Source organism: Camelus dromedarius, chromosome 4, assembly GCF_036321535.1.
Source record: "Camelus dromedarius isolate mCamDro1 chromosome 4, mCamDro1.pat, whole genome shotgun sequence".
Taxonomy (NCBI): domain Eukaryota; kingdom Metazoa; phylum Chordata; class Mammalia; order Artiodactyla; family Camelidae; genus Camelus; species Camelus dromedarius.
The window spans coordinates 60,728,138-60,872,316 of NC_087439.1; the positions used below are offsets into that span (position 1 = coordinate 60,728,138).

Here is a 144,179-nt window from a genome sequence, read left to right on the forward strand (position 1 = left end):
TAGAAACAACAGTGGCTTCACTATAGACAAATCTGCTTGAAAAGTTACATCAAATTATTTCACATGCCATTTCTGGTCATCTTCTAAGACTTCCCCTGGATTTGTCACCTGTGGCTCTTGGAAGCTTCATCATCTCACCCCCCAACAGGTACTAATTGAGCATCTGTTATGTGCTTCCACACTTGGAAGAAGGATACAAAAGAAAGGTAAAGATGATCTCTGCCCTTGGGGGTGGGGGGTGGTTATTCTTTGGTTGGGGAGAGAAAAATCAAACTTAAACAACTTCCACTCAACCCACTCACCACATCAACCCGAACTCTCCATAAAACAGCAGTGATGCTCAAAGACCACTGTCCCTCCCAACACGCCAGTGCTCTTCTGCTCCTATTATTTGAGTTATATAGTTTTTAAAAATTTTTTTTTATTGAGTTATAGTCATTTTACAATGCTGTGTCAAATTCCAATGTAGAGCACAATTTTTCAGTGATACATGAACATACATATATTCATTGTCACATTTTGAGTTATACATTTACCAGGGGTCAGTTGTTGGCACCAAACTGCTTATTCTAGTTGTATTTGTTTATATAATTACATGATTTAGTAAAATGCCTTTGTAACCTTTGAAATAGAAGTATGAAAAGAAAGCACTTTCTATGAAAACTAATTTGAATTACTTTGGAGAGATGTGATAAAGTTGAGACACATAAAATAGTGCTTTTGAATTAGATTTGGGCAAGACAACTATAAAAGACTGGGGAAATATGATAATAATTTGGAAGGGATACTGCACTCAAATGTTCTACACCTGGGGATCAGCAAAATTTTCCCTCAAGGGACAAACAGTAAATATTTTCAGTTTGGGGATCCATATGGTCTGTCACACATATCTGCCATTGGAGTGTGGAAGCAGCTGTAGACTATATGTCAAAAAAATAAGCATGTTGGTATTGACATATAACTTCATTTATCAACACTGAAAGTTAAATTTCATATAATTTTCTCTCATCTTAAAATATTATACTTTTGACTTTTTTCAACCATTTGAGAAAATCTAAAAACCGTTCTTAGCTCACAGGCTGCCCCCAAACAACAGGTAGGCTAGATTTGGCCCCTAGGTTTGCCAATTTCTTCGTTAGAGGTATGTTAAAAAATAGAGGAATTTAGAATTGCTACATTGAAAGGCAGGCACATTTTGTTTTTGATGTCCATGTAACTTTATATAATGTAATCTAGATGAGGTATAATTTTGGACATTTTTATAGATGTATACTAGATCATTAGTACATTCTGGAAATAATCACCAACCCCCCTCCTGATTTCTGACCTACAGTGTACAATCTCCTCGTTGCCCAGATGTCTTTCTGGTCAGCACAGGTTCTACTATCTGGGGTCTAGGAACAAGCCTTTTTCTCTCCTTCTCAGGTTGCTGAAATAATTCCTGTTTGCCAAAGACGGCTTGTGGGGTTTGGGTAGTCGCTCTAGGGCTGCAGTAACGAAGCACAACTAACCAGGTGGCTTAACCAACAGATCAGTAGCATCTCCAGTTCTGGAGGGTAGAAATCGGAGATCAAAGTGTCAGCAGGGTTGGTTCTTTCCGACGGCTGTGAGGGAAGAATCTGTTCCATGCCTCTCCTCTGGCTTCTGGTAGGTTGACGGCCATCGTTGGAATTCCTTGATTATAGAAACAACACCCTGATCTCTGCCTTTATGTATTTCCACATGGCATCCTCTCTGTGCATGTCTGTCATAAACTTCCCCTTTTCACAAAGACACCAGTCATAGTGGATTAGGGCCCACCCTAATGGTCTTGTCTGAACTTGGTTGCCTCTGTCAAGTTCTGTCTTCAAATAAGGTCACATTCTGAGGTCCTGGGGGTTAGGTCTTTGACATCTGAATTTCAGGAGACCCAATCCCACCCATAACAGAGCTCTTAGTAGAAGTTCAAAATAACTGATGGATAACTTGAATTTGTTATTTCTAAATAAATGATAAATAGCAGGAGAGTTTAGCAAAGAAGCTAAAATTTTGCTGCAAGTGTATACGGAGAGCCTGGGAAAGAAGAAAAAATGAAGCAGAATTGCAAACAGCAGGTCAAAGCTGGTAAACGAAACCCATGCAGTCACCAGGAGAAGGGTAGCTCAACAACTGGGCATCTAAGGAAGGCAGTGACAGGCCCGTATGTGGGTTAACGTGGAAGCTAGGCTGCTGTCACAAAGATGACCAATAGCTCAGAGGCATAAAGAATAAAGGAGTGTATTTCTTTCTCATGCAACAAACAGTCCCAGTGTCAAAGGCCCAGGTGAGTGGAGAAGGTCTGCCCTTCATGATGATTCAGGACCTAGGCTTTTTCTAAGTTGTTTTCATCATTTTCTTGGTAAAAGCTGGGTTGTTTTCCATGTCTGCATTTCAGCTGGTAGGAAGGAATAAAAGAATCTGGAGCAGGCATGCTGAATGAATGAAGTCCCAGACCCAGAGTAGGGACATAACACTTCTCACCTTGCACTAGTGAGAACTATTTCCACTATGATGCAGCTGCAAGGAGGGACTGGAAAGTGTGGTCTAGTTGTGCACAGTGGGACCATCTGGGGAAGAACAGACCGGATCTGGGTGGGCAACCAGCAGTCTCCATCATATTCCTTAAAGAACTTCAAAGAATAGAAATAAAAACGTCTTCCCACTAGGGATAAATTCAGTGCCAACCATCCAAGAGTATATAGTGCTATTGGGGAGAAAAGACTCAATCTACATTTCTTTCAATAGGCTATAATAATATGCCAGTCTCTGTGGAAAAGAGTATAAATGTAATCAAAAAGTAGAGAAGAAAAATTTCCCATTGGGCCAAAACAATCAGAGGCCTATAATTATTACTATTGTCGCTAATAACCGTCATCTTCCTGTTGGTTTTCTCACTGCACACAGAGACAACCGGCGGCGGCAGCAACTGCCTCACACAGAACACGTGTATCACCTTGTTTACATCCTAATTACATAAAATGATAATAGATCCCGTAATTACCTGCCAATTAGCTTGATAACCGTTTAATTCAACACCCAGAGAAGCTGTGGTTATAGCATTTTAGCGTTTGTTTCCCGTGCTGTCTTTTCTCCACATGGATTCCAGCTTAAACTTTCCTCCAACTTCATTCTTTGACATCCTGTTCCAGGAGAAATAAAATTTGTTCTCAAAGCACAGACTGGTCGAAAAGAACATAATGTCTTATCAGTTAAAAGGAAATACTAAAACAGTAGTCAAAATTTTATGTAATAAAAAGCTGTCAAAAGTAACACTTTTATTGGGAACAAAATAACAGAGACACAAAACGGATTGTCTAAAACGGATATAAGAATGTAGATATTTAAAATCTCTGAAAATGGAAAGGAATTCCTACTTCCAGCTAAGATTGAGTAAGAGGGAACCAACACTATCTCACTTGAAACAGCCAGAGGCAAAGAGAAAGAGAGAGAAAGAGAGGGAGGGAGAAACCTCCAGAAAAAAATATATAAAACCATGGTTTTTCAAGACACTGGACATCAGGCAATAAGGGATAGTGATCTTTGAGAGACTCAAAACAAATGAAGTAGGAAAAAAATGGATGAACTATACTTCATCTAAATAGAAAATTTTGCACTTCAAAAGACACCATTGGGGGAAAAAAGACAAGCTACACACTTCAGAGAGGTTAAAAAATATCAGAACTTAACATTCTAATGATAATTCCAGATGGTTTTTACTTTGTGTTGCTCTTCTAAACAGAAATGGGTTTGTGACTTGGGTCTATAAATATTTGCATTATTTTGCTTCAAAATAATCTTGAGTAAGTTTTCCTTTACTTTATAAGCTCTCATCTAATATTTCAGTATCTAAAACGAATTAAAAAACAAAACTCGCATTTTTATACATGTAAAAATGTGTAAATTCTTTAGCTTTTACATATATGACATTCACAGATTCTGAGGGACTTTTAAAGATTAATTTCTGTTCCTGACATGGTAGAGCTCCTGATCCCAACTTCTTTGCATGAATCAAATTACTCTGGTAGACAAGCCAAATCATTTCCAAGGGAGTTAAGAAGTATGGACAAATACTATATACTTATCAATAAAATCCTGGTTTCTTTTTTTCATCATTTTATGATCACTAGGTCATTGCTCCTACCATCAGAGCAATTTACTGTAGAAAAGATACAGAATTCAAGGGGCACAAGTTTAGCAGAGAGAGAGAGCACATGCATACAAGAGCCCTTCAAGACAAGGGAAATACTCCAAGAAGAAATTATGGAGTCATATTAGTTGCCAAGTCTGAAACATAATTTATGCAACACAAATCTATTTTGCTACAGTTTCGACCTAAACCACAACTTATGCAAACTGTTTGTGTCATGGTTCGAGACTGTTAGGATCTGGACTATCAGAGTTTCAGCAGGAAATGAAATTCAAATGATTTCCACTGAAAAAGTCTGGTGAAGGCACTGTTAAAGGGGTGTTGGCCCAGCCAAGGGGTAAAGCAGGATGCTGAGGCTCCCAGGGACCAGCAAGGTAGGCAGATTTATTGCTTCTAAGGCAATTACGGGAGGGAGCCAGGGAGAGCTGGAGCCTCAGGGAACAGTCTGGCAAGAGCTGTGTAACCCAGAATAGGGTTCCTCCCCATTTCTTTTTAGTTATTATTCCCACTGCCAAGAAAAATTACATCTAACTTCAATTCTACCTGATGAGATCAATTAACCACTAAGGAATAGCTTTTATCAGGTAGGGCTGAGTGGTTGTTGTTGTGTTTCTTTTTACTCTCCACTCCCCACCACCCACCGAGAACCCATTTTCTCCCTCTTGGGGGCAATATTGCTCCCACAGAGAATGCTCATTCTAGAGAGAGGCAGCTGTCACCAGAGGTGGCTCTGAAACCAGCCTTCCGAAGAAACACTGTGACTTTTGTCCTCCTGCCCACAGCAAGCAGAGGGCTCTGCCTCCCGTCCAAGGGGTCAGCCTGGGATGCAGGGTGAGGCAGCAGAGGACAGAGCCCCAAGATCTTGAGAACAAAGAAAGGAACCACCAGAGTTTTTTCCAAATTTCTTATAACTTAAATGGGGCAAAAAATCTTTGGGGGAGGCCTTGTATGTCTTAGTGAAGAACATAAATTTTGTGGCCAGAAGACTTTCAGTTTCAACTTTGTCTCTCTTTCCTTGCAGAAGCTTAAGGACCATCTTTAAACTGTCTGAGCTTCAGAGGATAAAATGGGGTTATGAATATCTGTTTCTGGCAGTTGCTTTGAGGAGAAACTAAAATAACATAAGTGGAGCACTTAATGTGACTGGCTGGACAAATCATCACTAACTGTGGATTCGACAGTGTTGGTCATCTGCCCTTTTTTTCCTCTCATTCATATGTGCCAAGCATTCATGCAGCAGTGCACTATACCCAGTGCTGGGCATACAGGGTAAACGAGACAGAGACTCTGCCCCACCAAGCCTGCAGTCTAGTGGAGGGTCAGAGGTAGCAATCAGAATGGCAAAACAGGTCAGGCTGTTTGAAGGAAATTGGTTCGCAAAAGATACAATGGATGAAAGCTGGTAGCATATCACTTCACAGAGTTCTGTGTGACATCTGAATAAATTAGTCTCGGGTTGAAAAAAAATCATCCACAAAATCCTTCAGCCAATTGCTTTGCCCATATCTGCATTCCAGAAGGAGATCATTAAGTGATACCATTTCTACAAGGATGCTGATTCAGCAAACTTCATTCTAGTAATTTTTCTAAGCCTTGTATCCCCATCTGTAAGGGTGAGAGCGTGATCATACTGACCCTAGAGGGTGTTCGTTGGTTGAATGAAAAAAATGCCTATAAAGTATATAGTACTGGATCTGGCTCAGAGAAAGTGCTTAATAAAATCTAGCTGGTCAGATGTATTTCAGACGTACTGAAATCTTTATGACCTTGTTCACGTGCTTAAGCGTGCCTTAGTTTTTCATGTTGAACATAGTAATGATTTTAAATGTCCTTTCCATCACAAAGTAAAATTTTCATAACTAATGAGAGAATATATCAAATTTATCAAGAAAATGTTTCAGCATAAATTTAGGGATAGTTATAATTATACTTTCATGTTATAATTTTGTTATAGCTCAGTTGAATATGTCCTTAGTTTTTTGTTAACTCATCGATGGAGTGTCTCTTGATCACCTACATCATAGTAGTCTTCTGTCGGCACAAAAGTTTATTTAAGAGATAATGTTTACAGTTGTTTTTAAGCATCTGATGCAACCTTCACAGTTAACTGCATGTAAGATGCTGAACATATGTGAATGGAAACAAGATAGAAAAAAATTTAAATACTAAGAATCTTTCAAGTTTCAAAAGAGGTTTTCAGCCTTTTTAAAGCCACCTACATAAAATAAAGCAAAATTGGAAAAAGGAGCAACGGCACACAAAAAATAAAAATTTTCCAAGAAACTGCTACCTATCTTGGAAAACCAAACTGTTTTACAACACGGTTCTGGGAGAGCGTTCCAGCTACACAGTAGTTCGTTCCACTTTATGGATGAATAAGACTCCTTTGCAAAGCCTTTTGGGAGTCCCATCACTCTAATGAGAAAAAAGAACACTCCAGTTAAAAAACAAAGGGCACAGATTAAGGCTTTTAAAAGTGCTGATTAAATAAGAAAGGAACTTCAAATAGAAACAAAGTGCTGATTAACTGAAAACTGGCTAGTTTTCAAGGCATAAATTAAAGTCTTTATCAAGTATTTTTTTTCCCCTGGTTGCCGGGCCCTGTCAGTTCTAGACTAACTGCCCAGACATTTTACCTGTGAGGGCTGCCCATGGGGCAGTTTATTTTTCCTTCTCGCACCTGTGTTTAATGAGTAGCAGCTCTTCAAGCCTGGCTGTTTTCAAGGGAAGATGGGAAGGATTTCACACCAAAAAAAAAAAAAAAAAAAAAAATCAAGACAAGAAACCAAACTACCATAATTTCTCTCCATTCAACCTACCCAAAGAAGACCACGAAATAGTAAAAGACACTGCAGGCTCTTATGGTAGAAAGTTCCAAAGGTCACTTAATCAATGGCCTCACCTCTAACTGGACCGAAAATGATTAAGAACAGATAAAAGCCAAAGGTTTTCTGGTAAAACAGCCCATCTTCATTTAAATGTAACCTTTGGGGTCAAGAAGTTACTTCTTATCAGGGATAAGATTTTTTTCCAGCTGGCAAGGGATTTGCCTACAACGGGTATTGTCTGTCATGTGTGTATTACTCTTAGAGAAAAGCCATTTTCCACTTAGGAAAAAAACTGCCTTTTAGTACTTATCCCTTAAGTTGTTTTAATTTCAGTCCTCTCTAAATGACTGGATCTGATAAATTCATTTTCTGCTTAACCATAATCTTCAACTCAGATGAAGTCAAGTCACTTTGGATTTCCATAATTGTTCATGCTCCTTATTAACCTTCTCCAATAAGAGGACATTCAAATAACATCCCCCCACACACAAATGTATGTGCTCCTTTTTGTTACTGAAAATTTAAATTGACCTAAGTTCTGAGAAAATCCTATCTCCATGGCAAGTCCAAGAAGAAACAAGGCACAATCCTAAATGAAGATTTGTTCCTTCTCTCCCACATCCGTGCCATCACACAAATACCAGGTTTCCTAAGGGGTGACTGATGTAGAAGAAAAAAAAATCCACTACTATATTAAAGGCAAGCTCCCTCTTAGAAAAATGAAGACAGGAGGTCACTTTGTGTGTGCTGCAGCCACTTGGGTGCATTTGCCTGAAACAAAATCAGAAGATGGTACAAGTTAAAAAAGAATAAAGAAATACTGCGCTTTAATCAATTAAAAAAAAAAAACCTTATTCCATACCATAAAATTCACTCATTTTAAGTGTACAACTCGATGATTTTTAGTAACTTTACCAAGCTGTGCAGCCACCACCACAATCCCATTTTAACATTTATTTCTAAGACCCCAGACAGATTCCTTGTGCCCATTTACAGTTAATTCTTGTTCCAGCTCCAGCCCCAGGCACCTAGCAATCTATTTTCTGTCCCTTTTGTCACAATACCCCCTGCAAATCAAGATGAGGAAAAGAAATCCAAGAATCTAGCCTATAAATAAAAAATTACTGTTTGCTGAAGAACCCACCCTGTCAAAATCATCTTCAGAATTCTTAAGGGAGTGCAAGGGAATCTTGGACCCGCGGCATGCCTAGTTTGAATAGGGTCAGTGTGGAGAGATTTAATTATCTCTCCAGTTAGAGATAACAGACTTACACAATTACAAGGGATTTTGATAATGAAAGAATACTGTAGCAAGCCTTGTTATTTTAACTAAGAAAAGGTCTCCACTACCAAGGTTTAAAAAGAAAAATTAAAAGTGTAAATTCGTAAGCATTTCTCTAAAATTCAATCAAAATATTATTACATTTTTGCTTATGAGACACTAGAAATATGTCATATCCTTTAAACAAATTATATTTCAATGGATTGAAACATGTTTCTTCTGAAATGTAAGCTGCTTGGGCTTTTTCCCTCCAAGCTGTCATGTGTATATTATTCTAATGTATTTTGAGTACAGTAAATATATCCAACTATCATGGTTTTGGTTGACAAAATACTTTTCTAACCACTTATTTCCTTCCCCTAGAATCTATGTATTTTAAGAAAGTATTAGCTTCAGGTTTATCTTGCTTACATCCTGATTTCCAGGTATCCTTCCCTCTGGAAGGAACACCCAGCTTCCCAGAAATTTACTAAGAATTTTACAAGGGGCCCTTTTATATTTGAAAGAGAAAACTGCTTTGTCAAGTTGATGATGAGAAATTCAAAAAAACTCTGACCCAGACAGGACTCTAAATTTGGGGAAGTCCGTGGCACTCTTTCAACTTGAAAAGTTGGTCACAAAGATTCCTCAAGAAGTTATTTTACACTCTTTGTAAGAAACTGATATTTGCTGTGTTTTCCCCCCTTTAATTCCCTGTGTTAATAAAAACAAATGTTAGTTTTGTGTCTTTGATGTGCTGGACATTTTATAGACCAGGGTTCGAATTACCCCATGGCAGTTATTGAAGGTGGAACTTTTGAAGGAAACAAGTACTTGCAGAAAGAAACATATCTGGCTGGCAACTTTCATAGGTTCTCAAAGCAAACGGGAGGTCTGCACTTACTAACCTAACTAAGAGGCGAAGCTTTGAGTTTGGGCCCCTCAGGAGTAACTGAAGAAAGCTGAGGACTCCTTTGGAAGATCTTTAAAAAGCAAGTGTGACCTGTGTTTGTCTGAAAAAAGGGTTGATGTGATGAGTTGCTAAATGCTAGCGACTTCTCAGATTCCCTTTCTACTCTCTGCCTTTACAGGGAAAGACCAGGAAGTTTCAAATGGGAACTTTCTACATTCTTGGAGTAAGTAACACTTGAAAAAAAAAAAATTGGCAGCGGCGTTGGGGGAGGGGAATTCTGTGATGAAACCGATGTCTACCAAACAAAAATTCCAAATAAAAAGCGAGGAAGGGACTGCAGGAAGGCGAGACTGGGAATGGTCTTGTCTCAGCTTTAAGTGACTCAGAGGTCTCTGTGTAAGGGGCGCGGTGAACATGGTCAAGGACACCATGATCTTTCTCTTTCCATGATCGGCCCAACTTTCCAGTTTTCAGTGGTAACAGGCATCCTATCCGCAGGAAAAGAAGACTTTCTTGCATACTTGAAAAAAAAAAAAAAGTAAACTGCTGCTCTGTCTTTTCAAAAAAACCTTCTCTGAATTTCCCCCAGATCCGCCAAGCGCCCCGCAGAGCTCCTGGTACTTAGTAGAAGCTCATTAAAGGATTTCTTTTCCCTTTCGCCCCGCGGCTAGCACGTCTCAGAACCGGGCAGGTACAGAGTTTAGAAGGGGAGAAGTTTTGAACAGGAAGCTGTAAAGGCAAAGAAAGTGAGTCCCCAGTCAGTACACAGTAGAGCTAAGAAAGGGAACAGGAGGCGCGCCAGCCCCGCCCTGGGACGGCAAGGTCTACATTCCTACAGCAGCAAGGTGGTGGCTACTTTACGGCTTTTCCTCCCCTTGAAATACACTCCAGTGAGCAGAGATTTTTTTTTTTTTCCAGAGGTGATGCAATGTCCTCAACCTCCCCCCACTACAGTAAACTAGAAAGGGGAAGCGGTGGGGGGGGGGAGGTGGGGGAAGGAGGGACTAGGGACCCCTTCGCTTCACACGACTCCAGCCCCTCCCTTTCCTCCCAGTCTATCCCTTTCCAGCCGCTTCCCATCCCTCCCCCTCTGCCCCCAAAAAAGTTTGACGACGGCAAAGGAAACCGAAAAAAAGTTCTCTTGCCCCAATCCTGGCGGGCGATCAGCATCTCTTTTGTTCGCGGCGAACCCACAGTCCCCCTGACGTCACCCGGAGCCCCGGCCAATCCGCGCGCGGTCGGCGGCGGCGGCGGCGAGAGGAGGGTGGGGGGAGTCCGGACGGTCCCTCCTCCCCGGCACCCGGGGCCTTGCGGGGGGCGGGAAGGGACCGTCCCATATAAACCCCGGCTCTCGGAGTTCGGCCGCCCGCGCCGACTGCGCTTTGCAAGAGGGAGTCCTAGGCGCGAGCGGGGGAGAGGGGACCTGCAGCCACAACGTCTTTGGTCCTCTCCTTCCCCTCTGTCCCTCTACCTTTTCCCTTCCCCATCCTCCAGTCCTTACTATCTTGGCGGTGTCAACCCGCTGGAGGCACTGGAAGGGACTCCCCCCGCAGGTTACGAAGGGAACCAAACTTGGTGGCAAGTTGCCTCCTGGTGAGAGCGTCTCTCCCCGCAACGTCTCAAGATGCTCGGGGGTCCGGGGCCCGGGCTGCTGCTTCTGGCCATTCTGTCCTTGGGGAACACGGTGCCCTCCGCCGGAGCCTCGAAGAGCAGGAGGCAGGCTCAGCAGATCATTCAGCCCCAGTCCCCGTTGACTGTCGGCCAAAGCAAGCGTGAGTACAGACCGCGGGCTGGAACAGGCTGTCGCGGGATGGGACCGTAAAGCCAACTAAAGTTGTGGCTGAAGTTTCGTGTGTGCGCGCGTGCGCGCGCGTGGAGTGTGTGCACGCCTTAATGAGAAAAAATCGGCTGTGGACACAAAAGACTCTTGGTTTGAGCAGTCTGGTTCTGAGGGCCTAGGATGAGATAATGCCTTGGAGGACAGGGGCTCTGCGAACCCCCGCAGTACTCTTACCAACTCTTCGTTCAGGTCTTCAGGTTGTCCTCCTATGAATTCATCAAAACTTGCCTTTAAAGAGATAATGATGTACGCCTTTAAATTTTCCATTTGGGATTAGTGTGGTCCTTACTCTTGTTTTCTTTGTTATTAAATAATTGGTTAAGTATTTTCAAAATGGGGGTGCAGAGAGGGTAGCTAAGTAACTATGCTGTTCCTACTTTGAATGAGATGTAATTGGTTCAGATTTCTCTGGGGGCCCTCAGGATGCTTCTCCAAGAACAGAGATCAGAATTCCTCTTCCAGGTTTTCCAAAGACACACCCTGCCTTTTCCTTGGCTAAAGGAAACTGCTTAATGTGCCCTTCTTGACTTATTACCCCAAAAGGGCACTGAAATTCCTTGCATGTTTTAAAATGTAATTCCCAGTTATCTGCTTTTCAAAATATTTCCACTTCTTTGATGCAAGACCCCCGGCCAGATGGAAATGACATCATTGTATAACATTTAACGAAGTAAAAAGGGGGGGGGGAGGAATACTTAAATATCTACGTGTGCAAGTTGTGGTTAACTCTTTAGATAGCTAGTTGCTTTTAACTCTCCTGGTGCTCTGATGATTAACTTTTTGCTACATTTGTTACTTAGGCTCATCAATTTCACTGTACAGGAAAATTCCATAATCTGGAAAAAGGAAGGATACAAATTTAATAACTTTCCCCTTCAATTACTTACAGCTGGTTGTTACGACAATGGGAAACACTATCAGATAAACCAACAATGGGAGCGCACCTACCTGGGCAGTGCCTTGGTTTGTACCTGTTATGGAGGGAGCCGGGGCTTCAACTGCGAGAGCAAGCCTGAACGTAAGTTGAGGGGAGCCTGTCTGCTACCTGGTATCTTCTAATAGATGGAGAAGTAGTGCCTGTTAACTAAACCTAGCATTAGTAGTGAAATTACATACACATTTGCCCAGTTGAATTATCTATCTTTTCCTCTTTTAAAATGTTTAATAACTGCTTAGATTTGCTTTCCATATGTTCTTTTTACCTATAAAACAAAAGAACAAATATATCCCAAAGTAGTTCCTAGAGTCTTCTTTTTATATTACTTTCCCAAAGCTTTTGATGAAAAAAATGAAAGATGTTGTGTGTTCTTTCTTCCTCTGGAAAAAGAATTGCTTATAAAATTTTAATTTATTAGAAAGTAATTTCAAATCTTAAACTATAAAATTATGGGGCAAAAAACACTTTGGGCGCTATATTGTGAAGTGATTTGTTGGCTGCGGTTCAACATAAAACCACTAACCACTTCAAAGTTCTCATTCCTTTATGATTCTTGATATGTTTCTTGTAAATTATGGCAACTCCTACTGAGAAGCACTGTTGAGGCTAAAATGGAAATAGTAGGACTAACAAGTGACAGAGCCTGATGGGAGGTGGGGCTCTTCAAACTGTTTGCTTTTTATGTGGACCTTGGTTTGACTTTCTGAACCAGAGAGAAGAGGAAGCCCTTCCTTCACAATCCAGCCAGTCCTAAGGTCTTACTTTATATATGACTTTTCCCTAAGGGTCTGAGAATCCTTTCCAATGGAAATTATATTTCCAGAAAATCAGAGAACTTGTCAAATGTTGAAAACTGAGGCTTTATAACAGCCTAGGGTAAAATCTACATCTCCCACTTCAATTTTTTTAAAACTTTCCGTTTGTCCCTTGCTGCTTGTAGGATGGAAAAGTGAGTTTTCCTTTGGATGGGGTCAGTGGAATCGAAAAGCTTTTACATATGTGGGGCTCACGCAGACTTTCCTTCTCCCCTCAGCTGAAGAGACTTGCTTTGACAAGTACACTGGGAACACCTACCGGGTTGGTGACACCTATGAGCGCCCTAAAGACTCCATGATCTGGGACTGTACCTGCATCGGGGCTGGGCGAGGGAGAATAAGCTGCACCATTGCGAGTAAGGACAGCGTTCCGTCAAATGACTGGAAAATCTCCCCATATGAAGTTTTCCATTCCCATCACTGTCACTTTCTGTTATCTATGACTGGATATTCCTAACTTGGGGATTTGTCCCAGGTGACCAGGTACTCTTATGTGGACACCCAACTGGTTCCTGTGCTTCTGGAAGGTGGTTCTGAGCACAGGTGGTGTCAGTGTTGAGTCTGTGTGGATTTGTGTGTGTGTGTGTGTGTGTGTGTGTGTGTGTGTACATAGCGTTACCAAGTGGATCTCTTGGGTTCCATTCCAAGCAAGGCATGCTTGGAGGAGTTGCCCATTTTGCATGATCTGGGCATCTTCAGTCCAGACTGATCCTGGGGTGATCTGCAGTGATTGGGAAGGTGGCCACGAAGAGCGAGTTAGCCACTGTGTGGTCTGCTCTGCTTGTTTGCAATGCACAGATGTCTTGGATCTCACAGCAACAGTCTGGTTTCTTTGTGACCAGTTGTTTATACCCAGGAAGCAGATCTCTCTCTTGCCAGGGATAATATGGGATGATTAGCCTAAGAGTGTTTCCAAGGTACTTTGGGATCTGGATTGACTCAGCAACTCTAGTTCAGCTAAGGCAAACTTTCCAATCTGAGTCATTGGGTTACCAATAGATTATATTAACGTAGCATTTAGTTTTTTTCATATATCATTTAAGTCATTTTAAGGTCTGTCCAAAAGACAAATCAGTCTCTTGGGAATAAGCCCAATCAGCTTTGCCCTTATTTAATGTTAGAGTTTATTCAACTTTATTGGCAAATCTTAAGAGTCAGTGGTCCACAGCATTTACCATCCAGTGGACAGTTTAGCCCTTGCCTGGGACACTGTGTTTAACAGCCTAGAGAAGTGCCCAGATTTCCACACTTAGATGTATACATCTCTTTGCTCCCATCAAAATGACATTTCTATCCTAGAGTAAAATACAGTCTCCACATTCCTGAAAGCTGGAAAACTAGGCCCGATGTCTCTTTAATTGACTTAGTCTTTGGCCCAACCTGCTATGTATGCATGGAGGTCTTGCCTGCCAGCCTTTCTTTTCTACTTTAGAACCCAATTTCCTGTGATCTCTCTGGGGAACCAGGATTTATGACTCCTTTCCTTGCCATTCAGTTTTCTCTATGCTTTCCCATTGTGCTTAAACAAGACATTTAATTGAATGACCCAAAGTGACCAGACCAGTTAATTTTTCCTCTGTCTGTGATGGGAAAGCTGCTCCCTGTGTCCTTACTTTGGCCAGCTCAAGTGCCTATCCTGGTTGGAACATGAGACGTTTTCTTTTTTAAGAAATATTCTCAGTCCCACTCTCTCTAACATTAACTTTTGATCTTGAACAGACCGCTGCCACGAAGGGGGTCAGTCCTACAAGATCGGTGACACATGGAGGAGACCGCACGAGACTGGCGGTTACATGTTGGAGTGTGTGTGTCTTGGGAACGGGAAAGGAGAATGGACCTGCAAGCCCATAGGTGTGTGATGCACAGTCAACATGTCGGGTTGAGCCCAAATCAATGCAGACAAGAGATCTGAATTCCAATAAAAAAAGACAACAAACTGAAATTTTAATTTCAATGATGTAATGTTATATAATCCATTGTCGTCTTAAAGGAATCAGATCAAAAAGTACCAACCATGTGTAGAAGTCTTACTTTTGTTTCAAAACACAAGATAAGTTTGAAAGATTTAGGAAGAAATTCCTTTTCTCTCTTAAGATCTGATCTCAGATTTCCCCATGGTCAAGATGTAAGTTATTTAAAAGAAAGAAAATGACATTTTTGCCATATTTCCTCATTGGAACACACTGGCCTGAAACATGATATGGTGTGTGCTCTGTCATCTTTTTGTCGAAATAAAAATTGTTGGGTTTCTTTCCGTCTCAATCCTCGGTTGAACTCCATAGATACAAATCTAAAAGTTTCTGGCTATAAATTTTACTCTGATTGTTGTTCTCTAATTCAGAAGCTTTCATTTTTCTTCGTGTTGTCTCTGTTTTCGCAGAAATCCAGATTTTGAATAGCTTTCTTGTCATTGTATTTAGGCATTCATTATTGGTCATTCAGAATTAAGATCGGAATTTTGCATATTTAGTCTCCTACAGACTGGATACATACATAGATCCTTTTCACTCAAAGTGCTGGCATGAAGAAAGGTACTAGCTGAAAATACATAGTCCATGTGCTTGTTAGGAGAACAGAATTTCTGCCTGCCAACTTGGCTATGACTTTCTTTCGTTTTGGTTACTTACTATGTGCTTAGTTACAGGGCGTGCCTTTCATTTTGAACAGAGTACCACTTAACAAAATGTGGTTGGATTTTTGCTTATACAATACACTCGAAATTACAGGGAAATGGCACAATTCAAAATAACCCCTCCCCCCCTTTTTTCTGCTTCTCTTTCAAATTTCCCTACAGCTGAGAAATGTTTTGATCACGCTGCTGGGACTTCCTACGTTGTCGGGGAGACTTGGGAAAAGCCCTATCAAGGCTGGATGATGGTGGATTGCACTTGTCTGGGAGAAGGCAGTGGACGCATCACCTGTACCTCTAGAAGTATGTTTTAGATCTTTATGTTAAAGATGAGGCCAGGTCTTGTTTTCTGGATTCCTAGAGAGAATCGTCACTTAGAACACATCCATCCCACCAATGTGGTAACGTTTGGGTGTCAAGAAAAATTCCAACTTATCCTGCTTCTTCAAAAAAGACTAAATTAAAAAACAAAAACAAACACAACAACAACAAAAAACCTAGTTCCCTAAGGTCTTAGGTTATCAGCTACTGAGAAAGAACTTTAATACACATTTAAATGCCAAATGTGTTGTGGACCTGAAGATTAGTTGCAAATGTTTCATCCAAGTTATCACTGAAATATTTTCTTAAGTGTTAAGAGTGAAGAAATTGTTAAAATAACACGTAAATGCATCTTTGGGCATGTAGGTACTGTTGACATAGGAAGGACCAAAGCTCTAAAGTTTTTGGTTTTCTGCTATGTTTGAAATTTAAATAAGACACATTCATTAGCAAAATTGATGAAAATGAAAAGCACTTAGCCCATAGGTTAAAATTATGTGTCTGTTTTGGGCTAAGGACAGTGTCTCTTTAGGCTTATTAGTGCTGTAAAGAAGCTGCCCGCTGGCATCTCTGCTGCTCCTTCTAAGATTGCCCTGGGGCCTGACTTCTTGCCTTAGGAATTAAAGGTTCCTTTTCTGAAATTTCAAACTAACAGCGACTATGGAGTTTGTGGAAGCAGAACAGTCATTAACGGTGTTACAAATAAATTTAAAATCACATCTCAGTATTTTGAACACATTACATTTATCCAGCTGAAGATATTTAATCATCTTAAAATGCTCATCACCCAAATTTGAATTCTTTGCTAACAAAAAAATAAGTATGTCCTGGAAAGTGGTAACATTTCTGACCAAATCTTTCCCAGAACCCTGCCAGTTCATTAGATCTTTGGCATTTAAAATTGTTATGGTCTTCAGACTTCCAAGACCTTGGTGGCAATGCTTTAGCTTAAGACAAACTAGATGTTTGACTCAGACTCTTTATCTATTATTTAAAACTCTCCTAATAGCAAGTTGAAAAAAGTTTCTCAAAGAAAAGTAATTTATTCCACGAAATTTTGTAAGTCCCTACTTTGTATAAGACGATATAGGGATGCAAAAAATGAGTTGGACAATAGCCCAGCCTTCAGAGAGCACTTAGTAAGTAGGTCAGGGTGATGAGAAAGGCTTATACATATTCATCTTCTACAAAGCACAGTATTAAGGGCGTCAAGACAAACACTGAAATAGTGCTATGGAGGTTCAGGGAAGGACAAGACTTTTTGTTGGGGGTTTGGGGAAGAGCTATCAGCAGCAATGGTATCTTCATTCAGCCTTCTGCTGTGGTGGGAGATCAGTGTGGGTGTGTATTTGTCTGAACTTAAATAATTATTATTTTCTCTAACCCAGTGCAGTGCTTTTCTGATTCACAAATACATCAAATCCTTTCTCCTCACACTGTAGCATGTGGGCAAAGCTGGATTATAATGGAAACAATCCACTTGCCAGATAATTGACCACATAGATTAATGGTAATTTACCAATTATCATTTATACTGTGTTTATTATATGAAATATTAATTATAATGATAAGCTACCAATGATCATTTTACATGAATAATCGCACATTTCCATCAGAGGGTTAACACAGAGCAATTCCAAAGAGGCCATTTTGTTAGTGATGTTAAGTAAGTGGGGGGAGCGGAGATTTAGAGGGGTGAAGAGAATATTTCAGTCAAAGAAGTTGGTTCTCCCCTGAATTTTTTTCACATGACAAATGAAGAAAGAGATGCTGCTATCTCTGAATTGCTTCTCTGGGGCAGTTGAGGGAGACCCTTTGAGACCTACTTGCCTGCCTACTGTTTCTAGTTTTCTAACAAAAGTCCCCTGCAGACGGGAAGGTTGTCTACAATAATTACTAAGAGAAAGCCCAGAGAGCCTGAGAAGGAGAGAGAGGGCAGATTAGCGAGCCAGAAGACGAATTTGGTCAAAGGAATAATGTGAAAACAATGTGGAAAAAATGTAATGGATGAAAGATGATGAGGAAAAACTTTGGCAAACAGAGAAGTGGAAAGAGACTAAGTCCTACAGCTCAGTTCACACTGTTTCAGACACAATCCCCTATTTCAGAAGTTTAAAACCTGTGGCACCAGGGCTGAATATGGACGAATCACTCAAAAACAGCTTACCAAGCCTGAAATAACCATATTCTTATTTTAGGTTTGTAGGGAGCACTTGCCATGTTTGGCCTGATTTACATACTGAAATGCTTCCTTTCTGACACAGACAGGTGCAACGATCAGGACACTAGGGCATCCTATAGAATTGGAGATACCTGGAGCAAGAAGGACAATCGGGGGAACCTGCTCCAGTGCATCTGCACAGGCAACGGCCGCGGGGAGTGGAAGTGTGAGAGGCACACATCTCTGCAGACCACATCCGCTGGTGAGGCACAGAGCGAGCACGGACAGGACCCAGGGCGCGGTTCAGGGAGTATTTCCGCAAATCCATCTTTCCCTTGACACGCCACTTAAGGATGTTTGGCAGTGTTTCAGCTAATAAGCTTTGTTCAGACTCTTAGTTGTTAAAACTTTGTTTATTGTCTTTTTAAATGTAAATAAAAATAAAATGAAAATGGATCTTGGGAAAAAACAGTTTTAGCCCCAAGAGCTTAAACTAATGTTTAAGAGGATGCTAATAACATAAAATCTACACTATTTATGTATAAAGATATAGATAGATAAATACAGAGAGATCTATATATACACATATAGATGCACACATATGCATACACGTGCATATTGAATATCTATAGTGCATTTTAATGGAAATGAGAGACTTTTGATTAGTTTACGTGATTACTTGATTGTTATGCTAGGAAAAGGGAAAAAAGTACTTTTTTTTTTGAAATGGAATCTAGCTCCTTGTCCTGACATTCAGCTCTGTTTGTAGAGGAAGTAATCCTTTATGTGTGCTTTCCATGCTCCAGCAAAGTTTGTTGCGTTCCATAAAGTAATACACAATTGTTTTCTTCATGTATTGGCATTCACAGTTGCAGAAATTCAGAGGGGACCTAGAGATGGGAATGAATGATATACTAAGCTTTTTTTTTTTTTAAAGCTTTAATTGTTTCTAGAATAAGAACAAAATCCTTGCATTGTTGCTTGTCTTGTAAGAATCTAAGGAAAGAAATATGGCAGTCCAGGGTGTGTACTTCTGTTGTTATTCTTGCTATGTTTTGATGAAGTTTTCACTGCACAATGAGCCAGCATTGTTCCTGAGTCTTTTATCAATCAGTCATTTAGTTAAAAATATTAATTACTTTGAATTTTTCTCCTTTGCTGAGTTTTCATTTTTCAGTGAGCAGGTGAACAAGATGAGATTTGATAATATCTTTAAGGTATTTGATTATTTTCAGTAAAATTGCTGCTAACCAAAAAAGAAACAATTACAAATCTCAATTTGCTGAAGTGTAGTTGGGGTTAAATGGGCGTAAGCATTCAGTAGTTGTTATCTATTTTTATTAGTATTACTAATATTATACTGAAATAACTTAATTTTTCAAAAAAGTTTGAGAAGCACTGGGTTAAACCAAATGGAACTTTCTTATACAGGATCTTAATGTTCCTTTGCATTGTGGCTCTCCCGGGTGAGGTGTATGAATACAGACGCCGTGTCCCCCCAGTATGTGTGACCTTGGGACCATTGTCTGTGAAGTATTTGGGTTCTCTTGGGTTCAGCAGCACTTAGGGAAATGCTGAATTCAGCTGACCGGTTACTCTAGCATCAGTTCCAACTCCACTCCTCCTTGGGCCCGGCCCTCAGGAGAACAGATTTCTAGAAGTTTAAAGAAAAGATCAACATATTCTGTCGTTTTACTCTGAAAGGAGAGCTGTTTCAAGAGGATTGACTGACTTTAGGAAAAAAACCATCACAGAATTTCCAAATAATCCTGGGGAGAAAGAAAATATGGAAGGAGGGGCAGCATCTAGAGAATCCAACCTGGCTGCCCAGGGCACCCTCTGGGATGCTCAGAGTCACACAGATGGCAAGAGGTCTGTAGCGGAGTGGCAGGGACCTCTCAAAACAATCTCAGGAAGAGAGAGGCCCAGATATATCGGGCTAATGGGAGCTGCTAAGAGAGGAAGGGTGAGATAGACCATTCCAGGTGAATGGAACAGCATGAGGAACAGCATAGGGTGCATGTTGGAATGATGAGCAGCTCACTGAGACCAGGCATAGAGCAAGGAAGGAAGTGGTCAGAAGTGAGCTGGAAGGAAGTTAGGTGTGGAGGACCATGAAGGCATGGATTTCAGGCTCACTGGAGTGAGTAAGGAGTTATTGAAGTTATCTGTTCTGTTGAGTGGCAGAATAATGTCAGTGATTTAGAAATATAATCTTGGTAGATCCAGATAAACTGGAAGATGGAGATCATTTGGTAGATGCATGTGGATTATTTTCTGGGCTGCATGCAGTTACTAACTACTATATATAAAATTGATAAACAACAGGCTTCTACTCTATAGCTCAGGGAACTATAGTCAATATCTTGTAATAACCTATAATAAAAAATATGAAAATGAATATATATATATAGGTATAACTGAAACATTATGCTGTACACCAGAAATGAACACAGCATTGTAAACTGACTGTACTTCAATTAAAAAAAAAAAGCTAATGCAGAAAGGGAGAGTGGGCATTTCTTCCCAATTCCAGGTCACTCACAACATGGATTGCAGAGGGATCTGTATGGGACCTTAAGGATCCCGACTCCAGAAAGTAGTTTTCTCTTAACCAGCTCTGTGACTTCCCTTTCTCACATCCTCAGGGTCTGGCTCCTTCACAGATGTCCGAACGGCCATTTACCAGCCCCAGCCTCACCCGCAGCCGGCTCCATATGGTCACTGTGTCACAGACAGCGGTGTGGTTTACTTGGTGGGGATGCAGTGGCTGAAGACACAAGGGAATAAGCAGATGCTTTGCACTTGCCTGGGCAACGGAGTCAGCTGCCAAGAGACAGGTCTGTGGCATCTTTTCAAAAAAGGGTACCGATAGCTTTTTATTATTTTGTTTTTTGAAAGGCAGCAATTCATTTGCCAAAAAAAAAAAAAAAAAAAAAAGTAAAACAATAAAACAAACAAGAAAAGCTTAGAATTTTACCACAAAGTGATAGCAACCAAGGCTGGCATTTGGTCTATTTTCTTCCAATCTTTTTAATCTATGTATTTTCCTTCCGGTGGTGAGTGTTACACTGCTCTGTATTACCTTTATTTGTCTCAAATGTTGTTCCAAGAGGTTGCCTTCTGAATAGCTAATCATCCATATTTTATACTGCAAATCTCAAAAGGTCTGGAACTTTGTGATGTAAACTTCTTTCCGTAACCTAATGCATCTCTTCTGGGCTATAAAAGTGAAAGTAACTGTAGTAATAATAATTGGTACACTTGACTTTTCCCCTAGAATAGTCTCATGTGTTAATTGTCAGGGCACCAACAGAATCATATATATCCCTCCAGTATCTCTTGAGCAGCGTCCTTAACTAACCCGTAGCAATATAGCTTTGCATATGGGGAAACTGAGGCGTGGTAGCAGAGATGGTAACAAAGGATGTCCCCAGAAGAACTCAGGTGTTGCTCTATCCACGAAAGGCATGGCTTCCAGAGTAAGGCATTTTTGGCAACATGACGATCTGGTTAATACTCACAGCTGGTCGTATAGTTGTTGTTATTGTTTTTTTTCCTTTTGAGGGCACACGCTCAGTCTCGGGTAAGCTATAAATAAGGAAGTACTGGGGGGAAATAAATGCAGCTCTGTTTGCTGAGACCCTGCTGGTTATGCCCGCAGCTGTAACCCAGACTTACGGTGGCAATTCCAACGGCGAGCCCTGCGTCCTGCCGTTCACCTACAATGGCAGGACTTTCTACTCCTGCACCACAGAAGGGCGGCAGGATGGACATCTCTGGTGCAGCACGACTTCCAATTATGAGCAAGACCAGAAATATTCTTTCTGTACAGACCATACTGGTGAGTATCCCAAGGGTAAAACACAACAGTGAGAAAAACCCATTTCCCATGCTCTATTTTTATCTGCCAGCCATCTAGCCATTCATTTTGAGGCTGCACTTGGGAGGTATCACTTTTGTGCAATCTGGACCCAAGAGACATGAAACTAACTCAGCAGCTAAAGATCCTTCCAAGTTTCCCAGTAGTCTGGGGAAATGATACCAAGGGGAAAGCCCTCTGGTGCATTTATTTTTGACACCTTGGGATTATCATGCGATTAAAGATACTCTCATGTTAAAATCAGTGGGCAGTCCCACAGGGCTGAAGGATACACAGGACAGATACCTGAGTGCTTTTGCTTCTCTTTTGGCTAAAATTGTTTTATTCAAAGCGACCATGTGATCTTTTTGGAGTGTAAAAATTGGATTTAAATCTGTTTTGAAGGTGAAGGTGAATACACTAAGGAAGCTTAGAACTATATTCTCAGACGTTTTTATTTGAGAGAGACTCTCTGAATTAGTCACAGAAACTCAGCTCTCTCAGAACCTTGCTGTAGTAATTCCCTGCTGTCCATTGGAAATCTCAGTTGTAATCTTTTTCTTCCTATTTGTGTATTGTTCTGGACAGTTTTGGTTCAGACTCGAGGTGGAAATTCCAACGGCGCCTTGTGCCACTTTCCCTTCCTGTACAACAACCACAACTACACTGACTGTACTTCTGAGGGCAGGAGAGACAACATGAAGTGGTGTGGAACCACCCAGAACTATGATGCTGACCAGAAGTTTGGATTCTGCCCCATGGCTGGTAAGATGAAGCCCTTGTAGACAGTCATTTATGGAGGAATTCAGAAGGATGATGTCCAGTTTACTCCTATGTCACCCATTAAGACTTAATTTTGAGATAGCAGAAAACTTTGTGATATATATATATATATATATACATACACACACACATAAAATCAAATATATAAGAATTATATAATTATTTACATGGTTTTAAAGTCCTACTGATATAGTTTAACGCCACCCGAATATATAAATACGATATAAATACTTCTTTAAAAATCTGGAAATGTAAATTTTTCACGAGTTAGTCTTTTGTAAAAAGCATCCAACTGAGTAGCTAAAAACATTCAAGTGGCTGATAAAGTCACAGATTTAGTCTTTGCATACAATCTTGGTTTGACTGGAATAAGCTCTATCATGTATTGAATACCAAAATGACCCAAACTCTGTGTTTTCTGACCAGTAGAGAATTTTGTTTAAAAGGGAGGGCTCTAGCTTGTGTGAGTGGAGAAAGAGGAACCAAGGCCTTTTGTTTGTTTTCAAGTTTCAAGAGCCCCATAGATTGCATTTGATTTTCCAGTAGTGGGACCAAAAACCGGTGTGCTGTGCACTGTCCAATGTGAATAGTAGGCAGAGAAATATCAGAAGAAAACTACTTACACTTATTTCTATTCCTCTCATTTGTTAGATTTAGAAGGAAAACACACATTAGCTTCCAATTCTATACCCATACACACGGTTTCCCTTTGATCTAGTATAAATCAGAACTAGAAAGAGTTCTGGGGCAGCAGTCATATCCAGGCTTTGAGAACATTGTACACCCTTTGAATGCATAGGCATTACTGTGGTTTACATCCCCTAACCACTCTGTAATTACCTCATCTTTAGACTGTGTTTTCTCTCTCTGGTACTCAGAACTCCACGCACCCTCAGCACAGCACTGAGATTTCTTTGAGGCACACAAAACGTCTTTCCAAGTGAGACTTCTGAAGATAATGAAACTAGACTGATAATATTGCATTCATTTTAGTCCTTGTGGTCATTTATCCAGTGATGCACTTCTTATCTGTTTCCAAACAGCCCACGAGGAAATCTGTACCACCAACGAAGGGGTCATGTATCGCATTGGAGACCAGTGGGACAAACAGCATGATATGGGTCACATGATGAGGTGCACGTGTGTTGGGAATGGTCGTGGAGAATGGACATGTGTTGCCTACTCCCAGCTCCGAGGTATGTTTGTTTGCTTATTAATGAAAATATGTGAGAGGACAAAGAATACAGAGAAGGTAGATTTTTACATGATACGTTTGCTTTAACGAAAGCAGGAGAAGAAATACTCAATGGCTACTCCATGTAGTCTACGGTGCTGGGTAAATTTTGCATGTTAGGCTGCCAGTTAAGAAAACCTGGCAGAGCAATTCTCAGATTCTGAAACATTCCTTAGGCTGAGCCAAAAAGATGACTTCAAAGGCTAGAGCACAATTGATTGATCCTTTTAGCTTGTAGTTATGCTGATTCTTGTCTAGGAAAGGCTGGATCATTTCTATAAAGAAAAGAGGTTCTGCTATTCTCATATCAGATCCTCACAGATCAAAAGTTAAGGAGACAAAGACATAGAGACCAATTTCTTTTGTTCACTTCAGTTTTTCCTCTTTGGACCCAGGAGTATAAATGGGTGTTGATCTATTAAAACTATTTTAGTTTTTCTTCTTTGATTTGAAATGTAAGATTTAGGTAGAACACTGAACTAAGAAATAGTCCATATGGCCTCTGTTGACAACGGCCTGAACTTGTTCTCCTTTTACGGTGTCCAATGGGTGACACCGTCCAGGTATAATAATAATCACATACGATGTTGCACAGCTGAAAAGGGCACTAGAAAGTCATCCAGAACAATTCCTCATTTTACAAATGAAAGAACTGAGACCCAAAGAGGGAAAGTAATTTTCTCAGGATCTCGGAGATTTAGCAACAGAGTTGGCCTAATTTTTTTTTAATTTTCCAAATGCCATAGGTGGTATTTTATTTCCCAAATCCAAATATCTCCCCACCCCCGCCATTCTAGAGGTGAGACTGTCAGTCACTTCATTGCTGGGTGTCTTATAAGTATGTTTTATCTCCCTCCTATTTATTGTAACAAACAGAGGCCTCAACGTCATTATCAACACAGCAAGAACTTTTCCAAAAGTTAGACAGATACTTGGTTAAAATTTGGCTTTCCACAGGAAGATATATATATATATATAAAACCACATTCTTTAGTTGTATATACTCCAATCTACAATCTTTATAAGTTTATAAGAGACAGATTTTTTTCTTTTGCAAAAATTGTAGTGCTGAGTAAGCTTTGAAAAAAAGCTCATTCTATACCAGTAGAAAAATTATTTTAGTGGGAGGTGTTGATAATTAAGTGGAAGGAACTATCTGCTTTGAAAAGCATAGCTTCTTTTATTTCATCAGTGAAACTTTAAAATTCTCCACTCATCCCACTGTTACCTAAACAGATCAATGCATTGTCGACGACATCACATACAATGTGAATGACACATTCCACAAACGTCATGAAGAGGGACACATGCTGAATTGTACCTGCTTTGGTCAGGGCCGGGGCCGCTGGAAGTGTGATCCCGTTGGTAAGTAGCTGTGTGTCTCTAGCTGGATTTGGACACTGAGAATAGTTAGCAAGTGTCAGGTAAGGAAAACTATTTGATATCACTTGATTGAGCTGACTCCAGACTTTGATCATGGCTTGCAGAGAGCTTGGCAAAGTCTTTTCTCTAATCATGGGCCAATATACAATCTTGATATTGGTAGTTGTCTATTTTTGCTTAATTTGGGAACAAATGGAGGTTTATTTTAACTGAATGGGATTCGTTCTTTGCATCTGAATCATAAAGATAGTTCTTGTTATGAAAGAGAACTTTCCTTTGCTGACTGTGCAATAACATGGGCAAATGGTTATGCCAGTAAATACCTCCCTCCAAATGCTTTATTTTTCTTGGCTGCCCTTTTTAGTAGATCTAAGCAAACAGTGAAGGTTGAGCCTTAAAAGAGCTGTGTGACCAGCTTTAAGGTAATCCATTAATACTCCTTTACTCAAAGAGACATGTTGCTCGCTAAGAAAACAAACTGATCAGATGAGTTTGTTTGACCTCAGATTGCCACAGCTGAGAGAGAACCCTGAGAGGTTTTCTTAGACGCTTCTCAGCAAGTGTTCATTGGTTGAAATCTGGCTAATTCATTTGTGTGTAAAATTAAGTCCTCCACACTTTGAAGAAGTGTACAAAGTGATATTTTATCCTTGCTATTCAAGTGATAAATCAATTGCACTTAAGTGGGTAAGATACAATACCTAACTTATTTTTCTCTAAAATTTGGATGTCAGTATGTATAATAATATCTAAATCTTAACATTTTTATTCAGAAATATTATCCTTTCAGAAAGCTAAATACTCTTCCCAATGGGTACTTTTAAAACCACTAGCTAGACAATAAGGTAAAAGATATGAACAAAATATTTTTAACTGTATATAATTGTAAAGACAGTGCAAGTTTTAGTTAAAACTAAGAACATGTGCTCTAGCACACTGAAATTAAATTTGTAGGTTTAAGTCTTCAAGGCTGCTAATCTTTTACTTGTATGTGTTTTAGACCAGTGCCAGGATTCAGAATCCCACACCTTTTATCAAATTGGAGACTCATGGGAGAAGTATGTGCATGGTGTCAGGTACCAGTGCTACTGCTATGGCCGTGGCATTGGGGAGTGGCACTGCCAGCCCTTACAGACCTATCCAGGTAAGCAGCTCTATTCCCACAAACAGAACTGTCAACTGGGTTATAAAAACAGGGCAGCATCAGTGTTTATTCATCCTTTGATGCTTAACTTGGTGTCTCCTCCCTTCCTTTCCCATCCTTTTCTCATCCTTTCTCATTCAGTAATCAATTGAATTTTTACTAAAATGATTTTCCTTTCCCCCCAAATCAAGTAAAAGGAGTGGAAGGCTGTGAAAATGTCACTGTATGTAAATTTGTTTCTTAACATAGTAGAACATTCCAGGAGGTGAAAGCACTGGCTAATTTGCTCTCTCATCTGTACACAGAAATAGAAACCATGAGCTGAGCTATGCTGGGAGTAGAGGTCGGGGTTTTATGTTATGATTCTTGCCAGAGAAGTTGCATAGAGAAATTGCATGAAATACAGCATAGGGTATATGTTCATTCAGCATTTCATCCAGGCCCTCTTTGTCAAAATGTTCATTTGTTTGATCAACTGGAGTCTGGAACAAAGTATCCTGGGTCAAGAATTGAGTAACTTGGTTAGTTCTCTGCCCATGCAGTTCAAATACTCGAAAATGTTCGTTGATGGATTTTTTCAGGTCACAGGACAAAATGAGTATCTGCAGGTATTATTAATTCATTTTAGAAAAACAATTTTTAATTTAATTTTTGCTGAGTGATTAATTACAATAAGATGAGTTGAATTAAGAAACTCTAATTTTTAGGCATTCATTATTTGAGTAGTTACTGAGATCAAAGCCTCCTGGAACTCTGTTAACTTAAGACTTAAGGCATAGCCTACATTTAGAAACAAAAAGAGAGATCTTCAGGGCACCAGATTCTGCCTAAGACAGAAATCAAGATGAGGTTAGATCCCCCCATAAGGTGATAAGAGATTCACTATCACAGGGAGTGAGATATGGAACAAGTTGGCCAAAGGCAGTAGATCCCAGCTCTATACACGCTGCTAAAGAGCTACAAGTCAAGCTTCATTCATTATTTCCTCACCTGAAAAATGGGGAGACTGTAGCTGATTACCTTTCAAGTTCCTTCCAACACTAACAATCTAACAATCTGTGATCCTAAATACCAACCACCCAGATATACCCTTTCTGAACTTTGACGAAACCCTCCTCTCCCCAACCCTCAGTCGCTGTCGTGGCTGCAGAAGATGACGTGGCTTTAACAGACTCACAGCGCAGACTGACCTGGCTTTTCAATTGTATTGCCTGGTGGATTTGGGCATAGGAATCACTTAAAACCTTTTTCTTTTTAATTTAATAGTTTAAAAAAATCTGATTGTAGAATTATTATAAATTGAGAAAGTGTATAATTGAGTCTTTTTTTTTCTTTAATGATGCAACCAAAGGATAGAAACTCCTAAAGAAATGCCCTTTGGTGTCTGTGTTTGTGGTTGTGATTGGTGTGGTGTAGCAACCTGCTGAAAAGTGATTTACATCTCAATGATTGAGAGAGAACCTCTTTTACTCTCTCTTAATGTAAGCCTGTTCTTGTAGCTGCTTGCTGGGAGCATTTAGGTGAGATGCAATCTAGATGGGAGGGAATCCTTCTGTGTTGGAGTTTCATGTGTGTTGACCTTGTTCCCACTCTTTAAAAAGGGTAACAGTGGGGCCCATTGAGCACAGAGGAGATTGAGGGGAGAGGAGATTGACCTCAGTGCACGGTCTGGTGCTCATCTGTATGTTTGGTTTGTTCAGTGGTTCTTGCCTTGGCTGTGGGGCTTTGAGAGTGTGAGAGGAACAGGGGAACAACACATTAGCGATAGCCTTGTCCTGTTTGTTCCTCCAACAGTGGACTTGGTGGAGTTGTTCAAACTAACAGAAGATAAGAGGCATTGGGTTTGTCAATAAACAACTGGGAAAGCACAGATCTCAGCAAACTATCATAGAGAAAAAAGGACTGAGTCGCAAACTCATCAATGTTTAACTTCTCCAGGGTCACCGTTACTGGAAATTATTCATTTGGGCCTTCTTTCAGACTGATTTTAAAAGTATACACATGGTATCATGTCTTTTCTTAACTATTTGATTGTTGGTCTGATCATATTGAATAGGAGAGGGAGTAAAGTTTTCATAGTGGGGAGTCATTGCTCAGTTAGGTTAATTTTTAAAGTTTTACCAACTCACCAATATCAAAAGGATTATCAAGATTTTAAACCTAAATAATATAAATGGGGTCCGAATTTTCATATTTCCTGTCTTCAAATCAATAAGTAGAAAAAGCAGAGTAGAGTGAGGGCTGGAATTTAATTGACTTTACAGGTAATGGACACAGTCTCTTTATTTTCTGGACAAAAATGTGCTAAATGCATGACACCCCATTGCTGTTAGGGCAGTTCCCTTACAGGTGAGCTATGGCACAAACCCAAGATTGAAAACACAGGATTTCAAACCAGCACTTGAAATTTTAGAAAGAAAAAAACTTTCGTAGTTTTGCTCCATCACTGAAAAAAATATTGAGTTGCCTTTTTCTTGTTCCTCCTCTCTCCTTAACTATCCTTGTCCTGTGGACACAGCAGCATGATTGAGCTTAACGGTGGGCTGGAAAGGTCATTGGTGTTACTTTTCTAAAACTTAATAGACATTTAAACATCATAAAAGTTTTTAAATTAAGGATTATTTTTTAAAAGCAGTTTTCAATTCACAGCAAAATTAAAACAAAAGTTTCCCATGTTTCTCCTACCCCTACACAAGCACAACCTCCCCTGATGTCAGCATCCCTCCCAGAGTGGTACATGTGTTACAGTCAATGAACCTACATTGACACATTATCACCGATGCCTATGGTGCACATTAGGGATTGCTCTGGGTGTTGTATGTTCTGAGGCATCATAAACTTTTCCCCCTCAAATCATGGTTGCCTACCTAAACAAAATACATATCAGGTGTTTCTTTACAGGAGAAAATTATGGTAGGATTTCCTTAAAGGATCAATATTTACACAACCTTATGCCAATTATTGTAAATAATTTAAGGACATGCTATTCCTATGTTTACTGATATATATGGAAGTACTTTAAATAATCACATCTCTAAAATTTTGCTTCAATGTTTGTTTTTAAAAAATGTATTTACATTTGTAAGGGGTGATTCAAAGAGGGACATGGAATTGACTTCTGCCAATTGATTAAAACAAACACCCTGCCATGTTTTATGAAGTAGACACCACTTTAGAATTAAAAATTGAGAATATTGTGTACACATCTTAGTTTTCATATAGCTTACAAATTTGTACATTAGATGAAATTAAGATTGAAAGAATATTTGTTAGTCTTCAGCCAACTTGGGATTGTTCTTAGTGTGGAAGTGAATATATTATTCTAGAACTTTTGAGTTTATACAGATATGCAAGTTGTATACTTGTTCCGCTAGAAAACTTTGTTTCAAAGATAATTTAAGAGCAAAAATAATAATTAAGTTTGAAAATCATTTTTTTTATAAGACATTACAGAAAAATCTGTTAGTAATCTGGTGAAGTGCTTTATTAAATGTGCACAAATTTGCTCTGTTTGACAGAGTGGCAGTTAGAAATCCTTGGAAAGGTTATTACAAGGAACGTTACTTTATTTCTAATAAGTTGAACATTGACATCATAAAAAAATGGCAGTGTTTAGGAAAAAGATAGTTTTCTGTTCTGCAAGCATAAATTTTCCATCTATTTCATTATTATCAATAATAATGAAATTGAGTCCACTTCTTTCTTTGCCTTTCTTTTAAAAAAAAAAGAACCAAAACCATACTTTAAATTTTGTTGGTTATAGTTATACACAATAAGATGTGGAAATATTGAATTTAGTATACACTTCAAAATGTCATTTCATTGGTCACTACTTTTGAAAAAATATAAGTGTGATCTGTTAATAATTTGACCAATCAATGGAATGATTGTAAACTTCTTGAATAAAAATAAAACTAAAACTTTTTTTCCAAACTGATAGAATGCCTAGACTGATAGGAAGAGAAATAAAACTGAGTCTTTAATTATTACCTTTGTCTGTTTGTCTAAGACTCTACCCCATTTAGAAATGTGTTTGTTTTACATCATGTCATATGGCCTTTGGAATGTTGTTTCTTTCTTAGATGGTAGATTTGTTCTTGATGAAAGTTCCCACAAACTAGAATTTCCTTCAAAGAAGTTTAATATAATAAGTAAATGAAGTTTGATTTCTATATTACATTATTTGTGTTAGGTTGGATCCGCAATTTTCTCACAATTCTTACTTTGAAAATGGAGAAGAACTCAAACTAGGTGGCATTTAAAAATTATTTTATTTGCTTATAAACAAGTTCTATATGTTTCTCATGTTTCTCAGCTAAAAAAGGATTTGTTGCATTGATTTCCAATGTCAATATGTAAAACCTTATTCCCAGATAATTTTTATTGTGCTCCCATTTACTGATAAGCAAAACTGTCTTTAATAATGCCATCCCTGTGAACTAAACTTTAAGTTGAAGTGAGGTAATACTCAAGATAACCAGATCTCACATTTTTCATTTTCAGGCACAACTGGTCCTGTCCAAGTAATCATCACTGAGACCCCCAGTCATCCCAATTCTCACCCCATCCAATGGAATGCCCCAGAACCATCTCACATTTCCAAGTACATTCTCAGATGGAAACCTGTGAGTATCCTGCTCAGAAACCTTGGACATGGAGGCTTCTGAAATTAATAGATTCTGAGAAGTTGTTTTCAGCTTTTGAGCCAACAGATCTGATTAACTATTCACATGGCTTTGTATTTGTTTAGTGACCAAAAATTATGCAGTCAATCTAACTGACATATCGATTTTTTGGTTTTTGGAAGAATTTAACTCTTTGTGTTAGAAAGAGCTTTGCAAGGACTTAGAAATGATAATGCTTAAAATTACTTTTTCTCAGTATGGGAAGAGAATCTAAAGTTTCGCATGTCTTGCAACTCCATCAAAGGGAAAAAAAAATTACTGGCATAATTTCTATGTTTTGAGAGACAAAGTAGCTAAATTAATATCTTTTTTGATTCATTTTTTCAGTGATCATTTCTTAAAACCTTATTTTCAGATGAGATTGGGAGCATTCAGGGGTATGGCTGTAGACTTAACTATCTTCAGTCCCTTGAAGTTATTTAGATAGAAAGGAAGGAAATGATGAGAGGGAGGTATAGATGAGGGATTGGTGGTGTATTTAATGAATGACCTTGTGATTTTTCTAATAATCATCTAGAAATTGAAGAAACCATGCTAAGAAGGATATTGGTCACTTAAGCTTTAGTTTCTCTTTCCCTCCCATACCTGCCCTGCTATTTCTCCAAAATGCATGACTCATAATTTGAGAAACACTATTTTAAACACAGGAGAAAAATGCCCATTTTTAATTTCAGCTATTGGTTTCCAGCAATTTAAAGTAAAGCAAAACAAAACATTTGACCAACTTAGGCAGTTGTATTAAATTCTTCTTGAAAAATTCAAGCTGTTGAAATCATTCTTTTCCTTCTTTCACCCCCTTCATTAATGTCCTCAGTATACGGAGTAGCCATTTGCAGAACTTTGTGTGTAATGATGTTGATCAGTGGAATCAAAATATTTGCCCCTCCAACACCTTGTCTCTCATCTTTTATCTTGTCACCAACTTTATTTACTTTAAACTTAACTCTGAAGTATAATGTGAGCCCACTGTAATAAGGAGCAATTACAGATAGGTATAAAATATTTATTAAATTAGGAAGTCTTCAAAGAGTGGAGTGATTAACTTCGTTGAGATTTTTAACAATTCCAGGTTTTTCCTTAATGTATGTCACCTGAGAATTTATTTTTGAGTATTTTCTTCTGATAGGTAACCAAGGAAATTCACATTGAATGACATTTTTTTTGTTTTTGGGGTTTTTTTTTTAACTAAGTCTGAGCTAATTACAATGACTGATTTTATTTTTTTCCACAGTGTATTTAAATTTAAAGAGTACTGGAATCTCTTCCATTTATTCCCAAAATATAAATGGGCACTTGAGTATTTGAATTATTGAGGAACTGGTTGATTGGATAATTAAAAAAAAAGTTACTGGGCATTAAAAATGTATTTTGACTTTTATTAGTTTAGAATATTTATACTTAAAAGGATCTCATCTTGTTTGAAGTAAGGATGCTTCTTTTCCACACATTTTATTGCAGTGAGTTTTGTGATTCATGGTATATTAATGAAGTTGGACAGGATGTGAAAATATAAACTGGGAAACAAAGATTAAATAAACTGAAATCATATTCTTCTGCAGTCTTGCCCAAAGTTGGCTAACCACTTTTGATGGGATAGTTCATGTCCAAGAATGAGTCACAAAACCAGAGCAGTTAAACCTTGTATGTCATGGCCCCAAGAACTGAGTCACAAGGGAATATTATGCCTTTGACTGTCAGCAAGAAACTTGAATTGTATCCCACCAAGTGATACAACATATGGTCTTTTCCCATTTCAGAGAGGACTATATCTCTGTTCATTACAGAGTTTAAAAAATAGGGAAACACAAAACTTGGCTTCATCATATTGTGTTGCTGGTATTAATTAAACTAGCAAAAACGAAGGTGCCCAGGGCCTCCGACAGTGTAACCTTGGGCTTGTCACATAATTCTGTTTCTGCATCTATAAAATCAGGGTGATAAGATCCTTAACTTGGAGGATGGGGAGATGGAAGATTAAATGGGAAAATGCCAGTAAAACAGCACAGAGCATGGTACGTTGTAAGCTATCAGTAAATATTAGGTTTAATAATCATCATTAGTAATGTTAACAAATTTTGCTACAGGTTCCTATTCTGATTACCATTTTCCATGATTTTTCTCCAAAATGGAGCTGCATAGGCCCCTCATTCTTCAAATACTCCACCTCATCTCTGAATGTTCATCTTTGTGAATACGCGTGTGATTTTTTTTTTCTTTTTACTTATATTTTTAGAAAAACTCTCCAGGCCGTTGGAAGGAAGCCACGATTCCGGGCCACTTAAACTCATACACCATCAAAGGCCTGCGGCCAGGTGTGATCTACGAGGGCCAGCTCATCAGTGTCCAGCACTACGGCCACAGAGAGCTGACACGCTTCGACTTCACCACCACCAGCACCAGCTCAGCGGTGACCAGTACGTCCCCCAGCCATCCCCGCGTCCAGGACTGCTTGCCTCAGAGCTGGGCTCCCCAAGGAAGTGTTTTCCTTCTCAACTCATAGTCCTCCATGGATAGCACCCATGATTTTTTTAAAATGATGTTCTAGAGATAGCAGTAGTACATTTTCTCGATGCCTGAAGGCTGTCTGTCCCCTATCTGTGACTCTCTAGGCAACACGGTGACGGGAGAGACAACACCCTTGTCTCCTGTGGTGGCCACTTCTGAATCGGTGACTGAAATCACAGCCAGCAGCTTTGTGGTCTCCTGGGTCTCGGCTTCTGACACCGTGTCCGGATTCCTGGTGGAGTATGAGCTGAGTGAGGAGGGAGACGAGCCACAGTACCTGGGTGAGCTCCACGTGCTGTCAGGACAAGCTGCTGGGGACCCCTGCGTGGGGCTGGCCCTGGGGGACATCCAGGCAGGCGGCCGGGGAGGTTTGGAACTAGTTGACAGCTCAGACTGGACAAACGATCCTCCAATGTGAGGACAGAAAACAACTTACCCTTTTTAGCACTGAGCTGGGTTTTTCCTCAGCCACGCTTGCTTTCCTGGTCCCTGGTGGGAGCTGCGTTATGCGTTTGCCCAGGCGCAGGTCCATACAACAAAAGTGTTTTCTTCCTGGAAGCAATCGCCAGCAGGAGGGCTGTGGTGGAAAAATGTTAGCTTTGGGGGAGGCACACTACTCTCATTCATGCTTTTCAAATTCTCATGTTTAGGGGCCTTTTAAAAACTTTATTGTGGAGTAATATACATACTGAAAAGTGCACAGATCATAAACGTAGAGCTCAATGAATTTTTATAAAGTGAACACGCCCACATGATCAGGACCCAGATTAAGAAAAAGAACAGCCTTCCTACCCGCCTCCCCACCCTCCCCCACCCATAACAACTGACTTCTAACTACAGAGGGCTGTATTTACAAATCTGGGGGTGGATTAAAATTATACATCTTTAGAGAAAAAATTTGGGAAAAGGGGGAAAAAGGAAAAATTATCTCATAGTGCATTGATAATTATTGATGCTCAACTAGTACAGCTCCTTCTGGTCTCTCCCTGCTCCCCCACCATGAATATCTAGTTTTTAAAATATCATTCTCAGAGGCTGTGGAGTCATTCGAGGGATTGGTACACTCTGATAGTAACCTTTCCCTATTATTTTAAAGATCTTCCCAGCACAGCCACTTCTGTGAACATTCCTGACTTGCTTCCCGGCCGCAAGTACATTGTGAATGTCTACCAGATATCCGAAGAAGGAGAGCAGAGTTTGATCCTGTCTACTTCACAGACAACAGGTACACGTGTGCTGTGTGGGCTGAAAGAATCTTTTTCCTGTAAAACAGACTTGTGGCAGTATTTCCTGTTTTTCTCACGTCTTTTTTTCTTTCTTTTGTTAGCACCTGATGCTCCTCCTGACCCTACCGTGGACCAAGTTAATGACACCTCGATTGTCATTAGCTGGCGAAGACCCCAGGCACCCATCACAGGTCAGCTTAGCTGCCTCCTCTTGGCTCTTGTGTTCATCTTGATGTAGTAAAAGTTCAGGGAGCAGATTCTGATCTGTGGGCAGGAAAATCACTTAAATTTCCTTTATAATTACTACATCAGGGTAGAGATGTGTGTATGTGTGTGTGTGTGTGTGGAATGCTAAGTCTTTACAGCCCGACTTTCTCAGGGATCATTTCCCCTTGAATCTGTTTTTCGACCTCTTTCATACACACGAAACAAACACACACAGTCGCACACACAAACCTCTAAAGCCAGCTCTCCGACTTATTACACCACCAGGCATTGCTGTGGTACAAGAGGAAGGATTTTTCTGAAAACCTCACTCTAAGATTTATTCTTGAAGAGGCAGCCAAGTTGCCTTCTTAGCTCATTAGGTGATTCAGCTGTCCCTGAAGTTCCTAAAAGACACAGACGTGCTAGACAGCTCTGTGCTCAGAGTGGTTCATTAATTGCTTCCATCGTCCAGAGCTCAAAGACAAGAAATTGGCTTAATACCAATCTTCTCACCTCCTGGCTTCTCTAATAGACATTTATTAAGGATCTTGGGTTTTCAAGGATGATATTTATTATTAAAAAGTTTTGCATGACTGTTCTTATTTTATCTGAACAGTCCTTATAAGAAGTAGCAATATTGAAAGAGTCAAAAAGAAACACTCGTTCTTAACTAGTCCAGCAAGATGCTAAGGGCTATTAGAAAAGGGGGATTTATGCCTTTTGAAACCTCTGTTTCATCAGCGTATCTTACTTTTTTCCCTGAATCCACAGGATACAGGATCGTCTATTCCCCATCCATAGAAGGCAGTAGTACCGAACTCAACCTTCCTGAAACTGCCAACTCCGTCACTCTCAGTGACTTGCAACCTGGTGTTCAGTATAACATCACTATCTACGCTGTGGAAGAAAATCAAGAAAGTACTCCTGTTTTCATCCAACAGGAAACCACTGGCGTCCCGCGTTCAGGTAACTTGAAGACGCTTCCTGTGGTGTCTTATCTCTTAAGGCTTTACAAGGTAACATCTTTAACCTCCTTTTTGCTGGAGGAACAAAACTGACTGGCTTGTGTTCATTCCATGAACCTGCTGGGGAGGAGCAGACGTGTAAGAAGAAAGAATAATTGTCTCTGTGGGAGGGTGGTTTTATCTCTGTCAACAGTTCTTATATGAAAGTAGTCATAGATTAGTCTATCCCTAAACATATGCAATGTAGCTGAAATATCCTCACTGTAAAGTAACTTATCAAAGCTGGCTATTGGCCTTCCTGATTAAAAATTGACACCATAAAGTCTTCATATTTTTCCCCAGAAACCTAAGGGTCAGTTTATCTCTTGCTCTCAAGTATGATAAAATGATTTAGTAAAATAAAAACCACCACATTTTTCCCTGTTGTCATAGAAAGAGCTCTTTTGGGGGGAGGTTGGTATGTTAATTTTAAACCCCTCAAAAGGACACTTCATATGTTGGAAACTCATCTGCTTGCCTACATATTTTACATAAAAGCTTCAAATGTCGTATGTAAGCCGTATGATTGAATTGTAAAAATATAACCCTCAAAAAAGCATATTCTTTGATTAAGAGATAAAACAGCATTGTTCTGGAATGAGAGGCTCAATGAATTGCTTTATACACATCCAGGAAATTGACTTTTTAAAAATAATCCTTCACAAAGGGGAGGGTATAGCTCAGTGGTGGAGTGTGTGCTTAGCATGCATGAGGTCCTGGATTCAATCCCCAGTACACCATTACAATTAATTAATTAACCTAATTACCTCCCCCTGAAAACAAACAAACAAATAAAGTGATTTAAAAGAATAATAATAGTCCTTGGCAGGAATTGTGAATGACTGGTTGGCTCTTGTCTGTTAGATAAAGTCCCGCCTCCCAGGGACCTGCAGTTTGTGGAGGTGACGGACGTGAAGGTCACCATCATGTGGACACCCCCCGAGAGCCCGGTGACCGGTTACCGCGTGGACGTGATCCCTGTCAACCTGCCTGGGGAGCATGGCCAGAGGCTGCCCATCAGCAGGAACACCTTTGTGGAAGTCACCGGGCTGTCCCCCGGGGTCACCTACCTCTTCAAAGTCTTTGCCTTGCACCACGGGAGGGAGAGCAAGCCTCTGACGGCACAGCAGACGACCAGTACGTCCTGCTGCAGACTTCACCTCCACACCACACTCCCCACCCTCACTTCTGTCCTGTGATGAATGGGCAGCAGGCCATTCACTCCCAGCTTCACAGTCAGAAACAGGAAAATACTCAGGGGGAAGGGGGAGTGTAGAGTAGACACCAAGTACGTTAAGCTTGAAAACAGAACTTAGACAAGCTCAATGGAGGCTAAATGGTAACCTGCTTCCCAAATAGCCAGAGCAGTGGCAGCGAGAGAAATCTTAAGAGAACCTAATTTTCCTTGCAAAGGGAGACATGGATTGAAAATTTGAGCACATTTTATGTAACTAAATATACCTAGATCAAATTTTAAATGTCATCACTTAATCCTTTTCTAGTAGAATTATTTACAAATAATAATTGCTAAAACATGTAGTGCTTATTAAAGTACCAGTCTTCTGCTCAGTTGTTTGCAAGCATTATCTGCATGTTTAATCCACATTCTGAGCTAACGGGGAAGACCTCATTATTATCCCTGTGCTCTACATGAAGAAACTGAAGTTCATCAAACGTTCTGCAACTTGTAGGATCAGAGATCTAGGAAGTGATGGAGCTGGATCCTCATAGACCTGTGTCTTTTTGACACCAAAGCCCATGTTTCCAATTGCTATACTTGACTACCTCTTAAACCTTTCCTCCCTCTGACAAGTGTTTTAAATGATTGTAGGGAAACTGCCTGTTACCACACTCAGGAAGAAAACCCACAATTTAAGGGGTTGTTTCTGATAGTGTAGACTCACCAGGGTCTTGCCATCAATCTGAGGTTCTGAGTATAGGTTATAATTATTGTCTCATCTGAATTATGTGAAAAGAACATTTATGTTTCCAGTAAAAGACTATTCATTGAATAAATGCACAGAATATTGCTCTTGTTCCACGTGGAGCTGTCTTCTTGCCCTCGTCTTAGTGGGCCTATCTCTCGTAACCTGTTTGGCTCAGAGCAGAGAAGACTGTGGCTTCACAAGTGTTTGTTTTTGACTTTGTTTCAAATGCCATCTCTGTAATGTTAGTGTAATTTCTGAGGGTGATGGGAAAGTCATGCTGGGAAAATTAGACTTTCCACAGGATCAAAGTCAAAGAAAAATGGTGAGCAATTTCTCATGACTGACACAGACATTTGCAAATTTCTCTCTAGCAGTCAGTCTCTTCATGGCTCAATATTTCCAAGGTTTTGATCGCTCCTTAGTTTCAATCTTGAGAAGAAAGCACTTAGAAAATTCAGTCAAGCTTTAGGGTTTCAGTATAATTACTAAGGCTCAACTATTTCTTGAATTTTCTAGAATTGGATGCTCCCACGAACCTCCGGTTTGTCAATGAGACTGACTCCACCGTCATAGTGACCTGGACTCCACCTCGTGCCCGGATAGCTGGGTACCGACTGACCGTGGGCCTGACCCGGGGAGGCCAGCCCAAGCAGTACAACGTGGGGCCCTCGGCCTCACAGTACCCCCTCAGGAACCTGCAGCCTGGCTCTGAGTATGCGGCAACGCTCGTGGCTGTGAAAGGCAACCAGCAGAGCCCCAGGGCCACTGGGGTCTTCACCACTCGTGAGTCAAAATTTAACTGTCTTTTCTTAGTGATGGCCACAAGTTTTTACCTCTTACCTCCTGGACCAGCACTTTGAGTAACATGGTTTAAAACACCCAGTTATTTGCAAATTGAAGGCTACTGTATTCAGTGAATTTACCAAATACTAGTTAAGGCAAGAAAAAAATCAGCCCCTACGTCTACATCCTAATCCTTTGGGTATCAAATGAGAGCAATAAAAACGTGGAACAAAAACATCTACCAGCTGAACAGAAACCAACAGGACAAGAAGCTGAGGAAATGATTTCTTTACAAGTGTTGACTACAGCGGATTAAAGTACTTCTGCAGAACAGACTAGCTGGGTTTTTTTTTTTTTTTTTAATCTTAAAGTACTCTTGAAATTCTACAGAAGGAAAAATACTGACAGTAATTTTTTGTCATTTCTGTTCTTTTGCTCAACATTGTACAGGAGGTGGCCTTAAATCTCTTATATATCTACATCACAATAGAAGACTGTATTCATAAATTGAATTCTGTTAAATGTATCCTCATTTACATTACAAAGAATTATGAGACCCATAATTTCTAGATAAGCATTAATTGTTATTTTTAACTTGACATTTTGAATTAGAGAAGGACCTTACATGACACTTTGTCAGCATATATTGCAACTGTGAACTAGCTTGCAATTTCCTAAAAGCTTTGAACAAATCTTACTCTCTGGCTAATTTTAAAAATCAGTGTTAAAAAGCATTCAAAAAGTGACTGTAAATTTAGTTTGTAAATTGCTATGGGATTCATAAGTCACCAAAATTTTATTTCCATTTAAATTTGGTGTATAAAGTCTGGCTAGTTTTTCTCCCTAAGTAATTGCTAATCATAAGCAAGTAAAATCTGCTTTTTATCTGTAAGTTAACCTTTAAATTTTGCTCTTTTATATTATATGTTACTGAGATACTCTAAAAACTATTAACATGAAATCAATGTCTTTGACTTCTTGTAAATATCTATTTCTTACAGATAACTTTCACTGCATTAGAATGGAGATTTCAGTAGATTTAATCTTTTACTGAACACATGTAATTCTATATAGCATCATTTTTACTTTTTAACATGAGACATATTTCATATAGTTTCTTTTGTTGGAGTGCTTATAAAAGAAAAAAGCATTTTTAATCATACTAACAATAATTAAGTGGATTGGGGTGAGTCAATATGGACTTATTTCAAGTACTTTTGGAGACTGATATATTGGGCATGTTATTTTATTGTCTGCACCATACATTTATAAAAATACAATTATATGTGAATTAACTGATAGAATTGATTTTATTAGATAAAGGGGAACAAGGAGCCTTGCACAGAGTATACTTTCAAAAAATATTTGTTGAATAGATGATTGCAGAGCAGCTCAACCAAGCTTAGATTTAAATAAACCGTCTTAAGCAGGGAGTTCTACAGCTTCATTTGAGCTTCAAGTATTCTCTGAGGCCATAAACATCAGCAGGGCTTGCATATCTTTGAAGTTGCTTTAAGTTTCTGTAGCTTTTTCCTGTTACCAAGCTGAATTCTGGGAATAACTTTTCTGGGTTTTAAAACTTATGCTAAATTCTTACAGGTATATGGCAGCGGGTTTGGGAGAGCTGTTTCTGGGGAAAATTCAGCTTACTCCTTTATAAATAGGGCAGTTTTGTTCTGTTTTTGTTTTTTGTTTTTTTTTGAATATCCAGACTGTCCTTCACCCAACAAGACCTGCCAGAATCCATAGCTCATACTTACAGTCACTCCCTCTGTTTGACATCAGTCTGTGGGTTTGTGGTTTGGAGATTTTTCTGTAATGGCCTTCCCAGGCAGAGAGCATTGTCTTAAACTTTGGAAGATTCTAGCTGGCTGGCTCAAGCCATAGAGAAGACCCAATCTTAAAGCCCAGCACAGTTGAGGAGAATGTAATTTGTGGAAAAAAAACAAAACAAAAACAAATGCAGATGTTCAGTGAAAGAAGCTGACTGCTCTCTGAATTGTTTCTTGTGGCCCTTAACATGGTCACCCAGGGCTGTCCATGGCATTTTAGCAAAGTCAGTAGCAGCCAAGTGGTGTATGATTTCGGAGACTCTTGGACAGCATCACCGGTCACCTATCCCAATTACCCTGAAAACACCATCAAAATCATCATATACTTAGGAACCGCCTCTCTCAACCAGTAGAATGTCAGTCCAGCCATTAGAGCAGTCATCACAAAGTGGCCCCCACACAGAGTTAATTTTTTCAAACAACAGTATTTTTTAAATAATTTTTAGAAATTGCATGTGAAAATCCAGCCTGAAAAACAACGAAAGAATTGTAATGGTGGGGCTGAAACAATTGACTGGAGCTCTGGAGGATGAGTCTTTGTCTCACCAGCCATGCATAATTTAGCATAAATGCATCTACTAGGTTTTTAACCAGTGGACACAGAATTTGGTTGGGACATAAAAAGGAAGGGATTGAAGGCACAAACTATGACCAAGTCCATCCACACACTTGAAAGCCTTACATTTGACTAACCAACACAAATGTCTTGGCTTCTAAGCCCTCACCTTTCCCATAGCAGCCAGTTATCAAAATGCTTGTAATCCTTACTACAAGATTTAGTTGTTCAACCAATTACAGTTTATAGATTCTGAATGTCTGTTAAGATTTGTAAGACTGTTGACAATCTCTCTTTCAACTTTGTGTTCACATGCTCTTTTTCTTCCCTTTTTATTGTATTTTTAAAGTACTGTTTTCACTAAGAAATAACGGTGATGTCAGGATGCTAGGAGACTCAAGATAAACTTTTATTATCATTCCTAATTCCAGTGGCAGAATACTAAATTTCTGCAGTGTGATTATTCAAATCACACGTTTAAGGAAAGAATCTTTAGAATGTCTAAGTGCTTCCATGATGACAGATTTTGTTTACCTTTCCTACGGCACCTTTTTTGCAACCAAAAATAATTGGTCATCATTATGGAAGGAATCAGCAGAAAGCTATTTGTAAGATAATCATCTATAATTTAACATTGTTCTCAAAATAATGATTAAGAAGTAGAGTGATAATCAGTTTGTGGTGACCAGTTTTACATTTACATGGGATTCTGTACTGACAATATAGGGAAAGCTATTGTCATCAAACTCAAGTCCCAAACATGATGAAAGACACAAATTCTAGAATCCAAGGAGTTGAAAGGATCCTCTGATATCATCCAGCCCCCTTGTCACTCAAATTTCATTCACACACCGACAACGTTGGTGTTACAGAAATGCAGACTACCTAACCCCATGTGGACCTGCAGAATCGAAATCTGCATTTTAAGAGGGGAGGGTATAGCTCGAGTGGTAGAGCACATGCTTAGCATGCACAAGGTCCTGGGTTCAATCCCCAGTACCTTCTCTATAAATAAATAAATAAACTTAATTACCCCTCCTACCCCGCCAAAAAAAATCTCAGAATCTGCATTTTAGCCAGATCTCAGATGATCTGTATGGCATGGGAAAGATTGAGAAGCACTGCCCTACTCCAGATTTTCATATATGTTACCTTCTGGATCCATTAGCGACTAAAGTGCTGTTCTTGATAAAAGTATTTGTTATCTACTTTCTGTACCATCATCTGTGATTCTGAGGTTTGAACACGTGCCTTGATTCCATTTCACAGTGCAGCCCCTGGGCTCCATTCCACCTTACAACACAGAGGTGACAGAGACCACGATTGTGATTACATGGACGCCTGCTCCAAGGATCGGTTTTAAGGTAAATTGCAGATGTTCCTAATCTCTTGTGACACAGCCCTGAGGTGCCCTCATGCTTCTAGATGTGGTTGAAATAGGATGTTCAGGAGTCAGGAGATTTGGGTTGTATCCTGCTTCTGTGCGTACCTCCCTGATCACATTGTCAAGGCATCACAACACGTCTGCCTCCCTGAGTTGCTGGAAGGATGGACTGGGGCAGTGCCGGTGCTTTGCAAAGAAGAAAACGTTAGTCCCGAACTGTTAGTTATTGTTATCTTATTTTCTCTATTCTTTCCCCCAGGGAACTACATTTAAAAATATATAGGGAAACTCTATTTGTTGTGTTGTTCTAAACGGATATCAACAAGTTCACAAAAACCAATTTAAGGAGACCAATTAAACTCAGAGTCACTTAAAAATCACATTTCATCCAGTCAGTTTCATCTCAACTTGTTCAAAGCCCCTTGGGTGAATCGCTTAATGGAAGTTAAGATTAAGGTCTTCCCTCTAGATAATCTGGATTCATTCTTTAAAGTAATGGTACCAGGGAAGTGATGAATAAACAAATGAATGTGTTTAAAAAATGAATTCCTTTCTCTGGCATTTAGAATGTGGGGAGAGAAATATTTATTATAATTGAAAATCAAGACTAAATCCTCATGGTTGCTTGTTAAAAAAAATGCATCAAAAACCACTTCTTTTGAAAAATATGCAAATGGCATATTGATGATTATGCTACTTAAATGTAGAGAAACCCTTTCTGAAGATTGGCAGTATACCTTTTAAATTTCCCTTAATAGTGTCATTCTTTCAGAAGCCTTGTAACATACTAAGAATGTCTCTAGAGTTGAACAATGTTTGATGCACAGTATTACCTAGGTTTTTGAAATAAAATACTAAGGATTGAAAATTCTGGGCACATTGCTTTTAATTCTTCTTTTGTAACATATCCTGCAGTTGAAGCAATGAACATACTTCTTCAGAAGGAGTGTTTTTGAAGCACAATGTTACAGGGGCTGGTACCTTTAAGTTGAGTGTCAGTAACTCATTAAAGAGAGAACTAGAGGATTTCTTCCAGGAAAAAGAAAATAATAAATGAACTGCCATGTGGCCCAAGGTTCCTATGTACTTCGTTTGTATCAGGAGGTTATTTATCAAGCAAAACAGTATGCAATGACATTTCTCTGGAACTTTCCGTTACAAGCTACCTTAACTTTGTTTTGGAAGATACTTCCCCTAACTTACACTACTCTTCCCCCCACCCCACCCCCAAGCTCATTCCAGGGAATTTCCAGCTAAATTATTTAATAGAGCTAAAGTAAGGCCCTAACTCATCCCCAGCTGAAAGCGGAGTACAGGTCCTAAGGAGTTCACATTATGCAAGGCGTAACCACAACCTCTCAGCAGTGGCCCAGCTCTTGGTGTTTATTTTGCTTTCCTTCTTCTAGCTGGGTGTACGACCAAGCCAGGGAGGGGAAGCACCACGAGAAGTGACTTCAGACTCAGGAAGCATCGTTGTGTCTGGCCTGACACCAGGCGTGGAATATGTGTACACCATCTCAGTCCTGAGAGATGGGCAAGAGAGGGACACCCCAATCGTGAAGAAAGTAGTGACGCGTAAGAGGACTTCTTTGCCTCTTTTCTTTTCCTTTAGTTTTTAAAACTGTTCCACTTTTAAAAAATAACTGATAGTGATATCACTTTTGACTTATAATGACACAGGGGAAAGATTCCATCCCTACTTATATTATTAGCTATTTCCAAATTTGGAGTAGCAAGTTCAACTCACGTCATCTATTCCATGGCATTGCAAGTGTTCTTTCCATGTCAAAAATATTTATGAGCTGGCAAGACAGAAACAAATTTCAACAGGGTTGCAAAACAATAAATTGGGGAAAAAAAATCCTCTCAAAGAATTGCTGTCCAGAATGGTTTCATAGTACAACTTCTTTATTTTTTACTAATTCTGGAAGGAACAAAGGAAGGAAGGAAAGAAGGAAGGGTGGGAGGGAAACATTTCATAGCTCAAATACTTTGTGTTAATATTAACTTTTAATTTTAAATTCTTTTTTCGCCCTAGCACTGTCTCCACCAACGAACCTGCACCTGGAGGCAAACCCCGACACTGGAGTGCTCACCGTCTCCTGGGAGAGGAGTACCACCCCAGGTAAGCCTGAAGTGTGTCAGAGGGCAAGTATACGCACTGCCTTTCCAAGACAAAGTTTAGAAACTGTATTCGTATCAGAGAATGATAGGATCAAAAGTATAAGTACCTTGCTCTCCATAAAAAATACAGGAGTACATGAGTGTACATCTAAGAGTTACATGTAGGGTGTTTTACTGCACGTTTGTTTAAGTCACAAGAAAGACAACAAGGCAGAGTGTTATTGAGCTACAGGGAACCATGAGGGCTGAGGAAGAGCATTCTGGGAAGTGTCTTTTGCTCAGTGGCATTCAAAATTGCCATGCAAATGCCAAACAAAGTTATACTATCTAATTTTCCTTTTGTGAGTTATCATAGATTCTAACTTTATTGTTCAGTACACTTAGATATTTCACAAATATTTTGTCATAAGTTGCACTACAAAAATCTAAGGGTGAATAAAGGTAGAAATGACTCCCATTTTACAGAATTAGAAAACTGAGGCAGAAAAAACCAACCTACCCACAGTCACCAATTTTAAGTGTGACAGAACTGGGATTGTACTTGTGTGTTCAGACTCATTCTCACACCCATCATGTATTGGATCTTAACGGCTAGTTTGTTTTACTGATACTCAGTGCTGAGAAATTTGGCTAAACAGCATTCCGTGACTATTTTTAATGCTTTGAATAAAATTTTTATCTAAACTTTTTGTTTACACATATTAAAAAATATCTATAAAATCCTAAAATGTTTTAAGATACCTATAGCAATATTCAGGAATCATGGTGTACCAGGGCAATGTCAAGAGAAATTTTAGATATTCCTGATCTTTGTGAAAGTCTCTTTAAATGAGAAATGGTAACTAAAACAGTTAATATGGTTACAAGGGGGGAATCACTAGTGAGATATCAGGATACTCATTATTGAGAAAATTCTAAATGAAACAAAAACAGAAATTCAAACTGATATTGATTATATCTGTGACTGATATACTTATTAATTAGAGGACTATATTTAGTTTATTTGTTCACTGTTTCTGTTTTTATTCTGACTTTTTAAAAAAAAACAATTCTTACCTTTGCTTGGGCACACAGCTAAGACAATTATCTCTAAATCTGATCAATATGTGTAGTCACATCCAATAAAGTGAGCTGAAAGTATCCTTTTTAATCCTGCTCTGAAGTAAAGTGATTTTGGTGACATTTTCATTATCTTTGGAAACATCATTTAAGCCAAAATGACACTATTTCCAGCTAAATTACTCTACATTTGAAACTTGCAAGTTGGCAAGTTTCATGCTTGTCAGAAGCTGGATGGTTAATATTTAGTCTTAATGGACGGCCTAGCCTGTCCATCGGGATGGTCACTAGCAAGTGTAATGACCCAGACATTTATTTCCCATCCAGTTGGATTTCCTTGTATAGACCACTCTAGTGTTCACCCTGTTCCTAATGACAAAGTATACCATCATTTTCTTGCTCTTTAGTAAGTTTAACTTAAATATACTTTTTCATTTTACTTTTAGTCTGCCCCTGTGACTCTCAGGTTATCATTGGTTTTTGTTTTTGTTTTTGTAATTTATATGTCTCTCTACTCCCCCTCAACCCCCTTACTGCCTGATTTCTGTGACTCCTGAAGACTTTAACAGTTAATATTCATTCTCTAGAATAAGTAGAGACACTTTTGTTTTTCATTGTTTCTCCTTTCCTTTCTCCCTTCCTGTGAATCCCATAGGTTCAGACCTTGTAAATTAGGAGAGCCCATTCTGGGGAATGTGCCTTAAGGGTGAAAGCCTTTCCTTACCAAGCAGGTAAAATAGAATATTCTTCAGCTGCCCTGCAAATGCTCCATTAAGGAAAAGCAGGGTAGAGTGGTAGAAGGAGCATGCAATTTGGAGACAGAAAAAACCTTTGGTAATCATTTTTCTTTTCCAAGATACTCTTTAAACTGAGAATGTTAATACCTGCCTCCAAGGGTTGCTATAAGCACTGAATGACAATAGGTAGAGTCTTCAGTATGTAAATGCTGGTCCTTTCCCCATTCCCCTTCAAGGATTCATCCTTGCAGATTAGTTTAATAGGCTCTGGGTTGCAAAAGTTCTGTGCAGTAACTTCCTCCTTTCTGTTTTCTCCAGACATCACTGGTTATAGAATTACCACCACACCTACAAACGGCCAGCAGGGATATTCTTTGGAAGAAGTGGTCCACGCAGATCAGAGTTCATGTACTTTTGAAAACCTGAGTCCTGGCCTGGAGTACAATGTCAGTGTTTACACAGTCAAAGATGACAAGGAAAGTGTCCCTATCTCTGATACCATCATCCCAGGTAATGGAAAAATAAGCTGTTATCCTCAGAGTGGCAGTTGCAGTAAGAGTGGGGATTAACATCTTAATCCCTGGATGGTTGAGTGTGTCAAAAATGTTTGGGATTTAATTCTGACTTCCCATCCACATGCTCCAAAACCATGAAGGTCAAAGCAACTATTTGGACAAATGCTTGCTGTTAACACTGCTTGACTGTCTGTGCTTCACTGGGATGTTCTTTGTTGCGATGGGTATGTAATGGAGTGGCAACCATGGCATTAACTCTGTCCGCTCACATGGAAATATTACTAAAACGATGTCATGTGTCTGTACTCAGTACTGACAGGCAAAAAGTAATATGGTAAATGCATCCCATCAGTACATTGGTGCCTGATCTTACAGTCTCCATACGTGGGCACTGAAAGAGCACTTGGCTGACACGTTCAGTTCTTCATCTTGCCATTTTGGATCATTCCTTTTTGCTGTTGAAGGAAAAACAAAGAAAGGTCACACCTTTGGGGTGTTCTTTCTTATGGACTGAATGACAACATTAAAAAGACCTATCTAGGGATAGGTTTGTTGTTTGTCCAAAATTGAATTATGACTGAATGAAAGCATTGGACATTGTGTTCTTCTTTGCACTATTTGGTAGAATGCTTTTACTAATGCTAATTAAATTACTGATTACAAATTGAACAAAATATTGGCAGTGGCCTTGGACTCAGGCCTGTCTTTCACCTGAATATGCTTTTGAATGGCACATTTTATACCATACATTCATAATGCATTCTCATTATGGTCATGATGTTATAATGAGTTTTTGTATGGGAAAAAAAGAAAAACTCATCAATCAATTTTTTTAACCCTCTTCATGAAAGCTTTCTTTTTCTACTAAAAATTTTTAGATTTTTTAAACACTACTGATACTATAGATATTATGTCTAGGTTCTAAGAATGGTTTTGACATCCAGAATAGGACTATATTTTTTAGAACCTAAGAGGTTCAAACTTTACTGTCTGGGGGATTTTCAAAAAACAAACCAAAAAAAAAAAATCTCTAAAGGAGTATTATAACCTGTTTTATTCTCCCAGGGAAGCAAATTATTCATGATGCTTAAAAAGTCTTTTCAGATAATTTGGAACAGATTGCATATTACCATCATTGCTTTAACACCACCAATTTTACCACTAGTAACGTGATGTACACTGCTTTATTTTTTCCTCTTTTTTGCCTCTGTTTTCCTTTTGCCCTCCTTTGCTTTGTAACTCAATAGAGGTGCCCCAACTCACTGACCTAAGCCTTGTTGATATAACCGATTCAAGCATCGGCCTGAGGTGGACCCCGCTAAACTCTTCCACCATTATTGGGTACCGCATCACAGTAGTTGCGGCAGGAGAAGGTATCCCTATTTTTGAAGATTTTGTGGACTCCTCAGTAGGATACTACACAGTTACAGGGCTGGAGCCGGGCATTGACTATGACATCAGCGTTATCACTCTCATTAATGGCGGAGAGAGTGCCCCTACTACACTGACACAACAAACGGGTGAATTTTGAAAACTTCTGTGTTTGAGACATGGATGATGGTGTTGCATGCTGCCACCAGTCACTCTGGTTAAACGTGGATGTTTCAAGGGAAAAGCCAGCAATTTGCCAAAGATTAAGAGAGGGTGGATCAAGGGGTAAGGATGGAACACCTATGCTAATCTGATTGGATAAAGACAAATGCAGTCGTCTTAAGTACACTTTCATCAAGCCACAAATAGGTATAAAGCTAGAGAAATGTAGATATCTGGTCTATCAAATACAAAATGGCAAAAGTTGCTTGAATTTGCAGACCTAGCATTTTTTTTTTAAACTAACATTAATACCAAATTGTATCAGGAGCACCAGTTAATAAGAAATGTACTTCCAGAATGTACCATTATACCCTCCCTTCTACTCTGACAAACTCTGCCATCCTCCTTCTTAACTGTTTAAAAAACGATTGCAATTTAGGGTAGAGTGGAAGGAGGTTGTTTTGTGGGAGGAGAAAAAGAAACTTTGGAACATTCTAAGTTTCATTGACGTGGTGAGGTCAAAGAACTCCTCTTTAACCACAGTCTGGGGACCAGCATGCAACATTATAAAGGTTCTCTGCCCTGCATGGTAAGAAACATGCTGAGAACCAATTTGCATGAAGCCTTTTCACTTGTAAGTAGAATTCACTGAATGGAATTGTAGCCATGCCAGTAGCTGTAGTCACTCCTGTCAGGGGGAAATTTAGGACCCTCTTGTCTTTTTGTCTGTGTGCATGTGTTTCTTTGGAAAGTATCGCTCTGTTTCTCTCTGCTGTGTGGCAACTTAAGCCTCTTCAGCCTGGGATCAAATAATCACCAGTGGTATTAATAATATACTTAAAATCAATGTCTTTGAAAGCGGCTTAAAATTATTCTTTAAAATATATTGACGGCAGAAAGGTTAAAGGGGCCTAAGAGCAGTACCGGGTGTAGTGTTTCATTTTTAACCGTAGTTCACTATGATTTAGATTAGATTTAGCTTAGACTATTTGCATGATTATGACTCGTTTTCTTTATGCATGAAATCCTGGTTTTACTTTTCTAGCTCTTCTTATTTGCTTTAATTCTTAAATTATATTAACTTAGTCTTCTTTCTTATTTGAAACCAGCTGTTCCTCCTCCCACTGACCTGCGGTTTACCAATGTTGGTCCCGACACCATGCGTGTCACCTGGGCCCCACCTCCATCCATCGAACTGACCAACCTCCTGGTGCGCTACTCGCCTGTGAAAAATGAGGAGGATGTGGCAGAGCTGTCCATCTCCCCTTCAGACAACGCGGTGGTCTTAACAAGTAAGTGCTTGAGTGCATGTGCCCAGTAAATGCTAAGCAAGCACACAAGCAAAGAATTCCATGTTCTCAGGTAGGAGCAACAAAGATTAAGACAGTCACAACAGAACCGCAGGCTGAACTCCGAATCTAACGTTCAGTTCTGTAAATTGTGAAAGGTATCATGTTTGTTGTTATTTTAATATATCTTTGATATCTACAGCTTTTAAAAAATCAAAGTGGAAAAACACCAACAGTGAAGTTCAAAGACTTTAGACAGGTTCTGCTTCCAAATAAGTATGTGCAATTAAATGTATGTCAAGAGAAATTATGTGACTAAATCTAAACATTTAGTGAGAGAAAAAAATGGGGATTGAAAATAGTGTCCCCACATCTTTTTTTCTTCTCCTTTTTTTTTTTTTCTTGAAGTGTCAGCAGGTCATCTACTTGGCATTTGAAAACTTAGAAATAGTGACTGGTTACTCAGGGTAGATCAGGATTCTATTTTGAAGAAAGAGCCAGAAATTTAATTTGTACTTCAAAAAGAATCTGTGAGCAGGATTTCTCGGATGGCTGAGGATTCAGAAAACAACTGACATTAAAATAAACAATGACAACAATTTATGGAAATTGTTTCTTTCTAGTTCCTACCCTTTTGAAACTGATATCTTTTATTAAAGAAAGAGGCTGCAGCATGGTGCTGTGTTTCACATAAATTTTGCTTCTCATTATTTTCACCATAATAGTTAAATGCCCATGTAAGAATAGCAAGAGTTTCTCAGTTAGGGGAAAACAGCTCACATTTAGGTACACTATCAAATGACAGTCTGAAAACAGCCTCCATCTTTCAAACACGTTTTAGAGGATGAAATACAAACAAAGGCAATTCAGCATGACCGTAGTCTTGGATCCTCATTTTGTGGCTGAGGGCGAGAAATCCTTAGGTCTGCATATCAGTCGGGTTGTTGTTTCTGTTCTGGAGCATTCTGGAATCAGTCGTCACAGCGTTACCCAACACAGAAGGTCCTGCTTTAGGATCACTATCTGCCCCACCTTAGTCACAGACCTGTCTCATGTTGTTCATAAGATCTTATTCCAGATCCTACTCTGGATCTCAAGGTTTTACTTCCCTGAGAGAAGCCATTTTTACCCTATGTTACAGATAAAGCAGCTGAGGTCACCAATGACTAAATAGATTGCCCCCGGCCAAGCAGGAAGGAGAGTGGAGTCCCACCTCCTAGTCTGGTGCTTTTCCAAAACTTGCAGGAGCCCCTAAAGAAGGGGAGATGGCGTAGAGGGAAACGGGGTCTCATGAGTAGGAGTTTGAAGGTTAGAAACCTTATCCTGTACCTTTTTTGGTACCTCAGAGTGAGAGAAGAGGATACCCAGGAATGTGTATTCCATTCTTTTGAGTATTCTGTTCTTACTTTAATGGGGCAGAACGAATCACTCCCGATGACTATGACTCTTTTCCAGTAAAGAAAGCAGAACTACAAACTACAAACTGAAACAGCTACAGCAGAACTATAAACTACAAACTAAACTAGTTGTTAAGACCCACTGGTCTTGGCTCAGGTCAACTGCTGTGTGATCTTGGGCAAGTCTACCAAAGAAGATAACTTTTCTGGGCCTCAGTGTTCCCACTTCCAAAGTGGGGATAATTTTAAACCAGACTTTTGGAGGTAATGAGTATGTTCATGATCTTGAATGCAGCGATGGTTTTACAAGTGTATACGTTTGTTAAAACCTATTAAACTATACACTTTAAATATTGGCAGTTTGTTATATGGCAATAAAGCTGCTTTAACAAGTAGCAAACTACCTCCTAGGGTTATTGTGAGGAGTAAATGATAAGCCACAATGCCACAGTCATTACCACATGCCCTCAACAGTTAAGTGGATGATAGAGATATTACTGTGCTGCAGCCACTCCGTTTTATGTCAGATGCGGCTGAGTCACGCTCTCAGAGGTGGAATTGAGAGCGGGGCTTAGAGATGCTACAGGGCAAGGCGACCCTTCCTCATCACCTACTTACAACCCCTCTCCAGGTAGCAATGTTCGCTTGGGTGTCAATAGGCTATAGGACTGGACTCTTGGATATTTTATCAGTTGAAATAGTCCCAAGGGTATTTTGGCTTTTCATTCTTTCAAGCACATTTTGAAAATAATTCTCACTTGCCTCTTCAGATCTCCTGCCCGGCACAGAATATTTAGTCAGTGTCTCCAGTGTTTACGAGCAACACGAGAGCATTCCTCTTAGAGGGAGACAGAAAACGGGTAAGTCATGTGGGCCATATGCTTATCAGGTAGCTTTCACCTACCAATTTTAAAGAGCAAAATGCAGTGCTACTTCTAAAAACACATCCCCGTCTTTGTGGGAGTGGTGATGCTTGTTGCCTTGTTGCTACTTTTGATCACTGGTCTTAAAAATTAAGACACCTTATTCAACTATGATGCTGGCTTCCAGTCACTAAGATTATACTCTCTGCTTCCAGGAGGACTAAAAATAGTCCAGAAACTTTGTTGTCTATCTTAAAAAAAAAACCCCAAGAATAATATCTCATAATCTCTATTAATTAGAGATGGGAACAATCCTTCTCATTAGGCAGCTCTGTCCTGTGGCCAACCCAACACTGTCCCTGTCATCTGCATATTTTCCCTCCTTTACTTAGCCAACGAGTTTCTCTCTATTTTCCACTTGGTGAAAGAGTCATTAAAAGGAGGTAGAATAGACTCTCATAATATTATATCCCTTCTTAAACATGAGTGTTTCTATTAATTTTTCCCTTTCAAGAAAGTATAATTTAATATAGCCATTTATTTATTTCTTATAGTCCACTTGCTTCCAAAAAGAAGTTGTGGTAACTCAGTTTGATTTAAATATATTATTGAATAGAATATGTGAATGTTATAACTAAAATAAAAATTTGCTGGAAGTCCCAGAGAGGTTAAGTGATTTGAATTTGAGATAAACTTTAAATTCTTGTTAATTTTTCTTCAGTGCACTGAATTCTCAATTCATGAGGAATTACCCACACTGTAATTTGTCCAGGGTGATGTCTTATTTTAGTTTTAGAAAGTTTTTTGTTTGGCATCCTTACCCCCTGTTGACACAGCAACTCCTTCTTGAGGGTAGAAAGCTTCTTTTGAGAACCAAAGACTTAACTTGAGAGAAGGCAGATCTTGCCTTACTTTGAGAGATACACTTACAGGGTAGAAACGAGTACTTGAACACTGACGCATTTGAAAATATCAATTCCCAAAGTATCTCAAACATCTGTCTTCAAATGTGATGCATAGATCACTTGGATTACTTAGCAAAAGAAAAAAGAAAAAAATACTTGAGTTGGCCATTTTGAACGGACTCAGTTTATGATTTCGAAATTCATGTGTGGCTTCGAATCAGTGAGTCATAACCTGGGGTTCATGGCAATTCATTGTGTTAGTGGGAAAAGATGGAGACATTGGTTTTATGTTACTTTCCCTCCCAGTCTTCCTCACTTCCTAAATTGGTGCTGTCTTTTTTTTCCCCCTTTCTCTCTTTCTCCCCTGGGTGGGAAAAACAGGTCTCGATTCCCCAACTGGCATGGACTTTTCTGATATCACTGCCAACTCTTTCACTGTCCATTGGATGATTCCTCGAGCCCCCATTACTGGCTTCAAGATTCGCCATCATCCCGAGCACATGCCTGGAAGACCTCGAGAAGATCGAGTTCCCCCCTCTCGGAATTCCATCACCCTCACCAACCTCAACCCGGGCACAGAATACGTGGTCAGCATCATCGCTGTTAACGGCAGAGAGGAAAGTCCTCCCTTGGTAGGCCAACAATCAACAGGTAACTTGTTTTCTGATCTGCAAAGAAACTCAGAGGACTTTCCTATGCAGGCAATAGCTTCTGTGACATAGCTTTGGGTTGTCAGAGTCATCATCTTAAAAGAATTAGGTCATGGTTATGAGAATATATTAAAGAAGATGATTTCTTTATCCCAAGAAATTTCTCACCTAATTTAAGTATTTATGCATTTCTAAAAACTAAAGTTTTATTCAAAATGTAGAAAACACTGTTTCAAATTTCCCTTAAAAACAAAATTATTTTAATATAATAGTGCCATTGTTCTTAAGAGATAGATGCTCAAGTAATTAGGGGAGAAGTGTCATCCTGATATCTGTACTCTAGTCTTAAATGAATTAACAAAAAGAGGGACAGGGAAATGTGGCAGATGTCACCAACTAGCAAGTACCTAAGGGAAAGAAATGGGTGTTTACTACATTACTTTATGAATTTTATGTTGTTTTAAAAATTTTCAAAATAAGAAGTTGACGGGAAAAAACTCTTCAATAAACTTGAAATAATCATCTTACCACGATTTTAATTGTCCCCTTACCTTGCATTATTCATAAATTTTAATTTGGCCAATTTTGTATAGTATTTACATGATAACATGGAAGAATCATAAAGGCAATGATCTGAAAAATGAACAAAAGGTGAATCTGGTCATCTTTGAAAGTTACGCATGTAAAAACTTTCCCATGTTTTTCTAGTTTCTGATGTTCCGAGGGACCTGGAAGTCATTGCTGCAACTCCCACTAGCCTGTTGATCAGCTGGGATGCTCCTGCTGTCACAGTGAGGTACTACAGGATCACCTATGGAGAAACAGGTGCGTTGGCGAAATGCTGCTTCCACTCTGATCAGGTACTCAGTTGTGGGTACCCTGAAAGCCCAGCAATAGATACATCATTAAAGAAACTGACAAGTCCATTTAGTGGAGCCTTGTCTTTCCTAAGACTACGTGGGAAATATGTATGATCTCACTGGTGTCAAAAATTCAGATAAAAAGTTATTTGTATAATACTAGAGGGGAAAAGCAGAGCTTGTAAAGTCACAAACATATTATCAATGGTAAAATGATAAGTAATTTGTATTTATCTTCCTCTTTTTTTTTTTTTTAATGGGGGTACTGGGGTTTGAACCCAGGACCTCATGCATGCTAATAAGCATGTGCTCTACCACTGAGCTATTACCCACCCATTCTTCCTTTTACTTTCCTGTGTTTTCAAACTTTTGTTTACTATAAATACATTCCACTAGATTTGAAAAAGGAACACAATATATGCAATCCTGGGTTGAGGTCTTACCTCCTCTCCCCTTCTAATGTTAACCTGCCAACGTTAAAGCCGAAATGTTAAAATAGCATTAGCTGCAATTTTCTCCCAATTTCTACACACTCATCAAGGCTTACGACAGGCATAAATAAATATAACTTTCTGTTCAGGCTGTATTAATAGCACCTCTTTTAAAGGGCATAAGCAAAGGTGTGACTTGCTGCTCTCAATACATTAATTCAGTTACTCAGCAGTCCCCAGGTGCCTCTCAGCCCCTCACACTTTGAATTAACCCCTTTTCAAACAGGAGGAAATAGTCCTGTCCAGGAGTTCACTGTGCCAGGAAGCAAGTCTACAGCTACCATCAGTGGCCTTAAACCCGGAGTCGACTACACCATCACTGTTTATGCTGTCACTGGCCGTGGGGACAGCCCTGCAAGCAGCAAGCCCGTTTCCATTGATTACCGAACAGGTACTGACCCTTCCTCTGGGACAACTCAGGCTTATGTACTCACAGAGTTTTCACAATGATCTCCCAAAGTGTTTTCCTCCTTGTGGAACTGATTTTCTTTTTTAATAAGACAAGGCAGCAGCTACAGCTAACAGAGTTTTGAGCCAGAAACACAAGGAAGCACACCAAGGGCAGGGATTTTTGTCTGTTCTGTTAACGGATGTGTTCTATGGCATATATAAGAACAAGTATAAAAGATGTTCAGTAAATATTTGTGAATGAATGAATGAAAGAATGAGCTGTTAAGGTAAGAAGACAAACATCTACTTGAAATGTAGTTTCTTTGTAAAGGAAGCAGCTGCCTTGGAAATAGGTAATGGTATCAAGATGCACATACTACCTGCCAAAAGCTGTCTCTGTGTTTCTGCAAGAGAAACCCCTGGGAGTCATTGACAGGAGTAAGAGATTATTCCACTGAACCAGAACTAGAGACAAAGACTTGTCCAGTCTTGTTCCCATAGAGTGGGGTTTCATTAGTTTCTCTTGTTTTTTATTTGTAGAAATTGACAAACCATCCCAGATGCAAGTGACTGATGTTCAGGACAACAGCATTAGTGTCAGGTGGCTGCCTTCGAGTTCCCCTGTTACTGGTTACCGAGTGACCACTACTCCTAAAAATGGCCCAGGACCATCGAAAACTAAAACTGCAGGTCCAGGTAAGAATAGCCAGCATCTCACATACATCAGGATACACAGAGTAAGACCATAATAAATAAATATACGCTTTTTAAAAATAAATGGCTCTGAGTACTATAGTTTCATATCATGTGTCAGAGTTTCCTCATTTGTGAATTTTGGGCTTACGGTTATTACCAACTCCCTCCGCAGCAGAATTTTTCTAATGAGTTCATTTCTGTTTTTACATGCATAGTTTTGTTTGATGGTGTGAACATCTTAAATTTTTAGATCCATCTTTGTGGTTTTGTTTATCATGCACACCGAGAAGAGAGAGATGGGCCTGACTTTTTAAGATCCTTTTAGCGCCTTGTTTTTGCTTTCGTATAAAATAATTGTGAAATTAGGACCCTAAGGCAGTATCTTAAAGTCCAGTTAATTTTCATTTTACAAATACAGCATCATTCGTTGTTAGTGGCATCACAGTTAATTTTAGAGCTTTTTCATTAGCAGGACTTCCCTCCAATATGGTCATTTGTATTAGCAATGAACACATTTGTCCAAGAGAAAATCCATGTGGGACTCCTCCATATTTTCATGACAATTCTGCAAATGAAAATTCTAGGCCACCACACATTTACTACCCAACTCTAAAAGCCACTGGGTTGATCTCCTAGTGAATGACATAGATGCTGCATTTGTTTTTCACTCTCTTTGCAGATCAAACAGAAATGACGATCGAAGGCTTGCAGCCCACAGTGGAGTACGTGGTTAGTGTCTACGCTCAGAATCGAAACGGAGAGAGCCAGCCTCTGGTTCAGACAGCGGTGACCAGTACGTAACCAGTGCCTGTTTTCCACTTTCAAAGTCAAATTTTGTTCTTAGGCGTCTGGATACCTAGTTTGTATCTCGAGCTGAGTCCTTTAAAACATCTTTCCTTCTCAGTGCCAAGCGATGAACACATAGGGAAAGAAGTTGTGGAACTACCAAAGTTAGTTGCTGTGCTTTGAATTTCTTTTGCTCAAATGGCCTCAGCAAAATCTTATTTGCCTGTAGCAAATCTACAAAATGTTTTGCTAGCACCTTCTTTTCTAAAACTGGATGGTAAAGTTGATTAAAGTATGCTTTGTGAAGCTGTTATGTTTGGAGACTTTGTGGCTGGACCAGACTGTGGCTGGACCAGCGTTTAATGTAAATATTTAACACAAGGGTGGAAGGGGGAGGGTGCAGTTAGAGGAAGATTCTAACAATCTGAATCTGATGTTGAAAATCAACTTTACCACTTCCAAGGTATAGAAAATCCAGGTCTATGAGACTAACATCACATTGCAAAAACAAATCTTGGTAGAATATCTTAAAATATAAATAAATCCTCACTGTGGGGACGTTTTGCAGGGTGTCTGCATCTCACGCACACCTATGTTTTAATAAGTGATATGACGTTAAATATTTTCTAAACCAAAAAGAAAAAAAAAGTAAGCAGGTGTCCAGTAATTTTTCATTTAATGGTGAGTTAATTGGAATTTAATTCATCAAAGACAAAATGGTGTCTAGAGAACTGCTTTGCATGTTATAAAAATGCTTATTTCACAACTTGCTTTTCACATAACCTCTTACCGTTAATTTGCCTAACAGACATTGATCGCCCTAAAGGACTGGCATTCACTGATGTGGATGTCGATTCCATCAAAATTGCTTGGGAAAGCCCACAGGGGCAAGTTTCCAGGTACAGGGTGACCTACTCAAGCCCTGAGGATGGAATCCATGAGCTATTCCCTGCACCTGATGGTGAAGAAGAGACTGCAGAGCTGCAAGGCCTCAGGCCGGGTTCTGAGTACACAGTCAGTGTGGTTGCCTTGCACGATGATATGGAGAGCCAGCCCCTGATTGGAACCCAGTCCACAGGTATATCGTTAATTGCACCACTGGGTGCTCATGGGCGCAGCGGCTTTATGCCCTGCTGAATGAATCATACTTTATCGGGCTATTGATTCCCGTATAAGGGGGGACCAAAAAAAAAGCAGCCTCTCTATTAGGAAAGACCCTCTTTAAAGAGGAATAGTAATAAGCATTAAAGTGTAGGTGGCATTTAGATGAAGTCTAATAAAAGGAAATTTTGGAGTAGCCTGGCTTAGAAACCAGGCTATAAAGCAAGATATTGGAAGATAATACTGAAATTGTGGATTATTTCCTAAGCCATGATTTCCTGTGGTTACACTCACCGTGTATAAAGGAAAGAAGTTTGGCATCCTAGAGTTTTCGCTAAAAAAGGAACCCAAAGTGGGCCATTTCATAGCAGCATGATTCTGAGAACACGTGGGTAAGACTTTCCTTCTCTGGTTAGAGATTGTGTGCTGGGGGTATAATTTGCTTAACGGATTGAGAATCAGACACATAGGAAACAGCTGATAGGGCAAATGCTTTCCACAATACTTTATCCTCTTGTGCTTTATTTCTGAAGCAGAGTGGAATGCTAAAGACGTGTCCTCAGGACAGCATAAACCCTGGAGGTGACAATCTGTCTTATTGCTCTTTGCTTCTCTTTTCTGCTTTGTTGTGAGCCAATTTTCTTCTTACGCTGCACCACAGAGAATACTTCAAGTTTAGCAGCAGTCTCTGTCGTGGGGTCCAAATAAGAGAATAAAAACGTAATTCTATCTTTGGAGGGATAGAATACTCTGTGAAATGGTTTTTCATACAAAGATAACTTATATAAGAAAAGGACGTTTTCTCATCTTTCCATGGCCGATAAGCCAATTTTTGACTTTTTTTTTTTAAGGGAAAGCAAAAAACAACTTCTAAAACCTAAAATCTCTTAGGGTTTTGGCATTAACCCATGTTTCCAAGTGATTCTGAATATTGGTGGATTAAAAACACATTTTTTCTTCAGCAAACATTTTCTTCATTTTGCATCCCCCTTTGTACTTTTTTGCACAGAATCTTTGTTTGATCAGAGTACTCACCTAAGCAAACAAGCACTATCTACTTCTTGGAATTCACTTTATTTTTCCCTTTTCCCCCTTTACTATAAGATAACCTCTAACCAATGACCATCCCGACAGCCATTCCTGCGCCAACCAACCTGAAGTTCACTCAGGTTACACCAACAAGCCTGACTGCCCAGTGGACGGCACCCAATGTTCAGCTCACTGGATATCGAGTGCGGGTGACCCCCAAGGAGAAGACTGGACCCATGAAAGAAATCAACCTTGCTCCCGATAGCTCATCTGTGGTTGTATCAGGACTCATGGTGAGAAGTGGCCTTTTTTCATTGAAATAAAAAATGTACGTCATCTCTTACACAGTTTAAGGTGGTAGAAATATAACACAAAATAAATTTAACTGTGTTCTTTGCCTCTGCCATCAAATTCATTTTATTATAATTTTGTATCAAGTAAAATTACTTGTGTTGACCTGAGCTTTTCCAGATGACTATCTGGGACCGCATTTTACACGTAGCTTTGGATATTGCATAGATCTTTAAATCTATTCTATTTCAAAAGGCTGCATGTATGTGGTGGGGTGGGGAGCAATAGGTATATCCATAGACTGAATGCATAAATCATTCAGCCTATGAATATATTACCTTTACAAGGAATATCTTCCAGTTTTCACCAAACCACCTTGATCCTACCTTCCTTAAATCATTTTTACTCCTTCTATATGTGCATGCAGAAAACTAGCCAGGAACCTAGGAGATTGGTGTACTTCTTAACATAAGGCCAATTCCAGGAGAAACTTCAGAAAGAGGGTTCAGAGATAGGCTAGAGCATTCTCTTCGCCTCTCTGTGATCAGAAAAACTCATGATTTGTACCTGTCAGATTATAAAGGAGAAAAACAGACTAATACCCATTTTCTTCCTTTTGTATTAGCTTAGTGTAAGTATGTGAGTTATGGCTTCCTTGGGGTTAACTCCTAAACATATTTTTAAATTTATGTGATTCAAACATGTTGTTGATCATCTGCAGTGTAGAAATGAAATCAATCCAGAAACTTACAGTGCTACGGATTTTGCTAGTTTATTTTTTCTTTTCTAACCATTGCATTTTTCTAATGCTGGAGTGAAAATCCCTGGGCTTCAGAAGATCACAATGCTAAAGCTTACCACGTCCTTTTCTCTAGGTGGCCACCAAATATGAAGTGAGTGTCTATGCTCTTAAGGATACTCTGACGAGCAGACCAGCTCAGGGAGTCGTCACGACTCTGGAGAGTGAGTAACCAAACTTTGTGGTATTGACAAACATCCCATATCAACAAAAATTAAATGGCAAATGCCTTTCTAGATCACTAAGTTAACAGTGGAGTGATTTCTAGTTTGGAAATTGATTTGTTCGCCCATCTTTTTGAGTTACTACAGTCACCTTTTATGCCTCTCCAGAAGATGTTCTGCTGGCCAGTAAATGGAATTACTTCATAATGTTGTAATGTTGGTGCAATGAATTAGGACTACCTAGTTCATGTTCTACTTATTAGAATTTGTTTTCATAGAGATAAGTTTGGAGAGGACATGCTGGCTTCTGCTGTATTTTAACAGTATAGTAAGATTTGGACAAAATTGGGCCCAGATTCTAGTTTTCTGCCATAGCAATAATCCACAGTTATTCTCTTTCAGAAATCACAAAAAGTGTCAAAGTTTCCTCATCTACAAAATAGGGATGGTGTTACACCTGTTAAACAATGTGAAGCCCTATAAAAATGAGAAAATACTAGCAAATATGTATATATTATTGCTGGCTGCCATATCATTGTTATTCCTACTACACATTTTTTACATTATAATAACTTAATAATTTTAACATTTATTGAGATATTTGTAGATATCTGAATACAGCCTTAGGAACCAATGGCCATATCTAGAAACCTTTTCAGTTCTGTAAAAAAAAAAGATACAAGAGGTGAATATTTTCGTTTTTCCTAATTACTGTCAGCTTTTCTCTTTAGATGCCATAGGAGAAAATCTACACATTGTTAGTCATGTGTAGAAACTGATGTATTTTGTATATAATAAAGAAACATTTTAAAATATCAAAACCTTGCCTACATAAGCCAGCCAGGCACTAACCCCTGGCTATCATCCCATGCAGATGTCAGCCCTCCAAGAAGGGCCCGTGTGACGGATGCTACTGAGACCACCATCACCATTAGCTGGAGAACCAAGACTGAAACGATCACTGGCTTCCAGGTTGATGCCATCCCAGCAGATGGCCAGACTCCAGTTCAGAGAACCATCAAGCCAGACGTCAGAAGCTACACCATCACAGGTCGGGGAACTCTCTGTACTGACCCCATGTGTTAACTGCTATTCAAAACACACATCAGCTTATTTGTTTTTCTACCACTTACACTGATTAAATGTATCTTCAGTGCTTTATGATAACCCAGCTCTATTTTTTAAAACTTATCTTCATACCATGATCAAAAACTTTTGTCTTGTGAATATCTGATTTCATCTAATGTTTGCCAGAGAAATGGCATAAGTCCCATTCATCAGATTTGATCTTTGCCGGGGGAAGGTATAGCTCAATGGTTGAATGTATTCTTAGCATGCATGAGATCCTGGGTTCAATCCCCAGGACCTCCATTAAAGATAAATAAATTAAATAAATAAATAAACCTAATTACCTCCCCCCTTAAAAAAAACAAACAGATTTGATATTGCATCCATGGACTCTTTCTTATTAAAAAAAAATTGTACATTAATGCTTAAAAACCAAAAGAAACTCAATGATAGTATAGATTTCTTAACATTAACATAGATTATAAAGTAAAATTAAATTAATAAAAAAGCAAATAACACTACCTCATAGAGATCATTGTTTTTGTCAGAGAATGTTCCGTATCTGGGTCAGTTTAGGTCTTTCGGAGATTTAAAATTCTGATTCCAGTGACCATTGGATGAAACACACTCAACAAGTGCTCACCCATCACCAAGATGGCCACTTCCAACACACCGTTTTTGTATTTTAAAATTTGTTTTAGCCAGTGTCTTTGGATGCAGGAGTGATTTTCCTTGGAGACAGGTTTCTCATTAACAGTGAACAACCATACCATACTTTATTCTTCCAACGTGAACTGCTTCCAAGGGCTACATAAACATAAATATATAAGTAGGAGAAAGCATGACAATTGCAGATGAGTTTGAAGATTTGCCTAGTAAATGAAGGTCAGATAAAAATCTTCTCTTCACAAATCCCAGGTTTGCAACCCGGCACTGACTACAAGATCCACTTGTACACCCTGAACGACAATGCACGGAGCTCCCCTGTGGTCATTGACGCCTCCACTGGTAACTACACTTTCTCCTGAAGAAATGCCACTGGCTTAGGTGTAGGTAATCAGTCATGTGAATTTCAGAAACAAAAACGAGGCTGATACTTCTATATTACAGATCATAGTGAACCATTTTCACAGTTTACAGAACTCTCAGATTTACTCCAATCTGTCTTTAAGGGCTGGGGAAAGAGTGTGGGAATAGTTTTCCTGGTCATTCATTTTCTTGGAGACTGAATTTTGTTTTCTTTTAGCCATCGATGCACCATCCAACCTGCGTTTCCTGGCCACCACACCCAACTCCTTGCTGGTATCATGGCAGCCACCCCGAGCCAGGATTACTGGTTACATCATCAAGTTTGAGAAGCCTGGGTCCCCACCCAGAGAAGTGGTCCCTCGGCCGCGCCCTGGTGTCACAGAAGCTACTATTACTGGTATTGCTGCTTCCATGCTGCCACTTTCCTCCTGACTCCCCAGGGCACACAAAGTGCTCGGCAGTCCCCAACTGCGTGTTTGACGCTGAACCATGAGAACGAGAAGCCCCGTTCTCTCAGTAGGAGCTCAATACATCTCAGAAGTCATGAATTCATGAAAATTCAATAATTTCAATACTGTCATTATCACTAGAGTCTTTTTATTTGCTCTACGTTTGCCAGACACCGCTCCGTGTGGTCCTAGAAAAAGATGTTTTTCAAAGCTAACTGGCAGACTTTGATACTGTCATCTTACTCTGCAACCTAAAGGAATGAGAAGCCGGCAGGATTTGCCCGAGTGCCCTCTGCCATTGCCCTCACTGTCCCATTTCACAGAGTAGGTCTGGAGGCAAAGTGATTCCCAACTACCCATGTTGGAGAGAGTGCTGCTTGGAGTGGGGAATAAAAGATCAGAGGCCTCTGGGATCATTTTTGTCCAAGGGATTAAAATTGTATACTGTGAATAGGGTATCATCTGGACTTAAAAATCTTGGGGGGAGGACATAGCTCAGTGGTAGAGCGCTTGCTTAGCATGTACAAGGTCCTGGGTTCAACCCCCGGTACCTTCATTAAATAAATTAATTAATTAAATAAAACCCAATTATCCCCAACACACACACACAAAAAGAAAAATCTTATAGAACACACAGGTCCCAGGAGGAGACGCTGCTTTTTTAGAAAGTTTGCGGACAGGGAAATAGAGTCAGACATGGGAGGCAGTGAAGTGGATTCTGCCTGCAGGGACCGCACACACAGTGGGCACTCTCTCCTGCAGAGCACTTCTGTATTGTCTGACCTTTCACTGATCCAGCCACTGAGGGCCACTGGACTGCTAAGCTTAAGTAGATTTGTGTCTACGGTATATGCATTGATCTCTCCAAATGTGTATTCTGAGGGCCGTGTACAATGCTGATAGATTTTCCTGAATTCAAAAGGATGGATAAGAAGTTAGAAGAATATCCAGGGAAAGTTAGAGTAAAAGTGCTTATTCAGGTGTCAGATTTGTTAGGAAGATAATTTGCTAAGTGGCCATTGCATGCAGAGTATTTGGGTATTCATGGAAGTCAATTTCATACCTTTCAAGAGTCCAAGGACCAGCTGGAGAGAGGATGCTTGCTCCCCAGGAGAATATCCTGGTGGGATCAACTTCCATTTGACCACCGAGCCCACAACGTAATGTGATCATCTGTCCTTCCATCAGGTCTGGAACCAGGAACTGAGTACACTATCCAAGTCATTGCCCTGAAGAACAATCAGAAGAGTGAGCCTCTGATTGGGAGGAAAAAGACAGGTAAAGAGCACCTTCCGGGTAACGGAGACCGTCACTACAAAACTCATTACAAATGATTCATTTTGCAGTGAAAAGGTTCTCCAGGTTCCGCTGCATTTCTCATAGACCTTTTTTCCCTCTGACAGCATAGCATGTACATTGTGCTTCGTGACAGCAGGAACAACCTGACATAATCTGCAGAGTTCAGTTTGGTTTTTTTTTGTTGTTGTTTTTTTCTTAGCCAGTCAATACAAAAGCCTTTTATTCACTTTTAAAAAAATTCAAACCAGGTATTAGAGTGTAAAACTGAGTTGTGATCATTGCTATTCTTTTATACATTCTGGTGAAGTTAAATATGTTTAAAAAAAAAAAGAAAAAAGCAAGGGGAGAGAAAAATCTTTCCCATTTGCCTTTATTTATTACTTGGTTTCTGAAACTAAATAATGTCTTACTTTTTTTTTAATCCAATTTCACTTTAATTTGAAGAAAATGCTTTATTTGTGCAGGTAGAATTTTTTATAATAAACTTTATGTATGTATTTTAATCTACTTTTATTTTAGCATTTCAAACTGAAAATTACTGTGCCAAACCTCTGGAATTCTCGTACTTCAGATGCTGATATAATTATTCTGGATTCCAGTCCTTATAACAGGATTCTCAAGTGAAAAGGAGAAAAAAGGCTTCACCTTTCAGTTCCATTAGGCTTAATTTGAGCAAAGGCAGCGTCTATGGGGCTCGGCATTTCAAAGCTTTGTGTGTATGATAAATTCATACGAACACTTTTTTCATTCTCAACTGTAAAGAAACCTTTGAGAAAAACCATAAAGATTTCTTTCTGGAAAAAAGTGTTTTGGGATCTAAGTACTGCTAATTTTCCGGGGGCTTTGATCGGATTGTCAAGTAGTTGTTGTTGCCTGAATTGATAATGACTTGCTGCTGCTACTTCTGGGAGCTTAATGCGCTCTGCTTTTTTGGCTCTAACCTCTCTTGGCTAGATGAGCTTCCCCAACTGGTAACCCTTCCACACCCCAATCTTCACGGACCAGAGATCTTGGATGTTCCCTCTACAGTTCAAAAGACCCCTTTCATCACCAACCCTGGGTATGACACTGGCAACGGTATTCAGCTTCCTGGCACTTCCGGTCAGCAGCCTAGTCTTGGGCAACAAATGATCTTTGAGGAGCATGGTTTTAGGCGAACCACACCGCCCACAACGGCCACCCCCGTAAGGCATAGGCCAAGACCGTATCCGCCGAATGTAAATGAGGAGATCCAAATTGGTCATGTCCCCAGGGGAGACGTAGACCATCACCTCTACCCTCACGTTCTGGGACTCAATCCAAATGCTTCTACAGGACAAGAAGCTCTCTCGCAGACAACCATCTCATGGACCCCATTCCAGGAAAGCTCTGAGTATATCATTTCATGTCATCCCATTGGCGTTGATGAAGAACCCTTACAGGTAATTAATTTTTCTCTTTACTTCTGGACAGCCTGGGAAAATAGTAAGCCAGGTTACTGAAGGGATCAGAGCTCTGATGTCAAGTGGCCATACTTCTAGGACCTCTCAGAAAAGTGGCATGCTTAAATCCTGATTTTTTTTTTTTTAATCTCAATGTGGCTCTACTCTAGGGGATGTACCAAAGAGTGTCATTAGCTTTTGTTTAGTAGAGAGAATAGAATCATTTCTATTATTCTCAATCATTTGAGGCTCCTTAGTAACATAGACAAAGAAATGACCTTAGAAAAGAGAGAGAGAGAGAGATTCTGCCTGAATTTCCATTTGTTCGAGAAGGGCTAAAATGCCATTGTGATGGTTTGTCCTTGAAGAATCCCATTTCCTACAATGTGTCTGAGGAGAAAGAACTTGGCCGAAGCTGTGTCTATCAGCTATTACCAGTGGTTGATTCTCTAAAGCTTCCTGTTCTTTAATTTGTCTTGTTGATTTCCATTTTTTACTGTTTTCTTATTTTTAGAAAGTGGCAGCATTTTTTAAAACTGACTCCACTGTGGAAGATTTATGAGCTTAGAAACATGAATTTGAGGATTTGCCACGTATTTTAAGGACCCTGTGTTGGAGTCAGGTGCCACTTGACCCTTGTGTGGGATGAATATATCTCCCACATAGCGCAGCGTCCACGTTTTATGTGAAGGAGGCATGGCCAGGGGTTTCAGGGGGCTTGCCCAGACCTGACACTACAGCAGGATGAAGAGGAGGCTGTCTCTAGAATTAGCGAGGGTTCCTTGTGTCTGTGGAGCACATAGGGTAGATTTTTGGCAGGAAAATCTGGCCAGTAGAAATGATGGCCCATCACCCAACTTCTATTTCTCTCCTTGGCTGGTCGGTTGGGACCTTTACACCCTCTATCTTTGTCTCCCTTTGCATTGCTTACACAGTAAGAGTTATTGATAAGAGAATAGGGTAAGTCATGTCGCTTTCTCACTATAATGCTTTCTCCTCCACTTTGGATGTGCCAATAATTGTAGTTCCGAGTTCCTGGAACTTCTGCTAGTGCCACCCTGACGGGCCTTACCAGAGGGGCCACCTACAACATCATAGTGGAGGCACTGAAAGACCAGAAGAGGCACAAGATTCGGGAGGAGGTGGTGACCGTGGGCAATTCTGGTATGTGAAGGTCTGCATTACTCAGGCATGGGCCCTGGACTACACCAGAGAGGCTTCTTCAGTTGACTTTTCCTTTCTTGCTGTTGTCTTTTGACTTTGGGAAGTAATTCCATGAAGTAAATGAGCAACTTTAAATTCAGTTAGTTTCCCCTCAAAGAATCCTGGTATTTTTGTAAAACACATACAGAAATAGAGTCTCAAACAGTGATATGATGATAGACCTGGAAGAGACTTCAAATATTATTTAATTCAACACGCTAAGTCCCTGCTAGTGGATATCTGACTTGATGAAGGACACGAGTCTCTTGATCTCTTTTCCCAGACCCACTTCATCTTACCATGTTGCTGTCCTCCTAATTTTTAAGTCCTGAAAGTGATTACCTGTAAAGGATATTCCTTACCTGCAGACATTAGTGCCTGCTGGGTTTTGTTCCTGATGTAAAATGCTACCAGCAGAGCCCATGTCTGTCCAAAGAGCTCCCTTATCCCAACATTATTTCATGATTATAGACGTCCAGAACAGCAACAGAAGTTAAATGGTCATTGATTCTTCTTTGTAGCACCTGGGAAGTCCTTTTAAACCAGTAGTGTATCACCTGGCTTTTCAAACTGCGGCAACTGAAGATTTACCAAGGAACACACGATAGGGAATAATTAAAACCATGAATCTCGAATCCTCCCGCCAGAGGGTTCTCTATTCCACATCAGCAGGGAGTGCTAAATTCTGTCTCTGTCAAGTGACAGGCTTTTATTCCTAGGGCCAGTTACTTAACCTCAGCCTCCTTCCTCATTCGGTAGATGACTGTGCCCTTTTACATGTATAAATGCCTGTGAATTAAGCTGTTTTTGTTTTGTTTTGTTTTTGTTGTTGTTGTTGTTTTGGTTTTTTGCAGGGGGGATCATTTTGTGCTTACGTATTATATACCTATGCTAATGCACACCTTTTTCTTTGTGTGGTTTTGCTAGTAGAATGCCACGTGAAAGGAATTTTCAGGAGCACAAAGGTCTTTGCATTTTTTCCACATCATTTTGAAAGAAGATTCCATCTCCAAAAGTTTAGCCAGGTGGAATTTCAACCCCTGGCTATTTTTAGGAGGGCAAGTGAAACCCCCAGCAGCAGTTTAAGTTCCTTCCATTTTTCTTTCTGAGGCCTTATTCCCAGCAGCAATATTCTGCATTCTAGCCAGGTTCTCCCGGCTTTGAAACACTTCAGACACCTTTGTTTCTCCAAAACTCTATTTTCTTCCAGAGTGATGCCTTTTAAAATATTAGACACTTCAAATATCTATTGCTTTTGAGCTTTTGATTTTCGCACTGTGAAAAGAAATATGCAGGGTGGGATTCAAAGTCACAGAAGTTAGTCTACTTAATTTTTAGAGAATAATTTGGAGCATGCTTTGTTTGCATAGATTCTTTTAAGATAAGCTTTACCAAAACATAAGGCCCAGATCTTAGGCAACGTGAAGAAGCTCTATTACTTATTCTTAAGTCATTGATATCCCATTGTTTTCTCTTATTTGGAACAGTTGGTTTTACTGATAAAGTAAAGCAGTCTGACCATTGTGACAGTAACGTACAAAATCTAGGCTTTTTGCCCCACCATGCAAAAAAATGCAATAAAAGTGAATATCCCATTAGTGCAATCATATTCTAATGGTATATAAAAATGCTACGACTTATGTATTAAAAGCAAAAGATGTCCTCTGATAATCAATCTTTATCTGGTGCGTACTTTCTAAGTGTTGGCAATAGACCAGTGCTTTGAATTCATGATCTCATGTAGTCTTCAAGAGATCCTGAGCAGGTGAAGATATTTTTATTACTATCGCCACATTACAGATGAGGGAAATCAGGCAGAGAAATGTTAAATAACTCGCTTAGAGTCACTCAGATACTGCTGCAGAGGAATTTCCAGCCTTTGCATTGCGCTGAAGTTCTTAACTAGCTTCAACCGCCTCACAATCTGTTCCACGTTCTATAGACTAGATTTACCAGAAATGATAACTTTTTTTAGAACTGAGGACAAAAAATGAAAGACGGGCTCCATTTAAAATGCTCATGGCAAGTGTTCACTGACAGTATCTAAGCATTGTTTATTAGAGCAGCTGATGCATTGATAGACGAGATGAATGCTTTTTAATACTACTGGGATTTTTGTTTTAAATTAAGTCATTACAATATACAATAATTCCGTTTTCTTATTATGGTTCAAAAATAACAATAAAATGTCTTTTTTTCCCTCCTTTTCTCCACGTAGTTGACCAAGGCCTAAGCCAACCTACAGATGACTCGTGTTTCGACCCCTACACCGTTTCCCATTATGCCATCGGAGAGGAGTGGGAGCGATTGTCTGAATCTGGCTTTAAACTCTCATGCCAGTGCTTAGGCTTTGGCAGTGGTCATTTCAGATGCGATTCATCTAGTGAGTAGCTTGCTTTGTCCATCTCTTGCATTTCCATGCATTTGCACAATGTGCCAAGGAAGCATGTTTGGCAGACACAGGCTCTTCCAAACATGAAGCAGACGAGAGGAGACTGCTTGACTCAAAGTAACATTTTGCATCATGAAAGAAAAAGTGATGGGAAATTTTACTTGTTGACCGTTGCTTCCTCTCAAAGGTTGTATTTCAGTGTGACTGTGAATTAAACAGCAATTTGTGATGGTAATGTGGTTTTTTTTTTTCAACTGTTAAAACAAATTAGTAAGGTCATACTCTTTGGAGCCAGGTCTAATGAAAGGTATCAGAGACACAAAGAAACCCAAAGCTCTTTTAATCTTTATTGTTGAATGAGCTCAGAGATGAACATTTATACTCACAACACTTTCTTTCAATACAAACCAAATGAAGACATATCACAGTATATACATTCACTCACACACTCACACACACTCAAATCCCTCACACACACTCATATCCTACATAGACATGCATACATATATTTGAATCTTGCCAAGTAATGGAGAGAGTACAGATAACCCACTTGTAGATAATTAAGAATTAACTACAATTGAAAAATATTTGATTTTTAAGTTATAAAGAGATTTTAATATTTTTAATTATTTTTAGTTAAAATAATCCTAGGAATTAGTTAACATGCTTTGAGATTTAGTATTAGAACTTATAAATATTTCACTTATGCTTTGTTTTTAGGGGATGTGATTATTATTGAAAATTGGTTCATTTTTATAGATGTTTATTTTATATAACTATGCTCCATAACAAGCCTCCTACAGATATATCCATAAATTATATTTGGGGAAATAATGACATTGTAGATTTTTTAAAAAGATTTTCAAAGTGTTTTTACTTAACTTGTATACATGAAATGGTTTAATTCAGACTGAAATATAAAAACAACTAATTTTTGCTTTTATATTTCATCTGAAAATGGAAAGACAGCATTAGAAGTGTCATATGCTGTTTAGGAGTTGAAAGTTTTAACACTTGGCCAGTTAGTTGGTTTTTAATATCTAAAACTGAACCATTTTAAGTCTGTATATTCATTACAGAGGGAGGAGAGCTCTAAGTTGATTATGTGATTCTTTGGCTCCACTTACATATTCTTTGCTTAGATGTCATAACTGTTGAATAACTTTTTTAAAGTTTAAGGAATGACTGACTTGATAAAATGGAAGAAATCATATGTTACACAAACTTCTGCAGTTTCTTTTGTTTTAGTATAAAGATTAAAAAGTCATCTTTTGTGTATAGTAAAGACATATAACTATGACTTTTAGATATTCCTTAGAACCGGTCTTATTTGTAGGGACAATAACCACTCATTTATCATTTTGTTTGTTTTGGTTTTGTTTTGATACACAACTTTCTGCTTTTACTTTTCCCATTTAAACGAGACAGGTTGTAGCATGTAGAAACCAGCCTATCTTTTGTGTTTTTTCAGTTAATTGAACTACTTTGTATCCAGGACCTGTGCAAATCCAAAAGTGACTTTTCACTTGTGATCTATTCCTAAAAATCTGCTCAAATTCTCCTTTAGCTTCCCTAATTTTAAACCTTCATAGTGAGAATTCAAATGAAGGTCATTGTCTATTCTTGTGAAGTGATTATAATGGAATAAACTGGATCTTAAAATATCCTGGAAAATGTTAAGTGGTAAAGATAGTATTCTTAAATCTGACCAAAAAATTGGTTTGTCTAAGGGATTATGACCTTCAACTTCCCTCGCCACTCCTTCCAGATACCTGCCTTTGGAAATCCTGTGCCATGTCCCAGTCTGCTCACTGTCTTGTGAGTCAGAACACACCAATAACTCCTTGCCTCTGATTTTCGCACCCCACAGAATGGTGCCATGACAATGGCGTGAACTACAAGATTGGCGAGAAATGGGATCGTCAGGGAGAGAACGGCCAGATGATGAGCTGCACGTGCCTCGGGAATGGAAAAGGAGAATTCAAGTGTGACCCGCGTACGTTGCCCCCGATCATTTTCAGCGCCGCATTAAGCACTCCCACTTTAATGACGGAGCGGTAACTCCCATTCCCAGCGGTGATTAGAGGCATCAGGTCTTCTTGAGGAGTGAACCGTGGGTTTGTTCATCTTTTGATTTGGGAGAGCAGAGACCAGCTTCAAAAATGAGCCATGATTTAACGTTATTACAGGGCACTTGAGCATTTTTCCGACCTGAGTATTTTGACCATAATCTGCAGTGAAATGTCACAACAAAGCTTTACGGAGCCTGTAGATTAAACTTTTAAAATATGATCTCTATCTTTGCATCAAACCTCTTCCAATCTATGTGATCTAATCTTTGGAAACGCTGCCCTGAGATCTAGTCAGCAGTGCGTCTCTTATGGTTAATTCCCATTAACATGTGGGATTTGGGCTATGATGATACAATTTTAGGAGAAACAGAACCCACTTTCATTGAGGGGTCAAGTTTGTACTGTACCTAAGTCTGCTGACTTGTGTGTCCCTGTAGATGAGGCGACGTGTTACGATGATGGGAAGACGTACCACGTGGGAGAACAGTGGCAGAAAGAATACCTTGGTGCCATTTGCTCCTGCACGTGCTTTGGAGGCCAGCGGGTAAGACCAGATGTGCCAGGCTCCCCAAGATCAGATAAGGGGGAGGCTCCTGCACGGATGATCAGGGTTAAGTTTCCTGTGTGTGAGCTGTACATACAGTGTGGGAGCACCCCTTATGAAATGCTGAAGTGCTTCATTTCCCATAGCCCAGCGCTGCCAGCTTAGGGCTCCCCTTCCCGGTTCTCCCCATCCCCGGCAGCCTCAGCCCCCTCCCCCACACCTACTATTCTCAGACTGCCTCTCTTCTTCAGCAACTAAAGTGTTAAATGCTGGGTAGCACTGGGCATCTTGCTCAGTTCTGATGGACAGGTGGCCCTGTGACACTGTCTTTAAATAATCTGAATACCTAGATCTAAGTAAAATACCACTTCTTTGTACCCTCTCTCAATCTCAAAATAGGTTTTTGCAATAAGTCTAGCTCTGTGCTCAGGAATATGGGACAGAGGGATGAGAAATAGTCCTTACTCTTAATGATATAGTTGGAGACATTAAATTAGCATACATTGAAAGTCAAGCTAATTAAGTAAGGTTCTCAATGGGTTCAATAAATACAGTACCCAGGTAGGCTGATTATCAGCAAAAAGGGCTCATAAAAAGAGAAGCATAACTTGGCTCGGGTTTCAGATGGTTAAAATTTCGTCAAGGGAGAGGGGGAAGCAGAGAGACCAGAGGGAGCACACCCCCTGAGATGGGAAGGAGCTGGCACGTGTGCGCTCTGGTGAAACAACCCTCCACCTGCTGTCCAGTGGAAAGACGTTAGATGGGAAGAAGAGGGGGGCGCTCCTGGGAGCCTTGGAAGTCCATTATTTAAGCCAGTACTCCTCAACCATTTCTAATCCATGTCCTACTTCAATATAACAACAATGCTGTGCTTTCCTCTCACATTTGAAATTTCGAAATGAAACAACTTACAACAAATAAAAGCAACAGAACATACTATTTTTTGTTTTCAATGAAAACATACCTTCCCTAACAGCTTTTCAAATTCTGGTCCCTGAAGAGTGTGCTCCCTACTTCTGGGTAAGACTCACTGGTTGATGCCTTTGGCATTAGCCAGTTGCAGGTGCCCAAGAAGAAAGGGAACATGATGGGAAATAGTTTTTAGGAAGATTAAACTGGCAGCAGGGAAGAATCTTCAGGGGTCTGGCTCTGCCGCCACCTGAGGACCCGGCGCAGCCGCTGGAAACTGCTCTGACCTCATTCCACCACTCATGGGCGGGTGGGGAGGGAGGCACTCCCCACGCAAACTGTGGACTGTCCCTTTCTCTCATTAACACGTATAAAGACTGTGATCATAGAACTCAGTCATCTCTGGTCATGTGCTTGGTGTAGAAATGCATGATGGAAAGTGAATTTGTTGTGTAGTCGGTTTTGGGCTCACTTCAGCCTCTCCGCCTCATGATTTACGCATGTGAAAGGTCTCACATGTGACACCTATTTTGTTCTAAAGCAAAGGGCTACATAAACACTTAAGACAGGAGTGGAAACTTATGTTTTTATATGAAAGCAAGATTCGTTGATTCTGTAAGTAGCTATTTACCTGTATTGCCTTAGGCATTATGGGAAACATGCTTTTAAATGGAGAAATACATCTGAAGTATTTAACTGACAGTGTAAGAAAGTGATTGTTATTATTTAGGGTTTTTTTGGTTTTAAGAGAAAAGCCCAACTCAGGTTTACTTTGGCAAAAGGCAGTCCCAGGACCCACCAGCTCCAGAGCTGCTCCAGCAATGGCATCCAGAGCCTCTCACCGTCTCTGTGCCCCGTCCCTTCGCACTGGCTTCATTCTTCAGAAGGTGATGCCGATGGTGAGAAGGGTGACCTCCATCAGCTCCAGGTTTACCTCCTACCAGCTTAGGGGCAAAGAGGACACATTTCCTCATGTTTCTAGCAAAAGTCGCAGGGAGGAGCAGCCCACCAGCCCAACTCGGTCCCATTCCCTCTCATCCCCTCTCTAGCCAGATGACAGGCCACCGTGTGACTGGCTATAGACACTTAGGAAGGAGGTGAAGAGGTGGTGCAGCAGAGAGAACGTGCCCAGGAGTCGCCCAGCTGGGTAGCAGCCCCGCACTACCCACAGGTCACTGTGTGACTTCTTGCTCCCTTGAGCCAGTCACTCCTCTGGGTCTCCTTTTCCTTGCCTGTAAAATGAGGGTGTTTGTCCATGTGATCTCACGTCCCTTTGAAAAGCACTAGCAGTCTAGAGAAACCTCTTCCATCATCTAGCATGGAAAGCTGATCAAGGAAGCTGGGACTAGGATGAGCCTGGCAGACAGGTGCAGTGTGAATAGAAAGCGAAGACATTTCAGGAGACAGGAAAAGCATAAATAGACAGAGGCAGCTTTAAGATATGGGTAATCAGCCAAAATACATTCTATGAGTTATAAATGCATGAGATCATCATCAAAGCTTCCTTTGTGATTAACAGCTCATATTCTGCAGCTGAAATTCTTCTTTGACACAAACACTAAATTGTGATGTTCTCGTGTTACCATTAACCCTCCCACTTCATGCCTCTGCTCTCCAGGGCTGGCGCTGTGACAACTGCCGCAGACCAGGGGCTGAACCTGGTCACGAAGGCTCCACTGGCCACTCCTACAACCAGTATTCCCAGAGATACCATCAGAGAACTAACACTGTAAGTGCACCTGCACCCTGCCTGTCTCCCCCCTACCGAACGCAATGAGGCACGGAGTAGGGAGTCTTTTTCTGTAGGTACCTTTCTTCTGAATGGACCACATTTTTTTAAACTCTTAAATGACGTAAGAGTAGAACAGTTTACCCTGTAACGTAACCTAGCTTCTAACATATTAAACTCTTGAACATCTCCTATTGCCCAGTATCTTGCTAGGTTCTCAAAGGTGGATATACTCTCCTATCCAGAAGTAAATGTCATGGAAGCCACCCTCCCCCTTTTTTCCATACATTTTACACTATTTGCTGTTAATTTCTCTTCTTCTATTTTAACAGAATGTCAACTGCCCGATTGAGTGCTTCATGCCTTTAGATGTCCAGGCTGACAGAGAAGATTCCCGAGAGTAGTAGGTCCAACCCAGAGAAGCAAGCGTGGCTCTCTGCCAAGGTCCATCCAAACTGGAGTGATGTTAGCAGACCCCGTCTTAGTTTGTTTCTTTCTTCAGCTCTTTGCTCGGGAGTAACTTTTCCAGCTTCAGCTCAACTCACAGCTTCTCCAAGCATCACCCTGGGAGTGTTTTGAGACTTTTCTCATAAATGGGGGCAGTACGTGGCCTGTTCTCCAAAGTGTGCGTTCACTACCGCTCAGTATTGTAAATGAAATGATTCTAACTTGTGATTTGGATCAGGATCAATAGGAAAAGCACATACACCAACCAAGATGCAGAATGTACTGAAATGATATGACCAAAATTTTAAGTAGGAAAGTTACCCAAACACTTCTGCTTCTACTTAACTCTCTGGCCCACAATATTGTAGGAAAGGCATGTCCTTGTTGCTGTGATATTTAAAATATCCACAGTACTCACTTTTTCCAAATGATTCTAGAAACTGCCTAGAAATATTTTTCTCTTACCTGTTATTTATCAATTTTTCCCAGTATTTTTATATGGAAAAAAAATTGTATTGAAGACACTTAGTATGCAGTTGATAAGAGGAATCTGGTATAATTATGGTTGGTGATTATTTTTTATACTGTACGTGCCAAAGCTTTACTACTGTGGAAAGACAACTGTTTAATAAAAGATTTACATTCCACAACTTGAATGTCGTGGCTTTTTTACATAAAGAAATTGGGGGGAAATAAGAATCCTCAGGAATGTTCTTTTTCTTTGTGATTCAGCAAACATTTGAAAACTCATGATGTGCACGGCTCTTGAAATTCTGGTGATTTAAGTACAAGATTTTCTAAGTCTGTCCATCCAAAAACCCAGATTCAGTCTTGTTATTTCATCTCTTCAGTAATGGAGATAGTTTTCTATTTCCTGCTTTACCAGATTTAGGTGGATTCAAATATTTATTTAACTTGCTAGCTAGCTCTTCAGAAGTATAATTAGAACAACCTTTTTGTCGTTCTTTTCTAACCATTACAACCCTTTCCTCCCTTCCTTCATTAAATAAACATCTATTCAAAGAGATTACCTGCAAGGAAAATTAAAAGATGATTGAGGTGTTAAATCTACTTAAATCATGTGGCGTAGAGTTCTATCTTAGGGAAACGCTGTGGTATGATAAACTCAATCCAACTTGTCTTGATTCCTGCCAGCTGACACTTAAGAGTGCCCCAGATGAACAAAGTTTGCATAGTCCTGGTGTGCAAACGCCATTTCCTTTGAGTTTTACTTTGGGGAAACAACAGAACTTTGAGACTAAATCTGGAATCCAGAAGAGTGGCACTGGAAATAGTTCATTATTGATTAGTAAAAGAGCAGTAATTCATAATATATGAAATATGGAAAACATTTTTTTACCCACCATGTGCAATGTAACAAAATTTTTCAGTATATACCTGGCAATAAATATTAAGACTAAATATAGAAAGAGATTTTCTCAGGGTTCATTTGTTTAAAAAAAACAACTAATGTTGAAATTGATTTACAGTTTCTAAAATTCCTTGAACATTTAGCATTTCATTAGGGAGAAGTTTTACATTCTAATTTTACAGGACTATCTCTCAGATGAGTTTTCCTTAGCAGAGCACAGACCCATGGACTTCTGTTAACCTCACTCAAATTTTAAGCCATTAGTCACCACAACAGCTGCTCTGTACATGCGAAAAATAGGAAAAATCACGAAGGACAGATCATGGTGCTACTAAATGACAGTCCCACACATGTGGGTCATCATTGCTCACAGACAGAGAATGTGACCCAACAGAAATCCACACATGGTGTAAGCAGAGGTCCCACTGTGGGCACGCACCAGGGAGAAAGCCGGCCGGTGTCCCCATAATCAACATGAAAAGGGGGCCCAGGCACCACGCTGGTGAAAGTCCGCACCCCAGCAACACCTTGTTGAAAGGTCTTAACATTTAAAAACGTAAGAACAGCTTTGGGTTGAGACTGACTTTGCTCCAAACCACAGATCAAATGACAAATCTAAAACTATTTTCCCCAAAGCGAGTGTAAGCAAATTCAGTTGGACTATATTGATTAAAGGGATAGCGAGCCCGTCAACCACTTACACACTGAGGTGGAAAAGAACGCAAATTCCACATTTAAGATTAAAAAAGCACCACTTTTTCCAGGATGTCTGCTAGATTCTCCAAAACAACATATTAAACCTACAAACGAAACTATTTCAATAGTGAGTCAGTAACTACATTTAGATAATCTGAACAAATGGCCTTTTATGTTTTGGCATCACAATGCAAAATGGTAAAACTTTATTTTTTAGTATTTCTCAGCAAAATCACTCAAACACCTCAAACACAAGTATTTCCAAGGATCGTTTACAGTTTTTACTGACTCATGTTACTGGTGCCCCTGAGAATTGCCTTAAGTAGGCCAGACTGAAAAGGCAATTAAAAGACCAATCTGAATCTAGACAAGAAATAGTCAATTCAAGAAAAATCAGTTAAAACTAGTAAACATTTCATGCTTAAAAGGAAAAATTGTAGTTTTCAAACTATACCTTGTCTTGCTGCAGTTGATTTGTAATAAAATTTGTTTTGTGTGTTTATATTGTTTCCAGCCCTAATGACCTAAGTGAATTATGCAAGTCAGTCAGTATGATAATATCACCATAAGCCTAGAAGGCACACATTCTGTGGAGGTGAATAAAGAAATGATCAGGTGGAAATTATAAGTATAGGAAATGACTTTTCTATTTAATTATATTTCCATTGAAAATTCTATTCCATTTCCAGTTGTATGAAACTCATTAAAGTGATTAAGAAACATCACATCAGCACATTTAAGTGCTGAAATTGCTTCCCATTCAGTAAATTCCCATTACTGCAATAGGGAAAGTGGCAGGCTCCAATTAAAAAATCCCATTTTCAGAAGATATATTTCAACCATTAAAAAAACCCACCACTCTTGGGACTTCTCATGTTTGGGAACATTTAAAGATTACCACAAAGGTTGATAAAACAGACGCAGCACAAAGATGACCTTGCCCTGCCCTGAATTGTTCAGACTAAGAAAGTTATTTTTCAGGAGTATATACAGCAGTCATATTTGAAATACAAGTTATTATCATCGCCACTTCATCCCATTCCATATCCTCATTAAAATAAAAGAGCTTAGATTTGAATTGCAAACAAAAATCTATATAAATTACAAAGAAGAGAAGAAAATGCTGTAAGTAATAAAAGAGTAAGAGAAACAGTGCTTCAGCTGGAAGCCCCAAACGGGAAATTCCTCTTTTAACTTTCCTCAGTAGAGTTAGATATGAGATATTAAAGCATGTTTTACATTTCCTTGAATTCTTGTTTACTTACTCTTTAGAGACATAAAAGTTTTAACAATCTTAGAAGCCAAATTTATCCTAAAATGGCTCTTGTATGGAGCCTCCGAAGATTTGAAATTAGCTTTGTTTGGAGGTGGCCAGGCTGGGGTGATTGTCGGCTTCGAGGGTTGGAATCGCCTGTCCTGCAGGCTGCCCAGGACAGCCTTTAGGAAACATACATCGAAAGCAGAGGATTTTCTTAGTGAGCTCTTTGCATCACGGTACTTTGGAAACAGCCACTTCATTCCAGGAGGAAACATTGCCTCTGCCAGGAGACTGCTAGACAGGACCTAACAAGGAAACCCACTGATCTGTATAATTCAGCATTAGTCGTTAAGATACTGAGCCAAGTGCTGAACAAGCCGCTTTGGTAGAGAAACTGGAACCCTTACATACACTTCTGATGGAAAAGTAAAATAGTGCAGCTAGTGTGGAAAAGAGTTTGACGATTCCTCAAAAAGTTAACCATCAGGTTACCATATGACCTGGCAATCCTACTCCTAGGTTATGTACCGAAGAGAACTGAAAACGTATGTTCACGTAAAAACCTGTACACAAATGTTCATAGCGCCATTATTCATACTAGGCAAAAAGTGGGAACAACCCAAATGTCCATCAGTCAATGAATGAATAAACAAAATGTGGTATATCCACACAGTGGAATATTATTTGATCATTAAATGGAGTGTTCATACATGATAAACCATGAACCTTGAAAACACACTAAGTGAAAGTGGTCCTAAATGTATGGTTTCACTTCATGGGGTTCCAGTTCCAGACCCTCCCAAAGTGCTGAACTCCTTTGGCTACTGGCTCCCTTGGCCGAGGTTAACCCCAGATCAAATAAAGAGAAACAGACATAGGGGAACCCCAAGGGTGAGCTGGTGGCTATTTTGAAAGGGTGTGTAAGGGGTGGGGCATTGGCCTAAAGCAGGACACTGCTTGGCAGGGCAGTGGAAGGGTAAAGTGACAGAGGAACTGTTGAAAGCCCTAAACTAAGTTGTTTCGAGGAGTGAACGATTGACAGCTTCTTGCTATTAAGGGTGCTCCTCACCAGGGTTCATTCAAACTTCCCCTTCCTGAACTTCTTGGGGCTGAAAAGGAGTCCCCTGGCTGGGCTGCCTCAAGCACTGTCTGCCGCAGTGGCCAATACTGGTGGGGGGAAAAATGAGCTCATTACTAGATGAGATTCCAACAGAAGCAGAAATAGTAAAGCAGATCTGGAAAGAAGATACCACCAAAGGAGGAAAAAGAAGAGAAATATTAGATGTGAAATAATGTAACTGCCAACATAAAGGGCTCAACAGATAGGACCAACAGAAGGGATATAATGTAGGGGTTAATTGGTACATTTGAAAAGCAGACTGAAGAAATCTCCTGAAGTGACAAAGGGAAGAAAAAGAAGTATATAATATAAAAGAAAAGCTGGGGAGGGGAGGGTATAGCTCAGGGGCAGAGTGCCTGCTTAGCATGCACAAGGTCCTGGGTTCAATCCCCAGTATCTACAAAATAAATAAGTCAATAAATACATAAACCTAATTATCCACCCCTTCTGCAAAAAAAAAAAAAAAGAAAGAAAGAAAGAAAAACTAAGAGATGTAGAAATTGTATTAGAAATGCTAACATTTGGGTGAAAAAAAATTCTTCAGAAAGAAAAAATGGAGCAGAGGAAATACTAGAAGAAGAAATTACAAGATTTCCCAGAACTTAAAAAAAAAAAAAAAAAAAAAACCCAAAACCTCCGATTGAAAGGGCCCACAGAGTGCCAACAAGGAGAAATAAGGAGAAACCCACAGACACATTATAGAAGTTTGAAAACATCAAAGAGAATTAGACCAAGTGTCCTGTCAAGAAACAAAAACCACATTCACCTCAGATTTTAAATACAATAATGGATGCAATCAAACAATGGAGTAGGTTTTCAAAATACTGAAGAACTTAGAACTCAGAATTTTATGTATAGCCAAGGAAAGTCACCATTCAGAGCCCACATCTAAGAGGTGGGGAGTTATGCTCACCTCTTTGAAGGTGGAGTATCTGTATAAATTACTTAGAATTCTTCTGCATGGGAGATTTATTCTCCATTTATTTACTCAATCATTTACACCAGGAAAAACTCGGTTATTTTATATTCTGGGTTATAATCCAACACCACATTATTTTGTAGTGCTTAAACTGTTCCAGCTTTGGCCACTGGAGGCTCTTTCAGTTGGCTCCTGCCCTACGTCTTTGACATACTTCCTTGTTTTTGGTGTTTTATAAGTGCTTCCTTACTTTCTGGCACTATAAGATGCTCCAGGCAGTTTATCTTTTGTTTCCTGCCCCAGTCCAGAGTAAGCTACTATTCCAGGGAGTCCTGGACCCTTTTATTAGAGAATGGTATTAGAAACCAAGATCTTAGCATTAGGTATGCTTATTGCTACTGGGGTGTCATACTTCTTGGCCCTCTTCAACAGATAGATGTGGTCATATATTTTAAAGAGTAAAAATATTCCTTTAAAAATCATTTTTTAGTTACTTTTAGATTAACTGACAAAAATTCACAGATGAAACACTTAGACCTTTTAAATATTTTTTTTTATGTAGCCCCAGAGGGGACATGAAGGGCTTGCTGAAATTGTGGGAAACATCTGACTTAACACAGAGGGAGAAGTCAGTACCAGCAGCATCCTTTTATCAGGTCAACAGAGGATATAATTCCCCTGAAGGTTCCAGTCCACAGGTTATAATTTGCTGTTGTTTAGAAGGTAATCAACCAAGTCTTTTAGAACTAGGATTAGAAAACACTCTGCATGAGCAGAATCACCTATGAGGAAACTAGAGGGACTTTACGAGGCTTGTACCACCTGCTGCGGGGGCTGCTCACTGTCTCTGGTTTACTTGATGATTTTTAGATGCTCACACAGGTAATGTTTGGGGATGAGCTGAGCTCCAGGAGGCAGGGATGCACCTGTATTTCTTACACACAATAATTCTGTGTAAGGTTTGTCAAACTAAAGAGCCTAGAGCTGAGACAAAGTAAATACAACTACCAGACACTATGGATCCAAGATTATTAAAATTTAATGCTTTATTCTTTTAAAGAGCTATTTTCAAAATTCCGTACATGATTTTTCACCTACACGTAGGCAGGGTATAAAATAATGTGTGACGGAGTCAGTGATGGAAGAGCCGAAGGTTCGTGTGAGCGAGGATTATTCCCAGCTCATCGCAAGCCTCGATCACGACCTTGTCGGCGGCGGAACCGGACGGAGCAGCGATGTAGGCCACGCCACTCTGAGGGCAAGACAGAGACAGACTCTCCAAACACAGTTCTGGCCCAAACATGCCAGAATCAACCCCCTACCTCCCATAAATAATTCACACTGCAGACTGACTCACTCAATCAAAAGAGCAGAATAATGGGGTTTGGGTTATCCATATATCAAACGAAGAAGTCAGAATAATTGCTGATCTATCACTAGCACATCACCACAGCCTGGAGACGTACTGTAACTCAGAGAACTGAATCAGAAGCAGGATTTCTGAAACAGTTTCTAGTAATGACCAGATCTACACTGACACACACCAACCACACACTTACCCTCTTGGCTCTGTCTACATTGTCCCTGAAAGGAAAGAAAGCATCAGAGCTGATGGAAACTTCATTAAGTTTGTCAACCCAGTCCTTCTTCTCTGCTTCAGTTAATAACTCAGGGACCTCCTCAAACAGTGCCTTCCACTTCACCAAATCTTCATCCTGGGAGGAGGGCAGAAGGGAGAGACAGGTTTGGACACTTTCCTTAGTACTACCTGATGCAAATCCGAATGCCAGAAGACACTTAGGCATTTTCCCTAGGATGCCTTAATTACAAATAATGACTCATCTACATTCAAGTTCGTATTTCTAGAACCTGTTTTTTGATGCTTTCTAACATTTCATTAAGGAAGAAAATTCATTCAAAGTATATCAAATAAAGACTGTACCATTTACTTCTAAGTCAGTTTATTCCAGATATATTTTGTTCTTTAATCTCTGCCTTAGTTAAATCTACTGCTTTATACTCCCCATTATCAAAGCAAGCAAGGAAACAAATGATGGTTGTTCTAGAACTACACTTCTACAATAATTAGTCTCAAGTATAGTCAGTTTTATAGACAAATCAAAACATGATTCATAGCATTCCCATTTTTAAAAAGTACAAATATTTGGGGTGATCTTTTTTTAGCTTATGGAATGTACTTAAAAAAAAAAAAAGAATGTACTTTTATTCTTATTCACACATACAAGTCCTCTTCCAGGACTTATGGCAGAATCTGCTGTGTAATATCAAGCAGAAAAACCAAGTATTAAAGTTAAAAAAAAAAAAAACAGCCATTTTAAGCACTTCCTGGTTACAAGGCACACTCTCCAATGACCCCTGCTGATTATGTCCCAGATTCCTGTCCCTGAATGGACAGCCCTGTGTAGTTGACTTCCCCCTCAGAAGACCACCAAGCTTTTGATTATCAGGCTTCTTCTTTTTGTTTTGCATCCAGTACCTGTTAAGCATTTCTATTTCCAGAAACTGGGATAAATCCAATTCTTTTGACAGGCTATCTAACACCTGCAATTTTAATGAGCCCACATACTTTCTTCAGAGCAGAAGACATTAAAGAACATGAAATGTAACAAAAAATAAATTGAATTGTTAATAAATGGAGCTTGCAGAAAATGTGGGAGGAGAAGAAAGACACCGGTTACCTGCCATCAGGTATCTGTATGCAATGCTGAATACACGCCTATCACACAGCAAGCATCACACCTTGCACTGTGACGGACACCCAGGATGGGTGAAAACCAGCCCCTGCCATCAAAGCTTACAATCAACAGGGGAGGAACAAATATGCAAAACTAAACGAATGTTTATAATTTAGATGGTTTGTGGTGTCAGAAAAGAATAAAGAATTACAAAGAAAGGTAAATGAGTTGGAAGTTTAGATTGGTAATTTTAGACAGTCTAGAATGTTAAGCAAAACAGCTTTTCTCTTTGCAGTGATGAAGCCAAAGGGTGAACACACTAATACACTCCACCCATACCCAGCCCTTTTACCTCGCCGATGGTCCCAGTTACGTATTGATCAATGGCATTGGAGATTTCTGCTCTCTTCACTCCAGTTTTAAACTTCATTGACAGCACTTGTGGGTGATGCCTAAGCCACCAATAGTTTGCCTTATCCCCTGCAAGGCGGGTGCAGTGTATCCGAGACTGCTGTCCTGCTCCGATGCCAATAACCTGAAGAACATGGACATTAAAAGGAATTCCTCTCCCCAAAACATATTTTTCTCAATGGATCTTCTGTGTGTATTCCCCTAAATCTATCGATTTTGTGGGGGGAGGGGGGAGGGATCAGGCCGAAATAAGTGAAATAAAATAATTTTTAAGTCATTAAAAAGGTAAAGGTAACATGTTTTTACTGTTTATGTTTTACTTCTTCAGTGACATCTGAAGTATGGCTATTAATTAATACCCTAGAAGTTTCTAGAACTTCTGGACATCAGTAGTGAAGCATGGTCTCACTGGAACAATTTATTAGATCAACAGCCACAATCTCCCAGGTTTTCGTTATTACAGATTAGCAATCATTCGAAAGTTGGCAATCACTAAAACTGTATTTGGAAGGGTCTTCCAGGTGACATGCTGATTAACATCCACCGGAAGGGCCCCTCCCACTTATCGGCCAAATAATTTAACAGTAGAGAGAAGCTCAAGACGCTATGAAGAGAAAGGGCTTTGCAGTGGTGCTGAAGCTATGGCAAAACCAGCTTGACCCTGGAGCTAGGAGAGGCCCAGTGATGGGCGGTTCAGTCCTTTCCGTGCACTAGGAAAGAACTTAAATACCCAGCTTAACATCAGACAGCAAGAGATGTAGTATCTTGATTGTGATAGTGGTCAAACAACTATACCATCTGTGAAAACTGCACAAACCCTACACTTAAAAGGGGTGAATTTTACTGTATACACACTATGCCTCAGTGAACTTGATTTTAAAAGACCATGTTAGCTCCTAGTCTACGGATTCTTGGTAAATAACATTAGAAATATAAAAATACCCTACAAACTGCAAAAGTATGGGTTAGCAGGTGGCAGTACCCTTCTACCCCCTCTGCACCAGAAATACTACCGATGGGGGGGAGGGAGAGAGAGAGAGTGTGTGTGTGTTGGGGGAGGAGGGCACTGAATAAACTAGTTTCCCAGAAGCTATTAGAGTCCTGCTAATCAGAAACATGTCAATTCATTCTAGGCAAGATGCAATATGACCAGTTTTAACACTTGGTTCCAAAGATACTTATCACTGAGTAAACACTGACAAACCCAGAAGAGAAAAACCTGGCAAATTTTCCATTTCAAGCAGTCCAGTACCTGAGGCAGATGGATTTTTGCTTATCATTTTGTAAAACAACAGTTCCCTCCCTAAGGTGAACGTGATGGCTTGGTTACCTGCCCGTTCTTGGCATAGCACACAGAGTTAGACTGAGTATACTTGACAGCAATGGTGGCTACAATGAGGTCTCTGAGCGCAGATTCCGGCAACTGAAAAAATACAGAATGGTAAATCACATCGGGTTCTTTTATTTTTTTTTGGCTTAACTTACTTAACTTTAAGCATCTTTCATGTCATTTATTGTAATAGACTTATAATACAGTTATATCTCTCAAATGATGGAGTGAACCGTTTGTAGGAGACACTATTATGTTTTACTGAAAGAATCAATATTTAACATATTTGTCAAAGAACTCTGCATAATGTTTAGTACGCCATAGACTCAGACTGATACCATTCTGCAGCAACTTTAGCTTAAGCCTGTTTACATATCACACTAGATATGAAATACCTTAACCACTTCACAACTGACAAACAGTATTTTCACTACCATAATGCCAACAAGTAACAGGAGATGTGATAAAATTTATGTTCAGAAAAAAACAATAATTTTTACAGACATTACAAACAACTGTGATGTACACACAGCCAAAGCTGTTCAGGGAAAATCAAATTAGGATCATTTTCTGCTTTGCCTAAAATATTCTAAGTAGAAACTATTCAAAAATGCATTATTAACTACCAGTTCAAATGGAATGAAACAACTGTTATAGCTAAAAATGTCACTATTTTTTAATATAAAGAGCAAATACAAATTGAAAAGGATAACGATCTATGTGAACAAAAGATGTAAACAGCAGCTAACTGATAAATCAGTTCACTGAAAAAATTGACAAATCAGACTTCATCAAAATTAAAACTTCTGCTCTTCGAAACATCTTGTATTAAGAGGATAAAAAGACAAGCCACAGACTCGGAGAAAATATTTGCAAAACCACAAATCCAACAAAGCACTAGTGTCTAACATATGTAAAGACCTCTCAAAACTCAGTGACAACAAAAATCTAATTAGAAAATGGGCAATAGACATTTCCAGAAAAAAAAGGATATTCAGATGGCAAATAAACACATGAAAAAATATCCATCACTAGGCATGAGGAAATGCAAATTAAAACCATGAGATACTGCTACATGCTTATCTAAAAAGAAAGTGACAACACCAAAAGCTGGTAAGGATGCAGAGAAACTGGACCACTTATACACTGCTGGCATAAAATATAAAATGGCACAGCTTCTTTTGGAAAACAGTTTGGCAATTTGTTAAAAAACTAAATACCCAACTATGATACCACCTAACACCCAGCAAATACACTAGGAGTCTAGAGCAGAGAAATGAAAACTTACGTTCTCAGAAAGATCTGTTCATGAATGTACAATAAATGAAAGTTACAGAAAGGGGAACAGATTAGTAGCTGCCCAAGGTTACCAAGGGGGTGGAGACAGGAAGGAAGTGAGTATGGCTATAAAAGGCAACAGAGCCTCCTTGTGGTGATGGAAATACTCTGTGTCTTGACTTTATCAATGTTGATATCAAGGCTTTGATACTATATGTCGTTTTTGCAAGACATTGCCATTAGGGGAAGTGGGGTAAAGGGTATGTGAGAACTCTCAAAACTGCACATGTATCTACAGTTTTTATTTTTTTAACTCAAAATTAAAAGCTTAATTAAAAACTACTGTAAGAATGTTTTAAGAATTTATTATTCTAAGGTACTACTGATGTAGTATACACTTTCCTATCTACAGCTGCCCTTTTGAGTCACCAACTATGCATTTTATTCCTTGGGTTCTAAAAAAGATTAATAACAAAAGCTAGACTTCCTAGACATCTATCTTCAAATATAACCCTGGTATACTGAGTTAGGATCAAGGAATATGAGACATGTCAAGCGGTGGGAGTGAGGGAATCCAGTTTTATAAACATGGCACAAATAATTAAAACAAACTGAAACATTATTCAAGAAAAATGGAAAAGGAAAAAATTCAAGTATGCTTATTAATATTTAATACACATTTCTCCCACTTTCTCAGGACTGAAACTATTCTATATCTAACAGTACAATCTGATTATTTTTGAGGTCAGAATGTTAACAAAAATATGCTTTAAAAGAAGGGAGGGGAGAGAATATAAAGGAAGATAAAAACCATCATTCTCATCCTTAGATTTCCAAATTTCTATTAAAAATACATATGAACAAGTAGAGAACTCAGGTAAAAAATTAAAATCCCAACATCTATCCTTGTAAAAAAAAAAAAAAATCCAAGCTAGCACAGCCAGAGGCAAAAAACCTATCAAATTCTACTGAATTATTAATTAGTCCAATAGCTATAAAACTACAAGGATAACTTACAAAAAGTAAGGGTCTCAGTAGGTGGGCACAGTCGTCAGCTTGGGTATCCTGGAATCTAGGTCAATACCCTTACAGTATTTTTAAAGATACATTAACCAACCAGGTTAATAAAATATAAAAAAAAGAAAAAGCCTTGTTTACTGTGAGTGAGCTGCTTAAAGTAACACTGCTACTCTAGCACCTCATGGCCTCGACCAAAGGAATGGACCCCAAAAGACTGTTATTTCTACATATGATTCCTACTTGTTCCTTTACTTGGGGGTAACATTAAGTTTCAAAGATAAAAATGAAAGAATATCCAATAAATCAACAAAGATCATGTTTTAATCACTATGTGTTTATTAACAAAACTATCCTGATAAAGACTTCAAAGCTTCTTTTCAGCGAATCTACTTAAAGCCTCAGGACTGAGACCTGGGGACAAAAGCAACTCCTCATTTTCCACTTCTGTTACAACAAATAACTTGTTAAGAGATTAATCCTTTTCTAGGAACAAAAAGAAAAGCTGAACACAGAGCTACTAAAATATCAAGCACCCTGGGAGAAGACCCACAGAGACAAGGGAAGCAGAAGAATGAGTATGACTATGCTTTTCCTCTCAAGGCATTTTCCAAGTTGCAAGGCAGTAACTGAGAGGTAAACAAGCAGAGACTGGCTCTGGCATGTCCTGCAGGAAGGACGAAGGGACACACCAGGGAAGAGACACTAGCAGACACTCGATGCTCTCAGCAGAACAGGGTGAATCACAAACAGACCAGTCCTCCCAAAGACTGAAGCCCAATCAAATCAGCTCAGTTCCTGCCAGGATGAAGACACCTGCCTGCCCAAAGTACAAGTCAACTCTATGGAGGGAAAAAGACACCATCCGGACCCTCAAGATCTCTCTAATTTTCTTTCATATTGCAGACAATAGTCAACCTACAGAAGAAATGGAAATTCTATTTGAGGCAACCTGAGGATTATAACCCAGGAGGCAGTCTCTCAGAGAGCTCCGAGGACTGTTCCAAACACATAAGGTGGGAGGCGATATTACTAGGTTTTGGTGAAGGGGTACATGCAATCAGCACACATCTTGGTAAAAGGTTACTGCTATTCAAGAGCAACAGGTATCTCAGTTAATGGTTTTAGTGATTTTTCTAAGTATGGGAAGATGCAAGAAACTGGGTTTACAAAATCTCCTGAAAATATCTAACTAGCTCAGGGCCAGTTCTGTCAATTTTCCCGGAGCAAAGTATCTCGTTCTGACTTTCACCCTGAATTCCTTCCAGTGGCAGCAGTGGCTAAAGACCTGATTCTTGTAGAACTGGCTGGTGGGTGACATTCTTTATTTATAATCTCCTCCCTTTCAGTCTTAATTTCAAGCAAGCTTAGGAGGCATTTCATGACTAATTTGTCCCATGGTGCTAGGAATACTCATTCAGTTCAGGCAAGGATTTCGTTCACAGTCCATTCAATTTGCTATTATTGGACTACACCCTGTTATCAGTAACCAAAAACCTCCGGACAGCCATCCTACTAGTCTGTCATGGTCCAAGGAATGTCTCCCTCCCATTGCTTCTTCCCGTACATACAGTTATACTATTATAATCATTGATCTTATAGAATGATATACTTGGTCAATCGCTTATTATTTTTACTGAATGCTCAATCGCACATTTGGTAATGCAAGAAACAATAATCTCATAAAATAAGAAGAACAGAAGTAATATAGTTAGTAATAGTTAATTATTTAGGCTAAAAACTTGCATTAAGTGTGGCTCAGAATCTCCCCACGTTGTCTGACTGGTCTGCTCTGTACCAATTGCTACCTTTAAGGGAAATAATATATCAGTGTTGTACATAAAGTCTGTCAAAGATGCCTGAACGTACAAGGCACGTGGTGGGTCATCGTGATCCCTCACAGGACTGAGAAAGGACTGTTATCATCTAAGGAGCTGCATGGCTGGCACCAGAAGAAGAAAAATTGATCTTTATGATTAAGCAGGTATTTCTGCCCTTGGGCAGGTCTGGTTAATGCAAAATGCAGATACACAATGTATACTACATGAGAAGGTGAAGGCCAAAGGGCAGAAGGTAAGTTTTATGTTTAAATTTTTCTTGTCTTGCCTTAAAATATCAATTTTTATTTCATCAGTATCCAACGCCCAGCATTCGATCAAAATCACCAGGCATACCAGCAGGTAAGACCAGAAAACAATGTTGTCAGTTACACAGCTGAAGAACTGAAAAAAAAAGTATAGCTAACATTACATCCAGCAAAAATATCCTTTAAACTGGGTTCCCAATTAAGGGAAAAATAAGTACCAGCTCATCCATTTCTTTATTGTGTAACCTTCGGCAAATTCCTTAACTGTCCTCTATGTCACAATTTTGTGATTTTTACTATAGAGATGACAGTAGTCATGCCCCACCCAGAGGATATTTTGTATATTAAATGATATGATTTATATAAAAAAAATCACCTTTATTATCTTAGGAATATGTCCTAAAAAATGACAAGTAGCACAAGATCAAAATCATAACTACATGAAAATTATAGCATTGAAAATGGAAAACCAATCTAAATATCCATCGTAGTACATGGATTGCCATGTGGCCTTTCAGATGAAGATGTGGGTCTACATTCATGGATACAGAAACACATTTGTAGCTCAGTGCATGGAAAAAAGGTAAGCTAAAGAACAGAATTATAAAACACATGATCCCATTTATATAGTGTTGAAGATAAATAACTCTACATAATTATATATGCACAGAAGCTTCTAATATGGTCTTTTATTCATTTTTTTAAGCTCTCAAATTTACTTGACAACTCAAAGATAAGCAAGCTGTTTGCACATCAACCACTTTTAAATATGGGCCTTAATAAATGCATAAGCTTATAAATATTAAAAACATATCTACTTAATTACTAGTATTCAGTTCAGCTATTTTCAAACTTACATCCTTATTCTTGGTAACAACGTTGCTAAATAATGACCTGTCGATGACACCATTATTTCTCTTCTGGCTTAAACGAAGACCAAAGAGAGTTCGAACTTCGTTTTCATCCGGTTTGTAAGATTGGTCCATCTAAATAAATTACAAGAGTAAAAAAGAGTTAAGAAGTATGTCTACATCTCTCAACATTTTTCACTTAATTTGTGCACAAGATATTTCATTACAAGCAAGGCTATACGCATGTTTTCTAACTTAAGCATGTGTAAGATCATTTCAGTATGGCTGTAACAGAATGGCCAGGCACCAATATTTTACTCCAAACAATTTTTACAGGTTTTATAGCTCAACAGAGTTTTGTAACTTAAACATATTAAAACCAATGATTCCAATAGAGCATTTCTGGTTTCAGTAATTGAAAGCACTACCTACACAGTTCTTTTTAAATAACAGCAGATAAAACAGATATGCTAAAAAAAAAAAAAGAAAAAGAAAAAGAAAAAACAGGCAGTGGCACTAAAATTAAATTCTAATTTTCTTTCCTTCCTAAAAATCTATTACAAATACTTAGCTAAGACTTGGATTAAGAAGTTAAAAAAGGGAAAACAGGATTTGTAATCTATGTCTTTGTTATTTTAAAGGGAATATGTCATTCTTTGCTCTATTCCTCTCCCAGATTCTGATCTGAAAAGATACTAAGACATGGGAATAGTCTGCATAAGACCACTCTCTCCCTAGGTATCTTTTGAAACTTGACAGTATTTCTTCATTTATCCTCTGGATGATCTTTGACTTAGAAAGCACTGATGTCTGTAATTTATAAGCAAGCACTCATACTAATTTCACTTAATCTGCATTTTCCTAAATTCTAAGATGGTCCTTTTCCCTTTGTATTGTAAATTTTCTTAAGTTGAGATGTGCCCTATTAACTGATGTCAAAAAGAAACTTGTCACTAGCCAGGAAGAGGGATAAGTTGTAATTATGTGTCAATGTGCTGAACTCAGCCCAACTCTCAAATAATTAAAATGTTGAGGAAGCCCTGTATTCTTCTGACACCCTCAAACAAGATACTGCCAGGTGCTGCAGAGGTCATGATCATGAGCTCAGGGTTTGGAAAACATTCTCCATGATGCTACAAGTAACTGCTAATAGCCAGAAGTACGTACTACTCTAAACACTTGATTAAGAGTGAAGAATACAGTGGCAGCTAACTGGTGAAACTTTCTGTCAAGTACCTTTAAGAAAAAGTATTATATTTAATGTGGTATTTTTTTTCTTCTTTCCTTGAAAAACTGACATGCACTCTACCATGAACCATACAATTACTGGTATCTAAAAATGAAGTATGAGAACTTCCATTATACGGAGTTTGGATTCCACAGATTTCTTTTACACCAATATCTTCTGAAAGACAGTATTACGAGTTTTCATTTTCAATTCAAATAACTGTTTGCTTTATCCATGTATGATCCTAGACTATGGGCGAATTTCCCTAACATATAAGAGCTGGTAAAAATCAGTTAAAGAAAGAACTCAATAATCTATTTAGAAAAACAGGGAAAGAATATGGCTGCACAGTTCATAAAAGGGGAGTAAAAATGCTTTTAAATGTGAAAAAGATATTCACCCCACACACAGTGAGAAATTAAAACTATAGTAAGATGCCGTTTTGATCCGTCTTACTGCTAAAATGAAAAAGTTTAAAAAACTCAATGCTTACAGGGTGTTAGGAAACAGGCACCCTTACACATTCCCATCAAGACATAAAATCGGTCATAAAAGCTTAGCAGGAGGCAGCATCTATCAGTCAAAATTACCAATATGCACAGCCTGTGACTCAGTCCTCATTTCACTCTCAGGACTTTCCCCCAGCTGATCCCCTGCAAGGTGTGTCAAGATTGGTGACCGGCTAGATAAGAAGCACAGACATGGGACAAGTTCCACGATGGTGAAGCAGTGTGCATTTGTGTCAGTGGGGAGGGAAAAAAGAAGAAATGCATATGCAAATATTTGCTAAGTATGTACAGACTATGTATTTCAGGAAAGATGAGCAAGAAATAGAAAATGTTACTTTATTACTTTATTTATTTATTTATTTAGTTACTTAGTTAGTTAGTTACTTAGTTAGTTAGTTACTTTTTAGAAAGGTAACAAAGTGGCCGAAGGAAAGGATGGAGAGATTTTTTTTTTCATCAAATAACCTTTAATACTTTTTGAATAGGAAACCATGTAAATGTATTTTTTTTAATTGAAATTAGGGTAAGATTGTTAAGAGGAGTGGAGTCAGTGGCTTTTTTCTCCTCCCTCTTCCCCTGACCAAAATACAGTTTATTAAATTAAAAAAAAAATCCTGCAGGATTAAGGATAAAGAAACTGTAGTAAAGAAGGATAAATTAGAAGAGTGTCTGCAAAAAGGAAAGATTCAATATGGGGAAAAAAGGAGACAAACTAAGAGAGCAAGTTACTGTTTCAAACATGAAATGCACTGACCTGAAGAACACAGTAGTTCCCATTTTTCTTTTTACAAAGTATTTTCAAAGCTTCGTCTTCATATCCCGGGGCAACAATACCATCAGACACCTATATTATGTATCAAATATTAATTTCTGTTTAAAAAATTGGAGAACACGTCTTAAACAATCAAGAGGCAATCACCTGTCATAAATAATGTAGGAGCATTCTGGTTTCTGCCTCTCCTAGATAATACATCCACGAGATAACAAACACTGCACTTGGAAAAGGGAAGTCTAAGCTAGAATACAGCTTTCTACAGCTGGTCTTAGCTCACTGGCTGTCCTTTTGTTTATTTGTTTCAATTTCAACTAAGAATATATGAGTGATTCACTGCAATACATATACCCTAGAAAGAATAATGATTTTTTTAGTATTCTGACCACAGAGTGTGGTTCTGAACTAGAAAGAGCGCGTTCCAGTCCTGGCTCTGCCGGAACCTGGCTAAATGACCCGAGGCAAGGCAGGTCCCTCAACGGCAGGAGAACTGGTCAGAGAAAATGGGAGATTTAACATATTACAGCTAAAGGTACAAAAGTCACAGCTCATCCTCCAAAGCCTTGTGCTGGAACTACAACACAGCACAGCAGCGCCGCTGAGCTGGGGGTGGTACGGGGTGGTGGTAAGAGTCCTTAAAGAAACCAAATATTGTGAAGCCACAGGGCCTGTTACCCCTAAATGCTATTTGTTTCTCTCGAAGCTATCTGAGATACTATCCCTTTTTTTTTCTTTTTATCTCCCCACCTCCATCTTTCTGGCATGCTTGTTTGGTACCCAATTGATAGGGGTTAGTTTTTCAGAGTAGCTTATCATTTCCCCCATCGCCTAGTCTCTTTCATCAGAGATCTAATAAGGTTTACAGTCAGGTTCAGAACTACATCACTATCCAAGATGACATCTCTGCTCTTCAGAAACGGTAACTTTGGCGTTAAGATAATGATTGCTAACACCAAGGGGAAAAAAGCTAATAATCAATAGAAAATTCAAAAGAATTAATAAATATATCAAATTTTATCGTAATAACCAAATACCAGTATTACAGGTTATAGTTTCAATGAACACGATCAACAAATAAAGCTCTACTCAGTTATGTGCAGAGCAAGACAGAATGTCCACGAACCTCCCGGGAGATAATTTTGGCAGTAGGGACATCACAAACATCAGATAACGCAACAAAGTCACCAAAGGAAGACATCCTATCGGCCCCTGAAAAGAAACATTAAAATGTGTTATTTATCACAGGTTACCCTTACAAACAAAAAAGATGTTTAAAAGACTCCAGTGTGATCGTACAAGATCTAACTTCACCGCTTACATAAGATTTAAACAACAAATTAGTTGGCTGTTTAACTGAAATAATCAGCAAGAAATATTCTTTAATTTCACCTTCTAGAGCAGTATTCGGCAAGCTTTTTCTGTAAAGGAATCCACAGTAAATATTTTCTAAGCCTTGCAGCCACATGGCCCCTATTCCCACTCTGAGGTTGTGGTTAGAAATCAGCCACCGACAATACCTCAACAAAGGGATGCGACCCTATTCCAATCACTGTATTTACAGAGACAGGAGGTGGGCTGGACTTAGCCCACGAGCCAGTTTGCTAACCCCTGTTGTAGCAGGTAAACAAGTTTCTCAATCTCCCTTTAACATTACAATAATATTCACAGGTTGTTAAACTCATAAATTAGGTATTTCTGAATTACATAAAATATAACTTTAACCAAATTCAATGCAGTTAAATAACCATATACAAGTTTAGTCATAAAGTAAGCAACACAAATGCATTTAATAGCCCCATCTGCAACTTCATGCACCAAATGCCAATTGTACTTCTTATTACATTAAAATATTCTTTTTATAAACAAATTTATTCTAAAGTCTCATAGTCATTCTAAAGTACTAGTAAAAAGCAAAATAATTTGAAATCTTAGAATAAAACAAAAGATATCACTACTTTAAAATAAAATATTGCCTTTTCTCTCATTTAAAAAAAAAGAAAACCACAGTATTATTCTTCTGACCTCTTGCTCTTGCATATGCAGTGGATATGGGTGTGAGGGTTTTGTACAGATCATAGACCATGCAGACTCTGGCTTCATCTTCACTGAGTGGAATTCCAACAGCAGCGCCTGGTATGGAAAACCATAAACAAACCAAATTTCTCAAGTTATTGTCAATTCCTAAATCAAGACAACATTTTTCTGGTCATCTAGCCTATGTATCATAACTTCTAGTGCCCGTGCCGCCTATGTATCATAACTTCTAGTGCCTGTGCCAAGTTAAACAAAATGCCGTTTCACCAGCTAAGTAAGTGCCAAAAATATATTTACAGGGGAGGGTGACGAGGGAGGAGTCTCTTCTCTGGCTTCTGAACAGAGTCCCCTCTGTCCGCACCAGGCGCAGATATGAAGCTACCTTACTTCATTACTCTCTGTCTGGCTTGATACCACACACCATTCATTTCCCTGCCACTCCCATTGTTTTAACATCCAAAAAGCATCTAATTGTTGAACAACGAGTAGGTGATATAAATAAGTAAGCTGTAAAGATGACTTAAACATAGAAGCAAAAAGGTCTCTCATACAAGGGCCATAAAAAGAGACAAAGTGTCACAAGAACAACTTCTTTATGTCTACTCAGTTACATTTCAACCATAGGCACAAATATTTACCTCAGTCATACTGCATTAAGCAGTATCACTTGTACTTTCTACAACATGTTTCCACCACACACAAAAAACTATCACTTCGCCTTTGTATTTCATACTGTTACACGTTATATATGTGCAAATAATACATGTGCATATGTTATTGTTATCAGATTTTATTATATTACTACACTGATATTGTTATCAACAAAAGTGGTTTCAGACTTCATAGAATGTCTAAATTTGCTATTGAGTATTGCCAAATTTCCAAAAACTTTAAAAAGTGCATTGTGAACAGTTTCAGAGAATCCCAGAGTGCAATGTTTTACCTGCTGGGCTGACATGTTTGAAAGAGGCGGCAGCTGGAATGCCTAAAGCTTCTTTGAGTTCCTTTACCAGCTGCCAGGCATTCAAAGCATCACACAAGTTTATAAAACCAGGGGCTCCATTTAGAACTACATGCAAAAATATACACACACATTAACAAGCAGAGTCAGTAAGATCAGACATATGTACATTCCCTAGAAAATAAACAAGTATCTATCTATCTATCTATCTATCTATCTATCTATCTATCTATCTATCTATCTATCTATCAAGACTGCACAAATATGTTTTAAGTAAAGTACAATAAAGAGGCAAACAAATTTACACAAATATGTAAGAACTGGATGAGACCAGTGAATAAAGTACCTGAGCCTGAGCCCATCTTGCCAAAACACACACACGCACCACCTTAATGCAGGAACACACACATGTGCACACACACCACTAGAGGACCAAATCCAGTAAGAATTCAGGATTAGGACAAAGCATGACGAGACTAGTGATCATCAGGGATCTACTTCAGTACAGAACTAAGATCAAACAATCGTGGCAACTACAGTATAAAATTTAAGCTGAAATCTTGCCATTTTAAGAAATAATATTACAAATTAAATCAAGAGCTGTGGATGGGAGAGATGGAGGGGAAAAAATATGTATAGGGTTTTTATTCTTTTATAGCAGACTCGGCAGGCTCAGCATAAGGTTGAAACGCAGTTAAAATGGAGACCACAACTTCAGTCTTTCACTCTTTTCTTAACAATGGGTTTTTTAGAAGCTAAAATCTTTTCTGAATAAACACTTAAAAGTTCAACACAGACAAAATAGTGGGCCACTAACTAAAAACAACTCCATAATTTCGTTTCTTTTGTGTTATCCTGGATAGCAGACGCTTTTAAAAGCAAAACATTGCCAAACACTGAGTGCCTACTATGATGTTAGGCACTGTTCTAGGTACTTGGAATGTTATCAGTGATTAAATATCTGAAACAAATAGGGCTCTTCTCTTGTTTCCAATCATAAGAAAACCAGTCGTTAAGATCACTCACACTCACATGCACACACTCTAGGCTGAGTGTGAGGGCTGGGTAGTATTAGAAAACATTCAAAATACATGAGGCGACAGTACTAGTAATAAAATACGCTGCACCACTGAATGTGAGGAGTAAAGAGTATTTCAAGTGCTTCTCAAACTCGCACTGCTCCCTGTCCTCCTCAGCCTGGGCTGGTGACAGAAGGAAAGAGCAGAGGGGAGCACCCAGCCCGCATCCTCCCGCTACGAAGAGCACTGGGCTGCGTGCTGCGCTTGCCACCCCGCCAACATCTCCCCCTCAAAGGCCTCCACACCCACAACAAGGAGCAGGAGGCACGCTAATACTCCATCTTAGCAACAAAACTGAACAAAAAGCTGGAAAACCCTTTCTTAACTCTACAAACTCTTAAGTCCTGATTAATGTCTCTGCTCAAAAAATTAACTTTATAATTCTAATTTCCTAACCTCACATTGGCCCATTTCAACTGGGCTTCCAGGTCCATCATTCCAAGCGAACCGCATCTTGCAACATTCCCAAAGCAAACAGCCACTGCTCTCAGCAGCATTCCAACTGGCTGATACTCTACAGGTTTTCCAATCTGGTTTTCCTCTGATGGTTCCTCGATGGCCATCTCAAGGCTTGGTCCTGACCATCTTCTACAAAATCTAGACCATCCCATCCTGCCCTACATCTTCAAAACCACCTACAAGCCAAAGACATCCCAATCTGTATCTCCAACTTGACCTCTCTCCAGAACCCCAGATTATCTCGGTTATTTTTTGTCCACAAGTCCCACTGGCATCTCAAACTTCAGGCAACTCTAAGAGGTACTATGTAATTTATTTTATCTTCTAAATGTGAACCACCTCTGGTAACAACAGAAAGACACACACACCCAGACACAGCAATCCGTGCTGCGGAAGACTCGGCCTTTACCTGTGATGGGAAGCCTGGGCTTCAGCGTGTATAACTGGGCAGGGGTTTGATGAGGGTTCATTCCATATCTCAAGGGCATCTGAGATATTCCTTTACTATACTCTTTCCTGAAGTACTCTGAAATTGCTTCATCATATTGTGCCGTATGCGTGAAAGCCTACAAAAAGAGTTAAGTTTGGTTAACTATCTGCAGTATTTTCCAAAATTAAGTATAAATAGTTCTAAGTAGTATATATTAAATTATACCCTTCACCCTGCACACATGCCTGTGCAGGAAAGACACCAAATACTACTAAATAGCATGATGAATTATTCCCTTTGCATTTCTCTTCCAATCTTTTGGAAAGAATACCTCTCTAACACTTGATTTCTGTATTTATAACAAAAGGACAGCAGGTCCAAGCAGAGCCTTGGTGGTGTAACATGGTGAGACCTGAGCACCATTCGGTTTTGTAAACACTGCACTGGATAAAAGTCCATCCTCACCTTTAAGGCTAACTGGCGTCTTGTCTCCAAAGATGTGTCCTTGCTGTCGGAGCCCTGCATCTCTGTGGACACGGCCACGTAGTCCTCCGGTTCACACACTACTGTCACTCGAGCGTGGTTTTTGGCTGCCGCTCTCAGCAGGGTTACTCCACCTTTGAATAACAAAAGATGATTTGTATTTTTGTATCAGTTTAACCTCTTTCAAATAAAGTCATTGTACACATACTTCCATTATAATTCTTGCCTTTAAAAATAAAAGTCACCCAGATGAGACTCTACAAAGAAAAAACTTAGAAAGTATAGATGAATGAATGACAGTCATCCCAGAACATAGTCTGGGAGCAGTAACTATATTCTGCTCCCTCGATAGTGAATATCAAAATGTAACCTCATTTACAATGTGAACAGCCCTCTCCTTCAGCAGTCTTCAAATGCCACTTTTCTAACTCACCAATGTCAATTTGCTCCACAGCCTCTTCAACAGTTACATCCGGAGAAGCCACTGTCTTCGCAAAGGGATACAGATTACAAACGACAACTCTAAAACAAAGAGGAATTTAGCTGTCACTAAAAACTCAAAAACGTATGTGGTTTATATGTGTCAGTCAGTAGCTATTAACATGACCAAAATACGTCAGCAGCTATTAACAAGACCAAAACCCCTAAAGACCTCAAATATAACTGTGAGCCTGACATTTGAAAAGTCATGTTGAAAATGTCAGGATCTCCTACTGTTCCAAGAGCACAGGTAAACAGGAGTGGTTGCAGCCAGCAAATGAGACACATGATTCCCTCTAAACCAGACTGCAATGTTGCAATTTGGGTGACCTCAGCTACTCATTATACCATCAAGTCATCAAAGGTTTTTAAAAAATTAAACAGAAACACAAAATACAAGACTACAGATAACATCCTCATTTTGGAATGTGATCACTATTATCTAGGACGCTGGATTTTATATTCTATTTCCAATCGACTGTGTATAATAATGAAAAATGATCGGTCATTCCTAGGGTGAAATATTTGTTTTGTCTTCACAGAGGCCATGTGCAATAATGGTAGCAGGAAGGCCAAGCGAATACTTTGGGGGAAAGAATGGTCTTTTCAACAAATCGTGCTGGGACAACTGGATAGCCCATATGAAAGAGTAAAGTTGGACCCCCAACTCACACCCATACGTAAAAAGTAACTTAAAAGGAATCAAAGACCTAAGCATTAAGAGCTAAAACTAAGAAACTCTTAAATAAGAAAACACAGGCATAAATCTTCATTATCTTGGATTTTGCAATGGCTTCTTAGATAGAAGACCAAAAACACAAGCAACAAAAGAAAAAACAGGTTAAGTTGGAGATCACCAAAATCTAAACTTTTATGACAGTCAAAGGAGTATCCTTTTATGAAGAAAGCAAACAACCCACAGAATGGGATAAAATGAATTCTTATAACTCAAAAATAGAAGATAAATAACTCAATTGAAATGTGCAGACGTAAAAAGACATTTCTCCAAAGGTATACAAATGACCAATAAGCACATGAAAAGTTGCTCAACATCATTAGGAAATGCAAATCATAATCACAGTGAGATACCACAGCACATCCACCAGGATGGCTAGAATCAAAAAAAATCAGTAACAAATGTCAGAGAAGTCAGAACCTTTGTACACTGCTGCGGGAAATGTAAACTGACGAAGCACTGTGGAAAACAGTCTGGCAGCTCCTCAAAAGGTTAAATGGTTACCAGATGACCAAGGAATGCCATTCCCAGGTATATACCCAAGAGAAGTGAAAATGTATGTCCACACAAAACTTGTACGTGCGTGCCCATTGCTGCATTATTCATAACATACCAAAGTGGAAACGATCCAAATATCCATCAACTGATGAACTGATAAGTAAATAGGGGTATAGCCATATAATAGGTTACTTTTCAGTAATAAAAAAATAAAATACTAATCTATGCTATAATATGGATGAACCCTGAAAACGTGCTAAGAAGCTGATCACAAGGGACCAGATATTATAATCCCACTGTTATACAATGTTCAGTATAAATCCATGGAGACAGACAATAAAGTGGTGGATGTCTCAGGTGCTGGGGGAAATGAAGAATGAAAGTTAGTGGGTACAACTGGGGTGGGGGGTGGGATGATGAATATGTCTGAATATTGACTATGGTGATTGATAACCGCACAACTCTAAACATACTAAATACTACTGAATTATCTATTTTCAACTGGGGAATTATATGGCATGTGGATTATATCCAAATAAAGCTGTTATATGTACATATTAAAAAAAAACAGTGAGTATCTTTTTGCAAATAACTAAGTTACTTGTGTGTACTACAATTTAGATCATAACTTCCTAAAAAAACAAAGGCTTTTTAAGCATAATTATGTATCTTGGTGATATAAATTTGGCAAAATCCAAATGTTTACCTATGTACCACATCACACAGAAGGTCCCCAATAAATGTTTACGGTGAGTCATGAGGAAACTAAACCTAATGCTAACCTTGACCTTTAAGAAGGGACAGTAGGTTTGGTCTCTTTGTCTTTGATCCTTAATGTATTAAAAGTTCAACTTCAAATTTTTACCTTATAAGATTGAAATCAAGTCTGGCCATGTCAGCACTATCTTCTGGGATACTGCGAGCCAAGATTCCTAATTTAACAAAGTTAAAGTATTAGGTTCCAAAAACAAGTAAGAATAAGGCACTTCTTTCCAATGTGGTCCCATCAATCAAGTTAAAGCCTCTGGCACTGCCTAATTAAGAATACCAAACACACAGTACAAAATTAAGATTAGTGGGTATATTTAAAAACTGTTTGCATCAGTTCCTGGTCTGCTTTTCTTGAGTAACAAAACATAAGAGGAATTTTCACGTAACTGCTGCCAGTTCCATCACCCCATGTACCCCCATAAGTAAATGGCTAGTGTGATGGTTCTTAGCCTTGCAGCCTTTCATTCTGCTGAATTTTACCATAACCAGGAAGTTAGCAATAAATCTGTTCCTCATCATTTTGGTTGTTAGGCGAGTCATTGTCTCAGATGAATGAAAAGAAGTAAAGCATTTTGAAAGAATTTCTTTGAAAATCAGTTACACTGTGATGCTTTATTCTCAGTTTGAATCATCATAAAAAATTTTTCACACTCTAAAATATAAATATTTTCATCAACTCCAGCAGGAAATGTCATACTCTAAACTAGTTATCCGGTCAGGACTAGCAGCAAACAGAGGAATTCATCAAGTAATAAGGCAAACCAGATTTTAAACAGGCTCTAATGTGTTATGAACTTTAGCAGCAAATCTGACAAAACCAATATAACCTCACGGAGAATTTTTTTTGAGCTTATGACCTGCCTTTTTCCTCATTTATTACAGAAAGTAACTGAAAACCCCAGATTGTTTTAAATGGAAGGTATCAACCACTTACCAGCATGGACTGCAGGATGTAAGGTCTTCACACGCCCCCCTAACATTTCAGGAAATCCTGTTAGCTCAGAGACATCTCTGAAAACAGATAAACAGAATATTGCTACTGCTTCTGCTGAACTGTCATAGTACATTTTACACTATTCCAAAGCATCTTCCAACATTTTTTTAAGAGCCTGGATTTTCAGAATTCAGAAAATGAGTCATAAGCCACATTAATGAAATATTATTAAGGAATAAATTCAACTGAGAAGTAATCTGGCAACATACAACGAAGTATAAAAAATATTCTTATCTCAGAACCAGACTAAAGTAAAAGCAAGAATTTAGTTTTATGATTATACAAACAAAGACAGCAAAGCAAATTGAGTGGGCAATACAAGACTGTTATAGTGGTGCTGATATTGGTATAACTGGTTAACACTATGCAAAAATAAATTCCCAATGAATCAAAAGTTTGAATACTTTAAAAGAAAATCATAGTAATACCAAAATTAAATACGTGAGGAGTGCTTTCAAAGCATTAAACAAAATTGATGGATCGGTGTAAATGTTAAAGACTTTTTACACACACTAAAAAGTAAGCTGGAAAAAATAATCGCAAAATGACAAAAGGTCAAATAAGACAGCATTTAAATATTGATCCATAGCACCAAACTGACCTGAACCCTCTCTCTGAGAGACTTTACAAGCAAATTTTAAAAAACCTGCATTACTATGTTAAATGAAAAAAAAGTAAGAAGTGAAACTATCTGTCTTTAGTATAAACTATGAAATAAAGAATATACTTATAAAAACACTGGAAGGAAACACATCAACGTGTTGAACAGAACTGTAAGCCATTTTTACCACCTTCTTTATATTTTCTACAATCAACATATATTGCCTTTATAGTAAAAAAAATTAATAAAATTAAATTAAAGCATTAAATTCCAGAGGATACAGAATTTTCTGAGTAGATTCTCCTATTAGGGAGGGCCATTTGCAAACGACTGGTGTTTGACTAAGGGCATACATAGTTCCAATGTAAAGTAAGAAACAGGTGGCATGGTTCTAATTCAAAATTCCCTTTCCTGGAACTCAAGAAATAAAACCCAGTTTCTCCAACTGAGAACAATCACTAAAAACAGAGAAGGTAGATCTCTTAGAATTAACAACCATTTGGGGGGAATTAAGAAGCATGCTAGCTACTCCTTTATGTTTAAGAATCTGTATGTAACATGCAGTTGGAATAATTCTCTGAATGTCCTCTGCCTTAATGCTTAATTCTCTGAATGCCCACCAATTAAATTCTCTCAGTTGACCTCACACTTCAAAGTTAACTTCCTGGAGTAAAATCTTGGCTCTGCCTTTTACCAGCTATGGAAGAAGTGTGATCATGAGCAAGTTACTTAACTTCCTTGTGCCTCAGTTTCCTACTTATTAAACAGGGATAATACTACCTAACACCAAAAACTTATTCTAAGAATGACATGAGTTAATACATACATACATACATACATACATACATAAATGCAAACAGTCTCACTTTAATAGGAAAGAAACATATTTACATTTCCAATTAAAAAAAGAAAAGAGCCACAATGGGGTGAGGGAGGAGTGGGTAGAGGCACAGATCAAACAAGACTGAAGAATAGAAAAGTATTTAAAAGGGGGGACGGATTTGCAATATAAGGGCTCATACTTTTCTACTTTCGATTATATCTGAAATATTTTCATAATACAAAGTTTGGTTGGGGAGAGAGAGGAAGGCTACAGGAGAGGACTTTGCTTAATTAGAAGGGTCCAATGACAATAGGACTCATCATGGTCCAATGGAAAAAGCAGTCTAGATTCTGGATTATTGGATTCTCACCCCACTGCTTTTCAGAAAGTCACCCTGTCCTTCCAAGATTCTTACAGAGTTCCTATGAGAACCACATCAGAGAAAAGATGCAAGACTTTGGAAAATATAAAGCACTTATTTAATAAATAAAAGTAAAGCATTCTTGCCATATGAACTTGTCAAATTTAGGGAAGCTGTATACCGCCCACACAGAGCAGGATTACTAAAGGAAAAAGGTAAGAATCTCTCTCTACATGGATCCAGAAGGCAAGTAGCAAAATTGTCCACATGGCAAAAAAGCAGACAGATTTTTCACTCCTTTTCTAAAATATATTTCAGGGGTGGGTATGTCCTCCCTCTGAACTCTCAGTGCAGTTCACAGCTGTCCTATGAAGTCTCTTTCAGTAGTTACTCCCTCTCCCATCAGATTGCTAGCTCCATGGGGGCAGGACTGGCAGCCTGATTCACCTTTGCACATTTCTTCCTCCAATCACTTAGCCAGGGAACAGTTTGTGGATGAGGGAATGCAGATTTGCTGCATTCAAATAGTTACCAGAGAGGCTAAGGGAAGAGAGGTTGAATCTTAAGAGTTGAATTTTAATGATGTCAACAGTTTAACTAAAGAGCCAGTCAAAACAGATCACATGCATCATGCAAATAACTTCCCTCTTGCACAACAAATAGCCCACCTAAATTAATGTTATAGGCAGGGCTAAGGAGCAGAGGGCGGGAGCTCTGAAATGAGAACTCCGGAGGTCCCAACCCCTAGTCCTACTTCTTACTTTGTAAACTTGAACAGAAGTTATTAAATTTCTCCGAGCCTCACTTTCCTCTTCTGTGAAGGGGTTAAGTAGCGTACCAACCTCACAGCATTATTGGGAGGAGTAAATAACGTATTTTACTCCGTGCCTGGAATACATTACTTTATGGTTAATGTCCTCATCCTACGTTCTGACTGGATTTAACTTAAAAAGTAAGTTGTGCCTTACCTGACTGCCAGACCAGCATCTCTGAGAGCTTTTGCAGTCCCTCCAGAAGCGATCAGATTCAAACCAACAGAAGCTAAGTTCCTGGCAAATTCCACAAGGCCGGTTTTGTCAGAGACACTAAACAAGGCTGAAACAGAAGACATTTTTCATCATTCTCAATACACATTATGTTCTTCAGGGCCCGGGGGGCGGGGCGGTGGGCAGTTAGGGGAGAGCAGTCACTAATCTCATGGCCCAGACTACCCAGACTGTGACCCGGGGCGGGGTCAGCCGCCAGCAGGCCGCCCTACAGCCGGCCGGGGCCTCGCAGACCGCCGCGCAGCCCCCCACCCAGCCCGGGCCCGCAGTTCCCGCCCGGCTGCCGCTATGGCCGGGCTGAGGGCGCCGCGGGGCCCGGGCGCCGAGGCACTCACCGAGCTGGCCGGGCGCCATGGCTGCAGGCGGCGGGGTACGGGGACGCGGGGGCACGAAAGCCGCGGCGCCACGTGCAGAGACAGGCGGCGGGGCCCAAATCCGCGCGAGGAGGACGCGGGGCGGGCCCGAGGTCACCTGAGTCGTCACATGATCCGCCCCGCCCCCGCCCCACCCCTGTTCAATTTCAGACGCTAAATTGGAGCCTCAGGGCTGTAAGGGAAAGCGGGCTGGGGCTGCAGCTGGCTTCCCACACCCGGAACTGGGGAGGGTCACCGCCTCCAGTCTCATACTCCGGGAGCGATTTGTCCCTGCCCTCAAAATGTGGCCGCCCCAGGCCTCAGGATCAAATACCAGTTGCCTATGGCAGCCTGTCCCCAGAGGCTGCAACGCACATTAAAGTGTTAAAAGCCCTGGCAGAGAAAACTGAGAAACACAAGGAAAAGCTCGTAGAGAGGCAAAGGTAGAAAAGTAGAAATCAGCTACCTTACTTCCTCCTGTTTTAATATATTTTTTAAAAATTAAAGGAGGTCCTAAAGATTAAGTGACTGACTCCACAGTTCTCATATTAGAGGCAAAACGAAGTCAAATTGACATTCATTTGAGTTTTGGGTTCCACCTTATAAAATAGCCTGAAATACCTTTCTCAATTCGTTAAAAAACAGGGAAAGCAAAACTGAACACATTCATTTCTTTTTGAAAATAACACCTTTGCCACAAAATATATACATGCTGCTGTCTTCAGAAATCTTTCAAAAATGTTCCTTATTAGAATTATAATAGCACTGCCTATCTTTTGTTCTTAGTCTTGGGCTCACAAGTGCAGAAAGAAGTCTTTTCTTACCACATGTTATTTATTTCTGTTTTTCTTCTGGTCTCTAATCCCCAAAATGAATACCTATCTGTTAGAATCAAGGGCTCTATTTTATAACCTTTGAATCTGTGAACTTTTTGCTCTGAATATTTCTCACATTTGTAAGAGAAATATATTAAGCTTATCACAGTGTCTTCAGAATGTGCTTGCCAACTTTAAATCAAAAAAGACAAAGTTCATAGATAGTAATAAAGGAAATTTCCCTGACCAGACACCATTAGGTCTTTATAGGAAATAGAAAGCGGAGTGAGTAGAAAATAATGCTGAGATTTAGCGATAAGAGGAAAATAAACAGTACTTAGGCACTCAGCATTTTTCCTGCATGTGAATTTCAAATATTCAATTTAATAAATATTTATTGAGCCCTGTCTGCCTGAATGGCAGAAATACAGTGTCAGAAAGACAAAGGTGACTATCAACTAATCATTGTTCTCAAGGAGCTCATGATGAAATGAAAGTATAGAAACATAGTACAACTAGAAAATATTACTACAAAGAGAAAACATGGGATTAAACTGATTTTTGTGGAAGTCCTTTGGAACGTTGCCATATATGCTAAAAAAGAATGAACTGTGGGTTCCAGACCAAGACACAACTCTTCATTTAAAGATGCTTACTAAGTTAGTTCTGACTAATCTCTCCATAGTTTTAAACTTCAGACTTGATAAGTCCTCATATGTTAATGACAAGAAGAGTACATGAATTTTTTACTAGCTTTGTGATTCTGGCCACATCGCTCCATCTTTGAAGACCTTAGTTCCCTTGTCTGTAATATGGGTATATTATTTGTTCTCTAGGCTTCAGGTTGTAAAAAGCAAATTAATCCATTGAAAGTACAAGCTGTAAGGTGGTGACCAATATGGGTAATAAAGAAGTGCAGTTTCTTCTTGTTTTTATTCCCTGGATGTAGTTGACTAAGTGTGTATCTCCCTGGGCTTCATAGTATGTCCTCTTTAAAGATGCTAGTCATAAGCAAGCTAGTGTTTTAGAAACAAAACAGGAGACATTTTCACAAAGATGCAGGCTCATCTTGCGAATGTCTGTAACTAGCATTACTGCTCCAGACAAACAGAAAAGAACACACAGGCACTATAATGATTATATTTTCATTTTCTCTCTTTCAACTTCCCACCCCTCCCAAAAGAAGCTTAAAGAACCTGAAACCTTCTTTATATACCAAAAACATTTCATATATTTGTAAGTTGTTTTAATTTCTCAAGTGTGCTATTATCTGTTTCTGTTCTATGCTGTTTGTTCTTTGTGTAAACTTAATCATTTCTGCCCAAAAGCCTCCATTCCACCCAAATCTGTGATCTTCTACTAGACTGTAAGGATTAGTAAGGCTCTCATTTTGGGCCAGATTGCTCTACATGGATATATATGTCTGCCATATGAACTGATTCCCAGGAGCTTGGATAATTGGATTAATACATAAAGTATTATCAGCAAAATCTCTCTCTAATCTAGATGTTAAACTATCTTATATTAATAAATTTGAACATTTTCCTTGAAAGTTATAGGGGTGTTCTGACATGTAAAGTTGGCAATAATACAAAGAATGAATTAGAAGAGCTGAAAGCAGGATAACCACATTAAAGTTTTGTAGCCTTTTGGAAAACCACTCAAAAAGCCACACAAACTCCTAACCAATGACCCGAAAGCATGGAAATGAAGAGATTATATGTGAGAGAAAATCAGAGGTAAAACCAACAGCATATGGAGATGAATTGCATAAGGGAAACATGAACTGGAAAGAAATAAGGGAAGTTCCATTGTTTCTAGCTTGACCATCTAAGTTGCTGGTGAAGCAAATAATCAACAGGAAAAATAAAAGAGAGAGAGAGAGAACAGTTTTGGCATGTGTTTATTTTTATTTGAGTCAACATGAGAGTTTGGGCAAATAAATTTGAGTTTCTGTTACCTAGGCTGCTGTCCCAGAATTATACCCCTGCCTCTCCCTCTAATGGAAACCAATTACTCTTATCTAAGTTTCAGGAGGAAACTGGAAAAAGGAAAAAAAACAAAAAACAAAAACAGAAAGTTAGAACCAACTACAGCAGATTTGACTTCCAATTGATCTTGAACCTTGTTATAAGCTCATTGTAATATGTTAGCATGCTAAATGACACACCCACCAGCATGATGATAGTTGACAGTTGCCATGACAACAACTGGAAAAGCTTGTACAAGAACTGAAGAGTACTGTTGCATAGGTCCTAGGTCCAAACCACACCCCATTATCAGATAACTCATGAATATTCCTCCCACTCTCTCCAATATCCTCTTATCTCAGCTCTCTCCACCGAATTGGGATGAGAAATTGACTTGTGAACAAGATTTCTGCTTCTCCATTCTTTGGCCATTGAATAAAGTTTATGCTGTTCCAGTCTCAGCATTGGTTTCATTACTGGCTGCTAGAAAAAAAAACTCCCCTGGGCTAGGACCTCAGCATGGGTCCAGTTGACCAATTTGGTAACAATTTTTAAGTGTTGATTTTGAAGTGTAAATAATTGACCTACATCAAAATGAAAATATTTGGTAAGTTTTAGAGAATACAAATGCAAATCAAAGATAGATGTAAGGCTATAAATAAACTTGGATTAATGACAGTGAAGTAGTTAAAGTCTGAAAGAAGATAAACTGGCTTAATTAGATGCAGCAAATAATTTAAGTCAGAAGGCCAAAGAAAGGAAATTTGCTTGAGCAAACATTTAATGCTCTAGAGTGCTTGTGGACTGTAACCATTTAGCCTTCGTATAATTAATACAGTGGCTGATAGAGTAATAAAAAATGATACTATGGCAAATGTTCGTCTGATGAATATTTATTGAGGATGATATTCATTCACTCACTCACAAATTCATTCAAAAAAATATTTCCTGGGGGCTTACTAGGCACCAAGCCTGAGGGCAATAAGGATGCAAAAGTCGACCACACAGGCAAAAAAAAAAAAAAAAAAATCCCATCACAGAGTTTTTGTACTCAGAGGAGGAGACAGTCAATAAACAACAAACAAAATGCATAAAAGTATACAGTGTGCTAGATAAGGAGACGCTTCATCCTTGCTGGGGGGGGGGGAATAAAGCAGGGATAAGGGCAGGACAGAAGGAAGTTGAGATTTTAAGTAGGCTTGTCAGAGAATTTCACGGTGAGAAACAATTGAAGATGGAAGGGCTAGGAGGCCACAAGGTATTTGGAGGAGACTATTCCAGGCAGAGAGAATAGCAAGTGCAGAGGGTCTGCCTGGCAGGTTTAAGGAATGGCAGGGAGGGCAGTATGGCTGCAAGAGAGGGAGCAATACTAAGAAGGTGGGAGCAATGTCAGGAGTCAGGTTGTACAGGGCTTCCTGGGCAAATTGTAAAGGCTTTGATTTTTACACTGAGAAGGGAAACCCCTGAAGAGTTTTTGAGCAGGAGTGTTGTCTGCCTTATGTTTCAATGTGACTATTCTAGTTGTACAAGAGCTAAGGTAGAAGCAGGGAGGTCTCTAAAGAGACTGTTGCAATAACCTAGGACCTAGATTCTGGGTGAAAGATGAGGGTGGCACAATGCAGGGTGGCATCACTGGAGAGTGTGAGAAGTAATCGAATTTCAGATGTATTTTGAAAGGAGAGCCAACAAGATGTGTTGACAAATTGGATGTGAAGTGTCAGAGGAAGAAAGCAAGCAAGATTTATTGGCCTGTACAACTGGAAAACTGAAGTTGACATCAACTAACACTGGGAGGGCTGCAAGGGGAGTAGGGCTGGGAGGAAGAGCAGGCATTAAATTTAGGACACATGATGCCTATTAGACATCCAAGTTGAATGGAGTTGGAGAAGTCCAGCTGGGAGCTTCAGGGTAGAGAAATACATTTGGGAGTTATTAATGCATAGTTTATTTTTGAGGCATGAGGCTAGAAGAGCTCAGCAGGGAAGCAGAGGGACTAGAGAAGAAAATAAGTCCCAAGGACCCAGCACTAGGACATTCTACAATTGACATCAAGGAGATGAAAAGGAACAGTCAGTTATCTAGAAGGAAAATGGGGTGATGGAGGAGACTGGGGTGTCCTGGGAGCAAAGCAAATGGACTGTTATTTCAGGAGGAGGAAATGGTCAGGTGTGTGATGAATACCACTACTAAGTCACGTGTGATGGGGACTGAAAGTTAACCATTAGCTCTTGGGTTATCCTTACAAGGACAGATTTGGTGATGGTGTGGTGGAGGCAGAAGTCTGGTTGGAGTGGGTTTACCAGAGAATGAGGGAAAGAAGTGGAGATGTGGAATAGGGAGAACTCTTTTAAAGAATTTTACTCTAAAAAAGGTTTTCTCAATCTCAGCAGTATTGCCATTTTGGACCTTATAATTCTTTATGAGGGTTGTCATGTGTGTTAGAGGATGTTTAGCAGCATTCCTGGCTTCTACCTACCAGACACCAGTAGCACCTCCACACCCCCTCACCCAGTTCTGACAACCAGAAATGTCTATAGACATTGCCAACTGTGCCCTAATGCCAAAAGATCAGCCCCTGTCCCCGACAAGCCAAATAACCCAGAGACAAGTTCTTGGAGCTTAGAAGAAAATAGGCAATTGTATTGCTTTGCCAGGCAAAGGGGACTCACAGCAGGCTAGTGCCTTCAAAACTGTGAACCCACCTTGGGGATGGGGTGGGGTGGTTATCTAGCCATAGCTCAAACAATACAGCATTGATAACAAGCAACAGAATTATTTTCTCATCAGAAGACAGAATGGCATCATGATGCCTCCAGGTGACTAATTCTATAGAGGCTAGAGGTTAGATCTCTTTATCTCATAAGCACCCAAGGTGTGGTCTTCTTGGTAATTCAGGCTATTTTGTAAGTTTAAAGTCCTGTGATCTTCTCCCTGGAGATCTACTCAGAGACCAAGCATGATTATAGCCTTTGATTACCGGAATAAAGGAGAAACAGTAAGATCAACAGCTTTAGTTTTAACAATGGGCCTGGAACTCTGAGTAGCAACGGGTCAGTCAGGTCAGTTGACTGTTTTAAGAGCAAGCATAAAAATAAGCAATCTGTTACCCTAGTGTGGCCATTTTATTAATCCTTCTTCACCCCGGGAAGGGGTAAGGAGATAACATTCACCCACAGTTGAGAACCACTGCTCTAAAAAGACAGTAGATAAACAGTATGGTAGTAGGTGGTAAAAATGGGTCCAGAGACGTTATTAATGTTTTGGTTTGTTATAATAGGGTTAGAGAAATAACAATATTTGTATGTTGATGAGATTGATGCAGTAGAAGGGGAGGGGGGACCTGACAACGCAAGGAGAGCATAAATGTTATGACAGAGGAATCTACCTGGGGGAGGTGGGTAGTGGGGGAGAAGGATTCTTGAAAAAATAAGTTTTGAATTCATATCTTTCAAATTATTATGTGTTTACTAGAGGAAGGTAGGGGAGAGAAAGTTTCAGGAAGAGAAACCAGCATGTGCAAAGGCCAAGAGGAAGGAAAGATTACAGTCTATGGAAGAACTAGAAGAAGCTTTGCATATCCAATACCCCAGAAGTATAGCTAGGGTACTAGAATGGATCTATTCAAATAGGGTCCTGTGAATTTTAGTCTTATTTCTAATGGTGATGATAAGTAACCAAAGATTTTTAAGTAGGTAACTGAAGAGTTTTAAGAAGGGAGCAATCCAACAGATTTACATTTTGAAAAAAAGTCTTCTGTTTGCTGTGTGGAGAATAGTTTGGAAGGAAACTGGAGGGGATGTAGAAGACGACTGAAAGAGAAATTGATTGTAGTTCAGATTAGGATGGTGACAGTAGTGATGGAGAAAAGTGAATAGACTCAAGTAATGTTTAGGAGGCAGAATTACCAGCATCAGTGAATGATAGGCTGTGGCAAATGAGAGAAGAAAGAATTTAGATAACTACACTTTTCTCTTTGCCAGAATTCTTAGAAGTTCCAGAGACTTAGGATTGATTATAAAGAATAAAGTTTACATACATTCAGGATTTGGATGTGTATTCATATCCAGATCTTACAGATGTATTCTTCATATCTTCCTCCTGTCTTTGAGATACTAAATAACGCACAGGGAAAATGTATGTTGTATTATATCAATTTTCTAGATCAGAAGTGTTAAGTTCCTCTGACTCTAAAATCCTAGATTCTGAGTTCTATGATAAAGTATGTTTCAAACCACAGAAAAAGCTAAATTAAACCTCTATTTTAAAAACTTAATAATCATTTGAAAAAAACAGAAATAGAACGCAGCCTCACATAGACCCTCCTACAATAGGTCTCTAAGGAAGTGCCTTTCTTCTCATGCTGAAGAATGGTCACCATGTGAAAGTGTTGTTTCCTTTCACAGTTTGTTTGTCAAAATGTCAATTTTTAAATTAGGAAATAAAATAGTTGAATATATGTTACTGAATGCATGTTCATATGCCCAATGCACAGAGAGGCCAAACAAATCAAAACGGAGTTTGGAGTAGAGAAAGGTTTATTGCAGGGCCAAGCAAGGAGAATGGGTGGCTCCTGCTCAAAACTCCTGAACTTTCTGATGGTTTGGGGGGAGAATTTTTTATAAGGAAGATTGGGGGTGAGGGCTGCAGGGTGTGTGACTTTCTTTTAATTGGTCGGTGGTGAGGTAACAAGGTGGGTTTCTCCTGCTCAGCCTGAAGTTACTATCCTCTACTTGGGTGGGGGCCTTAGTTCCTGCAGAAGAACTCAAAAGATATTGCTATGTATATTCCTTTAGGAGGAGGCAGGACCCTGTACTGCAGTTTCTTGATTGCTCCTCCTTCATATCTGCACTCTGTCCCTTCCTTGATAAGCAACCATTTGAGTCTGCCCTTCTTAACTCAGGGAAGGTCTTAGGAGGCTAGATGAAGACTATTTCCTACAAACAAGAAATGGGGGACACAGAAAGGCTTTTGTACCTGGGAGGGTCCCACAGGGTCTTGTTTGGTTTCATTTATATAGATTTTAAAATGTATATTTTGGCTGAATACCTGGAAAAGTAAATTTCCAAATTTTAGGGTTTTCATAAAACTCTCACCTGTATTAATTTTTAAAGAAAAGAATTTGTATGGATTTGTATTAATTTTATACAACTTCTTTCAACAAAATGTTATACTGACTTCTACCTATGTACATATGCCCATTACAAATGTTATCGCTATAGCAACGTCCATTATAAATATGTAGCTAATAATTATATATCACTTACTACATGGTGCACACTGTTCTCTACACTTTATGTGTATTACCATGTGATCAGGAATACTTTCTCAGAATTTATGTATAAAAATCAAACTTTAATGTTATATCACTTTTTCAGAACTTGAAACCAATATCCTAAGTGTTTGAAGAGAAAAGGTCAGTCTACAAGGCTAAAATAAAATATTCAATCTAACATCTGGAAAAGTTCCATATAAAAATCAATAACAAAAGAAAAATACTTTGGATCACTTGGAACAATAAGATTATAATAAAATACTTGGATGTCATTCTTGGAGCAAAAAACGTGTGACCCTTCAGGAGTAGAAAAAAGATTCCATATGCTCAATTATAAGATGAAACACAATTGTCATCTGTCATGTGTCTCCTTTTCCCCCAAAGAATCTAGGTTGCAATTAAGATTAAATATTAGACCCAAGAGACCCCACAGCGCATCTCTTTATTATTGTACCTGAATGTCAAAAGAAGTTCCAAGCAGAAAAATTACTTCAGTATAACACCAATATAATGTATTATCACTTTTTTTGGTCATTAAATATTAAGGGATATCAACTGTAAGTTAATGTAATTTTTAAGTTTAAGCTTTGTGAAATGCCAAACATAATGTATTTGGGCTCTTTGATGGTGAGCCTTCAATAAGCATTTAAGAATGTGTCTCCTTTATTTGTTTTTTGGAAGGATCACTGATTCAATATGGATATAATAGCAAAAGAGTACAGGTCAAAGTCCTTAAAGTAACATAGTAAAGAATAAGTATGATTTTTGTTCTCAGGAAAAAGTTTTAACTTGTTTTGGCCAAAAGTGAAAGGAATCTAGAAAAAGCTATGATTAAATAAAATTATTAGTTTTCATTTTTAAGGATAATGCAAACCAGAAAGGGGCCACAGGACCTCCAGTTAACAGAACACAAACGTGAGTGGACAGAGTACTCATGGCCCAAATTCATTTACAGCCTTGCTCCTCCCCATTAAAAATTCACATTTGCTAGTATGTTAAGGGCAAGGAGATGGGAATGGATAATAGGAGGGCATTTGGGACATTTAAGCTTAATAAGGGCAGTGGAGAAGTCCAAGAAAGTGCAGTCACAGAAAAAGAATTAAATCATTTCCTGCTTAGATTATTTTGTACATTTTTTTTAATGCAATGAGTTCATGCAGTTCTACACAAAATGTTAAGCATATCAAAAGAAAAGCCTCACAAAGAGGAATGGAAGATGACAATTCTAGAACAGTGCTCCCAGGAGAACATGCCACCACTAGGGAGCAGCAAAGGTTGTTCCTTGGGTCATCAACATCAACTTGCAATCTCAAAGTCAAAGATAGTCAACTACGTTTGCACAATGCTTCTCGGTTAAAAAAAGTGCTCTTATACTTCATTTTCATTATAACACAATGAGGGGCTTTCTATTCTTACCCCCATTTTTCAGATGCAGAAGTGTGAAGGCCAGTAGAAGCTCAAGGTCACAGTGTTAGAAAGTGATAGAGTTGAAACTGTTTTCCCACTCTAAAGTCTGTGCTCAGGCTAATAGTATAGATAGTTAATGATGACAGACATCCTCCTGGGAGCACAAATTACAGCCTAAAAGGAGCAACCGCTGAATTTTTCAATTCTAAGGTGTTCCATTGATTTTATATCAGGTTTTTGCTGTTAGGTAGGAGGAGAGGTATAACACCACATTCATTTTAACTTGCATTTCAATATCAGAAAATTGAAAAAATAAAAAAAGATAATGTGTCATAAGCTTAAGGAAGTAGGATATATAAATAATTCAAGCTTATATATGTGTGTGTATTCTTATTTATGTGTTCGTGTGTTGGTAATCTTTTAAAGAAAGTTCTATAATGAGTCTGTACTCTTCTTACTCTTGGTCTTCTCTTGCTAATTCTCCCTCATCTTGTTTCATATTAAAGTGTGTTTATCCTGTATATCATTGCTGTAGGGCTAGTTCTCACCTGAAATTTCAAAATAAAGTGTAGCAGGTGATTCCTGATTCATTAGAAAATTTAGGGAAGGATTCTAAGTTTTCCTTCCTTTCTCAAAAGCATTTATCCCTTTAAAAAAAAGCAGTGGCCAATTTCAGGCTGAGTGGTAATGGTGGTTGGTGTCAAAAGAGAAGATATTTCACTCCAGATGGACTTTGTAACACTTCTCGATAACACTATGGAAATGGATATATCCCCCACGTTTATTTTGCATCCTTAGGAAGGCCCACCTCTTTTTTGCCTTACATGTATTTCCATCTGCCAGTGTTGACCAGACAATTTTCAGCATGCAGGAAATATGATTGCTTTGGCACCAGGATTTTTGAAGGGCTGAGAAACCATGGCCTAATATTGAAATGAAGCAATTGGTTTAGATCATTCCAAAGGTTTATTCATTCAACAAACATGTATAGAATACTTACTATGCGTCTTGTACTAGACTAGTATTGGGAACATTAAGGTAAAAATAATTTTCAGACAAAAAACAAACAAACAAAAAAAAACCCTTTCCAGTGACATACGGTAAGATCAAGACAGTGCCAACACTAAGCGCAAAACGGGTGTTAGTAGCTCGGCAGAAAATCCTTTCTCCCGGCTTCCTTATGTAAGGAAATACAGTTGACTTTTGAGCAACATGTGCTTAAATTTCGCGGGTCCTTTTATATAAGCATTTTCTTCAATAAATACAGATGGCCCCTGCGTTTCCTGGGTTTCACATCCGCATCGGCAGATTCGAAGTGTCCACCCACGGTTGAATCCGCGGATGCGAAACCCGTGTACAGGGAGGACGGACTATGGGACTTGAGCATGCGCGGATTTTGGCGCGCGGCGCTCCCTGGTACCAGTCCTCTCGCGGGCACCTGAGGGATGACTGGAGGACCTAAAAGTCTGTTTAACAAGTATTGCGTTCTCCATTGGCTTTGTGATACACAAGAAGTTACTGTGCAGAAGACCATGGAACCTGATAAAACGGGGTTTGCGGTCGTCAGCCTCCCAAAGATTCCCCACAGTGCCCACCTTCTGGTCTCCTCAGCTTTGTGGGGTCTTACCGTCTCACCCTGGAGCAGGGTTGGTCCGGTTTCAGAGACCACGGCAGTAGTGATGGGGCAGCTTCCATCTGGGACTGTGGCTGCTCCTCCCTTGGGCCGCGAGCCGGGGAGAGGCCAGCGCCGCGCCGTGAGCGGCCCTGAGGAGAGGCCCGAGGAGGACCTGAGGTGGGGGCTTCTCCTTTGGCTGCAGCCAAGCCTTCTGACGACCGCGGCCTCCGCTGACGTTTGACGACAACTTCCCGCCAGACCCTGACCCCGAACAACCCAGGGCAGCCACGGCCGGATGGGGACCCACACACCCCACAGGGTAATACATGTCTGTTGTTTGAAGCTGCTAAATTTGGGAGTAATTTGTTACCCAATAACAGAGCGGAAATGACTTTCTAGGTCCCAGATGGAGCCGCTCTTTCCCTGGGTGCCACGTGAGCAACGGAGGTCACTTTCAGCGCCTGTCAATGCCCGGCTTGACGGAAACGCGGTCTAGACAGCCAGCCAGCCCCCACACCCGAGTCGCCGCTGGGCTCTGTCCTCACGTCCTTGCTCCCTCTCACCCCAAACCGCGTGGGCTCTGTGGCCCCAGGCAATCAGCTACCTATTTTTTATTCCCCTCTTTCTTGTTGTTTAGTCTTTGTCCTAGAAAAGCTTCCTGCCTTCCACCCCATTTTGCAATTCTCTGAAGACTGTCCGCTTCCTGAAGTGTTAATTAAATATAGGTGGTTGTATCACATCTGTTATCTTCTTTATTCATTTTTTTTTAAACAGTTTTGTGCAATGAGGAATGGGATCCGAAGCTATCAGCTAATAGCTTACAGGACAACAAGACACAGGCGAGGCGCCTGCTGTACCCTTTGAGTTCACTATCCCACTCATTCTTACCGGACGGCTGTGGGTAAGTCACTCTCAAATTTGATCTTTACTCTCCTGAGTGAAGGGACAAAACATGAACTTTATTTTTAAAAAGGAAAAGAAATATATAGATATAGATATATCTCAGAAAATTTTCTGGGCTCCTAGAAAGATTCCAGGGTAGTAATATTGGGAGCCCCCCCGAAGTGGCAGCCATTAAGAGACTCAACAAAGCCTCAAGGTAAGTCCACAGCATAAACTGTTGGGGGACTTGAGAAAATAAATTAGGACAAGAAATTTGAACTATTTTGATCATCAAAATAAAAATTTAGCAGAAAATCATTGATTCCCAACACCTTTTTCCACCCTCCCCCCATCAAGAATGCTCCCCCACCAAAATGCCTCACATAATTTTTACATCTCATCAGTGGCATCTATATCCAACCACTTGCTGAGGTCAGACACCTTGAAGTCACCCTGAATTTCTTTCTTTCTCTCTTACCCCACGTCCATTATGTCAGTAAATCACATCAACTCTATCTTCAAATGTGTACAGAATCTAACCACTTTTTACAGCCACCAATCTGGCCAAGTAATTGTCATCTTCTTCCTGGATTATTGTAGTATTCTCCTAACTGGTTTTCCCATTTTCTACCCTTCCCCCTCCTGCAGTCAATTCTCAATAATGTAGCCAGATAGAGAAATCCTTTGAAAAGTACATACAATCATCATGCAGCTCAGCTCTAACACTTCCAGTGTCTTCCCCTCTCACTCTGAGTAAAAGCCAGAGTATTTATAATGAGCCACAGACCCTATGCAGTCTGGCCCCTTACTTCCCTTCCTCTTCGACTATTCTCCTTGTCTGTTCCACTGCAACCACAGCGGAATCTCTGCTGTTTCTTCAACATACTAGGCACACATCTGCATTTTAGGGTCACTCCCTCACCAACTTCATGTCTTTCCTCATTGTACACTTTTGAAAAGTGTAGTCGAGGCCATCCCTGACTACACTTTTCATTCATCCCATATACATTTATTGAGCACCTATTCTGTGTCATGCAATATTCTAGAAACTTGGGATACAATAATTAATAAAATAGGCAAAAATCCCTGCCCTCATGGAGTAAGAAGTTGCAGGTAATAAGCAATGCACATAATAAAGACGTAAATTCAGCCTTAAATCTTACAGATAAAAAAGAAAAAGAATACATTGTAGATGATCTAAAGTGACACATTTCAGGGATCAAGGCAGGCCTCACTAAGAAGATATTTAAGGAAAGACTTGAGGGAGACGAGGGAGTTAACTACTCAGGTATTTGCAAAACCCTTTCACATCCTTCCATACTTCCTCACCCTTCTAATTTCCTCTATATATAGTCTTACCACCATCTAATATACTATAAATTTAAAGATAAATGAGAAAGTGATTTTCTTAACATAGTATATCTTCCATAATGAAATAATGGAATAAAATTAGCTTCTGAGAGGCCTCTGAGAGAAGCCTTTCTTATTTGAATGTGTGTAAAATGTTGCTTGAAAAAATAAGATCTTTTAGAGAGAACAGACTTTGCCAAAAGCCAAGTATCAAATAGACTTTAGGGAACAAGCTGCTTTTGATATGAAGTTCTGTTAGACTTGCTGTAAGAAATCAATCAATAAAAACACCTGATAGGATGTAAGAATGTTTCACGACATGCAAGCATGGATTCTCTGTCTCTCTCTGTGTCTCTCTCGGGTTTTGTCAGATGGAATAGAAAAACCAATTTCTTCTTTATGTAAAAGACTAAGTAATACTGAGTCCTTAGATACTGAAAGGAGAGTACATTTTTTTTAAAGCTACCAAAAGCCTATGGCAAAGGAGGAAAGGCTGTAGGTTTTTTTTTTTTAAATCACTTTTAGAAATGGTTTGATGAAAGGGAATCTGTATTCCCTGGATAAGCCAAGTAAGTCAGAGTGAGTTAAATATAAGCTGAGGATAGGTTAACCTCAGATGAAGCTCTACAATGACAATTGATTGTTAGAGCAAAATCAACTTTCTATACAAGAGAAGCCCTAGCTATTAATATCTTGGTGAATGGATTATTAAAACAAAAACATTCTGTGAAATTTTATGATCTTGTTATCTTTCATTAGTTAAAAAAAAAAGTTGTTGGCAATAGTCAGCTCTCAGTTTGATGTGTTTCTAAGCTCCTAACACGATAAAGAATGCTGTCAACCTGTGAAATTGGGGTGTACAATTGGAGTTATTTGGGGATGATGGATTTGTACTGCTTCATCAAGGTTCTTAACTAATCATTAGATCCCTCTTGTGACTAATAATACAGCATGAGTTTGCAAGCCTTGCTTGATCATCTGGGGATCATATCTGAGGCCTTGGCCTTATTAGCATAGTAACTAATAAGCTGAGCTAATTGGTCACACACCACAGTAAGTTACAACATGATTATTTATGGCATGCCAAAGATAAAGTCTTAAAGTATATTTGTGTCAAACACAACATTTTAGTTCGTTTATAAAATTTAAAAATAATAAACAATAGTATATCATACTTCCAGACATGAAGTTTACAGTAGTGAGCAGGTTCTTCAAGGAATATTTTGTACTTCTTTTGACTCTACAGTCCCCTTTTTAATGAACATAAAATTGTCATACTTCATTTGCAAATCATCAGCATCGTCTACATATTCCCACCAGCCAAAATACATTTGTGAAGCTTTATTTACTGTAGTCAGATATAATATTGTTTGCTTTTACTAACTACAGTGTACTTCCTGAAATGTCTGATATGTTCTTTCTTGTTCATCCTCTTCTACCCATTTTATCTCTAACCAACCAGGCTCGAAATTGAAAGCATATGTCCGTTGATATGATTTTCTACAAATGTATTTAGATTTAATGTCTAATTTAAAAATATAAATATAATTTGTATATAAGCAGATAGCATGGATCAAATTTTTATTAGTAGGTTAACAAAAGCAGTGCAAACAAAAATACGAGATAGAAATGTATAATAAGTAAAAAGTAAATAAAGAAGAGTCTTGAAATTAGATTGCTAAATTTTATGTGAATCTGGCTAATATCCTATATGGCAATAATCCAGAACCTCAGAGTAGCTTCTCTTCAGGACAAAAGTCATTTGCAGTTCATCAGTTTCTATTAAACATCTGACTTCATAGACCTTAGACCCTAATGAGTAGTGATATTAAAAGATAACAGAATCATCTTTTCTCCAAGTTTCTGGTAACTTTTTAAAGTACAAGTGATAAAAATGTAAGCATATGATACAAAGAATAAATGATGAAGTGGTGGGGTTTGGGGGGCAAGCTTTTATAATAACTGTGATACCACACTACCTTTCCCTATACATGACTCTCCCAAGGTCACTTTCCCCTATAATATTTTGGAAATTTTGTTCATCTTACATCAACTCCTGAGCAATCCTCTTGACTGTTGTCTTTCTTGGCTTTCTGTTCTTCCCATCTCATGTCCTGCTTTGAGACTGATCACTACTCTTTTTGATGCTAACAATGCTTACATATTCTGGAAAATAGGCCTCCCATGATTGGATGCAGAAGGATAGATGAGCAGCTGCCTGCATTTGCCTTTATTGTTCCATTCCTTAATTTCAGACCTTGCCACACTAGGCTGTACAGGTGTGTCTGACTCATCTATTGTGTTGGGAGGAAAGAGAATTACAACATAGAAAAAAATTTTAAACTGTGTGCTACATGTCATTATTCCCATTCCCCAAGGGAAAAGCTCCCCAAAGCTCAAACCTTTGTGAAGCATTACGTTTGTGGACACTGCTCAGGTTCTTTCCCTGAACTCTTGCCCTCAATTCCTCATTTCTTGGCAATTGTGCTCTTACTCATATCTACACCGTGTGAACCTCTGATTCCCTTTTGGGAAACCCACTTCCCTATTCACAGGGCTGTATCTGATCATCCTCTAGACATAATAATCCATAGCATGACATTTTGAGTATCTGAGTTACTCACCTATGAATATGACCTTATTTGGAAAGAGGATCTTTGCAGATGTAATCAAATTTAGATGAGGTAGGACCCTTTCCCAATATGACTGATGTCCTTACAATAAGAAGAGGAGAAGAGACACAGATACATACACAGAGGGAAGATGGCCAGGTGAAGATGGAGACAGAGAATAGAGTTATGCTGCCACAAGCTAAGAAATGCCTAGGGCTGCCGTATGGTGGGAGAGGCAAGGAAGGAGCCTCCTCTGGAGGCTTCGGGGGATCATGGCCCTGCCGATACCTTGATTTTGGATTTCTGGCCTCCAGAAAGGTGGGGGAGTAAATTCCTATTGCTTTAAGCCTCTCAGTTTGTGCTACTTTGCGTGGCAGCCCTGGTAAACTAACAGAAGCATCATTGTCGTCATAGTTATCGTTAATGCCACATGCTGTGTGACATTCAGTGTGTTATTTGCTTGACACATCTGTGTGCTAGATGGAAATATAGGTTCTGGAGTCAGAGTCTCTGGGTTCAAATTCTGGTTCACACTAACTAGGGCAAGTTATATAACTGTTACTTGTTATTTACATTGTTTTCTCAAATAATTGTAATAGCTTTGAAAGGTGGATATTAACAGCCCCATGTAACAGTAGAGCCTTCTGAGGCATAGAGAAATTCATCATTTCCCCATGGAAATGCAATTAGTATGTGGAACTGTTGGGTATATTTTAAATATGGTTTTTAACTTTCATTATGAAATAATTTCAAATTCATAGAAAAATTACAGGAATAACACAAAGAACTCTCTCATACCCTTCACTTGGACTCCCAGTCAACTTTTTAACACGTTTGCCTCATCATTGGCTTTCTCTCTATATACATAATTTATGTATTTTATATTTTATTCCCTAATCCACTTGAGAAGTGCAGACATGTACCCTATTAACTCTTAATACTTCAATATGTAGTTACTAACAAGAAGAGCACTTTCCCATATAATAAAAGTTCAACCATGGAAATCAGGAAATTAAAGTTGATATGTTACCATGTTGGATATTTTTTTTAGTGAACTTTTTTTGTCTAAGAATAACATGCATACAGAAAAGTACACAAATCATAGATAAGAGCATACAACTTAATTTCTACCAACTGAACCCACCTATGTAACTACCAGACAGATCAGGAAATAGATAATTATTAGCACCCAAAAACTCCCCACCCTGGGTCCCTTCCCAGTCACTACTTTCTTCATCTCCTCTACCTCCTCCTCCCCATTATCCCTATTTTATCACCACAGGTTAGTTTTGCCTGCTTTTGAAATTTATGTAAGTGGAATCACGTAGCTGTCCTCTTCTTTTTTCTTTTTGCTTTAAAAGATTGGCTCTTTTCACTCAGTATTATATATGTGAGGTTCATATATATATGAACCTTATTGTTAGGTATATCTGTAATCTGTTTATTTCTTATTGCTGCATAGTATTTAGTTTGTATGAATACATCCCCGTTTATCCATTCTACTACTGTTGGACATGTGAATTGTTCGTAGTGTTTGGCTATTGACATTTTTGTACATGTTTTTGGTGCATATATGTGTACATTTTTTAGTAAACATATGGGTATATAACTCAGTAAACATTGGGCTATTACTAAGCATGAAACAGTCAGGTCATAGGGCATGCTTAAGTTCAGTTTTAGTCCATACTGTGCTGTCAAATAGTTTACCAAAGTGATTGTATGTTCTTCAGCAGTGCATGAACATTCCAGCTGCTTCCTGTCCTTACCAACACTTGGTATTAATCATTATTTTTAAATCTAGCCCTTCTAGTGGGTGTACAGTTATATCTCATTGTGATTTTAATTTGAATTTCCCTGATGACTAGTGAGTTTGAGGACCTTTTCATATATTTGCAGACCACTTGAATAACCTCTTTGGAATGTGTTTGTGAGATGCTAGATTTTAATTTTTGCTACCTGATCTCAGAGTTGATTTTTTTAAGTTGTTATTCTAATTTTTTTTTACAAATTATGATATAAAATTTTAATTGGTCAATATGAACTGAGTACTCTAGTAAGAATAGTGCTGTAAGTGCACCAGCTTCAGTTGTATTATCTATTTATCACTGCACACATAACAAATTACTCCAAAACTTAGTGCCTTAAAAGGACAATAAACATTTATTACATCATAAATTTCCCTTAGGTCAAGAAATTAATGAGATCACTCAAATTCAGTTAGGTGGTTTTGGCTCAAGGTCTCTCATGAGATTACAGTCAGGGTATCAGCCAGGTCAACTTGACAGGGGCTGGAGGGCTTGCTTCAAAGTGTCTCACTCATAAGGCTGGTAACCTGATACTGGCTGGTGGCAGGAGGCCTCAGCTCTCACCATACAGACCTCTCCATAGGCCCTCTCCATGGACCAACCTCAGTTAATGGTTGTGGTTGGATTCCACCAGAATGAGTGATCCAAGAGAGAACAAGGTGGAAGCTGCAATGTATTTGATGACCTGGCCTCAGAAGTCACAATCATTTCCATAGTATCCTATCGGCTACCCATTTTAGCCTTATTTGATGTGACTGCATGAGGGCCATTTTTGAGCTTGGCTGCAACAGTTGTTCTGATAAACTTAATTGCCTAAGATCTTTTTAAAACGTAAGTAGAGAAAAAGATTACTTACTTAACACATACTTATTCTTACGACAAATACAATAAATTGATTTTTGGATTAACTAACTTCTGTTTCTTACAAGTGTTTCAGAGATTTGTGGGAATAAATGGGTTTGGATATTTTTGATAGTTTCTTTTACCACTTCTCTCATTTCTTTTCCTCTTTCTCATATTTGATGACTTAGGGAGTCAATAGCCTTTCTGTATATAAAAGTATTTTTGAAGTCAGCATCTGTATAGAAGATCAGCAATCGGTAGCTACTTCTCTAAGTTAGTTGTGGGGTAAGGGATGAACAGGGAAAAAGAGAAGGTTAAGACAGATGGTGAGCTTGGGCAGGTCAGAGTTACTGCCCATTAAAGGTTTTATTTCTTGGAAGGTAAGTGCAAAATGTGGTGTGCCTCCTATTTATCTATCTATATATCTCTCTGCCTACCATCTATTTTTAACATCTTTTACTGAGTGTGTCAGTTATCTTTCCATTTTTAACACTTATCTGAGGAATGAATGAATAATTCCAACCAAGTGAAGCAGGCATTCCCGAAATGTTTTTGTTCTTTCAGCACTTAAATCCATTAATTTTTCTGTGTTGTCTCACTAGTTTGCTTATAGTGATCTAGCATATTATGACAGTCTAGTCACTGCCCGATAGTTTCTCTTGGTTGTACTCAAAGCTGAAATGTACTCTTTAAAATATACTTTTCTATTTCTAGTCTTCTTGGCGTATGTCTAAACTAAATAAAAAACTAAAACAAAGCTGTATGACCTAAGATGTTCGTCACAGTATCAAAACAATTAACATTTACTGAGAAAAGCCAGGCACTGTGCTTAGCTCTTTTATAGGCTTCATCTTGTTTACTATTGCAACCGTATAAAGTAGCTTGTAGTATTATCCTAATTTTTTAATAGAAGAGAAAATTGCTGTTTAGAGAGATTAAGTAACTTGACTAAGGTCACATAGCTAGTAAATGGCAGAGCCAGCCAGGAATTGAACCAAGTCTGCTTTTAAAACCATCTTTTTAACCTCTGTAACAAATTAAGTGTTCAACAATAGAAGGATGCCCATGTGCATTATAACTTCAATGCAATATAATATGCATGAATTGGAAATTATGTACCTAAATAATTTTTGTTGAATTTGAAAAATAGATTTTAGTAGCAAATAGAAGGATAAGAAGGATAAGGATAACATAACTGGTATGTTATGATATACATATTATTATCTCAACTATATAGAAAATTAATTACATGTGAGTAGCCATAGAAAAGAAGGGCAGTAGTACATACAAGCATTAATAATGTTTACCCCTAAATGTGATAAGACTGGATGCTTTTTGCTTTCTTATTTTGCATTTCTATAATGAACATGTATTACTTTTGTAATAAGGATAAATGCAATAAAATATTTAATTCTTACAATGTAAGAGAGAAAATATAAAGACTTGGTTTCTATAAATAAAGGAATGAGTCCATTTAATAACTGCTGGATCCATTTAAAGGTGCAACCGTTTGATTTGAGATCTGTTTTGGTTGTGTATGGCAATCAGATGTTCAGACACAATGTAATATTCTCCTGCTTGCTGTATTCTCTTTTTCTTTCTGCCTTATGTTGGAGATAAAGATGAAAGTGTGTGTTTCTCATTGGGAAACTGGCATTTGAATGAGACCGTTGCTTTTCTCAGCTTAAAGAAGATAAAAGGAGTTATCAAGTAATGTTGTCTTTCACCCAAGAATGTCGGTCCCATTCCAACAATTGGAATTGATTGAACTCCAGTGCTTGCAAATTTAAAAGCCTAACACAGGGGATCTGCTCACTCTGAATTTTACAAATCAATGGATAAACTCAAAACAAAAACCCATTACAAAGCACCTTAATGTTTATCTGTTTGGCAAGATAAACATTTGTAAACAAGCATTTTCAGCTGTGAGCTTCAATAATATAGTGAGATCTGTATTAGATGTTGAAAATTTGTATGGAATTATAAAGATACAAAGCCAAAGGAGAAAATTGCTTTTTAAAAAATTAAGGTTTCTGATCCATAGTCTCAATTAAATTGTTTTTCAATTCTCTAGACTAGAGTCATTTGTCTTGACTTTGGTAGCATTTTTATTACTGTCTATGGACTGTAGCATCACATGAAACAAGTGTGCCTTTGGTATTTGATTAAATAGTACTGCTTCATGGAAGCCTATAAACCATGGACTCAGGCAAGAGAAATGATAGTAAATAGACTTAATCTGACGAGCATAATGATTGCTAATTAGTTTACTATTTAGCCCTGAAGTTGTCCAGTCTAAATTTTGACAATAAATTTGGACTTCATGTTTTACTTACTGAGATTAACCAAACTGTAGGAAAAATTTTAAAAAGATCTTTTCTATGTAGAATCAGTACTTCTGCATAGAAAGATTCATTATTAGATTTCAATCAGTAGACCTAAGGGCCTTAACATGTAAATCAGTGCTTAAAAATTGTCTTTGGACAAGATGATGGACCAGATCCCCTGGCTTCTGCCAATTTGACGCTGACCAATATTTTTATAAATACAATAATATTGAAGAACTAGAACAATGGAAAAGTGAAAATAAAGACATAGAAATGCACATTTTTAACTATTAGTTCCAACAGAAGTAAAGTTATCATCAAATTTTTCAAAACATTTTAAGTCTTTACTCTCAATTTCTGTACTTATCTTGCCAGAACCAATAGCAAACAATTCTCAGACCTGCAGCATACCAACCACACTTTAGTGCTGCTATGATTTCCTCTACTCATCTCTCAGCCCCACACTGCTGCTTGGCTTGGGCTGGGAATCAGATTAGGGAGCAGAATGAGGCTGACTTCATTATCCTCACCTCTACTTCCCCTTGAGAAGGCCTGCAGGCTATAATTATATCTGCGTGGTGTCAGGATCTATCATCTGTAATATCTTGATGTTATCCCTGTATTTATAAACACCGAGGCAGGTGTTCCCAAGGTTCAGCTGCCTGTGGTTTCACATGATCACTCCAGCTAATAAATGGGCCAATGTCAGGGGATCCCCAAAATAGCATATCCAGCTTAACCAGGGGAAAATATTACTGAGTGTTTTACATCTATATGGATGAAATAGTTAATAGCTTCTGCAGTGTGTGTGACAATCATGGCCACAACAATGAAGTTTTAAAAAACTGTTAGAACCTGGTGTACATGCTGACACTGAGTCCCTTGCTGTGACTCATGTAGACAACCTAATCTAATTCATCTACTTTTCTTCCAGTTCAAAACAGTGAATTTTCAGGTCAGCTCAGGGTTTAGAATTCACTTAACATTTTAAAGTTTCTTTCCCCCTCCTCACTGGTTGACTCTAACACCTTAGGGAATGGATGTACCCAGCAGCCTAAGTATGCGGTAGAGGGTGGAGGTGTGGGGGAGTGAGTGGGGTGGTGGGTAGGGTCTGTTGCTTGATCTTTTCTACTGGAAGTAGGTGACACTGGTTTCCATGCTGTTCTCAGTATAGTCAGCATGGCAGTTGCTTTAAGAGATAAGGAAGTGTCATTTCTGCAGCTCTGGCTGCTTCTCTTAAATCATTCACTGGCCTGAACATCACCAGATGCAGCTGCATCCCCTCATCCTGCTAGGGTCCACGTATATCCCTCTGTGGGGCAAGACCTTCTATTAGCTAGCACCTAGGTTCTCTCTCTTGGACAACTCCTGCCGTTCACTCAGGGGACTATTAGAAACATCAACACCAGGTTGTCAGACTTTGGAGTTTGGCCTTGACCCCTCAGCTCTTTTTCTGCTTACAAACCCTACCTTTGTAAAGGCCAAGAAGTAGGAAAAACTAAGAGCCCCTTAGTCAGGGGTATATGGGTTGAGATGCTGGGGAGAGGGTGAGGGATGGGGGAAGAGAGGAGCCCTGCTATCCAGGTCACCTGTGCCCCAAGCCAAGGTCTGGTAGTCCTCATGGCTCTGTTCCGATAGTAGAAATCATTTTCATTGGATGATTCAGTCAGGAAACTTGGAAGCATCCATGAAAACCATATCTGATGAAAATATGCTATTTAGAAATAAGGATAGAGGGTACCGTTGTTGGGGGGCAGAGTGTGGGAGGCTTCCTGAGGTGCTGATAACATCGTTTCTTGATCAGGATGTTGGTTATACAGCTATGTTCATTTTTTCAAATTTTGAATTTTGTAGCTGTACACTTAATGATTTATATACTTTTTTGTATTTAAGCCATACTTCCAATAAAATTTATTTTTATAAGTTACTCTCCTTTTAATTAATAAACGTTGGCATTGACAGGTGATAGAAAGCTATGTTATCAGTTGTATTCCTTTTCTGAGTATTTATTTACTTTAGTGTTATTGAACTTAATCTGAAAATGTCTATAATTTGTCAGCTATTTTGGGTCACCTATTTTGAATTTAATACAATGCACTTCTTCATCTGTGACAGGGACACGCTTTTGACACTATCTGCTTATATCTCCTGAAATCTGTATTTTGCTCTCTAAGGACTGAGATCTTGGCATTTGTCAAGTGATACACTTTAGAACAGCAGTTCTTAACATGTGGTCCAGGGATCCCTAAGACTCTTTTAAGGGGTCCACAAGGTCAAAATTCTTTTCATGATACTAGTAAGATGTTCCTTGCTTTTCCGTTCTCATTCTCACATGTGTGGAGTTTCCAGTAGCTCCGTGACATGTGATGCCATTTGGACAACTACTAGAGCTTGTAATTATGCATTCTCTTGTATACTGTTTGTAATCCCAGTCTTAATTTTGAACATGATAAGTAAGTATCGATAGATATAGCCTCCATAAACTACAGTTGTTCCAGGTCTTCAATAATTATTAAGAATGTAAAAGGTCTTCAGATCCAAAAGTTTGAAAAGTGCCACTCTGGAAGAGTAATGCAGTTAATTATGTTTACAGTGAAATGAGGAGACAATTTGGCCACGATAACCTTAGGAGATTTTTCTTCTTATTACTTGATGTCCAATGTGCCATTGTAGTTGGGCAGTGTCCTGGCAAGGAAACAGATTCTCATATAACGCTTCCAGAAGAAACACAGCTTTGCCAGCACCTTGATTTCAGGACTTCTGACCTCCAGAATTATAGAATAACAAATTTGTGTTGTTTTAAGCCATGAAGTTTGTGGTAATTTGTTAGGTTCAATAAGAAACTAATACAGACCTGTTTCAGAGGAAAGTAGGATTTGTTGAATACCTGCTGTATGCCAGGCCCTGAGCAAGATCACATAGCCAGCAATTAGGAAGAACTAAGGTTTAAGCCTCTTCAGCAAGTGGTGTTGGGAAAGTTGGACAGCCACGTGTAAATCAATAAAATTAGAACACTCCCTCACACCATACACAAAAATAAACTCAAAATGGCTTAAAGACTTAAACATAACACAAGACACTGTAAAACTCCTAGAAAAAAACACAGGCAAACATTATCTGACATAAATCTTAGCAATGTTCTCCTAGGGCAGTCTACCCAGGCAATAGAAATAAAGGCAAAAATAAATAAATGGGACCTAATTAAACTTACAAGCTTTTGCATAGCAAAGGGAATTATAAACAAAACAAAAAGATAACCTACAGAATGGGAGAAAATATTTGCAAATGATGCAACTCACAAGAGCTTAATTTCCAGAATATACAAATAGTTCATACAACTCAGTAACAAAAGAAATAAACAACCCAATCAAAAAATGGGCAGAAGACCTAAACAAACATTTCTCCAATGAAGACATACAAATGGCCAATAGGCAAGTGAAAAAATTATCAATGTTGCTAATTATCAGAGAAATGCAAATCAAAACTACAAGGACGTATCACCTCACACCAGTGAGAATGGGTATCATTAAAAAGTCCACAAACAATAAATGATGGAGAGGGTATGGAGAAAAGGGAACCCTCTTACACTGTTGGTGGGAATGTAGTTTGGTGCAGCTATTATGGAAAACAGTATGGAGATTCCTTAAAAATCTAAAAATAGACTTACTGTGTGATCCAGCAATCCTACTCCTGGGCATATATCCAGTGGAAACTCTAACTCGAAAAGGTACATGCACCCCAATGTTCATAGTAGTAGTATTTAATAGCCAAGACATGGAAGCAACCTAAATATCCATTGACAGATGACTGGATAAAGAAGTTGTGTATATATACAATGGAATACTACTCAGCCATAAAAATAATGAAATCATACCATTAGCAGCAACATGGATGGACCTGGATATTGTCATACTAAGTGAAGTAAGCCAGAAAGAGAAAGAAAAATATCATGTGATACCACTTATACTTGGAATCTAAAAAAATGACACAAATAAACTTATTTACAAAACAGAAACAAATTCACAGACATAGAAAACAAACTTGTGGAAAGGCAGGGGGCATAGAGAGATAAATTGGGAGTTCGAGATTTGCAGATACTAGCTATTATATATAAAATAGATAAACAAGGTCCTATGGTATAGCACAGGGAACTTATAATCAATACCTTGTAATAGCCTATATTGAAAAATAATATGAAAAGAAATATATATATGTATAACTGAATCACTATGCTGTATACCAGAAATTAATACATTGCAAACTAACTATACTTTTAAAAAAATCAAATTAAGTAAAAAAAAAAAAAAAGAAAAAATAAGGTTCAAATTCAGGCTTACCAACATTCAGAGACTAAGCTCTTTTCACTAATCTAGGTTTTCCATCCAAAATAAAATGTTGCACTCTGGTAGGATTGGTACTGGAAACTTTTGAATTCTAGATGTCCAGTGCATGACGCATGTTGCCATATGTCATTAACACGGTTAAGATACTGATGCCACATTGATCTTGCACCTTGGCTATTAACAATCTACTTGATATATATAGTGCCATGAATAACTTTATCACCACTCAGAATATTACAATTAGGTGTTCTTCTCCTCCACATTACTCCACTTAATCCTAACTATGAATTAACTCCCAGCCTAATTACAGCATATTCATTTACCTCTGAAAATGAATTGTGTGAGTGTTGAATGTCAGGCTTTGTCTCATGAGAAGGAAATTCTAGAATGAATTCTCATTCAACATGGGTAAGATAAGATTATTTGCTTTATTTTTTAAAAATTTGATGGTGAAATATGCTGATTCTTCTAGTCTAAAGCTGAATATTTACCTATCATATTGACAATTTACCACCAGTTCATCTGTAGGAATATTATAAAGATGGGATTGGTTTTAAAACAAATATTTAGGATAGATGGAACTTGCTTTGAGAGGTAGCTTAACTGTAAGCATGATAAAAACAGCTCAAAATACCCAATATTCAGAAATATAATTTAGGTGCTTTAGAAATATGTATTTGGGAAAGTCACATTGATGGGCCCACATCTTAAGATGGTCTCCATTTTCACTTTGCTGTAATCTTTGCTTTTCCTCCACTCCATTCCAAGCTATTCCAAGAGTGTATGTCATTCATTTCTGAACTGATATTAGGCCAGGGCTCAAGATCACCAAATCCCTAAACAGCCATCTGTTGTATCCCTAAACAGCCTACTAGATTCTCAACAGGAGATACATGCACTGAAGATGAGGCCAAGCCCATGAGTACTGTTTGTTACTATTTAGGTTTGGTGCCAGCATCCTATGTGGAGTTCCCGAATCTGATGAGTTGTGCCAGACTATGGAGGGCTGAAAACATTCCTGTGTGTCTTCTGTTAAAGGCCTAACTAAAAGAAATTCCTTCAGATCTTCTCACTTTAGTGGACAAAAAATAAAACAAATAAACCCAAAGTAAAACCGGATGAATGGGATGATTTTTCCTCCCTAGGACTTGAGTGAAGTGGTCTCTGGTCCAGGGCAGGCCTTCTTCACAAGACAGGAATTGGAGTTTGGGTGGTGGTCAGAGGAAGCAGTTGAAGGAGTTGATCAGCAGGTGGAAAGCAGGGCTTAGTTCTCTTTCTAGAGCAGCAGCTGCTGGGAAGTTTATTTTAATGAGACAAGTCAGAAAGGACCTCTAAGAAGCAAAATCCAGCTGGAGAGCATTGCCAGAGAAGCCTAATGTTTTGTGCTCTTGCCTTACCATGACACTGGGGGCTCTTCTCTCTGTCCCAACACCATGGCCCAATGAGGATCCTCAGAAACTAACACTGCTTCTCCTTAGGAGTGGAGGGCAGGGAGGACTGGAAACTTGATCTGACCCCAGAGGCCAACAATGTATATTGTCCAACAGATGGTTAATACCTGGTCAGGATTTATCTCCCCAGGCTTGGTTTATCAGCTTATTATCAACAGAGAGCTCATGCTCTTCTCCACCTGCCTTCCATAGTGCCTGTGCTGCCTCATTGCTCCAGCATTCCATTTATGTCAAGGGAGGCACAGAGCCCTGCTGGTTTGCATTGTGATGAGGTGTATCTGATTGCAGCCTCTGAATGCTCTGGGATGCTCTGTGGCTGTGCAGATATGAGCAGGAATCAATTAAGCAGCTATTAGATTCAGACTCTCAGGCAGTGGCAATAGTTGGCTTCACACTGACTTTGTTATATATGAAACCTCCAAGGAGAATAATACCTTATCTAAACTTTCATTATATTTTGTAGTAGAATGAACGTGGATCAATAATAAATTTTCTTCCAATATAACATTAGTTTAAGAAGAATTTTCCCCCTTTCTTCTTTCTCTATCAAGAAATCAAATTATAACTATAAAATAAAGGCTTTCTACTTAAGGACTCTATGAAGAGAACAATGGTTTCCATTTTAATATTAATATTTTAACTTATGTTTTAAAATAAGCTTGGGTGATTTTATACAATACAGAATTAAATATGTTTCTCAGAACATGAACTTATACTTGGATATTTTGGAAAATTAACATTTTATACATGGCAATGAAATTAGATCATGTATTATGAAAATATAATAATTTTACCTTTTAAATTTAACTTTTTTAAAATTGAGAGGTACATCAACTATATAGACAAGAATGAAAAATAAAGTTATGGAAATCCATTGTCTATCTACTACCAACTTTATTAAAATAATATTATGCTATATATACTTGAATAGTTTCTAAAGAAAAAATATGCTACAGATAAAACTGTGGCCGTCTTTGTTTTTCCCTATTCCGTTACCCTCCCTTGCTCTGAGAGGTAACCACTATTGTGAAATTAATGTTTGTAATTCCCACAGTTTGTTTATTTTTACTGTGTATACATAGAAACTATATAGGCTCATTTTGCATACAATCATAATATACATATCTTTCTCCAACTTGATTTTTAAACTCAACATTGCAGACAGGATTTTAAATCTGGGGAACCTGGGATGTGTATAGAATTAGATAAATCCCAAGCTTTTAAATTGTAATGCAGACTCTTCAGGTATTACATGAACTCCTGAAATGCATGCACATTTTTCTAAAAAGTAGGTCCATATCTTTCACAAAATTCTCAACTCCATCTTTGACCTCCTAAATCTTTTCTCAAAATTAAGAGATTCCATTAATGTACAAATGGAATCTTTTTTCTGTGATGTATGATTAATTTCCTTTATTTTGTGCCATAGGTTCTATTCTGGTGCAGTATTTTTTAAAAATTGTGATTCTATTGAGAGGCTTTTTTTTTTTTTTCCCTTTTGGGAGGTCAAGCACGTTTTGAAGCCAAAATGATTTAATAAACTGCAGATACTATACTAACCGCTAGAGGGCACTAGCACAACTAAAAAATGAAGACGGCATCTTTTCGGAGTAAAGGAGTACAAACAAATGCCAGAGGAGTCACTTGCAAGATTTCACATATTTATTATTTCTATTTACAGATTTCTACATAGACCTTCTAATGTGTTCTAAAACTTTAATGTTCAAGCTATTTTAATGTTATCAGTCTCATAAAACAAATTTAAAGCAGGCCTGAAGGAGAGACTTTAAATAAATGAAGAGCACTACAGCTAATTTCTGGCTACTTACCTAGTTATTGCTCAATTTTTAAGACACCAATTGCTGGTCAGTTAATTGATATCTTTATTAATAAAAATAAATAACTTGCCTTAGGAATTTACATAGAAAAACAGCCTCTTCATTTAAGACTTTACTAGAAATGCTTTGTCATCATTTATGCAATCTTCCTACACATTCTTTGGGAACATTCCGTATATTTCTTTTGCCAGTTAAGAAGAAGGCTGTGGGAATTTTGCATCCTGAAGGCTGTGCTGCTGGGACTCTAGCCAAAAGCAGATATTTCGCCAGAGACCCTGCCTGCCCATCACCCACTTGCTTTTCTTTGTCTCTATTGTAGAGCTAAGGTAGACAGGGATCAATTTTCCTTCCCCTAAATGAGAACTACTCAAGAATTTTTATGTTCTAACTGCCAATTTTCAATTAAGAGCCAAGAAAAGCCTATCTAAGCAAGTATTTCAACACCAGAACTTTAAAATAACTCATGTTTTTAAAGCACTTTACAGTTACAAGGAGTGTTTTTGCCTACAAGCCTGACAAGTTTCTTGAGATAAGAAAGTAATATATGGTTTTTCCCATTTTATGGATTAGGAAACTAATGCTGCTAAAGTATCCCATGCTGTGGATTATTCTTGACCTTGACTGCCCCTTAGGATTAATAAGTGGCAGGGTGGAGGCTTCTCTGGAGGTTGTCTGATTTCTAGTCAGCCAGCAGTCTTTCCTACTCGTGTCTATTCCTTTCCTTTCTCATTTTGAACACATTTTTAAAAAAATAATGTTATTTAAACCATTTTATTTATTTTGTTCTGCATTTCCCCCCAAATCTTTAATTCTATTATAACCATTATTTTGATAGTTTCAGAATTATCCAGTGAGAATGTAGCTACTTATTAATTCATTTAATCTGCTGAACAAAACAAAGATCCCCAAGCAAATAGAACTTACATTCTACAGGGGGAGGACACATAATAAACAATAAAGATAACAAACAAGTACTTTATATGTTAGAAGGTGCTAAGTGCTATAGAAAACTGACAGAGCAGAATAAGGAGGATGGAGAGTCAGAGGTGGAGGATGCATTTTTAAGTAGTAAGTGGGCTTTCTGAGAAGGAGATGAGAGAGCTAGCCCTGTGAACGTCTAGAAAACAGACAGAATAGGTAAAAACAGGCCCTCAGGTCAGAGAGTACCTGGCTTATTGAGGGTCATAACAGAGGAGACCAGCTTGGATGGGGTGGAGTGAGTGGAGGGGAAAGTATGAGGGGAGGTAGTCGCAGCTGTGAGAACTTAGAGACTTGGAGTGAAATAGGTGGCCACAGAATGCAAAGACATGATCAGAGCAAATATTTTAACAGGATCTCTCTGGTGGCTGTGTGGAGAATCGACTGTATGTGTGAGTCAGGGGAGAGGTGAAGTGTAAAAGAAGACGAATTGGTCTATAATTATAGCAATCCAGATAGAGGGTGATGTGCTCAGACCAGGGCAATGGTGGTGGAGGGGTGAGAAGTTGTCTGCTTCTGGATATTCTTTCAAGGTAGAGCCAATCCAATTTCCTGATTACTGAATGAATGATGTGAGAGAAAGGGAAGGTAAGCAAGACTTCCGAGTTTGCGCCTGAGCAACTGGAAAGTTGGAGTTGACATCACCTTAGAGGGTGAATATTATTGGCTATGCGTGGAGCAGCTTGGTGGGTTGAGGGTATAGATCAGGAGTTCAGATCTGAATGTTCCCGCTTTAAGATGCAATTAGTCACGAAGTGGATAAGTTGATTGGTGATGGTGAGATATGGGAGCTCCAAGTTCAGGAGAGAAGTCTGGCCTAGACTAGGTGTAAGAGCCATCAGAGTTGTAGGCATGGGACTGGTGTCACTGGGGAAAGAAGAGCACCAAGGACTTATTCCTGGGTACTCCAGTGTCAAGAGGACAAGCTGAAGAGGAGGAACCAGCAAAGGAGACAGAAAAGGAGTGAGCAGTGATGTAGCAGGACAACCAAGAGAATCTACTGTCCTGGTGAAGAAAGAAGGGCAGTGGGTAGAAGCTGCAGCTGCCCACCGAGCTCCTCCTCTAGACCCTGCAGCTCGCATGCATTTTCCCACCCAGAAGGATTATCAAGTGGCCTCAGAGCACAGTGGTTTTCCTCTGAAGGAAAAACAGGCAGGGGACATTTATCTCATTCCTGCTGATTTTTTTTCCCCCATCAGTTACACATTTGATTTATTTTTATTAATTTTCATATCAATTAAATTTTACAATCTAAGAATAAAATGCAGTAAATAGAAACTTGTTAAAGTAATTTAACCCATCAGATCTTACTTCAAAGATAATAACCTTGCATTTTTTCATTTTCATACTTTCTGCTCATGCCTGTGTTATTTATTTCAATTATTTCAATCTCTTTCAATTAGGGGAGTTTCAGCTATTCCATTTTATAGGTGCAGAAGACTGAGGCTTAGAAAAATTACCTAATGTAATTACTTTTTTGATATAGTCAGTATATTAGATTTCCATTAAGCATATAGGTTTAAAATGTGCATCTGTGACTAAAATTTGAAGCGTAACATAAGAAGACTATTGACTTTATCTAATTTTCTCTCACAAGAGTACTTTATAAAGACATAGTAAAGAATATTTATTCCTAACATTCAGGAAGAACCTTTGGGGAATTTTCACCCAGGAAATATGCAGTCTTTAGATTTAAAATTCATAGCAAGGTGGTTGTAATATAAATAGTGAAAACTTCTTTGTAGGGAAGCTTGCAAAACTTACCAACTCTTAGGACTTCTGAATATCCAGTTTTGATCCAACAATTCTATAGTTAGAAATTTACCGTAAAGAAATAGCTAGAGATAAGAGGAGAGGGTTAGATTGAAGGCTATTTATTATCTAAGAAAATTGGAAACAACCTAAATAAATTTTGTTATATCCAGACAATGGAAGGCTACACAACTTAAAAAATAATGCACTATAACATTTAATGATATGGAAGGACATCCATTGCATAGTGTACATGGGAGTAGCAGGTTATTAAGCAATATGTATGATACCACCCTCTTTTTATTGCAAATTATCTCTGTATGGAGAAAAAACTACAGATCAGCAAGCATTTTTTGTAAAGGACCACACAGTAAGTATTTTAGGTTTTGTGGGCCACAGAATGTCTGTTGTTTTTATTTGTATTTTTTAAACAGTTTTTATTGAGTTATAATCATCAAAGTGTCTGTTGTTAACTGCTCAGTTTGATAGTTGTGCAAAAACTATCATTCATAATATGTAAATGAATGGCATGGCTGAATTTAGCTGCTGGACTGTAGTTTGCCAGTCCATGGGGTATGGTAGTTTGCTGACCCTGATCTATAATTGTAAACAGAGCTATAATTCTAGATTTAATTTTCCTCTTTTTGCTTCTCTACAAGATCATAGATAGTTCATTGTTGTCAACAGAGAGGTAAGATTTGATGAGATGATGATAAAGCATTTAATTATATTTCATTTTTATATTATCACTGATATATTGCTACTCTTAGTAATTCACTCAGAATAGGATTGGGTCTTATCAGAAGAATAAATTAAAATAAAGGCAACACTTGATTATTCAGATACTGAGCATATTCTAGTATAGCCTAGTTCTTTGTGATGTTTAAAATTCTGGACCAGCTTTCCCTGTGACCCAGAACATTTCCTGTGCAATATGTACCCACCAAATAAAAGATTATTTTAATATTAGCTAAGGAAAAAAACATAGTTAGGAATTAGGAAGTTTGGTTGCTAGGACAAATGGACATGGTATTTTGAAGAATTTTCCAAAAGCTCCTAAATTTTGAAGTATGAGCAGCATTCTTTGCTTCATTGGAAGAGAGAACAAGGTCAGTTGATCGTGTAAATCAAATATATGCCAGAGATCTCAGGTCTTCCAGTCTTGTTGAGTCCAGTGGTAAATGTTTAACAGCCAACCATGGCGGGGAAGTGGGAAGAGGAACTCTGATTTTTAGCATATGCCAATTTCTGTAGTGTAAATATTTCCAGCTGTGGGCAATTTCAAGCTACCCATCATACTCAAAATTTCTTAATGTTTAACAACTCCCCGTGTGAGCCAGCGTGAGCCAGCTCCAGCACACCACTGGGTCTAATTGAAATGAATTGAGCCCCAATCCCATCTACTATAAAATACCAGCTTTTGCTCTTCTGTACCACTCCCGTCCACCAGAACTTTCTGGGAAGTCCCAAGTGCTCACATTTTCCTGGTGGGGATATCTTGCTGCTTGCTCTTTCAGAGTTGTTCTGCTGTTAATAATCCCCATGGCTGCCAAGGCTGCTGCTGTCTGCTGTGGTGTAGGCCTTAGCACTAATCCTTCCTTAAGAGGGCTGTTGTAGGTAACTGTCTTGTCTGTCACCGTCACTCCCATTCTATCAAATCTTGCCAACTCTGCTTGACTATCAAACAGGACTTTATGGGAGAGTAGTGATCTAAGCAACAGGAAGGAATCAGAATCTCATTGATCTGATCTAGTGTCAGATTCCAGGATGGCTTTGGTGGGATGGACCACAGAAAGTAGGATGAAGGGAAGAGCTGTGCTTTCAGCACCACCATGGGGGACTCTGAATGCTTGTTTTGGGGTGGTGATGATGAGTGCCTTCCAGAAGCCCATACTCTAGTCTGGCAGCAAAAGTGTGATTCCCTTCCCAGCTCTGATTACCCTTCACAGTTTTAACAAGAACACAGAGGGCTGATACCACCCAGGCCCTGCAACCTGGGGATGGCACAGGAGGAGTGGAGAAGAGAATGACTGGGAGTGCAGGACAGAGTCTGGGAGTTGTCTGGTCACATAGCTGTGGCCAGCTTCTGCCTGAGGCCAGTTAGGTCTTGTATCATATGGCTCAGGAGATTTCATCAGCTTCAGCCTGCTCCACTTCAAGCTGTGCCCTGTCTGAAGTTTCCATTTGCACTTACTGTAGGGATGGCTATGGAATCATGAGCATCATTTAAATATAATAAAACTTTCATAATAAAACTACAAGGCATTGGGCTGTACCGTCTTTGTATTTCAATTTTATTTTTATGGAAGAAAGGGCTTATTGACAATATTTTTTCCTGACAATAACTCATTAGGTGCTGTCAACAGCAGAAATCTTAATAGACTTTAGCTACCTAAGCTGTATTTCTTTCTTTCGTACCCTCAGGGCCATTTGGAATGAAGGATTCTCAGGAAATGGACAACATACTGTCAAATTTGAAAGCATATGGAACTGAACAGGATTCTACTGAAAGCTCATGGCCTTATAATCCAATATTTATAAGCAATTAAAGTTCACCAACGTCTATAAAAACATGCCACAGCTGTGAATCAAATTGGTGCCTTGACCTACCCAATTAGACAGAGAAACCATCAATATCATAATTAGGTGGCCAATTCCCTTCTACAGTTAATGTAAATAGTGATTATGTTTCAGAATCAAAGGAACACTATTTTCAAACTAGAAGAAAGAAGCCTATGCTAAAATATACAAAATTCTGGGTAGGACAGAGTTCCTTCATGTTTGATTAGTGAACTGTCAAAAGGGGAATTGTTTTTTGGTATCTCAGCAAAATTTTCCTTTTGATTCCAATCAATCTCTCTTCTCTTATAAGGACTGACTGCGCATAGATTTAAAGTCATTGCTTTGTCAGTTGAGGTTGAAGAGCAAAGAGTTTCAAGCCTTCCAGAGGGTCAATTAGTTAGTTATTTCAAATTAGTTAGTAATTTCAAACCACACCCAGATGCAGACGTAAGTAACAGCTAGTCATCTACCTGCTGAGGTCTTTCCTCCTCGTCAATGAGAGAACAATGTTTCAGAGCTAGGGTGGGAGCTTCTATTGTGATGGAACAAGTAAAATTATCCAAGTGCTCACTTCCTGTCTCTAATTTCCTAGTCTCATAATTTCCTCTCTGCTTTCTCTATTCATTGGTCAGAGTTTCCAATTACAGAAACCATTCAAGAACCATGAACTTGCCCGTAAATTTAAGAAATCTAGGTGAAGGAGTGTAGAGTAAGGAAGAGTTATTGTAAATTATCAATTTTTCAGTTGGAAGAATATTTGGGGACTCTTTTCTAGAGAATAATAGGACTCTCATCAAAATTATTTTGTTCTTTAAGTAGCAACTGAAAGATGCCTTGCTTTAAAATTTATGAAAAATGAATTTTTTAAAAAATGTTTTGCTATGAAAGCATAATGGGGCAACAGTAGAAATGTTTTTGTCAGTTTTCATAGTATTTAATCTCTATATACAGAATAAACTCTGCATATGTTGTGAAATGAGTTGGTCTGATTATTCTGATTATCTTTAGTCAGGCCAATAATAGATTTGTAGGATGTTTTACTAGCCGTGTGTGGCATAGTCTTGACATCTTGGTTATTTATTCTTGTTAAGGATCACTTTCATCTTTGTTATTTTTTTCTGGGGTATACCCGGTGCTCCTCAGACAACTTAAAAGACACTTTTTTTTGAGATATCTGTATATCAAGTGTAAAACATGCTGTCAGAATCTTAGATAAATCTCTACCCGAGAGGGGCTTAAAATATAACCCACCTTACAGATGTGGTGACTTTATAAAAATTATTTGAGGATGATTCCAGAATGAACTCTTAAATTCAAAATGTTGTCATTTATCCTTTGAGACTTGATGTATTTTGTTAATCATTCAGGAAGGGTGAAGGCAAATTATTTACATCCTTACCTTTCTTTTGTTACTGAAAAATTGGCCCCTGCACCCTGAAAGGTGAATTCAAACTCAGAGACAGAGTTTGGGAGCAAAGAAAAGAGCAGCTTTGTTGCTTTGCCGGGCAGAGGGGAGTCACAGCAGGCTGCTAACTTTAGTAACTGTGAATCCATCTTGGGGTTGGGGCTTGGTGATTATATAGGCAAATGGGACAGAGCATATCAGTGATAGTGAACCATAAAGTGTTTTACAAAAGTTTATCTTGTGTCACAGGAACTTTTGGTGGTCTGTTAAGTAGATGATTGCCCGCGCCTCGGCATTATCTGGTCTGATCCCTCTGGTGTCAGGCAGCTCTTAGAGGATTTGGCTGTTCCTTCAGGGTTATTGTTCCGTGAACTTCTTTTTGGAAAACAGCTCCTGGGTTTAGGTATAAGTTATTTAGGGTAGGGCATAACTCAAAGAAAGCAAATTAATTAATCACAATAAATTCTTAAAGCTGCCTTAGTGTCAAGGCAGCCATTTTGTGACTCCTTCACTTTTTATGTGGAATGCATTGTTTCAGGAAGTCAGACTGGAGTCCTGTATTGAATTCTCACAACTTTGCACTCCTTGCATTTTATTTTTAATGGAGGAACTGGGGAGGAACTGGGGATTGAACCCAGGACCTCATGCATGCTAGGCATGCACTCTATCACTGAGCTATACCCTCCTGCGTCCTTGCATTTTATATTCTTCGTTCCTCAAGATAGCATGGAGGTTACTAGTTCCAGCTTGATTATATTTCTTGACCAGAGGCTGATTCCTATACAGAATAACAATAGTGTTTGGTATTTTTGCTGTAGACATCTTTGCCACATTTTCTCTGCATAACTAATTGGCCAGAAGGCTATTTTGCTTAAAAGATACAATAACTGCTTGACCATTTGGTTTCACAGTTTGGTTTCCATTGATTTGTCCATTGATCCATGACTCCTATTTTTATGTTACATGTATCTGAAGGAGGCTGTAGGCCTTAAGCTGAAGAGTTGAACCCACATTTCCCACAGAACTTTGGAACGTCTATTCACAGATGTAACAACATGCCAAGAACAAACAACTCTATAGAACAGGCTTTCACAATGCAACACAAAGCTCAGTGTTGTGTGCGTCCTAGTATTAGGAAACTGATTCATCTCTTAATGAAGGAAGAAATTTTAGTGAAAAAAAAGAAAAAAAAAAGCCAAACAAGAAGAACAAATCACAAGCAAAACAAATGTATAATCCTGTGAATGAAAAGCTTCAGACAAGTACTTAGACACAACCCACAAAATAGAACCAGTTATGTGTGCAGTATTGCCATGCATCTATCTACACACTTAAGTGTATTCAGATATTTTGTATTTCACAATAAAGTCTTTTAGAGATTTTGCTATTTATTTTTCATGTTTCTTTATATCTTTTTAAATGTCCCTCTTTTACTTTTTTGTTAATTAATCTTTTATGGCAAAGTTGCCTTACGGCCAGTTAGTTATGTGGTGAAAACGCTTATGGCAAAGATGTCTATGGCAAGGATGCTTATGGTGAAAGTACCTAGAACCTAGCAACCCATTCATCACATTCAAAACCACTGCATTTCCACAGATCAAATTGTTTCCTAGTAGTTTGAATTTTCTGTGTGAGACAAAACAATGAATTAATAGCATGCTTTTTTTTTCTATGAACTTTACTGGTTGTTTATTGAACACTTAATGACAGAGTGAATTTGTTCAATATTATACTTTAAGTCATTCTTAGTTACCATTTTGCTTTACTTATATTTTCAGTTTAAATAAAATTTGTAGACATTCATGAGGCATTAAATTAAGTGTTTTGTGTAAGTCATACTGTAGTGCATTAATGCTCAGTTAACATATTCCATTTCCCCCACTGATCCACTCTCCCTCCCTCCTTTCCTATTTTTCCTTTCCTTCTTTACTCCCATATATTTGCTAAATAGCTATAGTGTTTTATTCAGAGTTGAGCAGACATCCCCTGTCTCCAAGGAGTTCACAGCTGAGTGGGGCAGCTGATGAGCTCTCCTTTGAAAATCTAATCTACTTTATGACTCATGAACTTTCCTTAGTAGAGACATATTACCTATTAATCATTTGTATACAGTTTTCTTCTATTGTTTTCTACTATGTTGCAAGCCATTTTTTTGGTGACTTATTTGATGTTAATTGTTTCAATCACATCTTTAAAAGGTACAATTACATTTGTTTTCTTTCAGTCCCCTAGCAACTTTTCACTTCTTCAAGACCTTACAAAAATAATTTAGGCTGTGGTGAATTCATTAATACATCCCCTTTGTAATTTAGGATTCTTGTCAGATCTGCCATTATGTGCAGAGCATTTTCAAAAATGACCATTTTTCCTTAACTGTTTATAAAACAAAACAGCAAACTCCTATTTTTTAAATATTCTTATCTTACCTTGAAATTGTCTGTTATCCTTTTCTTTTCTTTTCTTTTCTTTTCTTTTCTTTTCTTTTCTTTTCTTCTCTTTTCTTTCCTTTTCTTTCTTTCTTTCTTTCTTTCTTTCTTTCTTTCTTTCTTTCTTTCTTTCTTTCTTATCATATGAATATAGTTTTACTCTCTGCCAAATAGTACATCTTAATCAAGGGTTAATTTTTTTGCTGTTATTTTCTTTTAAATGAGAACATTTTGTTTTTTTCTCCACTATCTTAGACCATAATTGTTTCAGAATTTTCACATATCAATAGGCTTGCATTGTTTTAAGGGAAAAGTAATATCTGAAAAGCTCATTTATTTCCCTAAAAATTATTGAGCTGACATCAGTTTTCTGAGAGGGGAGGTAATTAGGTTTATTTATTTATTTATTTTTAGAGGCGATACTGGGGATTAAACCCAGGACCTCATGCATGCTAAACATGTAAACATGCACTCTACCACTTGAGCTAAACCTTCCCCTCATTTTCTGATATTTTCTAATTGTTAATGGTGATAACTCTTACTCTAAGAATAATTGATGTAGCCTTTCTTTGTCTACAAATGACATTAATATTTTTTCTGGTTTTGGGTTAATTTAATTTTTTTTATTGAAGGATAGTTCATTTACAATATTATATTAGTTTTGGGTGTACCACATAGTGATTCAATATTTTTATAGATTATACTCCATTTAAAGTTAGGGTTAGGTTAAAACATAATGTCTGTGTTTCCCTGTGCTGTACAATATATCCTTGTTGCTTATTTATTTTATACATAATATTTGTGTCTCTTAATCCCATATCCCTGTTTTGCACCTCTTCCCTTCTCTCTCCCCAATGGCAATCACTAGTTTGTTCTCTGTATCTGTGAGTCAGTTTCTGTTTTGTTATATTTGTTTTGTTTTATTTTTTAGATTCCACACATAAGTGATAACGTACAGTATTTGTCTTTCTCTCTCTGACTTATTTCACTAAGCATAATGCCCTCTAAGTCCTAAATTTAGCTTCATGAAACCTTTTCAACAAACTTTTCTGAATAGAGTACATTCTTAATGGTCTGGCTTGAATTAATATTAAAATAGCAAATAGAACTCAGAGAATCCATAGCTACATCCATGTTGTTGGAGATGGCAGAATTTCACGCTTTCTCATGATTGAATAATACCATTGAATACACCATATCTTCTTTATCCATTCATCCGTTGATGGTTGTTTCCATACCTTGGCTATTATCAATAATGCTGCAGTGAACATGGAAATGCAGATATCTCATAGAAATCCTGTTTTTATTTCCTTTGGATATATGCCCAGAAGTGAGATTGCTGGTGGTTCTATTTCTAAATCTTTGAGGAACCTCCATACTGTTTTCCATAGTGGCCTGTACCAATTTACATTCCCATTAACAGTGCACAAGAGTTCCCTTCCTTCCACATAAAATGTCATGAATATTTTTGAAGAATACTGGTTAGTTATTTTGTAGAATGTCCCTTGGTTTGAATTAGTTTGAAATTTCCTTGCAACTAGCTTTAGGTTATGCAATTCTTGGGAGGAATACCATTTTGTCCTTTTCAGGGTGCATATCTTCCCATATTGAGATATCTCTTTGTGATTTATATTACTTTGTGATTTATAACTAATTTATGGGAAGATAATTTGAGATTTTATAAATATCCTATTCCTCATAAAACCTCCATCCACTAGTTTAAGCATCCATTGATGATTCTTGCCTGCATTAATTTTTTATTGATTAATTATTAATTGTTTAAAAGGTGATTTTCTATATGATTTATTCCTTCTACATTATAAGGGAAAGAAGAGCTTTCCTTTCTGCCTCATTCATTTATTCATTCATTTACTTATATCATTATGTATTCTTAGATTCTTGTTTTAGTTATTTGGGTTATATGCTGTTACTTTCGTTATTTAAATTGAGACACAAATTGTCTCATATTTGGTTAATGGGAGCTCCTTTGGAACTTTGTTATTCTCATTTTCTTTCATTCAATGATACAAAGATCCATAAGAGCTTTCATTGCTTCATATTCATTTATTGTCTGAGTCACAAAGGTGCAATGTTAATGAAATCATTAAAGAGTGGCATTAGGTAAAAGTGTAATTTTCAAAAGGTTAAAAACATGGTTCATATATAGCTATGATTAGTGTATGTTAAATAATTATTTAACTCATTAAGAGACCAATAGGATGATATATCTGATTAAAAGGGGAATTT

At 38.7% G+C, this 144,179-nt stretch overlaps 2 protein-coding genes and 1 non-coding gene across 14 annotated transcripts; 1 reads left to right on the top strand and 2 right to left on the bottom strand.

Annotated features, from left to right (window-relative positions):
* The first annotated feature begins 10,545 nt into the window (after positions 1 to 10,545).
* Positions 10,546 to 75,277, top strand: FN1 (fibronectin 1). Of its 12 annotated transcripts, none has more exons than XM_031451807.2 (46): positions 10,546 to 10,939; positions 11,897 to 12,025; positions 12,978 to 13,115; positions 14,479 to 14,610; positions 15,554 to 15,691; positions 17,974 to 18,132; positions 20,519 to 20,710; positions 21,535 to 21,714; positions 22,321 to 22,497; positions 23,559 to 23,711; positions 24,986 to 25,114; positions 26,133 to 26,276; positions 30,780 to 30,901; positions 33,195 to 33,375; positions 33,571 to 33,747; positions 34,563 to 34,691; positions 34,794 to 34,883; positions 35,671 to 35,865; positions 36,768 to 37,040; positions 38,348 to 38,614; positions 42,272 to 42,366; positions 43,793 to 43,961; positions 44,425 to 44,511; positions 46,625 to 46,816; positions 48,069 to 48,341; positions 49,464 to 49,646; positions 51,811 to 51,900; positions 53,190 to 53,459; positions 54,167 to 54,283; positions 55,036 to 55,200; positions 55,740 to 55,895; positions 56,575 to 56,688; positions 57,490 to 57,759; positions 58,917 to 59,104; positions 59,978 to 60,065; positions 60,940 to 61,116; positions 62,052 to 62,141; positions 62,380 to 62,559; positions 63,800 to 63,889; positions 64,865 to 65,331; positions 66,357 to 66,495; positions 68,753 to 68,917; positions 70,797 to 70,922; positions 71,436 to 71,542; positions 74,070 to 74,180; positions 74,513 to 75,277. In XM_031451807.2, the coding sequence occupies exons 1-46, from the start codon at positions 10,792 to 10,794 to the stop codon at positions 74,582 to 74,584; spliced, it is 7,434 nt and encodes a 2,477-aa protein (XP_031307667.2). In that variant the 5' UTR covers positions 10,546 to 10,791; the 3' UTR covers positions 74,585 to 75,277. The 12 variants fall into 12 exon arrangements, with proteins under 12 accessions (XP_031307667.2, XP_031307668.2, XP_031307673.2 ...); XM_031451808.2 differs by having other exon boundaries at positions 64,940 to 65,331; XM_031451813.2 differs by having other exon boundaries at positions 65,225 to 65,331.
* TRNAN-AUU (transfer RNA asparagine (anticodon AUU)) lies at positions 54,576 to 54,652 on the bottom strand. The gene is given in 2 exon segments: positions 54,576 to 54,611; positions 54,615 to 54,652. It is a non-coding gene; the product is annotated as a tRNA-Asn (tRNA).
* A 5,738-nt stretch (positions 75,278 to 81,015) lies between the features above and the next one.
* ATIC (5-aminoimidazole-4-carboxamide ribonucleotide formyltransferase/IMP cyclohydrolase) lies at positions 81,016 to 104,386 on the bottom strand. Its single transcript, XM_031451820.2, has 16 exons — positions 104,262 to 104,386; positions 103,849 to 103,975; positions 101,036 to 101,112; positions 100,196 to 100,262; positions 98,050 to 98,138; positions 97,599 to 97,750; positions 97,113 to 97,269; positions 95,148 to 95,273; positions 94,193 to 94,300; positions 93,294 to 93,379; positions 92,153 to 92,242; positions 89,668 to 89,796; positions 84,430 to 84,522; positions 83,041 to 83,223; positions 81,552 to 81,707; positions 81,016 to 81,244 (listed from the first exon to the last, which is right to left on the bottom strand). The coding sequence occupies exons 1-16, from the start codon at positions 104,278 to 104,280 to the stop codon at positions 81,125 to 81,127; spliced, it is 1,779 nt and encodes a 592-aa protein (XP_031307680.2). The 5' UTR covers positions 104,281 to 104,386; the 3' UTR covers positions 81,016 to 81,124.
* Positions 104,387 to 144,179: the final 39,793 nt, after the last annotated feature.

What these genes read in the sequence shown, in the direction of transcription:
- FN1 (XM_031451807.2), top strand. Translation starts at nt 10,792, where the DNA reads ATGCTCGGGGGTCCGGGGCCCGGGCTGCTGCTTCTGGCCATTCTGTCC. An exon ending in TGCCTACTCCCAGCTCCGAG is followed by an intron (nt 23,712 to 24,985) that starts GTATGTTTGTTT and finishes TTACCTAAACAG; the next exon opens with ATCAATGCATTGTCGACGAC. An exon ending in TTGATGAAGAACCCTTACAG is followed by an intron (nt 65,332 to 66,356) that starts GTAATTAATTTT and finishes CAATAATTGTAG; the next exon opens with TTCCGAGTTCCTGGAACTTC.
- ATIC (XM_031451820.2), bottom strand. An exon ending in GACGCCAGTTAGCCTTAAAG is followed by an intron (nt 97,270 to 97,598) that starts GTGAGGATGGAC and finishes CTCTTTTTGTAG; the next exon opens with GCTTTCACGCATACGGCACA. An exon ending in ATGTAGACAGAGCCAAGAGG is followed by an intron (nt 81,245 to 81,551) that starts GTAAGTGTGTGG and finishes TCTTGCCCTCAG; the next exon opens with AGTGGCGTGGCCTACATCGC.